The 144,179-nt window shown below is 39.4% G+C and overlaps 1 protein-coding gene across 1 annotated transcript; it reads right to left on the reverse strand.

Annotated features, from left to right (window-relative positions):
* Positions 1-130,266: 130,266 nt before the first annotated feature.
* On the reverse strand, positions 130,267-131,010 carry LOC110933268. The gene has a single exon (XM_022176498.1). The coding sequence runs from the start codon at positions 131,008-131,010 to the stop codon at positions 130,267-130,269; it is 744 nt and encodes a 247-aa protein (XP_022032190.1).
* Positions 131,011-144,179: the final 13,169 nt, after the last annotated feature.

Genomic DNA, 144,179 nt, shown 5'->3' on the forward strand with positions numbered 1-144,179 from the left:
AGAGTGTGGCTGCCCGACACCCGTTAGATCTAACCTTTTGTTCTGCGGTCTAAGTATGTTGTTGATTAATGGTGCTTATATACCCTATTCGTGACACGATTTCTCGTATCAACTCTCATAACGCATCATACTTGGTTCTCGTTCTCACCAAGTGCGCTTCTTGTATTATTATATCACATCACGCTTGTTACTCGTTTCTCACCAAGTGTGCTTCTTGTTATCACATCATTTGTAAACATTGTAACATTTGTATCTTGTATTTTTCCGTAGTTTAAAAAACTAGAACTCGTGTGTATGCATACTTCGAAAAATACGCTTGTTTGAAAAACCGGTATAAAACATAAGCTTTTTCGTAAACCATTTCTGTCAGTTAAAACTTGCTTGTAAAATGGTTTATAAATATGTAATTCTTGTATGCTTTGCAAAAAGTGTATGTCTTTCCACCCCGAAAACATTTACAAAAATGTAAAACCATAAAAGGTGGGGTTATGACTCACCTGAATATTCCTGTGCAAAGCTAGCTAAATACGACTTCAAAATGTCGCTTCCAAGACGAGACTCGCTAGCGTGCATTCTACAATATTCCTAACAGGGAATATCTAAATAAGTTTTCGAATTAATGCGGTAACTGAACTACGTGTCACCTAGCTCTACCGAATCGTTAATTGAACGATTCGACGGTAAGTTGTTAGCTTAATGAAAATGACTAAATTATATGCACTAAGTCTCGTTTGATACTATATTTGAAATAAATATAAGATCTATATTTATTTTTCATAAAACGAATTCGAGTCGCTTGAAGTTTAAAATAAATATAACACTATATTTATTTGTATAAAAGTATTCGTACTGTTTAATACTCGAAATAAATATACAACTATATTTATTTTTGTAAAAACGAATTCATGTCGTTTGACGTTTGAAATATATGTATAAACCATATTCATTTTATAAATCGAGTCTGTGTTGTTTGGTATTTGAAATAGATATTTAAGCGATATTCCTTTTATAAAACGAAATTGGTTTGTTTGATGTTAGAATAATATATGAAACGTCGTTTTTGTGTCTTGTAACAGTGTTGTCGAAAGTAATGAAAGAATTGAAAATACTGTATCACGTTTTATTTACAAAAGCATTGTCGAAAATAATGTCCAATTGTCGCTTTTGTAAGTGGTAAAGTGTTATCGAAGATATTAAATACTTGTATTCAATTCTATAAAAGTAGCTCCTAGTCGATCGGTTAGGTTTTATAAAAAATTACTAGAATAGGCTAGTTCGTTTTATAATAAGACACGTTTCATTTTTACGAATTTTCTCGGATAGGCTAGTTTCACTGTAATCACTAAAATTTAATTTCGAAGCTGAAATTTATCGTAAAAATTTAATATTTGTCGGCGTTGTCAGTATTCTATACGGTTTCAATCCGTTGCCGTTTAACGTTTCACAGGCTTCTCTGTAAACCACCGTTCGCGCACTGTAAAGTCGGATAAACGTTCCTGGGCACTCCAAAGGCCTAATTAAGTTAATTTGCTTTGTAAACACTAATTATCATTGCGTTAATCATCTGTTAATCACATAATTAGGAGCCGTAAATCACCGGTTGTCACAATAAAAACGTTTTTCCCCTTTTTAAAACCAAGTTCACTATAACCAATGGCTCTGATACCAATCTGTCACACCCCCAAAATACCACCTAGGGAATGTCCCTGTTAGGCGTGTAACGTACCAGGATCCAAGCCACCAATCATGTTGAACTCATAATAATTATTCCAAATAAAACTTTTGTTTATTATTGATAGAAGTGTTACAAAACATTACTTAACGTTCAGCGGAAGCATAATACATTAATTAAGAAATTCATAAACCAAGTGCGGAAGCATAACGTTCAGCCATGTGAACCACTAGACCGTTACCATATCGACCACTGGCTGAAGTAAGTTGGTGCCCTAACATCAACGTCTATCATCATTGACTAGTGCCCAGATCCATTAGTTCATGCCCGTCCTCTGCAGCACAATGTGAGGCTTGTCAAACCTAAATAGCGCTATCTAACTAATGACCCGCTCGCCATTGGCCCAACGATTAAGTCGATAAAAAAAATGAGGGACTTCATGATAGAGAGTTTTGGTCTAGTATCCGTGTTGTCACCCAGTAAGGAGGGTGTGTATGTAATCTCCAAACCAGGAGATTACGCAGGTCCCGATAAAATACTTATCTCATGTTGTCACCCTTCAATACAGAGGGTGTGTACGTGTTCCAAACCAGGATAACACGCAGTTTCAGTTTAAATCCTTTACCCATTCCCAACCCTTGGGAATCCCATGCCTTGTGAAAAGTGTGAACTCACCTTAGGTTGCTCTTTAGGTTACGTTACTTGTTTTACAGTCGATTTACAATTGATCAATACGTCCTATCATGGTTTACCAGTAACAATTAGTTAAGAAATCAAGTCCATTTATATCATACGTTCTTTTCACACGCTACACAAACAGTGCACTAGTATTAAACAAGTCATGCAAGTTGTATCAATCAACCAATAATGTCCACATCTCACAACAGTATTTATCAAATCATGCCATTTAAACCATTACATGCATTAATTCACTAGCATTATTCAACATAGTGTAAATACTTGCATCCTGTTCACATACAATTTCATAATCTAGTTCACCCTACACACCACACCCATCAGTTAGTTAAGGAGAGCTTAAAAGACCTTTTGATCCAAGCTTTGCGACCCAGCCCATAACCCAAAATATGTTTTAAATAGAGTAGCCCAATATAACCTACTGACTTATGAAATCCGATTAGTACATGAGACCCCATTGTGTTTAAATATATCGACAACCTACTCATTAGCCCAAACCAATATATGTTATTAACCCACTGTTTACCAAGTACACGTGTAACAACCACCCGACCCAAAACTGATTATAAGTTAATTAAAGATTTCAGCCCAATGATTTGTAATTAATCAACATTAGGTGGCCCCCTTTTGCTGCTGTTGTGCGACCCCAAAACCAACGGCCCACTGACCTGATGTGCGGCCCACTCAGACCTGACCCAATTCTAGTACCTATTCAGCCCATCAGTTCTTGTTTACGATGTTACCAGATCAATGTAGTTATTCACAAATCCACATTAAATCTAATTATCATCTATATCATATCAATCAAAAGCATGTGTAACCGTTTTCCATATTAATACATCTGATTAATATAGATGCTATCATAACATGTTCGGTCAGTTTATGTTGTAACAATATCCCTATAATTCCTTATCACATAAACATGTATATTAACACAACTGTGCTTCAGTTTCACAACAATGTAATATCCATCAAGAACCATACTATATAATATAATCTACAAACTTAATACATCATGCCTGAGCAGCCTATATCTTTAACATTCTGATCGGTTATATCAAACTAAACATATACTCGGATCGCATTGGTAAACAACGTTAAAACAGATTTCGATCATATATTTTACTGGTGAGTATTACGATTATATCCGCACTAGAACTATAATAATAACTATAACACCAATCAAAGTCATCAAAAACAATCAACTTAAACAAGGATTCTAGTGTACTAACCAAGAGGACTCGACTAAAGAAGCTGATGTCTTCGAACTACAGGATCACTTCGATGGGGGGGTGGTCTGCTGCTGAAGTCGACGATCAGGGGAGAGGATGTAGGTTTTTTTTTGCTTGTGTTTCATGCCTAGATTAATCAAGAATGATTCACGTATTCATATATTATGATAATAACTTGGGCGGTTATCATAAATAGCCGAAATGGGCTCAGCCTATCTATTTGGGCCGAAAATTCAAACAAAAGGTAATTGAATTCATCCTATTAGCACTTAAGTAATTGTAATTGGATAACAATTGGGCTTATTAACTTACTGGGTTTATTAACTTGTAATGGACATAGGAATTGGGCTTAACATACAACCGGGTTAGTCTAATGGATAACATTAGAGTTCTTATCCTATTGCAGCCCACAACCACTAACGTGTTTGTTTAATGAAGTTATCATACTTGGTTAACAGAATCGTACGAGTACGAACATGTAACATTAAGAAACAACGAGGAGTTGAGATCACAAGATTTAAACGTCACTAACCTTGAAAGTTTGGGTTGTCACATTGTTAATATATAGTTCGTAATATCTTGCAAACTTACAAATCCGAACGTGTGATGCTATCAATTTCATACGTAAACTTGGGAAGATGCTTTTGGTCGAAGGTTTTTGGGAAACGCTTGCGACGGCTGACCCTTGGATTTTTATTAAGGAAATAAATTAACTTTCATAAATTATATGGATGTTTTGATAATAAAGACATAATTAGAAAGTTTTCCTTGGATCAAATTGTTTATAATTTGGATATGTGAACACACCCTCCTTTGTGTTGACACTTGATTTTAGCGAGTTCGGCTTGGGGAATTATGGCGTATCTTGTGGTTGTTGATACATGTTTTGTTTAATAATGTTTTGGACAACTTTTAGAATGAATTTGGGACCTATGTAATAAGATCCATAAGGATCAAGACAACTTAACTACGTTATGGTTGTAATGTAATTTTTAAACTTTAAGTTTTAAACATATGTCTTAGTTAAGTTGAATGTCCAACATTTACAATGCATCGTTCAGCAAGATATTTATTGGCACCAACTACCGTCACCACTACGTTTTATATTTCCGCTGCAACATTTTTGGGGTGTGACTGATGCGTGTCGGTGTGTATATAATTTAGATATATATTTTAGCCCCTTTTTACACTTTTAACCAAGTTTTAAATTTATAAAACACGATATTTACTAACACTAAACACACATATGGGCAAGTGCACCCATCGTGGACGTAGTATAGTGTTGGTAAGATACCGAGGTCGTCCAAGGACACAAGAGCTTTTAATACCGGTTTATCCTCAACGTCTAACCAAATCAAAAAGTGAGAAAAATGTTTTAAACTAAGAAAAATAAAAACTAACTAAATGCTGAAAAATAAAATAAAAACAGATAGACAAGATGAATCACTTGGATCCGACACGTGTATTAGTATAACCTTTGATTATTTTCGAACTTTTGCACTTGTTTAAGAGATTATCTTAGTTATTGTAGTAGGCCCCTCTTTTGAATGCGACGTTACCCTCAACCCAGTAGTTTGAGTCAGCAAGGATACAATCCTAAAGGGTCGGATTATTGAAAGATAATGAATTAAGTTATTAATGCAAATTGTGGTAGGCCCCGCTTTTGGCGGTGACGTTACCCTCGGCTAAGTAGTCTGAGTCAGCAGGGATACAGTCCTAAATAGCCGGGTTATAGTATTAATAGTAGTTAACTTATGAGGGGGTCAAAGAGTTTGGATCCCCGCCATCCAATACCTATGGGCATTGAAGGAGATCCTACTAAATTTGACCCAGGTCCCAAGCAGGACCTCTAAACGTTGAACAAGGGCAAGACCCTTACCAAACCGTTCCCTTAACCCCCGACCAAGTAGCCAACATACCTCCATATAGAATGTGGAGATATGAATGGTGAAAATCTTTTATTTTATATAGACAGTAAAATAATGCCAAGACACCACGGACAAACGATAAGGAAAGATCACCTTCAACATAAGTAACTAGTTATTAAAGTCATTAATACAAAACCAAATAAAAAGTGCAAAAGATTAAAAATAAAAAGTATTATACTAAACACTTGTCTTCACCAAGTGATGTAAGAGACTTAGGCAAACATGGCCTTGATTGTCAAGAACTCTTACGATCAATCTTGGATCCCGAGACGACTCACACACTCTACGATGGACAATGGATGATGGTGGTGGATGATGGTGTTATGGTGGTGGTGGGTGGTGGATGAAGTGTGAGAGAGGTGGTGTGCCAAGGGATGAGAGAAAATGAAGCCAAGCTCCTCTATTTATAGGCTGAACAGAAGGCTGGACACGGCCCCGTGTCCGCTGGACACGGCCCCGTGCCCGTCTGACATTCTCTCTCTTCATTAATTGTAATTGCGAATTACAATTAATGCGCCTGCTGTACTTTCACCACGCCCCCGTGCCCGCTGGACACGGCCCCGTGGTGGGCAATGGAAGCTTCTACTGGTTTATCTTTTCTGCTGCTTCCTGGGCACGCCCCCGTGTTCGCTGGACACGGGGCGTGTTCAGACTCTGTTTCTTCCCCTTTGCCTTGGGAGGTGCCGTTGAGGGTCCGGGCAGTCTACTTTTGTTCCTTTTCTTGTATTTATGCTAGAATTAGTTGTCTTTTTGCTTCTTTTGTGATTTTGAGCTCATTTAATCCTGAAAATGCAAAAGGAAGACAAAAACACTATTTTTCCAACATTAGTACTTAAAAAGGGTTAGTTTTATGCCTTAATTGATGTGATTTATATGTTGCATTTTACACACATCAAATACCCCCACACTTGAACTTTTGCTTGTCCTCAAGCAAAACTCTTTAAATGTGGCTTACACTCCCAAATGGAATAGGTAGAAGAGAAGTTTTTATCTTGTCCTAGAGTGTCGGGAATCCAAGGTCTTTATAAGTTTTATTTTTATTTATTTACAATCCTATTCGTTATGATTTATTTCGAACGTCTCATAAGATAAATTACTTATTTGGGCATAGCATGCCTTATTAAAATTCCATTTATATACAAGTTCACATACCTCACGGGGGATCACTCAACACTCGGCCGAAGGTGTATATTTTTAGTGAATCACTCGAGAGCGGCATGGAACTTACGCCTTCCATAGGCTTGCCAAGCAATCAATCCTCCTCCTTTTTAACTTTTTACCTTTGTAAATATCAAGAGGACTTTTGGGGTGAAGGGTTAGGCTTGGGTTAAAGGTGGGTGGTTGGGTTAGTGGTTAGTAAAAAGGGCGAAAATCGTAACAAGCGTCGGTTTTCGTGAAATACCCTATTTTTAGTGACTTTGAAGTATTTCTCCAAACAAGCTTTTATATAGCTTTTGTTTGTTTTTGACTTCATCACTGTTTTTTTTTTCGATCGTCACATAAAAAGGTGAGTTTACGAAAAAGCGAGCTTGTTACTAAAATAAAGGGTGAAAAATAAAAAGGTTTTTGGTGGGTAAAAAGGGTTTTGGGGTAATGAAATGAAAGGTTTAGGCTCAAAGGGGCTATCTAGGGGGATTTTGTGTAGGTGAAAAAAAAAATGAAAAATAATGGTTTTGAAAAAAAAATGGTTAGTTCTAATGCCTCCATCATTTACTTACCTGGGTTTAAGTTGGTAAGGACCGGGAATGTATCGTCGTGGCAAGTTCTAGATTTGTAAGAACCAAGCGGCTATTCACACAAGAAACGAAAAATGAGCATTTAATCTAAATATGTATATTTTTATGCTCAATAAAGGCTCAAAACTCACTTTTGTGGGAATGGGTTTTTAATGTGATCAAGTATATATAATCGAATTTTTAACTAGACTTGTTATGCCCTTTCATAATTTTCTTATGTTGGTTCTTTTTATCACGACGCTATCGGTTGTAAACTTGTAAAAATATAACCTTTTTAGAACTTGTTATTCCCAACTTAAAGTAAGACAAGTAAAAAAAATGAAGAAGTTTTTTTGAAAAAAAATTTGGGGTGTTTAGCGGTTCCAATAGAGTTTTGTGTAAGGCTTGTGTTTAGGATTTGCAAAATTCAAGGTTTTAGCATCCCCCCCACACTTAAATTACACATTGTCCTCAATGTGTCCAAAAATAATGTTTTTGGTTGATTAGAATGTGTAAAAGTGGGTTAAAAAGCAAAGATTTATGTTACTGGCATTCTGGACACGGCCCCGTGTTTACCGGGCACGGCCCCATGGTCAAGTGCCAGTAACAAAAATTAGAGAATTGAAACAGAAGCCTGGACACGGGGGCGTGTCCGCTGAACACGGCCCGTGTCCAGTTACCTGAACTGGGTGATTTTCTGCAGGGGGCTCAGCACGGGGCCGTGTTGGTTGGGCACGACCCGTGTTGAGCCTTCTGTGATGGAGATTTTTGTCGGGTTGCTCTGTTCTTCGTGCATGGTTCCATTTTTCTCGTTCCCTTTTTCATCCATTACCACCATGAGTGTGTTTTATTTTCAAAACAACCATCAATCTTAAAAACCATCATAACATTGCTAATCATAGAGAGACATTACATTAAGTTAGCTAAATAACTAGGGGATACATGAGGTTATCATAAGGGTTCTACTTATTTAGGAAAATTTCGGGAATAGCTTCCCGATGTAGTAACATTCTCTAGCCGATGGCTCCTCGGTTGTCATTCAAAGCCATTCTTCTATCTCCCTTGGGAGGTAGAAGGTAGCTTCATTCTCTTCGGTGTCTCGAGGAGGAACGCTCACCGGGACTCCTTGCACCACCCTTGGTTGAGGTACTTGGTGCATGGTGTGCCATTCGGCTGGAATGATGACCTCGGGTACTACATTCCACGCCCTTTGGGTTATCACCGGAACCAAAGGCGGGGAAGCGAGAAGGTTTAACCTTTGGTGCAGGAGGTTTACTTCTCGCAGGCAGGCCTCCAAACCTACCGTCAGATGATTAATATGGTCCACCAATGCTTCTTCTACCCCCGTCATTTCGTCTATGGCTTCCCTCAAAGCGTAAACGTAGTTTACTAGGGAATCCTCCGCCGTGGACGATCTCCTTCCATTTCGGTTATTTCTTGAAGATGTTCCGCTGTTTCTGCTGGCCATTTTCTGCGAAATAAGCCGAAGATAACTAAACTTTTGCAAAACAGTACCTCGAACACGGCCCCGTGCTCAGTGAGCACGGCCCCGTGTTCAGCTGTCTGCAGGATTTTTGTCTAACGATTCCAGGTTTTTAAATTATTTTAATACACTTTTATTGTGTTTTAAGCTCAGATAATTTAAAACAAAGTTATAGAACTAACTTTAGACAAGAATCCGTAGCAAAAACTCCTACAAACCTTTCATAGAAGGTTGGAATCATGGGTTTCCAAGCTTCCATGGAGGTAATGTTTGAAAAATTTTTGGAAGAAGGAGAAATGAACAAAAGTGGAAAAGACAAGATGGTCCTTAGGAACCTTCTTTTAGCACTTACCTAGGATGGTATATGTGAAGATCCCAGGAATCTCTGCTTGGTGAAGTGGTCAAAAATGAGCAGGATTCAGGCTGCATTTAAAGAAAACGACAGCACACTGGATACGGCCCCGTGTCCGCTGGACACGGCCCCGTGTGCAGAGAAAATCCTGACACATTTTGTCCGTATTCTGACAGAATCAGCAGAGAATCTTCTGAGTGAACACGGGGGCGTGTTGACCGGGCACGGCCCCGTGTCGGCAGGCTGTTTTATGGAGTTTTGTCTCTTACTAAGGAGTTAATTTATATCGGGTGGCTCTTGACTTGTTGGAACAACCCCAAAGTGCCTAAGATACCTTAATTGTCCTATACTAAGGCGAGAACGCAAGAGGTTATCGGTGAGGGTGATTCCTATTTTCATTCTAGGTGGACAAGTCCAACCCTTTTCCGGGCTCTCGTTAAAGAAGGTGTATGCCGAATCGCTCAGGTCTATGTATGCACTGAACGAAGTCGATGAGGAGTCCTTCACGGCACAATCGGCACAGGGACGACTATCGTCCACGTCTTTTCTAGGTATGAAGGTATTTTCGGGAGCAACGAGGTTGTCGGAATGCGGTTCCAACATTTCCTCATGGTCATCATCTTGGGATGGATCTATAAAATCCTTCCTAAGTTCTTTTGACCAATTGAGAAGTAGTTCTTCTAGTTGAAATAACTCGTCAAGGAGCATTTCTCCTAGAATATCTGGCTGGGCGCATTCGAGGGAGAAATAGTGCTTATTTTTACTTTCGCCCCTCTTAAGGTTACAAGGAATCGGTGGGTCTATATAGTGGGGCCTATAGTTGAGAAAATAACATTTTAATTCCTCATGTTCGCCTCCACATAATCGACACCACAAACCATAAGAGTGCCGAAAGTAAAAAGAATTACTATCACTCATGTTTGTGTCAGAAATTACCAACCGCCGGGATCTAACGGTTCTGTTTTCAGCAACTGAATCTTGGGCACGGGGGCGTGTTGAGTGGACACGGCCCCGTGTTCAGCCTATTGTCTGACTTAAAACAGGATTGCCAGTTCCAATGATTGAGCACGGGGCGTGTTCAGCGGGCACGGCCCCGTGTTGAGCTCTGCAGAAGCTGAAAATCTAAGAAAAAATCCTAAAAAATAAAAATATGATTAGGCCGTTGATTCCTAACTTTCTTAAAATCCTTGTGTCCCCGGCAGTGGCGCCAAAAACTTGATGCGTGTCGGTGTGTATATAATTTAGATATATATTTTAGCCCCTTTTTACACTTTTAACCAAGTTTTAAATTTATAAAACACGATATTTACTAACACTAAACACACATATGGGCAAGTGCACCCATCGTGGACGTAGTATAGTGTTGGTAAGATACCGAGGTCGTCCAAGGACACAAGAGCTTTTAATACCGGTTTATCCTCAACGTCTAACCAAATCAAAAAGTGAGAAAAATGTTTTAAACTAAGAAAAATAAAAACTAACTAAAGGCTGAAAAATAAAATAAAATAAAAACAGATAGACAAGATGAATCACTTGGATCCGACACGTGTATTAAAATAACCTTTGATTATTTTCGCACTTTTGCACTTGTTTAAGAGATTATCTTAGTTATTGTAGTAGGCCCCTCTTTTGAAGGCGACGTTACCCTCAACCCAGTAGTTTGAGTCAGCAAGGATACAATCCTAAAGGGTCGGATTATTGAAAGATAATGAATTAAGTTATTAATGCAAATTGTGGTAGGCCCCGCTTTTGGCGGTGACGTTACCCTCGGCTAAGTAGTCTGAGTCAGCAGGGATACAGTCCTAAATAGCCGGGTTATAGTATTAATAGTAGTTAACTTATGAGGGGGTCAAAGAGTTTGGATCCCCGCCATCCAATACCTATGGGCATTGAAGGAGATCCTACTAAATTTGACCCAGGTCCCAAGCAGGACCTCTAAACGCTGAACAAGGGCAAGACCCTTACCAAACCGTTCCCTTAACCCCCGACCAGGTAGCCAACATACCTCCATATAGACCGTGGAGATATGAATGGTGAAAATCTTTTATTTTATATAGACAGTAAAATAATGCCAAGACACCACGGACAAACGATAAGGAAAGATCACCTTCAACATAAGTAACTAGTTATTAAAGTCATTAATACAAAACCAAATAAAAAGTGCAAAAGATTAAAAATAAAAAGTATTATACTAAACACTTGTCTTCACCAAGTGATGTAAGAGACTTAGGCAAACATGGCCTTGATTGTCAAGAACTCTTACGATCAATCTTGGATCCCGAGACGACTCACACACTCTATGATGGACAATGGATGATGGTGGTGGATGATGGTGTTATGGTGGTGGTGGGTGGTGGATGAAGTGTGAGAGAGGTGGTGTGCCAAGGGATGAGAGAAAATGAAGCCAAGCTCCTCTATTTATAGGCTGAACAGAAGGCTGGACACGGCCCCGTGTCCGCTGGACACGGCCCCGTGCCCGTCTGACATTCTCTCTCTTCATTAATTGTAATTGCGAATTACAATTAATGCGCCTGCTGTACTTTCACCACGCCCCCGTGCCCGCTGGACACGGCCCCGTGGTGGGCAATGGAAGCTTCTACTGGTTTGTCTTTTCTGCTGCTTCCTGGGCACGCCCCCGTGTTCGCTGGACACGGGGCGTGTTCAGACTCTGTTTCTTCCCCTTTGCCTTGGGAGGTGCCGTTGAGGGTCCGGGCAGTCTACTTTTGTTCCTTTTCTTGTATTTATGCTAGAATTAGTTGTCTTTCTGCTTCTTTTGTGATTTTGAGCTCATTTAATCCTGAAAATGCAAAAGGAAGACAAAAACACTATTTTTCCAACATTAGTACTTAAAAAGGGTTAGTTTTATGCCTTAATTGATGTGATTTATATGTTGCATTTTACACACATCAGTGACAGAAGTTGGTATCAGAGCCAATGGTTGTTAGTGTCACGGCCCCCGTCCCGGTTTTATCCGGTCCAGGAGCCGCGGGGCAGAAAAACCCGTGGTATTTATTATTTGATTTGACAGCGGAAGTTTTAACAGGATCTTTTAAACTTGAAACTGCCCGATTATTTTATTTCATCCTAGGGACGAACCCCGTAATTTACAATAGAGGAATTTCCCGAGGAAATTCCCTGATTTACAAAACATGTTTATTTATTTAACTGAGCCACTACTTCAAGCTTGATTAGTGCTCCGTAGCACTTTTCTCTTGATTCACAATAGGTCACATGAAACATGTTTTAAAAATGTTTTGTCAGCGGGGAAATACTGGTGGGTCATTCAAATTTGATAAAATGACACATAGCTATTAATTACAGCATAAGAGCGATTACAATGGCCTTTATCTTATTTTTATCTGGCGCCGTGTCACAGCCTTGTGACGATAGTCATACCATTATTGGGTCCTTTCACCCAAGTAGTGATGATTATCACTGTTAGGATTTATTAGCCTAACCGTGAAAAATTAGTAATGTGCACAATACCCCACTAGCCAGTTATTCAAGATAACCATGACTTAATCCCTGTAATTATAACTTTGAAAATAATTTGAGGTATTGGAAAATACTTTTGATAAAAGAGAATGACTCACATTGCAAGTTTAAACGGGCAGAGTTTAGCCTACTGATTAGCCTTGTAACCTAATTCAAATAACAATGCACACGAAAACTAGGTTAGTAACTTTATTCCAACTTTTTACGACAACTCACAAGATCAAAACCTTCACCACGAATGACAAAGTGCGATACTTAAACATCCATCGCATTTACGACGAATGACAAAGTATAAACCCAAGTTTGAGCAGCACTTAAACATTCCTTGGATTGGTTTTTATCGATCGGACATTAAATCGTAGCAGTGATAGAGCTATTACCCAGTTATCGCGTCAGCGTTTCGTGTTTGTGTGTGTTTTTATAGTAAACAGCGTATAACTCAGGGTACAATTCGAATTTTGACGTCGAAACAGGCAAACAGATCAAGTCCCAAGCCCCTGAATCTATAGCCCGATTTGGACCCTCCCGCGAGTCGCGAAGGGATCCTCCTCCCCTGTCGCGAGTCGCGGGGCATACCCCCTAGCCTAGGGTTGCTTTGTCACTTGTTTAGGCCTGTTGAGTTGAAGAATTTCGAAATTACGTGTTTTAGAATCGTTTTGAGCAGATAAACATAAATTAGGGGATACCCCCTTGAGTTTTAGGGGCCCTGATCCTGAGTTTAATTGTTCTGAAAATTTTGGGGGTCAGGCAATACTACTTGGGGGTCTCAATTAGGGTTTCCTATTGGACTGAATAAAATAATAATTAATAGTTTTGGTGAGAGTTGTTACATCCTCCCCACCTTAATAAAAATCTCGTCCTCGAGATTTACTGGAATAAATGAGGATATTTCCGCTTCATTTCTGATTCTAACTCCCAAGTGTATTCTGGTCCTCTCTTCGAATCCCATTTGACTTTAACCAGCACTAGCCTTTTGTGTTTGAGAAACTTGACCTTTCTGTCTTCTATCTGCAGTGGTTTCTTAACAAATTTTAACTTTTCATTTACCTCTACATCTTGAAGAGGTACTACCAGGGATTCGTCGGACAGACATTTATTGAGGTTGGATACATGAAACACATCATGTACTCCAGTTAGCTCTTCTGGTAGTTGCAAACGATAGGCGACGGGTCCTATTCGTTGGATTATTGGGAATGGTCCTACGTACCTTGGACTTAACTTTCCTTTCTTACCGAACCGAACTACTCCTTTCCAAGGAGAAACTTTCAAGAGTACCTTGTCTCCGACTTGAAACTCTAGCGGCTTACGTCGGTTGTCTGCATAACTTTTCTGGCGATCTCGATGTCACACCCCCATTTCCACGTGTCACCGGTGGGCCCGGTGTGGGGTACAGTGACGTAGTTGGCATCGTCATAGACAATCAACACAATATAATAATGCACAGCGGAAGCAGAATAGAAACATTTCAACTTTTAAATAAAGTGTAATAATAAATATCACAGTAGTTGAAATGGATCCACAGGCGGATCAAATAAAAATAGAAATAAATAGTTCAACAGATAAATGTCGTCCGAGTTTGCGAGACTATTGTGGACGCTCTCTAGGAAACAGCCAGCCTATTTCCGTATAGTACCTGCACTTAATCTTTTGGGAAAAATACGTCAGTTTACACTGGTAAATACAAATCGACTGACTCATTTTGAAAATGATTGAAAATTGATTTAAATGCACTAGGCATAAATATTTTTATTAACTTGGGATAATTATATAATATAAACTTGTGAACGAATTACATGCACTTATATCTCTGGTGGCCCGGGATCTACTGTCCGGGCTAGAGATTTAATTGACACACCACATTAAAGAGTTATACACGACGGGTGTACGCCTACACCCCGTGCTCTGGTCGTGGCCATCTCGTAAGATAATGCCAAGGATATCCGGGACACGGTCAATAACCCCCCAAAGCCTTTAAGTAAGACAAGACTGTTTAAACGAAATCACACAAGCTATTCAAGACTGTACACCCATAGGGCGCAGGACTTGTGCGCCCGATCAAGCGGTATTTTAAATACCGTACCCCAAGCCCGTATAGGGAAAATAAGTCAAAATGTATTTACCTGAGCAAGTATAAGTCACAAACGATAAGTGTTGATAGCTTTTACCGGGCTTCCTAATCTGGAACAAGGTTTATAATTAACCTATTAGATTCCTAACGGCCTTTTATTTAAGCCTAAGCTTTGACCGGTTAGTTTTAGGAATGATACGGTTTACGCACGATTAAGCGAAAGACCGGATAGAATGTGATTTAGACCCGACAAGTTTGAATACTTGTATAATATGGGTATACTAAATACATTCTGGATTTTGAAATAAAAATGATATCGTTTGACCCGGTTCGGTCAATTTACGCAAACTAGTTACGTAAACCGAACCGAACGCAATAAGGGCGATACGGGTAGCCAAATGATTCAAATGCAAGTTCCCTGAAGTAATATGCTTAGAATATGATATTATATCAGTAAGTTATATTCTATATTGCCCGGAATAGTTTTAAACCCAATTTATGCCTTAGAAGGGCATTTTGGTCATTTAAAAGATAATAAAAGGATAAAATTAGAAATCTGAGTTTCGGGTCTGGTTCATACAGTAAATATACTTAATATAATATATTATATCAGTAGGGTATGACCCATATACCAAATATATCATTTAAAACCAAACTATGCACCGTAGGGGTATTTTAGTAATTTCACAAGGGCTAAAAACGCTAAAACTGGAAGTCTGAGTTCATATACTTATACTTACTGTTTTTATATGAAAATATGCTAAACACAACAGTAGGTATAGGTCTTATATGTTTAAAACAAGTATAATGCTTTACTATGCGTTAAAACGCTAAAAATACGATTTAAGGGCGTTTTCGGGTTTTCACAATAAATCTGAGATTTTTATATTTCCAGAAGTCTTATAATAATTTATTCATCATATAAAATCAGTAGAAAAAGGTTTCGGGTCAAAAGGATGTGTAAAACTCATTTTATGGCTAAAACGGTCAAAATCAACATAAGCCGAAATGACTAGGAGAACTAGGATCCGTTCAGCCAAAAATTAATTAAAAATCATCAAAATTCCCAGAATATTATATTACTTCTGTTGGTAAAAAGTTTTGTACCAAAACGTGGCCAGAAACGGGTTCTATGCGAAAAGGACCGTTTATGTAAATTTATAATATAGTTTTACGCTAATGGCCATAACTCACAATCTGGACCACCAACTGATCCGAAACTTTCGGTGCAAGTTTATATAATAAAAATAAAGATTTCTATCCTTTCACTTTTCCAAAAATCCCGTTTTAAATCAAAAAGGGCAAAATAGTCAACTTTATGCATAAACCGGAAACATACATTCGAATAGGCTAAACATAGACTCAATCAAAGAAAATTCCAGAAAGTTTAACTAAAATAAAAATAGTCAAAAATACTTTCCAATACAGATCTCGAACATGCATGTATGAATCCGAATCGATAGTCTACGAAATAATCGTTTTACAAGACTTTCGGTTCCGATTCGTGGCTATACTATAGATTGTCGAGTTGATGATGATTAAAACACATTTATATATATATTACAAGTTATTTTCAATGATCAATCAGGTTGCATGTCATCTATATCATTAATCATGTCATTTTTCACAAAAATCACTTCTGTTGACTTTTTAGAAATAGGTTTGACTCGACATCAAGCATGCATGTAGTGGGAATCAGTTAGTAACCTTTAGAGGGTTTGTTTCCCACATAAATACCAATCTATAACAAGTTTCAATTCGAGAAATTACTGAAAGAAATCCGTTTAATCAGAAAGTCAAAGGTTATGAACACCCAGTTTGACTTTTACTAATAATCAAAGCAAAAACGGATTAAAGAACGAATTGAAGGCTTACAAGAGTCCTAAAGATGTTTAGTGGACACTAGAAGTCGGCCTTGATGCTCAGATTTCCTCCAGAAAGCTTGCTTGAAGTTCTTGAATATTGAGAGCACTTGGTTACAATGAAAAATGATCAAGAAATGATCAATAATCTGATTTAAAGCCAAGATTTCGAGGTTCCTGTAGTAGTAGGCATGCATGGCATGCTATTGGTGCAAGAGGAGGCGAAAATGAGCTGTATAACACTTGAATTCGGACCCAAATAACCCAAAAATCGAATTTCTGTCGCTGACAGTCCCACGCGGCCCGCCTGGGCATGTCCAGGCGGGTCGCCTGACCCTCCTGATCAGCCAACAAGTTTCAATCTTTGGCAGAAATGGTCCCTGAGCTTGTACGTGATGTTTCGGCTATTTTTCTCGACCCGTAAACCCCCAAACTTGGTTTTTAAGAACCTTAGGACTTTTACCAACATGGTAATGCTCTCGGATAACTTTGCGCTCAACCGAAAAGCCCTGAAATTCGACGTTGACGCTTTTAGTCCCTTAAGTACGGTTTTGGCCATAACTTTCTCATACGTTGACGAAACTTCATGAAATTTCTACCACATATTCTAGTGAGTATATTTTAGCTATACAAAGCTTCGGGTCTGCCAAAAGTTCACTCAGAGGTATAAATTAAACATGTTGACACTTTTGGCCCCTATAGTTTACAATACTTCACTTTTGTGCAATTTCCGCGTCGTATGATCCATGAACCATCCGTTTAAGGTTATAAACATTATGTAGGGTTATCATAGAGCCTATTTATCCATTGTTGACACTTTGGACCCTTACGTTCCATAGTTTTCACTGTTTGTCACTTTTAGTCCCTCTAAAGTATGTTTTCACATAACGGAACCTTATGACACGTGTCAAGACATTATTGGACGAAATTTTTCGAGGTGTTACATCCTCACCCCCTTAAAAGAAATCTCGACCCCGAGATTTATTCAAACAAATGGGGATATTTTTCTTTCATCGTGGATTCCACTTCCCACGTGTATTCGGGACCTCTACGGGCATCCCATTTGACCTTTACAATAGGCACGTGCTTCCTTCGAAGCTTCTTTACCTGTCGATCCTCAATCGACAAAGGTTTTTCCACAAATTTTAGACTTTCGTCTATGTGTATATCTGTATGCGGTATAACCAGTGAATCGTCAGCGAAACACTTCTTCAAATTACAGATATGGAACACATTATGAATAGCACTAAGCTCTTCAGGCAAGTTTAACTTGTAAGCGACTGACCCGACACGTTCGATAATCTCGAAAGGTCCTATGTATCTCGGGCTTAGCTTGCCTTTCTTTCCAAATCGCATTACACCTTTCCAAGGTGATACCTTAAGCAACACTTTTTCACCCACATCGAAGTGAAAATCCTTGCGCTTAGGATCCGCATAACTTTTCTGCCTATCCCTGGCAGCTTTCAAACGATCACGGATCTGAACTATCTTGTCTGTCGTCTCAAAGACGATATCTGGTCCAGACAATTGGACATCTCCAACTTCTGCCCAACAAATGGGCGATCTACACTTTCTACCGTATAGGGCCTCAAAAGGCGCAGCCTTTATGCTGGAATGGTAGCTATTGTTGTAGGAGAATTCAATCAGTGGTAGGTGCTTATCCCAACTACCACCCAAGTCGATCGCACATGCACGAAGCATGTCTTCCAAAGTTTGAATAGTACGCTCACTCTGACCATCAGTCTGAGGATGGTAAGCCGTACTAAAATTCAAACGAGTGCCCAACGACTGTTGGAAACTTTTCCAAAAATGTGACGTATATCTAGTATCTCTATCAAAGATAATAGATATAGGTATACCATGTAGCGCTACTATCTTATCGACGTATAATTGAGCTAACATATCTGAGCTATACGTCTCTTTGATGGGTAGGAAATGAGCTGACTTAGTCAGTCTGTCAACTATGACCCATATGGTATCATTTCCCTTTTTCGTCTTTGGCAACTTGGTGATAAAATCCATTGTCACCATTTCCCATTTCCATTTGGGAATTTCAGGTTGTTGAAGCAAACCTGACGGCTTCTGATGCTCAGCCTTGACTTGCGCACAAGTCAAACATTTGGCCACATACTCGGCCACGGACTTTTTCAAACCAATCCACCAGTAGTTTGATTTCAAATCCTGGTACATCTTATCAGCCCCAGGATGGACGGAATATTTAGAGCTGTGGGCTTCCTGGAGGATAACATCCCGAAGTCCTCCATAAACTGGAACCCATATTCGTCCGTTTAGTCGTAGCATTCCATCTTTGTCGTGGGATAACTGCTCCTCAGTTACTCCCAACTTTTCTGCAGGATAGTTAGCTTCCAGCACAGCTTCCTTCTGTGCAGCTAACACCCTTTCATTCAAACTATTCCTTATTTCAATACGCTTGGCATTGATTCTGATCGGTTTAACCCTTTCCTTTCTACTTAAGGCGTCGGCAACCACATTTGCCTTACCTGGATGGTATCTTATCTCACAGTCATAATCATTGAGGGTTTCCATCCATCGCCTTTGACGCATGTTCAATTCCTTCTGATTGAACAGATGCTGAAGACTCTTGTGATCCGAATAAATGATACACTTGGTTCCATACAAGTAATGTCTCCATAGCTTCAATGCAAATACAACCGCACCCAATTCCAAATCGTGGGTGGTGTAGTTCTTCTCGTGCACCTTTAGCTGGCGAGAAGCATAGGCAATGACTTTGCCTTTCTGCATGAGTACGCAGCCCATGCCAGTATGTGATGCATCACAATACACCACAAATTCATCTATACCATCGGGCAATGTCAACACTGGCGCATTGCTCAGCTTCTGCTTCAGAATGTCAAAGGATTCCTGCTGCTTAGGGCCCCAATCAAACTTAATCTTCTTACGGGTCAATGAGGTTAGGGGCGCAGCAATCCTTGAAAAGTTCTCAATAAAGCGCCTATAATATCCTGCCAATCCGAGGAAACTGCGAATCTCGGTAGGAGTCTTCGGCTCCTGCCAATTCATGACTGCTTCTACTTTAGCGGGATCTACTTGGATACCGCGCTCGCTTACAACATGTCCAAGGAATTGGACTTCTCGAAGCCAAAATTCACACTTCGAGAATTTGGCATAAAGCTTCTCTTGATTCAGAAGTTTGAGAATACAACGAAGGTGTTTCTCATGGTCAGCTTGGCTCTTCGAGTAGATAAGAATGTCATCAATAAAGACGATAACGAACTTATCTAAATAAGGTTTGCAGACGCGATTCATGAGATCCATGAACGCGGCTGGTGCGTTAGTGAGCCCAAACGGCATCACTAGGAACTCGTAATGTCCATAACGAGTCCTAAACGCTGTTTTGTGTACGTCTTCCTCCTTGACCTTCAACTGATGATAACCTGACCTCAGGTCAATCTTGGAGAAATAGCTTGCTCCTTGCAACTGATCGAACAGATCGTCGATCCTGGGTAACGGATACCTATTCTTGATAGTGACCTTGTTAAGCTCACGGTAATCGATGCACAGACGCATCGAACCATCCTTCTTCTTAACGAACAAGATTGGCGCTCCCCAAGGAGACGAGCTAGGTCTAATAAAACCTTTGGCTAAAAGCTCATCCAACTGCGTCCTCAACTCCTTCATCTCCGTTGGTGCCAATCTGTATGGTGCTCTTGCTACAGGTGCTGCACCTGGTATGATATCTATCCGAAACTCTACTTGTCTATCCGGTGGCAAACCGGGTAGTTCTTCAGGGAAAACTTCAGGATATTCCGAAATAACAGGAATATCTTCAATCTTCGGCTTCGGCTCATCAATGGTAACTTGTGCCATATAAATGACACATCCTTTCTGCAGGCATCTGGATGCTTTGAGCATGGACACTTGCTCAGGCAATCCATGCTGGGTATCTCCTTGAATAGTAAGTGACTCACCAGACGGAGTCTTAACTATTACTTGCTTTCTATTGCACAGAATCTGGGCCTGGTTACTCGACAACCAATCCATGCCTATCACTATGTCGAATCCAGCTAACTTAAAGGGAAGCAAGGATAACGGGAAGGAATGATTCCTAATGGATATAACGCATCCATCTAGAACAGTCGAGGCGGTTTCTAAGGTTCCATCGGCTAATTCCACCTCATATATCACACTTAAGGTTTTAACAGGAAGGTTTAATAGTTTACAAAACTTATTATCTACAAACGACTTATCAGCTCCAGAATCAAACAAGACTCTAGCAAAAACATCATTTACAAGAAACGTACCGGTAATGACGTTATCTTCAAGGACTGCTTCCTTTGCGTCCATTTTGAAGACTCTCGCATTAGTCTTCTTCCCTTCCTCGGCCTTCTTCGCAAACTTTGGGCAGTTGGGCCGAATGTGACCTTTTTCGTTGCAACCAAAACAGGTTGCATCCTTCATTTTCTTGCAATCCACAGCTTTATGATCTGTGGACTTGCAGATTCCACATCGTTTCTTAGAAGACTGGGATTTTGTTTCAAACCGACACCTCCCAAAGTGGTGTCTCCTACAAATCTTGCATCTGGGTTTCTCACCCGACTGATGATCACTTTTCCTAGACCCCGACCCTTTCCTGTGGTCGTTGTTCCCTCTATGTCGCTTTTCAGATCTTCGTGAGGTGTCATCCTCACGTTTCCGTTTGTTCTCCTCAGAGCTCTTCATAGCTCTCAATCTAACCACGTCTTGAGTGAGGGAGAGGGATAGATCCGCTACTGATCTAAATGTAGTAGGTCTTGAAGCTTTGACGCTGGCTTTAATCTCCGGTGCCAGACCCCCAATGAATCGAGCAATCCTACGCGGCTCCGGGGTCACCAAGTAAGGCACTAAACGAGACAGCGTGTTGAACGTAGTAAGATACGCTTGGCAGTCGAGGTTCTTCATAACTAAGGATACAAAATCCGATTCAATTCGCTCGACCTCGTGCTGCGGACAGAAGTTCTCTTTGATCAGGGCCACAAACTGTTCCCATGACAAACCGTACAGTGTGGCCTTACCGGCAGCTTGTAGGAGTGATTTCCACCATGCTAACGCATCTCCTTTGAATGACTGGGACACGTACTTCACGATGTCCCTATCAGCACACCCGCTGATATCAACTACAGTGTCCATCTCGTCAATCCACGTCATGCAGTCGACGGCTCCTTTTTCCCCAGTGAAATCTCTGGGCTTGCAGGATACAAAATACTTGTACGTACAGGACCTGCTGTACGTGTCATGCTTCAGCTCAATCTCCTGCTTTGGGACGCTGCTGTGGTTGGAGGAATGATTATCATCCTCAACTTTCTTTGGCTCACTCTTTTTAGATGGAGGCTTACTATGAGCCCCAGAATGAGTCTTAGCCTTGGCATGCGTCACTGAGCGGGTTCTACTCTGAGTACCACTAGATTCTTTGAACTGCCTATCCATAGCCTTGGCGACAGCATTATCTATCAGTGCTTGCAATTCTGCACCGGTAACGTGAATCTTTGCATTATCTGAGCGTTCCCCAGAATGACTGTTGGTTTCTTCCGATTTGGCCATTGTAGCTTTAAGCTACAATAAAGGACAAGGTCTTATTTAGAACCTAACAGTATTATCGTTCTAGACGATTTATTAACCATGGTATCAAAAACCTTAGCAGTTAATTTAATAAATTTCATTCAGGCTCTTATTAGCAATCAAGGAATGAAAATATATATATTGGCACCATAGGCCTAGTCACAACGGACAATTACTAAATTATAAATTTAGATTTTTATAGGACTGTAAATTGTATAATTAAACAAATAATCATTTACTAGACAGAGAGTCGTAAACCACAACTGTCATTATATAACATAGTTATAACCCGTAGGTATCAAGCCATTAATAGACTTGTGTACAGATAAAATCTGTAAATAATCTTTTACTAGGCAGGGAGTCATAGACCACAACTGCCACTATGTGACATAGTCATAACCCGTAGGTATCAAGTCATTAATAGACTTGTATACAGATAAAATCTGTAGATATTTCTTTACTAGGCAGGGAGTTATAAACCACAACTGCCACTATATGACATAGTCATAACCCGTAGGTATCAAGTCATTAATAGACTTGTATACAGATATAATCTGTAGATAATTTATTAAAAAGGGTGGCTTGTGTGATTCTACCGATCACGCTTAGCCAGAATGTTAACATGTTCTCAGATGTTAACAGGGAGTTGAATCCTTTCAACCAGGTTTTACCATCAGGGCCAGGCCTATTAATAAGGCATTCAAGCTAGGTTATACCTCACTAAGATTCTTATAAAATGGCAAATCCAATAAAAATTGATATTTTCCATTATTTTATTATTATTCATGCATATAAATAAAATGATAAATTCAAACTAACCATTTCAAATCTTCAAATAAAATACCAGTACATAATTGCCCTAAACGGGACTTTGAAATAACATGGATAACATGAATAACAGGCCCGCACAGGGGCTAACAAGTAACAACAATAACAAAACAAAATAAAGCAAACCCACGCAGGGGTCAACAGAATAGCATACCCACGCAGGGGTAGAATAAGATAGATATACCCACGTAGGGGTAGAGTACTGGAATAAATGTCCACGCAGGGACATGAGTACATGAAATGATAATCGAAGGATTCAACGATCCTTCTTGCTCTTACCCTTGAGCAAATCGAATACCTTCTGGAACATGCCACGGTTGTGACGGCGATCATTTTGCATCTCCCGTCGCATGCTATCAATCCCATGCAGGATCTCCTGAACCTGCGGCGGCGACATCATAGGCGCCGGTGGTGGTGGCTGGTAGTGCTGCGGCTGCGGCGGCTGGTAAGGCTGCGGCTGCGGTGGCTGCTGGTAACCCGGAGGGTAACCAAAAGTAGACTGCCCAGCAGTCCAAGTGTCTCCCAATGGACCACTAGGAGGGAGTGAGCTGTAGTTCACAGCTTGCCAATAAGGGTCTCCCGTGTAATCATAGCCCTGAGGGAATACCTGCTCGAACGGGTTGAACTGAGCGGCACTAGCATAAGCCGGAATCGGCTCTCCAAAATTCTGCGGCGGCAGAGGCGGGATCGGAACAGAAGTAACCTCCGATACGGGGTGCTGAGACTCCCCTGTCTCGGACTCCCCGGGTAGAGACGTGTAGCGGCTGCTACTAACACGTGGAGGGGTGCCTATGCGAATCCCTCCGCGCGTAGACATGCGCGCATTCCTCCTCGGCCTCTGAGGTGGAGGAGGTAAAACTGGCGGCGGCGGTGGTGACGGAGTGATCACGTCACGCCACAGGGCCTCAGATAGGTCCTGCGGTAGAGGCGGCTGCTGCTGGAGCTGCTGCTGCTGCGAGTGGTGCTGCGAGTGCACCGGCGAACCATGGAGCGATTGGAGCATCGGAGTACCATGGAGTGATTGAAGCATCGGAGAGTTGTGGCTAGGGGTGAAGTACCAATCATGCTGCTTAAACCTCTCCTGGAAGCTGTCCCCACCATTATAGGGTGATCCCCTAAATGGCGACCCATCCGATATCTCAATCGGATGGTTAGGTGTACCTGATGGTGGTAGCGACGGGTCCGTATCCTCGTCTACGTCCATCTCGTGCTCTCCCTGAAAATGGTCCTCCGGCCCGAGTGGGTTGTGGCCCACTGGCTCCTCCACATAAGCATTAGGGTTATACAAACCCTGGTAGGCTGGCGCTGGATACTGGTGCGGTGACTGGTGCAAGGGTATGTACGATCCATGCGAACCATGGGGCCCGTTCTCCGAGTGGGGCCCAAACGAGTGGGGTAAAGACGGTGAAGTGCTGGCGGACACCGAGTGTCTAGCAGGCTCGGCGAAAGACCTCCAAAGGTCGTTGGCGGCTGTGTTGTGCGTGGCGGATGGTGCTCGCCTATGTGAGGGCCCTGCCTCATGGTCGTGGGTAGTAGCAAATCCTCCTCGACCTCTCATTCTTGGCGGCATAGTGATCCTGTCAAAAATCAAACAAGTTGCACAACAATATATATAAGACAATGCAATAATAAATAAAATGAAATTAAACGAAATGTTGAACATTTCCTAAGTTCTTTGTCTAGACTCGAAAATCGAGGAATGTGCAATTGTGTAACTGAGATTAAACACAAAAGACTAGTGTTAAATTCACTCAGCGTTGGCTCTGATACCAACCTGTCACACCCCCATTACCACGTGTCACCGGTGGGCCCGGTGTGGGGTACAGTGACGTAGTTGGCATCGTCATAGACAATCAACACAATATAATAATGCACAGCGGAAGCAGAATAGAAACATTTCAACTTTTAAATAAAGTGTAATAATAAATATCACAGTAGTTGAAATGGATCCACAGGCGGATCAAATAAAAATAGAAATAAATAGTTCAACAGATAAATGTCGTCCGAGTTTGCGAGACTATTGTGGACGCTCTCTAGGAAACAGCCAGCCTATTTCCGTATAGTACCTGCACTTAATCTTTTGGGAAAAATACGTCAGTTTACACTGGTAAATACAAATCGACTGACTCATTTTGAAAATGATTGAAAATTGATTTAAATGCACTAGGCATAAATATTTTTATTAACTTGGGATAATTATATAATATAAACTTGTGAACGAATTACATGCACTTATATCTCTGGTGGCCCGGGATCTACTGTCCGGGCTAGAGATTTAATTGACACACCACATTAAAGAGTTATACACGACGGGTGTACGCCTACACCCCGTGCTCTGGTCGTGGCCATCTCGTAAGATAATGCCAAGGATATCCGGGACACGGTCAATAACCCCCCAAAGCCTTTAAGTAAGACAAGACTGTTTAAACGAAATCACACAAGCTATTCAAGACTGTACACCCATAGGGCGCAGGACTTGTGCGCCCGATCAAGCGGTATTTTAAATACCGTACCCCAAGCCCGTATAGGGAAAATAAGTCAAAATGTATTTACCTGAGCAAGTATAAGTCACAAACGATAAGTGTTGATAGCTTTTACCGGGCTTCCTAATCTGGAACAAGGTTTATAATTAACCTATTAGATTCCTAACGGCCTTTTATTTAAGCCTAAGCTTTGACCGGTTAGTTTTAGGAATGATACGGTTTACGCACGATTAAGCGAAAGACCGGATAGAATGTGATTTAGACCCGACAAGTTTGAATACTTGTATAATATGGGTATACTAAATACATTCTGGATTTTGAAATAAAAATGATATCGTTTGACCCGGTTCGGTCAATTTACGCAAACTAGTTACGTAAACCGAACCGAACGCAATAAGGGCGATACGGGTAGCCAAATGATTCAAATGCAAGTTCCCTGAAGTAATATGCTTAGAATATGATATTATATCAGTAAGTTATATTCTATATTGCCCGGAATAGTTTTAAACCCAATTTATGCCTTAGAAGGGCATTTTGGTCATTTAAAAGATAATAAAAGGATAAAATTAGAAATCTGAGTTTCGGGTCTGGTTCATACAGTAAATATACTTAATATAATATATTATATCAGTAGGGTATGACCCATATACCAAATATATCATTTAAAACCAAACTATGCACCGTAGGGGTATTTTAGTAATTTCACAAGGGCTAAAAACGCTAAAACTGGAAGTCTGAGTTCATATACTTATACTTACTGTTTTTATATGAAAATATGCTAAACACAACAGTAGGTATAGGTCTTATATGTTTAAAACAAGTATAATGCTTTACTATGCGTTAAAACGCTAAAAATACGATTTAAGGGCGTTTTCGGGTTTTCACAATAAATCTGAGATTTTTATATTTCCAGAAGTCTTATAATAATTTATTCATCATATAAAATCAGTAGAAAAAGGTTTCGGGTCAAAAGGATGTGTAAAACTCATTTTATGGCTAAAACGGTCAAAATCGACATAAGCCGAAATGACTAGGAGAACTAGGATCCGTTCAGCCAAAAATTAATTAAAAATCATCAAAATTCCCAGAATATTATATTACTTCTGTTGGTAAAAAGTTTTGTACCAAAACGTGGCCAGAAACGGGTTCTATGCGAAAAGGACCGTTTATGTAAATTTATAATATAGTTTTACGCTAATGGCCATAACTCACAATCTGGACCACCAACTGATCCGAAACTTTCGGTGCAAGTTTATATAATAAAAATAAAGATTTCTATCCTTTCACTTTTCCAAAAATCCCGTTTTAAATCAAAAAGGGCAAAATAGTCAACTTTATGCATAAACCGGAAACATACATTCGAATAGGCTAAACATAGACTCAATCAAAGAAAATTCCAGAAAGTTTAACTAAAATAAAAATAGTCAAAAATACTTTCCAATACAGATCTCGAACATGCATGTATGAATCCGAATCGATAGTCTACGAAATAAGCGTTTTACAAGACTTTCGGTTCCGATTCGTGGCTATACTATAGATTGTCGAGTTGATGATGATTAAAACACATTTATATATATATTACAAGTTATTTTCAATGATCAATCAGGTTGCATGTCATCTATATCATTAATCATGTCATTTTTCACAAAAATCACTTCTGTTGACTTTTTAGAAATAGGTTTGACTCGACATCAAGCATGCATGTAGTGGGAATCAGTTAGTAACCTTTAGAGGGTTTGTTTCCCACATAAATACCAATCTATAACAAGTTTCAATTCGAGAAATTACTGAAAGAAATCCGTTTAATCAGAAAGTCAAAGGTTATGAACACCCAGTTTGACTTTTACTAATAATCAAAGCAAAAACGGATTAAAGAACGAATTGAAGGCTTACAAGAGTCCTAAAGATGTTTAGTGGACACTAGAAGTCGGCCTTGATGCTCAGATTTCCTCCAGAAAGCTTGCTTGAAGTTCTTGAATATTGAGAGCACTTGGTTACAATGAAAAATGATCAAGAAATGATCAATAATCTGATTTAAAGCCAAGATTTCGAGGTTCCTGTAGTAGTAGGCATGCATGGCATGCTATTGGTGCAAGAGGAGGCGAAAATGAGCTGTATAACACTTGAATTCGGACCCAAATAACCCAAAAATCGAATTTCTGTCGCTGGCAGTCCCACGCGGCCCGCCTGGGCATGTCCATGCGGGTCGCCTGACCCTCCTGATCAGCCAACAAGTTTCAATCTTTGGCAGAAATGGTCCCTGAGCTTGTACGTGATGTTTCGGCTATTTTTCTCGACCCGTAAACCCCCAAACTTGGTTTTTAAGAACCTTAGGACTTTTACCAACATGGTAATGCTCTCGGATAACTTTGCGCTCAACCGAAAAGCCCTGAAATTCGACGTTGACGCTTTTAGTCCCTTAAGTACGGTTTTGGCCATAACTTTCTCATACGTTGACGAAACTTCATGAAATTTCTACCACATATTCTAGTGAGTATATTTTAGCTATACAAAGCTTCGGGTCTGCCAAAAGTTCACTCAGAGGTATAAATTAAACATGTTGACACTTTTGGCCCCTATAGTTTACAATACTTCACTTTTGTGCAATTTCCGCGTCGTATGATCCATGAACCATCCGTTTAAGGTTATAAACATTATGTAGGGTTATCATAGAGCCTATTTATCCATTGTTGACACTTTGGACACTTACGTTCCATAGTTTTCACTGTTTGTCACTTTTAGTCCCTCTAAAGTATGTTTTCACATAACGGAACCTTATGACACGTGTCAAGACATTATTGGACGAAATTTTTCGAGGTGTTACACTCGAGCCGTCTTTAGTCTTTCTTTGATTTGAGTTATCTTGTTAGTGGTTTCTTGCACAATCTCAGGACCTGATAATTGACTTTCTCCTATTTCTGCCCAGCAAACTGGAGTTCTACACTTGCGTCCACACAGTGCTTCGAACGGGGCAGCTTCGATACTTGAATGATAACTATTGTTATAGGATAATTCAATTAATGGTAAGTGGTTATCCCAGTTTCCACCAAAATCGATCACACATGCCCTAAGCATGTCTTCCAGGGTTTGGATCGTCCTTTCACTTTGTCCGTCAGTTTAGGGATGGTAGGGAGTACTTAAATTTAATCGGGTTCCCATTGCTTCTTGAAAACTCGTCCAGAAATGTGAAGTGAAACGACTATCCCTATCCGATACAATGGAGAGTGGAACTCCATGTAAGGAAACTACTTCGTCTACGTACAACTTGGCTAACCTTTCCATGCTAAAGGTTTCCTTGATGGATAGAAAATGAGCTGATTTGGTTAATCGATCCACGATTACCCAAATCGCGTCACTACCCTTTCGGGTTTTGGGCAATTTAGTAACAAAATCCATGGTTATTAGTTCCCATTTCCAAACAGGCATTTCTAATTGTTGGAGTAACCCTGAAGGTTTCTGGTGTTCTGCCTTAACTTGTGAACAAGTTAGACACTTAGATACATATTTAGCTATGTCCTTTTTCATTCCTATCCACCAGAAATTATTTCTTAGATCTTGGTACATCTTATTATTTCCAGGGTGCATGGTATACCTAGATTTATGGGCTTCCTCTAAAATTTTATTTCTTAATTCTCCTTGCTTAGGTACCCAAATCCTTTTCTTATGAAATCTCCAAATTCCATCAGCTCCTTGCTCTAATTCCTTTATTCGTCCTTTTATTTCTTCAGCATTGTCCTTGATTGTTGTTTCTTGAACATTCTTCAATTGTTCCATTAAATCTACTTGAAGATTTAATCTAAGAGCACGAACTCGCTTTTGCTTTTCATGATACTTACGACTTAGAGCATCGGCGACTACATTTGCTTTTCCTTCGTAATATTGAATATCACAGTCGTAGTCACTCAGAATTTCCATCCATCTTCTTTGCCTCATGTTCAATTCTTTTTGCCCAAATATGTACCTTAAACTTTTGTGATCCGTATAGATAGTAAACTTACTTCCATACAGATAATGCCTGCAAATCTTAAGGACAAAAATTATTGATCCTAATTCTAAGTCTTGAGTCGTATAGTTTTCCTCGTGCTTCTTCAATTGCCTTGAGGCATACGCAATTACCTTCTTGCGTTGCATTAGCACACATCCAAATCCTAACTTAGAAGCATCACAGTAAACTTCAAAATCTTTTGTTCCTTCTGGTAAAGCATGAATTGGGGCATTTGTTAACTTTTGCTTTATAATTTTAAAAGCCTCTTCTTGCCTAGGTCCCCATTCAAACTTTACTGCTTTACAGGTTAGCTTAGTTAATGGCACGGCTATCTTAGAAAAATCCTTAATGAATCGCCTATAGTATCCAGCTAACCCTAGAAAACTTCTAACTTCCACAGTTGATTGCGGGACCTTCCATTTGGTGATTGCTTTTATTTTGGAGGGATCTACGTGAATACCTTCGTGATTCACCATGTGCCCTAAAAATTGCACCTCCTGGAGCCAAAATTCACACTTGGAGAATTTGGCGTAAAGCTTCTCCTTTCTTAACAAAGTTAAGAGTACATGCAGGTGTTGACAATATTCTTCCTGATTCTTGGAATAAATAAGTATATCGTCGATGAAGACAATTACAAATTTATCCAGATACGGTTTACAGATCCTATTCATAATATCCATAAATGTTACCGGAGCATTTGTAAGTCCAAAAGGTATAACTGTAAACTCGTAGTGACCATACCTAGTTCTGAAAGCAGTTTTAGGTATGTCTTCCTCTTGTACCTTTAACTGGTGATATCCGGAGCGTAGATCTATCTTAGAGAAATATCTAGCTCCCTGAAGTTGATCAAAAAGATCATCAATCCTAGGTAATGGGTATCGATTCTTAATTGTAACTTTGTTCAATTCCCTATAATCGATACACATTCGCATCGAACCATCTTTCTTCTTTACAAACAACACTGGTGCTCCCCAAGGGGATGAACTAGGTTGTATAAATCCTTTGCTTAGTAGTTCATCTAACAACTTTTTCAATTCTAGCATTTCGGTGGGTGCTAACCGATAAGGTGCCTTGGCTATCGGTGTAGTTCCAGGAATTAGATGAATTCTAAATTCTACTTCCCTATCGGGTGGTAATCCAGGTAGTTCTTCTGGGAATACATCCGGGTATTCTGATACTACTGGAATGTCCTTAAGTTCTTTACTTTTGGTATTAACTACTACCGAGGCCATATATGATATTCCCTGTTTTCTTGAATAACCAGCCACTTTCATGATTGAAATGAATTTCATTGGTTTTCATGGCCTGTCCCCCGCAACCACGATTATTTCTCCTGTGGGTGTATGAATTTCTATGGAATTCTTATCACAAAGGATTCGAGCATGGTTGGCTATTAACCAATCCATTCCTAACACAACATCGAATCTAGCTAATTTTATGGGTAACAGGTTTGCAGAAAATTTATGACTTGAAAGTTCTATTTTACCTTTCTACAAAACTCGATCTATGCTAACAGAGTTACCGTTGGCTGTTTCTACTGTATAAATCTGCTTAAGTTTGGTTAAAAGTAACTTAAGAGCTTGCCAGAACGAAGATTTATAAAACTTTGGTTTGCACCAGAGTCAAATAATACTTTCGCATAAACGTTGTGAACTAGAAACGTACCCGCTATCACATTCGGATTCAGATCCACTTCTTGTGTAGTCAACTGGAAGGCTCTTGCATTCTTCTTGGTTGTTTCTTCTGCATTTTTAGCCTTATTGTCAGCTGGTTTGACCAGTTTAGGGCAGTCTTGTCTAAAATGTCCAGCTTCTCCACAATTAAAGCAGATCGTCGATTTCTTCCTCCTGCAATCTTCTTCTTGATGCCCTGGAATTTTGCAGAAATTACAATACCCTCTGCATTTTCCAGAATGCTTTCTTTTGCAAATCCTGCAAAATGGGATAGTGGAGGATTGCCCAGTTCCTCTTTTCCTGAAGTTGTTACTAGCGTTACCCCTCGGAATCCTTGGGAAATTTTCTGAGCCAGATCCTTCTTTCTGTTTTCTTCTCGCGTGCGTACCAGTTCATCTGTCAAGGTATTGGCTAATTCCACCGCATTATCAATTGTGCGAGGTCTGGCAGCTTCGACGATATTACGGATCTCGCTAATCAAACCCCAAATGTAGCGAGAAATAAGTACTGGCTCTAGCAAAGCCAGAGTTGCCACAATCCTGGCATACTCTGTCACACCCCCAAAATCCACCCGCGGAGTTTCACCGCTTGGGAGCGTGACTGACCCGGATCAAGCCACCAATCATATAGAACAATGTATATAGTCAAAGTAATTGTAATTAAACCAAACCAATCCATACGAAAGGTGTTCCAAAACAAAAGAATCATATCAAAGTTTAGCGGAAGCAAATGTATAAAAGCCCAATCATAAATAAAGCGTGCAATGTCATAATGTTAAATCAAAGTAATCACGATCTTTGTCCACAACGACCGCGCCTCCCTGTGCAAGCTCCAAGTATCTAACGACCTGCAAGGCATGTAACAGAGGATCAACAACTAGTTGAGCGAGTTCACAGAAAGTAAATGCGTAATAGTAAGTTCGTTTGTAACGTATGGCTCTACTGGGCCGATAGTATGTTCTATTGGTGGAGGCTTCCCATGTTGTATATCCACTAGACTATTTGTAACCATAAGTGTTCTTCACAACCGAGAACAGTAGTACGTACAAGCTTTACGTAGGTTTTACGTAAGAGTCCTTCTGTACCCGAGGACAGTGGTACGCGTGGGGATTACGTAGGTTTTACGTAAGTGTCCTTCCTGACTCCGGAAGACAGTAGCATGTTATTGTTTACGTAGGTTTTACGTAAGTGTCCTTCCTGACTCCGGAAGACAGTAGCATATTCCTTGTTACGTAGGTTTTACATAAGTGTCCTGCTTAATCCGAGGACCATGGTAGATAGTCTAGTAACCATGTATGTACACGTAATTGTTCAATTCCATCATTCAACCCATTCCCTATTCCCCGGGAATCCCATGCCTTAGTAAGAGTGTGAACTCACCTTGATTTGCTCGGTATGTTATTGCTTCTAGGGTTAATTAGTATCTAAGTCCGTTACACACGACCTTGAATTGATTCTAGATGGATTGAAAGACCAAGATTGATGCAAAAGACTTGTGCCAAAGATGAAGCAAATGATTGTAGGAGATGATCAGAGAATGTGAAAGTACGTGCTTAGTTTTTTGGGTGGTGATTAGTGAAAGGGATTAGGGTTAAGAATGATTAGGATTTCACTAATTACTCTATACATGCCTAAGTATCATTTTTTACATAAGTACACCATCTCAAAATAGTTCACAGTTTCACCACCAAGTTCATACATTTGATAAATCTTTCATAAGTAACACATAACCATGCTCAAATACAATATACTTAACTGAATCAAAACGTTACAGTTTCACAGCAAACTAATTGTGCAAGTAAACAACTAAACAAACAATGAACGTGCAATAAATGCGAAAAATGGAATCTTGGCAACTCGAGTTGTCACATTATCCCCAACTTGAAAGAAATTTCGTCCCGAAATTTAGCATGCGGTTACTGAGGAAGCTAGGTAAGTTGTATCGTCTACTGGTTTTCCTGGGGTGTCACATCATCCCCTCGTTGATTTGGAATTTCGTCCCGAAATTCTGTAGTAGTAGCTTCAGCCTCAGTAGTGGTTGTACGGTTTTCGAATAACTCGGGATACTTGAGTTCCATTTGATCTTCTCATTCCCAGGTGTACTCTGGGCCACGACGGGAGTTCCAACGAACCCGAACAAGAGGTATTCTAGTGTTCTTGAGGACCTTAACATCCCGGTCCGTGATTTCAGCTGGTTCCTCGACGAACTGCAACCGCTCGTCGATAGTGAGTTCCTTAAAAGGAACTATGGGGGTCTCATCTGACAGACATTTCTTCAGATTCGACATGTGGAATACGTTGTGAACTGCACCGAGTTCAGCTGGTAGGTTTAGTCTGTAGGCTACTTTGCCTATTCTTTCAGTGATTTCGAATGGTCCAACATACCGTGGATTAAGCTTGCCTCGTTTACCAAAACGAACCACACCCTTCCAGGGTGAGACTTTGAGTAGCACTCGATCCCCAACTTGGAACTCGAGCGGTTTTCTACGTTTATCAGCGTAGCTTTTCTGGCGATCACGAGCTGCCGCCATGCGTTGTCGTATTTGTGCTATTCGTTCAGTAGCATCAACTACCATTTCTGGTCCTGTGATTTGACTATCCCCCACCTCTGCCCAACAGAGAGGTGACCGGCATTTACGTCCGTACAATGCCTCGAATGGAGCGGCTTGTATGCTGGTGTGGTAACTGTTGTTGTATGAAAATTCCACCAAAGGAAGATGTTTCTCCCAGCTGTTGCCGAAATCGATAACACACGCCCGAAGCATGTCTTCTAGGGTTTGAATCGTGCGCTCAGACTGCCCATCCGTCTGAGGGTGATAAGCTGTGCTCATGTCTAATCGAGAGCCAAAAGCTTTGTGCATTGCTTGCCATAGTTCTGAAGTGAATCGTGCATCCCGATCCGAAATAATGGAGGTTGGCACTCCGTGCCTTGAAACAACTTCTTTCAAGTAGATGTCTGCTAAGGTAGAGAACTTATCCGTTTCTTTGATAGCCAAGAAATGAGCAGACTTTGTGAGTCGATCTACGATCACCCAAATAGTATCATTCCCACGCTGGGATCTAGGCAGACCAGTAACAAAATCCATGGAAATTTCTTCCCATTTCCACTGTGGTATCTTGGGTTGTTGCAGTAGGCCTGAGGGTTTCTGGTACTCCGTCTTGACTCTCGCACAAGTCAAACACTTGCCGACGTAAGTTGCTATGTGGGCCTTCATGCTAGGCCACCAGTATGTAGTTCTGATATCGTGGTACATTTTATCCGAACCTGGATGTACCGAGTAGCGAGACTTATGAGCTTCATCCATTACCAGCTCGCGTAGGTTTCCAAAAAGTGGGACCCAAATACGCCCCGTTACACAGTAGGCGCCGTCTTCCTTCTGTTCTAATCGTTGTCTCGAGCCACGCAAGGTTTCAGCCCTGACATTTTCTGGTTTCAATGCTTCCACCTGAGCATCTCGTATTTGTGCAGGAAGATCAAACTGAATAGTGAGCTGCAAAGCTCGTACACGCCTAGGTAGAGTGTCTTTTCGACTGAGAGCGTCTGCCACAACATTGGCTTTGCCTGGATGGTACTTGATGGCGCATTCGTAATCATTAAGTAACTCGACCCATCGTCGTTGGCGCATGTTCAATTCCTTCTGCTTGATATGCTCGAGACTCCTGTGATCGGTGTAAATAGTGCACTTGGTACCGTACAGGTAGTGTCGCCATATCTTGAGCGCGAAAACAACAGCTCCCAGCTCTAAATCGTGCGTCGTGTAGTTCCGTTCATGAACTTTAAGTTGCCGCGAAGCGTAGGCAATGACTTTATCTCTTTGCATCAATACACAACCAAGACCCTGAATCGACGCGTTACAATAAACCACAAAGTCGTCCGTGCCCTCTGGCAATGAGAGAATAGGTGTGCTGCATAGTCTATCCTTCAGGTACTGAAAAGCCGTTTCTTGTGTATTACCCCAATGATAGGTAACACCTTTCTGCGTCAGCATTGTAAGCGGCTGTGCGATCTTGGAGAAGTCTTTGATGAATCGTCTGTAGTACCCCGCCAAACCCAAGAATTGACGTATTTCCGTTGGCGTACGCGGTGCAGGCCAGTTCCTGATCGAATCTACCTTAGATGGATCAACATGAATCCCATCCTTGTTCACCACATGGCCTAAGAAATGGACTTCACGATGCCAGAAGTCGCATTTTGAAAACTTAGCGTACAGTTGTTCTTTTCGAAGAAGTTCCAAGATAAGACGTAAGTGCTGCTCGTGTTCCTCCTGACTTTTGGAGTAGATCAGGATGTCGTCGATGAAAACGATGACGAACTTGTCTAGATAGAGTTTGCACACCCTGTTCATAAGGTCCATAAAGACTGCAGGCGCGTTCGTTAGCCCGAACGACATGACTAGAAACTCGTAATGGCCGTAGCGTGTTCTGAATGCTGTCTTAGAGTCGTCCTCATCCCTGACTCTCAGCTGATGGTTACCTGACCTTAGATCAATCTTGGAGTAGTAGCTCGACCCTTGCAACTGGTCGAATAAGTTGTCAATACGTGGAAGAGGATGGCGGTTCTTCACTGTGACCTTGTTCAGTTCGCGGTAATCTATGTACATCATGAAGATACCGTCCTTCTTTTTCATGAATAACACCGGAGCTCCCCAAGGCGATAAGATAGGACGAATAAAGCCCTTATCCAAGAGCTCTTGTAGTTGCTTCGATAGTCCTTCTAATTCTGATGGAGCTAAGCGATACGGTGCGCGAGGTGTAGGTGCTGTCCCGAACTATAGGAATGAAGTCGATAGGGAACGTCTGCCCAGCGAGGATAAGATTACAACCCTGAACTATGTGTGGCCACTAGACTTGTACCATAAGCTAACACTACGACAGGTTTGGTGTTCAAGGGAGTTGGTGTACGTTGTAACATTTGACTATCTTTCAAGAACATATAACCGGTATCCACACCCAAATCAAACAAGACAGTAACATAAAAGTCGTCGAGAAGAAACTTACCCATTATTACGTGTGGATCGTTCCTTGCGTCACCCTGACCAATCACGTACATGCGGTCCAAGCGTCATTGTTTCCATTGTCGTCCCTGTTTCCATGGTCGTGGTTCTGACTCTGGTCCTGGTTTATTTGCGGACAATGTCTCTTGTAGTGATCTTTAGCATCACACTGAAAACATCCTTTAAAACTTTGTTGTTGCTGCTGATTCTGTGAAGATTGAGGCGGCCGTAGCTGTTCTTGAGTTACAGGACGTGAGCTTCGACAATCCTTAGCTTCATGACCTATCTTGAGACACCTCTGACAACGACCCTTGTTGCACTGACCGCTGTGGTGCCTATTGCATCTGTTACACTTTGGATGATTTCCTCGATATCCACTCTGCCCACGACTACCAGAAAACTGCTGACTGGGACTCTGATAGTCATCTATCTTTTGTTGTTGCGCCAGAGGCTGAACCGGAATTAATCCCTTGCTCAGGCTTCCATCCCACTTGCGTTTGTTATCACTAGAAGCACATGTAGTATCAGCTTTAACACGTTTTGGTAGTTTTTTTTGTTCTACTGCCTGGTTTGTGAGACGATGAGCAAGCCGAGTGACTTGCTGGATAGTGCCAAGATTAGCTGCGGCCTCATGACTCTGAATTTCGGGCACCAGACCCTTGAGATACAGCTCGATGCGTTTGGTGGGAGGGTCTACCATAGTGGGACAAAATGTGGCTAATTCATTCGATCTCTTCGTATAAGCTTCAATTTCAGACCCCACCATCTGTAAGTTGAGGAACTCTACCTCTAGTTTGTGGATATCTTCTCGACTGCAAAACTCTTCCTTAATTAGGTCCTTGAACTCGTTCCAGGGGGTGGCATTAGCAGCTGCCAGCCCTAACATCTGAACCTGTGCTTCCCACCAGGTTAATGCAACACCTTCGAGTGTTCCAGTAGCAAACTTTACTCTACGAGACTCAGGGCAATCATGCACCTCAAAGTCAGTTTCGAGCCTCTCGAACCAATGGAGGAGACCTACAACTCCCTCAGTTCCACTAAAGGTACTAGGTTGGCAATCCTTGAGATTTTTGAAGGTGCAAACAGGTGACTGAGCGTGTTGAGCTATTGTGTATAAGAATAGAACAAGGTTTAACACGAGAGTTGGTTTAGGAGTGTAGGATCTAAAGATCCTAGTTACGACTGCAGGGTATACCTCCTGCTTGTATGGCTGCAACTGCCGCAGCAATTCGTTCATTAATGAGAGCCGTCAACTGGGCTTGTGTCATGTTGATACGTCCGGCCATGATCTTCATAGCAAATGTAACGTAAGTGAGAGAGGTTCGCGAATAGTGCAATGACAGAAGAGTGTAAGCACACAAGTGTTCTCAAGCAATAACAGGTAGTGAGCAATGTAATCTTAGCATACCACGAGCAAAGTTCTATGTAATTCTAGCATGTAGGCAATAAACATAAACCTTATTACCTAGGATGTCAAGTCTTGCACGTGGAGCGAGGCGTCGTTGTGGATCGTTGAGAGCACTGTTCTGGTTATAGTCTGGTTTTAATAAAAACGTTTTTCCCTTATTAAAACCAAGTTCTCTATAACCAATGGCTCTGATACCAATCTGTCACACCCCCAAAATCCACCTGCGGAGTTTCACCGCTTGGGAGCGTGACTGACCCGGATCAAGCCACCAATCATATAGAACAATGTATATAGTCAAAGTAATTGTAATTAAACCAAACCAATCCATATGAAAGGTGTTCCAAAACATAAGAATCATATCAAAGTTTAGCAGAAGCAAATGTATAAAAGCCCAATCATAAATAAAGCGTGCAATGTCATAATGTTAAATCAAAGTAATCACGATCCTTGTCCACAACGACCGCGCCTCCCTGTGCAAGCTCCAAGTATCTAACGACCTGCAAGGCATGTAACAGAGGATCAACAACTAGTTGAGCGAGTTCACAGAAAGTAAATGCGAAATAGTAAGTTCATTTGTAACGTATGGCTCTACTGGGCCGATAGTATGTTCTATTGGTGGGGGCTTCCCATGTTGTATATCCACTAGACTATTTGTAACCATAAGTGTTCTTCACAACCGAGAACAGTAGTACGTACAAGCTGTACGTAGGTTTTACGTAAGAGTCCTTCTGTACCCGAGGACAGTGGTACGCGTGGGGATTACGTAGGTTTTACGTAAGTGTCTTTCCTGACTCCGGAAGACAGTAGCATGTTATTGTTTACGTAGGTTTTACGTAAGTGTCCTTCCTGACTCCGGAAGACAGTAGCATATTCCTGTTTACGTAGGTTTTACGTAAGTGTCCTGCTTAATCCGAGGACCATGGTAGATAGTCTAGTAACCGTGTATGTACGCGTAATTGTTCAATTCCATCATTCAACCCATTCCCTATTCCCCGGGAATCCCATGCCTTAGTAAGAGTGTGAACTCACCTTGATTTGCTCGGTATGTTATTGCTTCTAGGGTTAATTAGTGTCTAAGTCTGTTACACACGACCTTGAATTGATTCTAGATGGATTGAAAGACCAAGATTGATGCAAAAGACTTGTGCCAAAGATGAAGCAAATGATTGTAGGAGATGATCAGAGAATGTGAAAGTACGTACTTAGTTTCTTGGGTGGTGATTAGTGAAAGGGATTAGGGTTAAGAATGATTAGGATTTCACTAATTACTCTATACATCCCTAAGTATCATATTTTACATAAGTACACCATCTCAAAATAGTTCACAGTTTCACCACCAAGTTCATACATTTGACAAATCTTTCATAAGTAACATATAACCATGCTCAAATACAATAAACTTAATTGAATCAAAACGTTACAGTTTCACAGCAAACTAATTGTGCAAGTAAACAACTAAACAAACAATGAACGTGCAATAAATGCGAAAAATGGAATCTTGGAAACTCGAGTTGTCACATTATCCCCAACTTGAAAGAAATTTCGTCCCAAAATTTAGCATGTGGTTACTGAGGAAGCTAGGTAAGTTGTATCGTTTACTGGTTTTCCTGGGGTGTCACATACTCGAAAAATTTCGAAGTATAACCTCGACAGTTAACATCCACCATTCGGTGACTCAGGAACTTGTTTGCCATTTGTTCCTTCTCATATTCAGGACAAAATTTTCTTTCCACCATTTGTCTGAATTCTTCCCAACTCATAGCATAGGCCAAGTCACTTCCGCTGGCTTGCAGTACCGTATTCCACCATTCTAATGCTTCTTCCTTAAAAAAGGTGAGAAGCGTACATGACTTTATCTTCCTCCACGCATTTACTTATTTTAATTACCGATTCAGTTTTCTCTAACCAATGCAATACAGCGGTCGCCCCTTCATTGCCTTCAAATTCAGCTAGTTTACAGGCAAGAAATTCCTTGTAAGTGCAACCAGGTGTTGCAGCTTTCATTCTTTTGAGTATTAGGGCCTGAAATAAGTTGTCATCATTGCCTCCTCCGTTAACACTATTACTGAAATTATCGTCGTGCGTGCGTTTACTGGAGTGAGCTTGTGAAGGCTCAACAGGACTTTTAACTGCAGCGACGATTGCTGGAATAGCGTTAGCTATTCCCTGAGCAACAATGTTTTCTATATCTTGTCGATTTAAGAAGTGATCCTCCTTATTGTTTTCCGATTGGTTAACTTCATTAACTGGTTCATTCACAGCGTGTTACATCTTATAACTAACAATATATGTATATAAGTTATTGGTATGAATAAATACAACCAAATGCAAATAAAGTAATCGCATGAAATCACACCAGACAGGTATAGCTAAAGTTACTGACTTTTATTTATATGTATGTCTATTACATTGTACAACTGAACTTTAAAATATACTAGGGTTGTGCATTCATTATTTTAGTCTAGCTAGGGATATTATATTTAGCATGCTTATATATAAAGTTTATTCTATTTTTTTCTTACTAAAGTTTCTGGCTTATAGATGATAGGAGTGCTAGTACTGGGTTTGAGATCTGATTTTAGTGGTTGGTCCGGGATTGGCAGTTTTAACTTAATTAAAAGTTGACATTTACTGTTGTAGTGGCTAACATATAGAGATCTGCCCACTTTTCATCCAATTCATCTTCCCATGGTGGGTTATCGCCTATTTCCTGAGTTTCCTTATTGATTATCATTTATTTTTCTTGACTTTTTCTAATAATCCGACGTCTTTTCTTAGCGGTAAGTGGTTCCTCAAACTGTGCCTTACGAACAAATATTCCTTCCTCAGTATTTGCTGAGTATCGGAGGAATTTGATTGGGATGAGGTTCCCTTATCTTTTAGTGAACTATCTAGTTGACGATAGATGTCCGAAATTCTTTGCTTACCCATACTATAAATTAACAAATAGTCAATATCACAAAAAACACATAATCACACTAACACGTATAGTCAAAATTGTCGACCTTGCGACTACCCGATTTTGTATATTTTAGTAGTATGCATCCGTACACACTGATTATCTTACAGAAGTTTTATTTTTTTGGTTATTTTACAAGATTATATTATTTATTATTTTATTATTATTAAACAAACACCACACCATCACATACTATCCCCGTCAGCTGGTATTTCAGAAACGACGTTCCCTCTCGTCGTACTTCCAGGAGATCTGTTCTCCCACTCTCCGGATTCTATTCCCTGCATCTATCAGCTCCTCGCCATAGTGGCGGAGTTCAGCCAAGTTTTCATTGCTCATTGGTGGGTTTGGGGCAGGCTCCGGGTCGAACTGAGGGAAAAAGGTGTTAGGGTTATTCAAAAGGTTCTGAAATTCCCAGTCAGTGGTCCACCATTCTTCCAGTTCTGCTGGTAGAGGTTGGGGGTTAACAATGGGATCTGGGATAGCAGGCTCCAAATTTACTGGGAGTTGGGATTCAACCGGGTAATAGAAAAAGTCTTCATCGGCAGGTCCGATGAGGTCACTAAGTGCCAGTTTCTGATCTAACTCCTCCCAGGGTGGCATTTCCTGGGCTTGCCTGGAACTCTCCCCAGTCTCTATTTCTTTTCCCTTGTCCTTGGGATCCTCAACCTTTTTAACTTTCGTCTTCGGTATCGTTGGTCTCTTCCTATGCACATGCCTCCAGCCAACAAACCTTCTTCTCTTTTTCACCTTTGGTTTATCCTCGGGTTGAGCCCGGAATACCATTGGTTCCTCAACATCAGCCTGATAGCCTGTGGTAGTATCCATATCTGTAGTATGGATAGTAAAGTTTTGAGGGGCTTCTGATAGTTCATTCATGCTGTTAGCACACACGAAGACGCACACAACCTTAGGTTAAGATTTTTGTAAATTAAAAATTCCACAAAATCACAGAATGACAATCAGAAAAATTAAGTATTTCTAAATACTTAATTGGCTTAAATCAGTGGCTCTGATACCACCTTTTTTTGTCACGGCCCCCGTCCCAGTTTTACCCGGTCCAGGAGCCGCGGGGCAGAAAAACCCGTGGTATTTATTATTTGATTTGACAGCGGAAGTTTTAACAGGATCTTTTAAACTTGAAACTGCCTGATTATTTTATTTCATCACTAGGGACGAACCCCGTAATTTACAATAGAGGAATTTCCCAAAGAAATTCCCTGATTTACAAAACATGTTTATTTATTTAACTGAGCCACTACTTCAAGCTTGATTAGTGCTCCGTAGCACTTTTCTCTTGATTCACAATAGGTCACCTGAAACATGTTTTAAAAATGTTTTGTCAGCGGGGAAATACTGGTGGGTCATTCAAATTTGATAAAATGACACAAGCTATTAATTATAGCATAAGAGCGATTACAATGGCCTTTATCTTATTTTTATCTGGCGCCGTGTCACAACCTTGTGACTATTGGGTCCTTTCACCCAAGTAGTGATGATTATCCCTGTTAGGATTTATTAGCCTAACCATGAAAAATTAGTAATGTGCACAATACCCCACTAGCCAGTGATTCAAGATAACCATGACTTAATCCCTGTAATTATAACTTTGAAAATAATTTGAGGTATTGGAAAATACTTTTGATAAAAGAGATTGACTCACATTTCAAGTTTAAACGGGCAGAGTTTAGCCTGCTGATTAGCCTTGTAACCTAATTCAAATAACAATGCACACGAAAACTAGATTAGTAACTTTAATCCAACTTTTTACGACAACTCACGAGATCAAAACCTTCACCATGAATGACAAAGTGCGATACTTCAACATCCATCTCATTTACGACGAATGAAAAAGTATAAACCCAAGTTTGAGCAGCACTTAAACATTCCTTGGATTGGTTTTTATCGATCGGACATTAAATCGTAGCAGTGATCGAGCTATTACCCAGTTATCGCGGCAGCGTTTCGTGTTCGTGTGTGTTTTTATAGTAAATAGCGTATAACTCAGCGTACAATTCGAATTTTGAGGTTGAAACAGGTAAACAGATCAAGTCCCAAGCCCCTGAATTTATAGCCCGATTTGGACCCTCCCGCGAGTCGCGAAGGGATCCTCCTCCCCTGTCGCGAGTCACGGGGCATACCCCCTTAGCCTAGGGTTGCTTTGCCACTTGTTTAGGCCTGCTGAGTCGACGAATTTCAAAATTATGTGTTTTCAAATCGTTTTGAGCAGATAAACATAATTAGGGGATACCCCCCTTGAGTTTTAGGGGCCCTGATCCTGATTTCAATTGTTCTGAAAATTTTGGGGGCCATGCAATACTACTTGGGGTTCTCAATTAGGGTTTCCTATTGGACAGAATAAAATATTAATTAATAGTTTTGGTGAGAGTTGTTATAGTTAGCAAACTAGAAGTTTTCTGGGAAAAACTCTAGACTTCATCCAAAGAATTTTGTGATTAAAGTCCAAAATTCACGAAGCCAATATGTAAGTCTCAAAACTACTCAATCGGATATCAAACACAAAATAAGTATCGGAAATATAAGCAAGATGTCGAAGATTGAAAGGCAATTGTATTGATTCAAAGCAAACTAGAACACACGATTGCAAGAGAATTGTCTGGTATCCTAGTCTCACAAACACAATGTTCACCAAAGAATCAACAACCAAAACTAGATTAGGAACCTCCTATTTACACTTGCATAGGAAGCCCTATTACATTGGGCCAAGCCCATACCCCATTAACTACAAAACCACTTACTAAGCCTATACAATGTATCGAACCCAACCCATATTACATAACCCAATACAGAGGCAAACCTATACTAGATTATGCCCTTACAATATTCCCCTAGGTTTGTGTCGTATTGGCGTCTTCAGCTTTACTTGCGCTTCTTGGATGGCTTCTTCTGTTTCCTAATAATTTCAGGCAGAATTGGCAACTTCCTTCCAACATAGGGACCAAATAACTGAGTCTCAACTCTCGAACGTTGCCTCGACCACAATTTAAACGCCATAATCTGAGCTACAACACTCGTCCAAGTCTTTGCTATGACTTCGTACTGAGGATCATGTAACATCTGTCTCATTAATTTAAGGTTTTAAACTAAAACACGCATTTTTAAAACCAAAATGCATAATTTCAAAGCTTAGTTATAAAAACTAAGATTTACATGGTATTGATATTCTAATTTAGTCAACCAACTAGTTTAAAAACATTCAACGTTAAGTTAGTGTTTACAAAGTAAATATAGTCTAAAACAAGATTTAATTAGCGCGGAAGCTTCAAAACTTTGTGTTCGGTTCTTGAATTCTTGCTTGATCAGCATCCGGAATGAGATGAACATCACCTAAGGTCAAAACCACATCAATTGTTAGTTTTGACAACATTAAAACGTATGTAAACAAGTTCCAATATCAAACAACGGAAACAAAATAAAAATTTTAGCATTTTGGGTCTGTCGCGCCCCGCGACAGATCCTGTATCAGCTTCGCAACCAGCGACAGATGTTGGTGCACTACATCTGTCGACTTCGTCTTGGATCGAGTCATATATTGTATTGTAAAGATTAGGGCGCGTTATACTAGAAAACTGGAGAGTATATGTGTTTAGAGAGTTAGTTTCGCTCATATGGTCATAGAGTGAAGGTTTCGCTTATTCGTACACATGTAGTTTCGCTTATATGGACATGTCCATATAAGCGAAACCACTAGGTCTATATATAGCAGTCCATTCGAGCGAAACTATATCGATTCTCTTGTATTCCATACCGAAGTGCTGCCGGTGTGAAGATCAAGCTGTAAACATTGTTAGATCAATAAAATCAGCATATTTAGTGAAGATTCAGTTGTTTCTACCTTCGTTTCTTGTTATTCCGCACCTGAAACGCAGTTGAACACCTCTGAACGACTCGTTCGGGTCGGTACACGATCCTACAAGTGGTATCAGAGCTCAGGAGGAGGAGTTCTGCAGAGAATAGTTGGAATTTGTCAAGATTTCTTACTTCTACACCTTCTTTCATTAATTCAGAAAGTTTTAACAGTTAAAGTTTGATCAAAATTTCATAGACTGTGCGTTACTGGACATTAACAAACCCTGGAAAGTTTCGGACCAAAATTTGGACTAAAAATGGATGAAATTACCTTCGGACTTGGTTCCGCTTATTCAGACATCTGATAGTTTCGCTTATTTGATCATCCAGTTTCGCTCGTGTGTCATATTATTGAGAGGTTCCACTCCAAATTACGTGGTAGTTTCGCTTCTGTGTCACAAAAGATCAGGTAGTTTCGCTCCAAAGGTCACATAGTAGTTTCGCTCTTTTGAACTTGATAGTTTCGCTCCAAGTGCACATCAGGGTTTCGCTTATAGTGCAACATAAGGTTCCGCTCATAAGGACATCCGGGATTTCGTTCATTGTGCACAACATCTAGTTTCGCTTATTTGTCACAGTTTTTTTTTTGAAATACGTGTTGACAAGTCATGGATACTGAATTCTACAACGCATTTGCGACACCGTCTGGTCCAGCTGCTATTGCCCAAGCTATGAACTTAGAAAATGAAAAGGGAACCACCCAATAGCCCCCTAAACTGATGAGTATAGAAGAATATTACAGGTGGAAAGATAGGTTTGAGAACTGGGTTCCGGCTAACCATCTTAGATCATGGGAATGTATTCTGAAGAAATACGTGTTGCCTCGAACAGATTTGAAGGTTTTAAAGGAGTTATCTGAGTTCACGGATCAGGAACGAGTTATGTACAAAGCGGAGAAAATGATGATCAGTTTGTTGCAACAAGCTATCAAGGAAGATATCTTTATTCTGCTACAGCACGACAAAAATGCAAAGTCGATCTAGGATGCGCTTAAAGTCAAATTTGAGGGTAGTGAGAATACGATTAAAAGCAAAAAGGCGCTGCTAAAGAAAGAGTTTGATCTGTTCAGCAGTTTACCGGGTGAAGACACAAAGAAGCTGATTGAGAGATACTGTCACTTAGTGCGATCGATGTCAATGTTGAGTATTACAAAAGATCATGAAGAGTGGGTAGACAAACTTGCTGATGCGTTACCACAGAAAGAGTGGGGAACATATTTGATGATTCTGAAAAACACGGGTGTTTATGATGGGTTGACTATATCTCAGTTTATCGAAAAGATCGAAAGTCAGGATCTGGAACAGCAGAAAATCGCCAGGATGAACAGTCCGAGTGGTCAACAGGATGTTAAAATGTACTACAAAGGTAGCATTCCAGTTACAGAATCTGAGAGAAGTCCGAAAATCCAAACTGCTTTCAGTGCTGGTGATTCAACAGAAAAAGTTGATCAGAGTTCAACCAAAAGTAGCAGCGGATTCTCATCATTTCCAAGTGTCAATCCTAAAGAGTCAAATACGAGTTTTCAGTCTCAAGGCACAAAGACAGGAAATGGTTACATGATTCAGTGCAACATCGCTCTAAATCTTCCAGAAGGCCAAAGTTTTTCTGAGGAAACTGCGAAAGACTACATGGCTTTACTCGGTTCTGTATTGTTATCATGTGAGGGTCTTGTTGCTGGTCGGATCGGAAATCGTATGCTCACCAAAGAGGATTACGATCAAATAGACGTAGAAGAGATGGAATTAATGGATATCAAATGGTGTCTTGCTAGTGTTCTTAGACGTGCTGAAAAGTTTAAGACAATTACCGGGAGAAATGACTTTCTCGATGCCCATGTATCTACTTTCGGTTTTGATAAATCTAAAGTTATTTGTTTTCGATGCAGGGAGAAAGGCCATTTCAAACGAGAGTGCAAGAACAGGGAAGCTAATGGCGCTCAGAATCCGTTCGGAAAAGATGACTACTACCGGAAAGCCATTTATCAGCAAGTTGGTCAATAACAAGACTCACAGACGGCTCATGGTAGGAAGATTGAGGATTTGAAAAGAGCATGTTTAGTGGATTTCAATTGGAGCAACTACATATCTCCTGATAGCAAAGCCTGTTTAGTTGATCAAGATGATGAAAGACTACCTGAAGGCTTGAGCTGGGATATGTTTGTTGATGAGAAGGGTGATTTCAAAGCTTTCATTGCCAAGATTGTCAGAGAACCAGACAAGTTTACTACATGGATGAAATCTATTGGTGTGATTATAGAAAGTGTGGAGGAACAGTCTGTTACATCTGACGAAAGATCAGAAAGTGCTGATGAAAGTTTACAAAGTTCAGATGAGAGTGTTCAGAATGATGTTACTTCAGAAAAAGAAGTTGTATTTGATCAAACACCGTCTGATTCTGGTGTATCAGATGCTGATTCTGAAAAATCTGTACATTTTGATCAATCACCAGTTGTTAGCAGTAGTGATGATGAGGAAGAGAAACATATCAATATTGCTAAATCTCATCTATCTCCTGAAAGTTTTCATTTCTATTTTGTAGATCGCATGAAGAAACTGAAGGGGAAACGAGTTGCTAAAGAACAATAACAAATGAAATCTGAAGATGTTGTTCAGAACGAGAGTGTTGAAACTGTTGCTGAGAAGAATGTTTAGAGTGGGCTCACTCCAGCGGCCGGGAGGTCCGTGCAATAACCCCCCCCCCCAAGAATGTTGAGAGTGAGCAAGTGAAAGAAGAAGAAAAGGTGATTGAGACAGAAAAAGTGATAGAAGTGGTGAAGACAATCGAGGTTGAGAAGATTGTTGAAGTTGTCAAGCCTTGCATGAAGTGTTTGGAAGCATGCAAAGGATGTGCAGCAAAAGACGAAATAGTTGCTGAGTATGAGAAGAAAAAGAAGGAGCAGTTATTGTTCAACCTCAACTATGTAAAAGAATCTTATGATGTCTTAAAAAAAACAGTAACTGGTCTACAAAAGACAAACTCAGAAAGAGAACAAGCACTAACGATGATGAATGCTGTCATGATGACAAAGCAGAAAGCTATCAACTTTTACATCGAAGAAAGTGCTAAGTGGAAACAAGAGTTGGAGACAGAAAAAATCGAGAATGAGAGAATTAGACGTTTGTTACAAAGTTATTCTAGTTCTGATTATCTCATTGATCGTATTTACCCAACTGTTGCAGGTATGGAAGCTTTTCAAGACGAGAAGCAAAAGAAAAAGAAAGATAGTGGTAAGAAACCGACTGTTAGCTATAAAAAGTGTCCGCCTCCGATTTGGGAAGGATATTCACCTAGAAAACCAAACGAGGAGCAACTTGAAAAAGCAGTCAATATAAAGCTAAAAACCGACACAACTGATGAATTACCAGAAAACATTGATGTCACGTTTACCTCGTCTGACACTGATCATGAGTCTGAGTTAATCAAAAAGGTGGTCGATCAGGTGTTGGATACTGATGAGGATGAGCCAAAGTCTGAGTCTGGAGGGTCAAATTCGTCAGTCAACAGTTCAAAGTCGTCGGTCAAACGGTCTTACAGTAAAGAATTTTTGTTATCAAAGGCAAATTTGAATGATGAAACATTTGAAGTTGCATACACTTTAAATGATTCGGACAAATTATACTATGACAAAGAATTTCCAATAAGAAGTGTTTGTTTTGACAAGATCAAAAAGGTTTTCAAAATGACAGAAATTAATATTTCTAAAATAAAAGATTTAAATCTTACCGAAAAACCTAAAAAGTACACTTCAAGAGTTCAACAACGTCTAAACAAGAAAAAGGGTTACAATTCTGGTTCTGGTTTTCAAAAGAAACCTAACCAAAAAGAAAGGTTTAGGATTTATTCCATCAGAAAATCATAAAAATGAGAAAAATTCTAAAATAAAAATAGAATTTGTGTCAGGTGGAAGCTCAGAAGAGGAACAGAAGAAACCTTTCTGGAGATAGTCAAATCAAGAGTTTCTTGCTGAAAAGAAGAAGAATGGGACTGAAGTGTGTCATTCAAAGGAAACTCGTACCTGTTACAGATGCAATAAAGCTGGTCACATTGCATGGAACTGTTCAAAAAATGCTAAATCAAAACAGGGAGTTTCTAGAAAATTGAAAGAAAAGGTTGTTGATGTTGAACCACCAACCGAAAAACTTAAAGTTTTTGAAAACTCAACTTATGAGGTTGGTGAGTGTTCGAAAAAGAATTTTTATAAAAAGAAAGAGAAAGACAACCAAGTGTGGGTTGTTAAAAAGGCTAGTGAGAATGTCGGCGATGAATCTGGTTCCACAAAGCTAGAGGAGCCACAAGGTGAGGTGAAAATTTCAGTTAATGATGTTGATTTTCCATCATTGAAATTTGAGGAGATTAAAAAGAAGGTAAAATTGAAATCTTGAATCGGTTTTACAAGGAGAAAAATGAATTTGATGTCGAGAAAACATTTAATGGAAGTGTAAAGAAAATATTTGGGAAAATGTTGAATGGGAAAGCAAAGGGGGTTAAAGATTTTTATGCAACTAAAAAGGCAACATACAACCATACTGCGCAAGAATTGAAAGCCATCAAGTATGAGAAGACTTGGATGGAAGTTTGTTTTCCTTGAAGTCTTAGGACTATGCCGGAGATCCCAAGTCTTATATCGTGGATCAGGAATCGGCATCATTCATGTTTTATGAGTTTGTATGAAAGTTGTTAAGATTGTTTGAATGATTACAGGTGAAAGAACTACGCCAGAGCTTCCAGATTGGTAATTGAGAAGCAGGAATCGGCATCTTTGTGACTAATCTTACAAGTGGTAAAGAGGTTAATGTAGATGACTCAATACTACAAGTGGTATTGGTTAGTCATACCTACAAGTGGTATTGATTGTGATCTTACAAGTGGTTATTTTTACAAGTGGTAAGGAGGTTGATTAACTGCAAATGGTAAATCAGGGACATTAAGTTGTACTTGATTTACTAACATACAAGTGATTGCTGAACAAAATGATGAACCATATCCCCGTATTTTACAAAGTGGTAAACTTTCAAGTGGTTAATGCAAATTCATTTTCCGGAAAAATCATTTTGATTAAAACCAACTTAAGTGTTTTGAAATCTAAATGAGAAAATGGTTTGTGAAAGGGGGAGTTCAGATTGTTTATGCCTAGTGAATGGCGAATTGAGGCGATTTGATATCGGTTGTCATGTTTCTGTACAGTTTGTGTTGAATTTTCTTCAAGTGGGTCAAGAGCTTAGATAGTTTTCAAATTTCTTTAATGTGTTTGCATTTTAGGGGGAGTAGTAAATTTTCAGAAAATCCAAAAACATTAGAAAATTTGAAAAAGCACAAAAACATGATATAAAATCAAAAATGAGTTTTGCTGTAAAAAGAGGAAATGATAGTACATCAGTAGGCTGTCACAACATGCTAAAGAATTGGAAAGATTAAAATGTGATAAACAATCTCATTGCGGATGTGTCAGTAGGTTTTTACACATTTAGTAAATTGTGACGAGATATAAACATAAAAAATTTCAAACTTGCTTGTTCTGTGGGTTAACAACTTCTTAGATATATAGGTAACCCCTGAAATCTTGTTTGAAAGGTCCCTTATTCTGAGATACTAGGTCTTTATGCTCAATGATATCTGGGGTATTATCCCGAGACTTCTGCTGTATGGAAGTACTGACCTAGTCCTCGGATAATGCTTTCTGCAAATGCTTGAAAAATAGCATCGCCCTCAGCAAGCTGATGAAACAATAAAATTGATAAGTCGCTGCTGTTGTAATCAAAAGATCCTCTAAAGGGGACATACCTAAAAGTTGAAGCCGTCATCTCTTTGCGTATACGGAAGTATCGACCTGAGCTCTCACGGCCCTCGCATCTAACCCCTGACAGATATCATCTGTGGTATACTCAACTGTAAGACTGAATATTGGGATCTGGATACGGGAGTATATTCAAGAAGTGGGACACACGGATAAGTTCAAATCATTAAAACATTAATATCGTATCTCAGATCAATTGAACTTTGTGTGAAAATTTAAGTGGATAAATATACTGACAATCTAGGTAAATTGTTTAGCACTTAAAATGCAATGTAGCTTAACGGTGTTAGTGACATGTCTCATAAACTGATATGATCCTCTTGCGCAAACTCACAAAAAGAGTGTTTGTAAATATTTCATTTCTGCATCTTGTTGTTTCTGCAATTGGTGTCAGTCTTAGTTTTTACAAGTGGTGTCTGTTATTTTTTTCAGAAAAATCCAAAAAGATTTTGTGTGTGTTTTAGTATAAACTTTTGAAAAAGTCAAAAAGATTTTCGATAACTGATGTTGGAAAGCTGATTTTCAAAATTCCGAGTGTTAAACATGATGACATTGTTGTGAGGGGGAGTGTATCTTAATGGTCAAAATATGTTTTTAAATCAACAAGTGGTTCATCATGTGTGCGTGATCTGAGAGACAGTAGTTATTGGTGCAGATAGTTAGTTTTGAGGGGAGTCAGTGTTGGTGCCTTCAAATTGTTAAATTTAGGAAATTTATTTCTGGGTTTAGAATGCGCAGGTTTAGCCAAGTTTCAATCCTGGAAATTGAAGTCTCTGTAGTTTGAGCCAGGTTTCGATCTTGGAACATGAAGAGCCAGACAATGATCCTGAAGCAGAGGTTGCTGAAGAACAAAGGAATGCCAGCAAATCGAGAAGGGGAGTCTGAAGATAGAGAGAGAAAAGCCCAGAGACTGATCAAGACTGAAGATGTGAAAATACAGCATTGTCGTGACTCGATGGACGACTCCGTCAACATCTGAGGGGGGGTCTGTTGGTGCACTACATCTGTCGACTTCGTCTTGGATCGAGTCATATATTGTATTGTAAAGATTAGGGCGCGCTATACTAGAAAACTGGAGAGTATATATGTTTAGAGAGTTAGTTTCGCTCATATGGTCATAGAGTGAAGGTTTCGCTTATTCGTACACATGTAGTTTCGCTTATATGGACATGTCCATATAAGCGAAACCACTAGGTCTATATATAGCAGTCCATTCGAGCGAAACTATATCGATTCTCTTGTATTCCATACCGAAGTGCTGCCGGTGTGAAGATCAAGCTGTAAACATTGTTAGATCAATAAAATCAGCATATTTAGTGAAGATTCAGCTGTTTCTACCTCCGTTTCTTGTTATTCCGCACCTGAAACATAGTTGAACACCTCTGAACGACTCGTTCGGGTCGGTACACGATCCTACGTCGCGTTACGTGACGATATCCCTAGTTTGGTGTTGCGCGACGCGACACCCTGTTTTCGACAGACTGTTGCTTGGTTTTGTGCTGCAGATTCCCAGCTCTTAAGTTTAGCAAAATCCCAACTTTAAACATTCATAACTTTCATTTTACATGTCCGTTTTAGTCGATTCTTTTTCCTACGCCATCGTAATAAAAATACGGATCTAACCATTTAAACTTCATGCAACGAAACCTGATTTATAAATGAACAGTTCACAAATCCTTGTTTCGATTATTCGACTCGTTTGTTTTGTGACATATTTTTCGTCATTCAATTTCATTTATTTCTAAGCTTTGTTACCCATTCCCCGGGCTTGTCAACTATGGCGTATCATCACCATTACATGGTTTTGCGCACGCACTAGAATTTCATGCTCGTTTTCCCATAATTTAAGCAAACCGCTTTATACAATCTTGCAAGCGATTTCTAGTCATTTAACCCAATATCAAGGGTTCATAATAATCAATTTGGTGCATCCCATCTCTTGGCATATCACCTTCTATTGTTAACATATGATGTGACTTTCAAGTCTCTACATAAATTGTCGTTTTAAAAGCATAATTTTGACCCGTTTCGTTATCAAGTGAAAACCTTCACCTTGATGACTACCAATATTTATTCAATTTGACCCGTTTGATCTATCGAGTGAACTTCGTCACTTCAATGAGATATCAAACATCCTTATCTCACTACAACATCATTTACAAACATACTAGACTGATAGAAACTAGAAAATTTGATTAATAAAAATAGGGAAAACAAGGGATAGTTAGCCTGATTCGAGATAGGCAAATCTCCAAACACAAGACACGATAATGAATAAAAACTGGACAAAGAAAATAGATGACTAAAGGCCTATTTATTCTTGAGGATTGCTGGAAGTTTCCCTTTATTTTAGCCTTTGAAATAACTGCTGAAATCATGGGATAATATCTTAAATGATGCAGGGAGATAATTGTGCATTTGATTGAGAGGATCAGTTTGGATCCATCCAATTTGGTTCTTATCATTACTTCCCGCCTGGTAAAACGACTTGTCCTCAAGTCGATTAAACAAATTTGTCCCGATCATTGGTTGTTCCTCAAACGGTTCAATAGTGAGGTGGTGGCAAGTAGCGGAGTTGTGCGTTTCCGGTTGCAGTCCTTGCAGCTTATGTTCTTGACCATTGACAGTGAAAATCATAAAATTTTTAGCCGAATTTGCTTGAACCGTATTTAGGGTAGCCAACCATTGAATGCCTAGTACTATATCAGCACCTCCTAGGGCAAATGGATAGAAGTCTTGTGTGATGAGGAGGTCTGCCAATTTCAACGGGACATCCTTGCACATCTGGTTGCATTGGATGACATTTCCATCTCCTATTTGGACACCGAAGGGTGTGATAAGCTAGGAGCTGATTTGTGGGCTCTTTACCAGCTTATCCAAAATAAATTTATGGGTCGAACAACTGTCAATCAACACTAGCACCTCAGTTGTACCTATAACTCCTTGTAGCTTCATTGTAGTTGGTGTAGATCGACCAAAGAGAGCGTGAAGTCTGATCTCAGCCATTTCATCTGAGCTATTTTGCTCGTTTATTGCTTCTGTTTCATCTCCTATATCAGCGATCTCTAAAACTTTGAAAGATCCCGATTTACAACGATGTCCTGGACCAAATTTCTCTCCACATCAAAAGCACAACCCTTTTGCGAATCGGGACTGTTTCTCCTCGTCAAAAATGCAAAGAGGGATATTGGTGGTTGAAGAAGTCACGGCTGCTGAAGAGGTTTCGGTGGTGACAGTGGGTTTTGAATTCTACCCGAATCGGTTGTAATCTGCCTTTGATTCGAATTCTAATGCTAAACTCATATCACTATAAACTATACGGGGTTTGTGGATTCGAACATCGGTTTTCAACTCGTCTTTAAGACCGTTCCAAAATACCCCTAAGAGACAATGATCAGGCCAATTTGAGACCCGAGAGGATCTCTTAGCGAATTCCTGCCGGTATTCTTGAACTGAACCGGTTTGTTTGATGTTACACAAAAATTCATCCGGGTTTTGGAACTCGGCTGGCCCAAAATTTTTGGTAAACGCATGGGTCAATTCTTCCCAAAAAGTGATGGGTTGGTCGTTAGAGAGCCAAGAGTAAAGATCCAAGGCATCACCCTCTAGGTGCATTGAGGCCACTTCAACCTTCTCCTCATCAGGTATATAATAATACCTGAAGTATTTTTCGGCTTTCAGCAACCATCCACGAGGATCTCCTCCGCTAAAAGTAGGGAATTCGAGTTTGTTATAGGGCCTATATGGTTGTCGAATCCTCCAGGAACTTTCCCCTCCATCACTCTTGCTTCCTCGGGAACGGTCTCTTGCCTTTAGAGCTGCAATCTCCTGCCTCTGTGCTGCTATATCCTCTTTCAGCGTGTCAATTGACCCCAATTTTGCGGCTATGGCAGCCAACTGAACAACAATTGGGTCGGATGGGTTACTGTTGTCGTTCGAGTTATTCTGGGTTTGCACCATTTCGATTCCCGGCAATGGAACCAACTGATATAAACTGGAAAATTTGATTAATAAAAATAGGGAAAACAAGGGATAGTTAGCCTGATTCGAGATAGGCAAATCTCCAAACACAAGACACGATAATGAATAAAAACTGGACAAAGAAAATAGATGACTAAAGGCCTATTTATTCTTGAGGATCGCTAGAAGTTTCCCCTTATTTTAGCCTTTGAAATAGCTGCAGAAATCATGGGATAATATCTTAAATTATGCAGGGAGATAATTGTGCATTTGATTGAGGGGATCAGTTTGGATCCATCCAATTTGGTTCTTATCATAGACATTCTTGTAACTACGTAATGGAACTAATAGTTACGTACCTTTAAAGCACTCCTTTCGAACGTGTGTCTCCACCGGCTTGTCCACTTGACGATCCGGATTCCTTGCCTATAGAGTTCAACAAAATATTGTTTAGAACTCTTTTCACAACATATCACGCAAAATTTGCCATATCGTTCAAACATGCGTTTTTATCTCAAATTCACTATGTTATCTTTCTCTTAAGCATTTTATCAAACACTTTAAGGGCGTGGTTTTTAAATAACCATTATCAAGTTCATGTCTCAACTAATTAGACGAACTTTCATACTTTTTGCAAGTTCTTTACTTCTAGCATGTATATTAATATCAGATTCGCTTCATGCAAACCGTTAATATCAGTTTTCTGATTACATTATTAGGATTCCTTATTATTCACAAAAACCCATTTAACATCTGGATGGGTAAACATGAATATTCATAATTTGAGCATCAAATTCACAAATTATTAGCTAGGGTTTACATCTAAACATATTTCCAACACTAATTTCATCTAAACATCAACATATCAAGTTTAGATTTTGATCACAATTCATCAAGAATCTGAGATGGAACTAAATGATGGAATTTAGCACACCTTATAATCACTTCGCCGAGATGATCACTAATCTATGCTTGAAAATCGATTTGGAAAAGATTAAGGCTCTCAATTTGATCAATTTGTTGAAACTAGGTTTGATGGTAGTTTGGTCGCCCTCCCCTGCGTTCTGTTCGATCCACACACACAAATGTGTGTTTGATTTTTAATTTTTTTGTTTTTATTAAAACTAGTTTGATTTTTAATATCTTTGGCCCCTCAACTATTAGTTCTTTCTTTATTTAGTTGTTTTTAACCAAGTTTCTTTGTTACAACTAGACTTATGACTAACTAGGTTATTTATTCCTAGTTAGTTTATTTTTGTTTATTTTATACTTTATAATTTCAATATAAAGTTTTATATTTTCGGGGTGTTACAGATCACTCTAAATCTGAGTCATCGCCAAAAGATTCATGTCGTTTTCACCAAAACACATCAAATCTTTGGTATCCATAATCCTGTATTCAGCATTCTCACAAACAATCATAGCTTGACATGTCAATGGATCATAAATCCAAAACTTCAAATCCTTCAAGCTATTATCAGGAAGTTCTTTGAGCAGAGGAACAATGTTGGTTTGTTTTGTAGCAGGCCACCTCACAGTCTTATATGGCTTGCCCGTAGCAGGATCCAAAACCTTTTCATCTTCCTCAATTGTAGACTGAGCTAATTTCATATCTTTAAAATTAACTCAAGCTTGTTGCTGCAGTCTATTAAAGAAGTTAAATCCAATCTTGCATTTTGGATTTTTGCATTGATCATGATATCCCGCATTACTCAATTACCTCAAACCTACCGCAGTCCAAGACTCAAATGCATCAGAATTGTCATAATACTCCATATCATCATTCTTTCTCCTCACAATAAACATTCCCTTTTCATCATTGTAAGCCCATCTAAGAATACCAGATCTGTTTCCATGCTTAACCTTCTCAGTAGTGATAACATACCTATCAGGTCTATCACCAAACTATAGGTCCCTTTCAGCACCCACATTTCTCATAACCACCATCTTTTTCCTTGGTTTCTGATTTAGAGTACGAGGAGGACTTGCAATATAACGATCAATGGCATCCTCGTGCTCTTTCCATTCTTTCTCTCTCTCTCTCTCTCTCTCTCTCTCTCTCTCTCTCTCTTCTGCAGTAGTTTCCTTAGAAGGATCAGCAAACTCCTTTGGAAATTCTCCTTCAAGCTTTTGCTTCATTTCCATCACAACTACACTAAGAGCTCCCAGATTTGTTTCAAGTTCATGAATTTTCTGATTCTTTACTACCAGCTCTTCCATTAGATTTGCAATCTGTGCATCTTTAAATATCTTATCTTCTTCAAGAACGGTGATTCTGCGTATCAGAATGCTGGTTTCATTCTCCTCAAACAAGTCATCACTATCTGAACTATCAGCTGCTTCATGAGTTTCATCTTGTGTTGTCTTAGTTGCTGCCTCAACTTCCATAGCAGCAGCTTGTAGTAACTCTGCAGCTCTAAGAATTTCAGCAGCCAAAGGACCACTGCTTGAACCTTCACCAGGCTTTAGACCAGGAATATACATTGCAGCTCGTTCATTTGCCATGAATTCAATGATTTTAGGGTTGAGCTCTGACGGCGTATATTGAATTGGTGGTCGTGTAGTAGAAACGGGTATGGTTGTGTCTGTTGTAGTTCTTACTTCAATACTATCCTAACCACTGATCCTAGGATCTCATTTACTTCTTTTCATAGGAGGAAGATCAGCAGTAGGATCTTCTTAAACATCTTCATCACTAGCAGTAGCAGTAGTAGTAACCGGTTCAACATGAGGAGGGCTCACATTAACTGGTTCTTCAACGTTTCCAGTCTCTACTGTGAGGCTTTCAACATTAATCTCTGTTTCTGTTTCATTTTCATCTATGTTCTCATTCACTTCATCATCATCTGCTACATCTTCTTCACTTTTAATCCCAGTTAGATCCACATTCTCAACTGATTCATTCGTTCCAGCAGGAGCTTCTATTATCTCAACATCATGCTCATCAGCTACTGTAGCATTAATCTGAGCAGGTACTTCGTCTTGAATTTCAGCAAACGCCCCAAACTTCTCTATCCTTCTTATTCTGATACTTCAACTCAACATTATCCCTTGACTTCTGATTTAGCATAGAAAACACCATATGATTCATCACCTTGACATCATAGGTCTTCACAGTAACTGGCAGCTTTGGATACTTTGTTTCTAGAATCATATGCAGAAATCTAGGAAACTTGTACCAATATTTATCATTTATAGTCTTCACATTCGCCAGCATGTCATCAAAAACACTCTTTGAATAGTTATACTTCCACCCCTCGACCAAAGATACCACCCCTGACATTTGTCTCAAAGTTAACTTGTCCAAATCGCTCTTGTTTCCACTTATGCATACCAAGTATATATGAGCGAGAAACCTCCAATACGGGTGCAACAATTTCTTAAACGTGGGAGGAGGACAAGTTCCCTCATAGCTCATTTTGACCAAAACCTCCATAACCTTCTCTTTTGTGTACTCTACCGGATCACTAGCATCATCTCCAAATAACAACACTTCACGGATATCCTGTTCGGTAACTGAGACTTCTTTATTTTGAACTTTAGACTTGATAATCACGTCTCCTTTCTTGGTCGAAGCGTTATCCCAGAAGTCTTTTATCCAGTCTTAACGTATGACTGGATTCTCCCTAAGCGAATGAGCCAATCTGCATGTGTTTAGACCAATGATCATTATCATACCCCCAAAATACCACATGCGGAAAACCCCGCTAGGCGTGTGACAAACCAGGATCCAACCACCAATCACATTGAACTAATATCAAGATATTAAATAAAGTTCCATTCATTAAGATAAACGTTCATAAACATAACACAAGTTTAACATGTTCAACGGAAGAATAAGATAAGTTATCATTCAGTGTTGCAAAACCAAATGTATGAAAACCAATAGTATTGTCATGTGTTCTCAGGAGGCTCGATCCACGACTACTCCAGCAATCCCAGACAGCAAGTTCCTTGTCTATAGAATCTAACGACCTGCGAGCATGCAACAAGTGTATCAGACAACGTTGGTGAGTTCATAGTTTTATGAAAACGTTAATTGCCATGTGTTTAGTTCAGTTTAATAGTAATATTGATAATAACTCGATTACCGCAAGATGGCATCAGATTGTTTGCCCTTCCCCAATGCCCCTATCAAAACATTGGTCGTGATTTAAGGTCATTAGTTCACGCCCGTCCTCTCAGGTACGGTGTGTGGTTGCCAAGCCTAATAGCGCTATCAACTAATACCCCGTTACCTCTCAAGTAACTAATTCGGTATAAGATGGGACTTAAAGTGATAGGAATGAGTGTATTATCTAGCATCCCTGTTTAACCCAAAAAGATGTATTCCTCTCAGGAATACCCATTGAATGTCCCACCCACCGGGACGCATGCTCAAGAGAAATGAACTCACCTTAGTTTTGCTCGGTATGTTAAGTTACTCGTTCCAAGTTGGTCAACCAAACCCTACCGTGGTTATCAATAGAATCAGTTTCATAATCAATTAAATCACGTATTTTCACAGATTGCATTCACCGCAAAGATCATCATATAACACATAGCAAGTACTCAATTCTCATACAAGTCAACATCCTACGTCATGTCACATAACAACACTTAACAGGTGAGTTTGTCACTCACACGAGCCAAATCAGGTTCCTCATTCCGAATTAATATTATTAACATGCAACAAATAGAATTTTATAAACATAGACATTCATCATCATACATATCCTAAACTGTTCGAAACCTTATGTTATATGGACACATTTGTTGTTTGAACTGTTCTGTTTGTTTGCTTCCTTGCAGCATCTTCACGAAGAACCAGTTCTTCGTGGGATGCTCTCATGGCGAAGAACCCTAATGGCGAAGAACCATTCTTCGTCGAGAATGAGTGTGACGAAGAACCTTAGTGGTTCGTCAAAATCCAGTCAACGAAGAACCAGGTTCTTCGTCGAGTTATGTTCTTCGTGGGAAGTCTTTCGTCGGTGCCCTCAACAGAAGGTTATGATTACCTTAATTTCAGTCATAACATTGCTAACAAATTTGACAGTTTTCCAATCAGATCAAACGACACCTTTAATCAAGATCATGCACCCTAATTATGAACAGTCATCAACCATTCAACAATTCATTCGGAACATAACAGTTACACCACTCATTGTCATACATATCATAGTTAGCCACTCATCATGTGATCATCATGCTAATCAAATGAATCATCAGTTTGTTAATCCTAAGTTTTCCTAAGTTTCTAATCACTAATTCCAACATAATTTAATACCATGTTCAGTCACACGTTCTAGATTTACAATCTTATAATGAAACCCTAGTTTTCACATAATGTCACAACATCAAGATTTTAGCAACTAACAATTATAGACACTAACCGTGATACCGAAGTGATTAGTTTGTTCGAGATGAAGGGCTTCGAGACCCAAAACTGTCGTTGCACAGGGAGGAGAGGAAGAGAGAACTTTAGGGTTTAATGATTATTCTAAGTTTTGAGGGTTATGAAAGTTGCCCCCCCAACCCCTTGAGGTTATGCGAACACAATAGCAATCGGGCCCATTTTGGGCTACGAATGGACTTGGGCCGAGAGCCCTCTTGTCGAAAAACCTTCTTGTCAAAGAACATAACTCTAATCGGCACCAGGGTCGAATAAAACAGAAGCAAAAAGATAGTTCACGGAAAACGTACCAGTCACAACGTTGCCATCATTCCTAGCTTCCCCAGCACCAATGGTAAACAATCTCCCACGCGCACCATTCCCACCATTGTTTCCGTTGTTGTTGTTCCCGGTGTTGTTGTCATTACCAGTATTCTGATTCAGTTTAGGGCAATCCGGCCTAAAATGTCCCTCGTCCCCACACTCGAAACATCCTTACGATTACCTTGGTTCTGTTGAGGCTGCTGCCTTTCCTGTTGTTGTGGCTGCTGTGGCTGCGAAGGTTGCTGCTGCTGCTGTATGGGAAAGGAGCCCTACAATCTCTAGCCATATGGCCCACCTTGTTGCACCTGTGACAGATCTGGGTGCACGACCCACGATGGTGGTAGTTGCACTTGTTACACTTTGGTTGTTTCCCTGTGTAAGAACCTTGATTCGAGTTGTTGCACTGATTCTGATTTACAAAAGATGACTGGCTAAAACTGTGGTTGCTACTGTTGTCTGGCTTCTTCTGTGACTGATTCGAGTTAGAAACCTTGTCCGTGTCGTTCCACTTTCGTTTGTTATCCGTAGCAGGAGTAGTAGCTGTAGTAGTAGCAGCGGTAGCAGAAATACGTGGTGGTAGCGAGCCACGCTCCACCTCCTGATCAGTGATCTTGTGAGCTAGACGAATGATTCGAGGCAAGTTGTCAAGATTCGCCGCAGTGACCAAACCCTTGACCTGTGGTGCTAAACCATTGATGTACAACTTAATCCTGCAGTGGGGTGGTCGTGATAAGTTAGGACACATATTCGCGAGCTCATGAGACCGTTTTGTGGACGCTTCGATCTCAGACCCTACCATCTTCAAATTGTAGTACTCATTTTCCAGCTTCTGGATCTCATCACGAGGACAGTACTCTTCTCTCATTAGTTCTTTAAAATCCTCCCAAGTAGTTACATTTGCCATTTCAATACCCAACATTTGAACTTGGGAATTCCACCAGGTCAAGGCACCATCTTCTAGTGTGCCCGAAGCAAACTTCACTTTGTCCCTAGCAGGACAGTTACACATAGCAAAGACCGACTCTGCTTTCTCAAACCAACGAAGTAATCCTACAGCTTCTTCAGTCCCACTGAATGTCCGTGGCTTATAATCCATGAATGTCTTGAACGTGCAAATAGGCGGGTTGTTCTGATTCTGATTCACGTGTTGACCTAAAGACGAAAGAAATTACAACACACGGGTAAGATTCGAATACGCGACACAAGGATAGTGAGTATTTGGCACATATCGTACCAGCTTGCTGAGCCACTAGGGCGTCAGCCACGCGAGTATTGATCAAGTCGGTTAATTCAGCCTGGGACATAACAATGTTACCACGTCCACCACCGCGGCCTCCACCACGTCCACTGTTTCGTTCGCTCGTGATTCTATATAAGAAGAGTGGAAAAGGTGAAGGGTCGAAATTGATTAGAAGTCAAGCATCGTTTTGAATTCTACAGATTACAGAGTTCTATCATTACATCAAACAACGAAACAGAACCCCCTTCACACTCGTTAAGCCTCACTGGGACTCACATGCACCCCACATTGTCATTATGTGTGCACCCATAATAATAATGTGATTTGCATGCTTATCTCAGCTCCTCTTAACTTGCGTTAAAAGGTTCCTCAATTCTCGAATCACAAGACAAAAGACATCACAAACATGGGTCGCGAAAATCTACAGGAAAGCTCACTGTTAGGACCGGTTTGATTCCGAAACGATTGCGTATGACACGTTCGACGTGCGGAAACCGTGAACGTGAATAACCGAAACACACGAGACGTACTATTAACGTGATTCTTTGATAGATCTGAAAAGATACAAGAACCGTGAATCACCTTTTGCCTTTCTCTCTCTACTTTCTCTCTCTAGCTTCTCTCTCTAACCTCTAAGCTCCAAAGATCAAAATGGCAAAAGTTTCTAACTAAAAGCCTAAGGCTTCTATTTATAGGCCTAAGGTGATAAGGAATCTTTCCTTATTTACAATAATGCCACCTTGCCTTTAGTAACAAGATATTACATTGTAAACACTATAGTTCTTCTGTTTCAGCTACGAACTGAGATGACGGAGGCGATAGACATTAATGTACCAACAGACTCCCCCTTGGATATTGCCGTAGTCAATCTCAAATCTTCAGACTTGTAGCTTCTTTTCTTTTCTTTCTCTCACTTTAGCCTGAATATAATCCCAGTGGATCTGTCTTCAGCTTCAGCTCCCCCTTTCGGTAAACTCTTCAGGCTCCCCCTTTCGTCAAGCTTCCGTGCTTTGGGATCGACACCTGGCTTTCCAGATACAAGCTCTTTCAGGAACGATACCTGGCTCCTTACACGCTTCCGTTGGAATTTGAGCTCGTCTTCAGACTCCCCCTCAGACTCGGCTGTCGGAATTGTAGTCTGGAATAACATCTGCAACACTCATACGTTTATAAGTGACAGTGTTTTGAGATTATCCAGAAATCGTAATCTGGCTCTTTAAACTTTCTAAATCAAGATCCTGATTTTAAGATATAATAATATGAATATATCCAGGATTATCTTGACTTTCTCCCCCTATCAAAATGCTTTATAGATTTGACAGCGTTAAAGAATCCAAATCGAAAAACTGACTCTTTTAAGATTTTAACAATATGAGCATCCAAATCCTTCACTGTTGATCATCCAAGTCCAAATTAATGACCTTGGAGATATCACAAACTATTTTTTTTTTTTTAAATTTTGATTTTAAATTTTAAAAACTTCAAGTTTCAAATTAATGAACTTGATTTATTTCCAGAAACATGATTAGCATACTTAGATCTTGAAACTTAGCATTCAGACATCGGTTGTCGAAAATAAAGCAGAAATCAAAATCTTTTTGTATTTTTCTGAAAGTATAAAGCAATAAAGACATATGTACAAACATATTTACAGACAATATTTTTGTTTGAGTTTGTGTAAGAGGATCATATCAGTTTTTGAAACAAATCACTAGCACCGTTAAGCTTTAATCATTTTAAGTTCTAAACGATTCACCTCGATTAACGATATAGTTGTCCTCTTAAATTTTCACACAATTTTCAATCTATTCAGGATACATTTTAGATGTTTTAGGAACTTAGCACAATTTATGTGTCCCACCTCTTGAATATACTCCCGTATCCAGAATCTCAATATTCAGTCTTACAGGCAAGAGTACTACAATGATGTCTGTACATAAATTAGGAGTTAAATGCGAGAATTGAGGGATCTCAGGTCAGAACTTCCGTTCAGCAGAGAGATATCAATTTCGACTTTGCGGTGTGTCCCCTTTAGAGAATCTTTTAGCTACAACAGATGATTATCAATTTTATTGTCTAATCACTGAGGGCTAGAATGCTATGTTTCAAGCATTTACTGCAAAGCATTATCCAAGGACTAGGTCAGAACTACCGTTCAGCAGAAGTCCCGGAATAATACCCCAGACATCATAGAGTATTAATACCTAGTATATCAGAATACGAGACCTTTCAAACGAGATTTCAGGGGTTACCTATATATCCAAGTAGTGTTCCCCACAAATTTCGCAAGTTTGAAATTTTAGGTTTATATCCCAAATAAATCTACTAAATGTACGAAAACCTATCGTCACATCATCAGTGAGACCATTTATCACATTTGACATTACATTTCATTAGCGTGCTGTGATAGTCCACTGATGTACTATCATTTCCTCTTTTATCAACAAAAACTCAAATTTTTTGAATTTTATCATGTTTTTGGCTTTTTCAAATTTTCTAATGTTTTTGGATTTTCTGACAAAAATATCTCTTACTCCCCCTAAAATTCAAAACCATTTAAAGAAAATTTGACAACCTGATACTGATAGCTTTGTCTCGCCATCCATTTTCTGCTTCTCATACACTGATTTACAGAAAACATATTGTACCCCCATGATTTACAACACATTGATCTTTTACAGTTTGAAAACCGTTTTTCAATCTTGTGAAATTAATCATGTTTGTTCAGCCGTGAGGGTTTCGGCGTATTCAATCAGAACTTCCCCTGATAACAAACTATTTTCCCATTATGATTTCAAAACACTTAAAAATGGTTTTTCCGGAAAATAAGTTTTGTTTAATTCAGACACGGGGTTTATTCATCACCTTGTTCTTTCATCAACTAATTCGAAAGTTAAATCAAGTACAATTTAATGTCCTTGATAAAACATTTCTCAAGAAAGATGCCGATTCCTACTCCCCAATTACCAACTTGGGAGTTCCGGCAAATTCAAATAACATATTTTTGAATTTTTTTTTTTTTTTTTTTTTTAAAAATTTAGAGACAAACATATTTTTGATTTTCAAATTTTTGACAAAATGAAAACATATTTTTGGTTTTTAAATTTGTTTCAATTTTTAGAGTTTTTGAAAATATTGTTTATTTATGTACAGAAATCAAACAAACTCCCTGTTTAACCGTTGCAGGGATCAGCAGCCTCCGGTGCCAGGCTGCTTCGTTTCTCCTTTGGTTGACATTCAGTTTTCTTCAGAAACACCTGCACATTCAAATTTTATCAAATACGACCCAATAATTTTCTTTTCATTAAAGATGGATGCCGATTCATGCTTCGCGATAAAGGAAGCTCCGGCAAATCAAATTGTTTAATCAAACATTGTATCCACCCAAGCCTCATCAGCCTTGGGTGTAACCTTGACTCTAGCAATCTGAATTTTAAAGTTTTCAGCCTTAAGTGGTGGAAAATTTGCATCATAATCAATCGAAATTGACTCCTCAGCCTTTTTCACCTCATAAGTTGAACTTTCTGTTTCTGTTTTCGATTTCCAGATTTGTTTTTGTTTCTCATTTTTAACCAAATCAACATGTTTCTTAACACTCCATGTTTGACCTTTTGGAGTCCCACGTTTGTAAAAATGTGACTCTTTTTGAACATTTGGACTCTGAACAACATCTTTTGGTTTCCAAAATTGGTTTGGTTTTGTTGCATCAACAGTTGTTTTCCATCTTTGTGTTGTTCTAAGTTCGAGTGTCACTGGTTTCCATGTTTGTTGTGAGTCAGCCTTTGACAATTTTGGCTTCCAAGTTTGCTTTGATTCAAACTTGGTCGACTTTTGATTCACAACATCAGATTTCTGTTTTTGAACATAAACAGACTTCTTTTCCATCTCAACACCAACAGGTTTCAGATTTGGACATTTGCGAGCAAGATGTCCTGTTTGATCACATTTAAAGCATGTTCTCTTTGAAACATCTTTGACCTGTTGTTGTTGCTTTTTCTGGGCCTGAAACTCTTCATTTGACTGTTGTCTAAATTTGAGTTCTTTCTCTTCTTCTGAACTTGTTCCGTGAACAAAGTTCATTTTTGCCTGAAAATTTGGAGTTTTATTTTTATTCCAATTTTGTTTCTTCTTATAACCCAACCCAGCCTTCATGTTTTTCTTCTTGTAACTAGGTTTGTTATAAAAAGTTTTGTGACCTTTACCAGCAAATTTTGGAATTTCAGATTTTTCAATCTCAACCATCTTGAAAACTTTGTCAATCTTTTCTGAAATCACATTCTGAATCGGGAATACAATATCGAAGAATAATTTGTCCGATCCAATCATGGTATAAACCAATCCTTTTGAATCATCATTCAAATTGTTCTCGGATTTTGTGTTCTTCAGATATCCATCATGAAGATTTCCTTCATCTTCATCCTGTGATTCAGTTTTACCTGTATGAACCGACTCTTCGTTCAAGACGCTTTCAACGACTTTACCTACCACCTCTGAATCATGAGAATCATCAGATTTGGAATAGGTTATATCAATGTTGTCTGGCAATTGATCTACCATGTTGAAAGCTTGTTCGACCTTTTCTTTATCATAAAATGCAAACTTTTCAGGTGGTGGAACTTGATGAAACTCTGAGCCAATGCCTTTCTTGTTCTGCTCAGACTCACCATCACCCGGTTTTATATTGAAAATTCGTTCAAGCACATATGACGACACATGGTAACTTTTTAACTTGTTGTTTTCCTGTTCTAAATCAACAATCTGTTGCTTTAGCTTAGCAACATCCTCAATATAGGAATTAACAACATCTTGTTTTATAGCATACATTCTTTTTAGCTCTTTTGTTGTTTCTGACATATAATTCATTCTAGATTGAGCATATTTCATTTCGTCTTTCACCTTTTCATATGATTCTTTTATAATCTCATAAGATAATTTCATTGAATCATATTCCTTTTTCATTTCTTGACAAGCAATTTCTTTTTGTTCACATTCATTTGTTATTTTCAAAACGTTTTCTTTCAAAACTTTATTTTCTTTTTCCAATTTGTTACATCTTTCAGAAAGTTTTTCATCATTTTCTTTAAAAACCTTTTCTTTTTCTAACATTTCTTTGCATTTATTTTTGAAAATGTTTTCGATTTTTGTGAATTCAAGTTCTTTTGTTCTGAATTGCTCATCTTTTTCAGTACAAGCTCTGCACTGTTCCATGCATTTCTTGCACTGTTCAAATGGTTTTAAGACTTCAGAATCAGAATTTACCTTAGTGATAGGCACCTCGGTGTTTTCAGCTGCCTCTGGCTGCTTTATCTCAGCATCATTTAGCTTTTGTTCAACACTGACTTCCTCGCCAACATCACCAGCATCTGACTTGACATCCTTCATTTCTTCTTCTTCAATTTGCTGTTCTTCAACTTCTTTCACAGCTTCAACTTTTACAGCTTCTGTTTCAACTTCTTCAGCAACCTTCTTCAGATTAACTACCATCTCTTCAACACTCTTCTTCATTTTCTCTTCATCCCTTTTTCTCAAGCATGACAGCATAGCATATCGGATATCTTTCTCGTATTGTTTAACATATGCATCATCTTTCATCACTCTTCTGTAATATTCAGCTCTCAACGGGACAGCAAGAAGAACATCATCAAAGATTATATCTTTCTTTGGAACAACTGGTTCTCCTTCTCTGTTGTAATAACACTCTCTCTTCTTGTCCCATCGTTTGTTGCTGACAGCATTCTCATATTCTTCCTGCATCTCATCCATTCTTCTGTAAACCACATCTCTTTCTTTATGTGTTTTCTCACTCAAGATCTCTTCTCGAGTTTTCTCTTTGTTCTCAATCTGTTCTTCATGGTTTTTAGCAGGTTCTTTTTCTTCTTTAATTTCAGCAACATTCGCAAACTTTCTTGGTGCTGTCGTAGCTTTCCCATGAGCTGTTTTGCGAACAATATCATTTCGATCTTCTTCTGGGCAAATTTGAGACCAATCATATCCTTCATCAGGATATATGACAGGACAAGCTCTTGAAGTTGTTTTTGGTCTATCTTCAATCAACTTTGGCTCTTCTCTGCTTCGATGGTAGATCGCCTTTTGATAATAATCATCATTGAAAGGACGTTCATTTCTTTCAGCAACTTCTGCATTCTTACACTCTCTTTTGAAATGACCCTTTTGCTTGCATTTGAAACAGGTCACTTTTGACTTGTCAAAACCGAGCTTTGTTGATGGACCACCAAGAGATTGTTTCCCAGTAATTTCCATGTATCTTTGAGCTCTCCTAATGCAGCTTGCTAAACACCAACGAATATCAATAAGCTCCATCTCCTCTGGATCAATCTGGTCGTAGTCTTCTTTCGTCAGTTCAGAATTACCGATTTTTCCAGCTACCAGACCTTCATATGATTCCAGGACAGATGCAAGAAAGCTCATTTGCTGCTTCGCTGCATTGATACTCATTGCTGGAGAATTCTTCAGTTTAAGAGCAATGTTGCACAAAATTTCATCTGTGTCTTCAGAATTTGTTTTTGAAGATGAATGATATCCAGACTGATGACTTGTTGACGTTGTTTGAGATTCATTCATCTTTTCACCAATGAATGCTGTCTTTGGTGAACCAACGCCCTTCTCTGAAAGTACACTACTTTTGTAATACAAGCCGACATTCTGTTGACGTGAAGACTCTGTCATCTTGCTTTGTTTCTGCAGCTCTAGATCATGACTCTCAATCTTTTCAAATAATGTATCAAGAGAAATTGTATCATATGAATCATCATTTTTCAAAATAAACACAAACGTTTGCCACTGATCAACTCGTGGTAACGCTTCAATCACTTTATCGATGATTTCTTCTCTTGTTTTAGCAATTTCAAATCTTTCGAGTTCGATTTTTAGGTGACAGAATCTTTCTATCATTTGTCTCACCGATTCTCCTTTTAAACTATCAAAAAGATCAAATTCTTTTTTAATTAGCGCGATTTTGTTCTTTTTAATTTGTTTGCCACCCTCAGCTTTAATACGTAGAGCTTCCCAAACCGATTTGGATGTCCCGCTATGATTTAATAATGCAAATATATCGTTTCTAATTGCTGACTGTATCAATGCGATCATCCTTTGTTCAGCGGCAAATTCTGCTCTGTCGTCTCTGGAGAATTTTTTGAACTGTAGATCTTCACCTTTATCATCTTTTGGCTTTTCGTATCCGTATTCTAGACAAAACCAACTTTCATGTGCATACGCTTTTGCCCAATTAATAAATCTTTCTTTCCACCAAGTGTAATCTTCAATGCTTTCAAGCGTTGGTGGTTTAGAATGCGTTCCGTAGAAATTATCATGCTTGATGTTCTCATTGATTGCCTTCGTGATGGTTTTTGGTGTAACAGTTGTAACTTCGGACGATTCGGATGTGAATGCGTTGAAAAACGTGTTATAAAATTCCTCAGCCATAGTTTTGAACTTTGAGTAAACACCTGAATGAATTATGTAAACAACCGATTAGTTCAAGGAATTTTAACAAACTTGATTTTGGAAATTAATCGATTTGATATGATTTTACAGATAATATGCTCCAAATCAAAGACAAACAATTTTTCAATTTGATTTTCGTCAACCGATTGGATGGGGATGGTTACTAGCCGATCGAGTAGTAATGGATGCTAGCCGATCGAGTAGGGAGGGATGCTAGCCGATCGAGTAGGAGTACTATGCTAACCGATCGAGTAGAGGGGTTATCCTAGTCGTTCGGCTAGGAATGTTGTGCTGTTCGATCGAACAGAGTCAAAAAGTCAATGGCTTTTAATGAATGCTGCTGTTCGAACGACTTGGAGGTGCTAGCCGTTCGGCTAGAAATGCTACACCTGCTGCTGTTCGATCGAACAGGAGATGCTAGCCGTTCGATTAGGCCAATCGATCGAACAGCTGTTCGATTCAAAGGTATGCTTATTCTGTTCGTTCGGCTGAGTGTAGTTGCTGTTCGAGTGATAATTTCCTGTTCGAACCAATTTTAACCAGCTGTTCGATTGAATGACTTTCTAGCCGATCGAACAGCTGTTCGATTGAAGTGCACTAATATGCTGTTCGATCAAGAGTTTCTAGCCGATCGAACAGCTGTTCGATTGAAGTGCACTAATATGCTGTTCGATCAAGAGTTTCTAGCCGATCGAACAGCTGTTCGATTGAAGTGCACTAATAAGCTGTTCGATCCAAAACAAGAGAGCTGTCCGATCGAATAGAAAAATATGCTGTTCGAGTGAGATTTTTCTGTTCGAACGGTTAGCACTTTGCTAGCCGTTCGAGTAGCCTAACCGAACGGTTGGCCTACTCGATCGAGTAGGAAGGTATTGCTGTTCGAGTGGGACATTGCTAGCCGATCGGTTAGGAAATTCTGCTGTTCGATCGAACAGAGTTTGACATCAACATGACGAACAGTTTCAGCTCAAACGAACACAAAATCACTGATTTCTCTCAAACGACTTGGAAGTTTGACCTGAAAATTTGTAGGATCATAGATCAGATATAGGCGCACAACATATCAAAATTTCATCCAATTTTAACCGTAAAAACACTGTTAATTTTGCGATTTTCAGATAAAAACGTGAAGAACAAGAAAGTATGAAGAAATTTGACAAATCTGAGTAAATTCGACTCTGAATCTGAAGGATTTCTGTGCGTATTCGTGCGTTTGATCTGTGCAATCGAGCTCCTGCTCTGATACCACTTGTTAGGACCGGTTTGATTCCGAAACGATTGCGTATGACACGTTCGACGTGCGGAAACCGTGAACGTGAATAACCGAAACACACGAGACGTACTATTAACGTGATTCTTTGATAGATCTGAAAAGATACAAGAACCGTGAATCACCTTTTGCCTTTCTCTCTCTACTTTCTCTCTCTAGCTTCTCTCTCTAACCTCTAAGCTCCAAAGATCAAAATGGCAAAAGTTTCTAACTAAAAGCCTAAGGCTTCTATTTATAGGCCTAAGGTGATAAGGAATCTTTCCTTATTTACAATAATGCCACCTTGCCTTTAGTAACAAGATATTACATTGTAAACACTATAGTTCTTCTGTTTCAGCTACGAACTGAGATGACGGAGGCGATAGACATTAATGTACCAACACTCACACTATTATTCACATAACATAAGCAAATAACTCAGGAATTCATACTGTAATGCTAAGTGTGCAATCATATGCAATGTCATACGTGGGTGTACACTAGTTATGCTATGCAATAAGTAAACGAGAGATGAACCTTGCAATCTGGAGCAGAGTGTCATGGTCGATTTCAGAACTGTTCGGTTATAGTCTGGTTTTATGAAAAGAAACGTTTTAAAACCAAGTTCACTATGACCAGTGGCTCTAATACCAAACTGTCACACCCCCAAAATACCACATGCGGAAAACCCCGCTAGGCGTGTGACAAACTAGGATCCAACCACCAATCACATTGAACTAATATCAAGATATTAAATAAAGTTCCATTTATTAAGATAAAACGTTCATAAACATAACTCAAGTTTAACATGTTCAGCGGAAGCATAAGGTAAGTCATCATTCAGTGTTGCAAAACCAAATGTATGAAAACCAAATGTATTGTCATGTGTTCTCAGGAGGCTCGACCCATGACTACTCCAACAATCCCAGATAGCAAGTTCCTTGTCCATAGAATCTAACGACCTGCGGGCATGCAACAAGTGTATCAGACAACGCTGGTGAGTTCATAGTTTTATGAAAACGTTAATTGACAAGTGTTTAGTTCAGTTTAATAGTAATGTTGATAATAACTCGAGTACCGCAAGATGGCATCAGATTGTTTGCCCTTCCCCAATGCCCCTATCAAAACATTGGTCATGATTTAAGGTCATTAGTTTATGCGCGTCCTCTCAAGTACGGTGTGAGGTTACCAAGCCAAATAGCGCTATCAACTAATACCCCGTTACCTCTCAGGTAACTAATTCGGTATAAGATGGGACTTAAAGTGATAGGAATGAGTGTATTATCTAACATCCCAGTTTAACCCAAAAAGATGTATTCCTCTCAGGAATACCCATTGAATGTCCCACCCACCGGGACGCATGCTCAAGAAAAATGAACTCACCTTAGTTTTGCTCGGTATGTTAAGTTACCCGTTCCAAGTTGGTCAACCAAACCCTACCGTGGTTACCAATAGAATCAGTTTCATAATCAATTAAATCACGTATTTTCACATATTGCATTCACCGCAAAGATCATCGTATAACACAAAACAAGTACTCGATTCTCATACAAGTCCACATCCTACATGCATGTCACATAACAACACTTAACAGGTGAGTTTGTCACTCACATGAGCCAAATCAGGTTCCTCATTCCTAATTAATATTATTAACATGCAACAAATAGAAATTTTGTAAACATAAACATTCATCATCATACATATCATAAACTGTTCGAAACCTTATGTTATATGGACACATTTGCTGTTTGAACCGTTCTGTTTGTTTGCTTCCTTGCAGCATCTTCACGAAGAACCAGTTCTTTTTGGGATGCTCTCATGGCGAAGAACCCTAATGACGAAGAACCATTCTTCGTCGAGAATGAGTGTGACGAAGAACCCTAGTGGTTCGTCAAAATCCAGTCAACGAAGAACCAGGTTCTTCGTCGAGTTATGTTCTTCGTGGGGAGTCTTTCGTCGCTGCCCTCAACAGACAGTTATGATTCCCTTAATTTCAGCCGTAACAGTTGCTAACAAATTTCACAGTTTTCCAATCAGATCAAACGACACCTTTAATCAAGATCATGCACCCTAATTATGAACAATCATCAACCATTCAACAATTCATTCGGAACAGAACAGTTACCACTCATTGTCATACATATCACAGTTAGCCACTCATCATGTGATCATCATGCTAATCAAATGAATCGTTAGTTTGTTAATCCCAAGTTTCTAATCACTTATTCCAACATAATTTAATACCATGTTCAGTCACACGTTCTAGATTTACAATCTTATAATGAAACCCTAGTTTTCACATAAAGTCACAACATCAAGATTTTAGCAACTAACATTGATAGAAACTAACCGTGATACCGAAGTGATTAGTTTGTTCGAGATGAAGGGCTTCGAGACCCAAAACTGCCGTCGCACAGGGAGGAGAGGAAGAGAGAACTTTAGGGTTTGATGATTATTCTAAGTTTTGAGGGTTATGAAAGTTGCACCCCAACCCCTTGAGGTTATGCGAACACAATAGCAACCGGGCCCATTTTTGGCTACGAATGGACTTGGGCCGAGAGCCCTCTTGGCAAAAAACCTTCTTGGCAAAGAACCTTCTTCGTCAAGGAGTGTTTGTGACGAAGAACCCTGGTTGTTCGTCAAAAGACAGTCAACGAAGAATCAGGTTCTTCATCGACTTGGGTTCTTCATGACTCTGTGCAACCCAAAGTTATGAAGCATGAACAATATGTTATGTCTATACATTAAACAACTCCTATGTTTTCATGTAACAACCAAACATAACAATACTTTAATCATTCATATATAATGCACATGATTCAATGTAAAACGAATTGTGAAACAAAGGATGCGTAGAGGAAAGACCTTGAGATCTCGGGTTGTCACAATCATGGACTTGTACGTCTCGAACCCCTTTGGAGACTCCGACAATTAGCACGCTACATTCATTGCTTTTTCCCAAGTCGGAACATGTGGAACTGATGCTTTCTTTCCAGTTTCTGCACCAAACAAATCAAGTTAGAGGGAACAAACATAAAACGAAACCCGAGATTCCCGAGTTTGATCGTAAACTTGGCCAAACTAAGTCAAGTATTTGAAAATAATTTCAAAATTTTAAAAACATTCTTTGTCAAATACCATTCTGTTTAAAAAATGTTGAAATTATAATAAAACAACTTCATAATCCAAAAGGTATCAAACTGTCCTAACCAAACTGAATCAGTCCCAAAACTTTAAGGGGTGTGCGATCAAAAATAGAATGTGAGATTGCCTTCAAAGTGTGCGAGGGGCAAACTTGTAATTTCTAATGAAGCTTTTGAGGGCAAATGTGTAAAACAGATGGTCGCACAAACACTGCGGTCAACACAGGTCAACCGCACATTGACCTGGTCAGAATAAGTCAACATTATTTGATCGCACACTTCCTGGTGGTCAAAGGTCATCCTTGACTCGCACACTGGTAATATCCTAGTGTGCAAGGGCCAATATGGTCACTTCACTCAGTGTACAAAGGGCAGAATCGTCCATCTGCAAAAATTATAACATCTCGCACACTCTTCATGGGCATTTTAGTAATTCAACCTGAGTGTGCGAGGACATAATCGTCCAAACCAGTTATGCGATCCCATCAGACAGAGCGTGCAATCCACTCGCCGTCTTCGTTCATCTTCTTCGTTGAAAACCTGTAACTTGCAACGATAATCTAGGGTTTCGAATAGGTTTTTCTGGCCAAAATTACACGAAATCCTACAACCTGAGACACCATATTCTCCTAGAATCCTTCAATTTCGTCAATTTAAGCATCATGACTGCATCAAATGGCATATTCTAAATAACCCATGATCAACATTTCATCTAAAAATCATTGTAAGCAAGCTCAATGGACAAACCAAACCCCTGTTTACATATTCAAAATCAATCAAAGCAGTTATAACACACTAACCTTTTGACTTTCCTTTAGGGTTCGACATATCAACAGAGAAAACTTTCAATTTCTGAACTTGTATTATGTGTTGAAGAAGAAGACAATGAAGATGAATGATAAGAAAAAGAGGTGCGACTGAACGGTTTTGTGAATTTTGAGAGAAAACACTTTTGAATGATGAGGTTCTGAAAAGTGATTTAGCCGTCGCACACTTCTCCATATACCCTAGTCACACATTTTTCAAACTAAGGGGCCCACCAAGTGTGCGGTGGGCCCAAGCAGCTCTTTTACAAACAGTTTAGTTTATGTAGGGCCCTCCAAGTTTACGGTGGGCCCAGCTCAAATCCCGAAATCAAATCCTTCATAAAATTTTGTGCAAAGGCATTTTATAAAATATGGTCTTTCTTAATTTCTAAACAAGGTCACGTGTTTTTTTAATAAATGAATATATTAACAAAAACATATATACACTAAAATATATATAACACCTAATATTTACAAAAGCTCATTAAACCAATATATACAACTTTTGCATGCACTTTTCTTATGGGATCAAATCACAGAGTTTCGGGCCAGACTACACTTATCAACACTAATTTACTTTGGAATATCCGAGCGATTGCCAGTATATTTGTCCACATAAACTTATCTCCCTGGACCTTTTTTCAAATGACGGTCTGCAACTGATATATATCATGTTTTCATTTTAATTTTTATGAGCACTCAATTCAATCACAATCAAATCCCGGAATTTAAATTCGCACATGCTATCATACATGTAGTTTCCCTGCCACATATTTCACAAGCCCGTTCTAGGATTGTCACACCCCCAAAATACCACCTAGGGAATGTCCCTGTTAGGCGTGTGACGTACCAACAACGAGACACTAATTACATTGAACCCACACAAGTTTATAAATAAAATCCTCAATTATTAATGAAAAATACCATTAACAAGTTTATAAATGGAAACCAACATGTTCATCGGAAGCAATTAGTAAACCAAAGTTAAATTGTTTCAAAACCAATGTATATAATCAATAAGTCAATCACATGAATCCCTCCAGTTGACCCATGACCACTCCAGCTACTCCAAACAACAAGTTCCCAATCATAGATATCTAACGACCTGCGAGCATGTAACAAGTGTGTCAGACAAGGCTGGTGAGTTCACAGTTTTACGAAAACATTAGTTACCAAGTGTTTAGTTAATCCATTGAATTTAATTCCGAAAATAATGTTGATAATACCCCGAATACAAGACGGCTTCTGATTATTTTGCCCTTTCTCCAATGCTCCTATCAAAGTATTGGTCATGACTAGGTCATTAGTTCAACACCCGTCCTCCCAGGTAGGGGTGAGGTTGCCAAACCTAAGTAGCGCTACTAACTAATACCATGTTACCTCCCCGGTAACCAAACAACACGGAGGGACTTTAAAGGTGATAGGATGAGTATATTATCCAACATTCCCGTTTTTACCCAAAAGACTTATCATACCCACTGACTGTCCCATCCACCAGGACGCATGCACAAGAGATGAACTCACCTGTGGTTTGCTCGGTAAGACTAGTTACTTGGTCACGCTTAGTCAATCAAAGCCTAGGATGTTCACATATACAACAATCAGTTTGCATCCACGTTGATCACGTTGCCACACAAGAAAATTACCATAAAACATATAAAATTAATACACGTATTCATAATGTGCTTGACTCCGTACTACAGCCCAAGACTTAATACTCGAGGGGTGAGGCCCAAAGAAGTATCCGGCCCGAACCCGAGCGTGCAGCCCCAAAACAGCATGTCATTTACACATGCATGTGTGTGTAGATAGTCTATCGAAACCCAGCATCACTTTATTAACATAACTTAATGTTGATACTAGTTTGACTCTTTGAGTTGTAACAGCCCGTTAAACTTCGGCCCAACCCAACTACCCCCACGTTCATACATGAATTAAACACACATATATTGCTGTTATTTTAAAACAACTTGAGTCATGAACCTTACAAGCTTTTTAAGTGTATGAATAACAATTCCCTAACACCTAATTCTTGTTTTAATCCAATGTGCTCAAACTGTTTTGCCAATCACTCTTGCAGCCCATTTAGGTACCGGCCCAAAAAAAAGTCTAGCCCATCAGAACCGGACGGCTACCCCCATCACACTATTGTGTGGCCCAGATGCCGTTGGGGTGGGCCTGCTGTTGTTGTTTGGTCCGGGTGATGGTATAAAGCCCAAAGATGCTAACATGCTACAATTCCATTCCAATTTAAGCCAAGTTAGATTTGCAAACACCGTTTCTGTTATTTAATTCATCTCTATCAACAACTCTAACTATTATTCTATGACTCTTCCATGACTAATGTCTCACATTAACATCACCGAATCACTGTTATAATTCATAAACCAAACCCTAGTTTTCAAGCACATGCTCATGACTCTAAGAATTTCATATGCTCACAACCCTAGGTTATCAAGATAATGCCATAGAGTGTAATTTATTGATTCATCATTTAATCACTATAACTGCTTTATCATATTAATTGGCCCAACTCATGAAATTTGTATCATCAGGCGGGCATCATCGCAGCCCCTAAAACCACCTATAATCTTGCATGTTGCTAATATTTATCACCATTACATTCACATAAACAACACATAACATCACGTATCAATCACATAATATATATATCAAAGGAATTCGATCCAAGTAAGGGCAATATTAAACTAACCGAGAGTTCGATCGAAGAAAGTGAGGCCTCGATGAGGGGATCTTCTGTCGTCGACTTCAATGAACGAGAGAGAGGGTGTTTAGGGTTCGTGATGATATGAATGTTAACTAATGAGAACCACATACAATTTCTTCTGTGTGCGTGCTTATATCATCTCAAGAGTGGCCGGCCCAAATTCCATGTTATTTTTTTGGGCTTTGTTTAACCATACATGGTGTGGGCTCGGGTTGTGTGGGCTGAGAAACGTGAGAGAGATGTGGCCTCCGGCCCAAGTAGGTGCGTGTTAAGCGAACGAGTGTGCTGCCCAAATGTATCCAGTAACTCGCAGCCCAATAGGTGAGTTCTCTAAATTAGCTAGACGACACACAAAAGTGTTTAAGGGTTTCTTATAAGCATACACACATAAACATTTAATTATGCACAAGATAGGTAAATAAATACAGAGACACATGCTAAAGGTTTGTGGAATTTCAAGTAGTGCTAACCTTAGTTATTTGGGTTGTCACATCATCCCCAACTTGAAAGAAATTTCGTCCTGAAATTTGATAAGCAAGCCAAAACAGCACGGTGTTAGATCAGGATGACTGTGGATTTTCCCAGGTGCCACATCATCCCCAACTTGAAAGGGAATTTCGTCCCAAAATTCATCAATGATATTAGAAGTTGATACAACTGTTGAACAACTGAGGATACTAGAGCTTACTCCGATCATCGCGTTCCTACGTGAAGTCCGGTCCACGTCTTGAGTTCCAACGAACTCTCACGATTTGAAATTCGACTACGCTAACGAATCTTGATGTCCTAGTCCATGATTTCAGTAGATTCCTCAACAACTGCAACTTGTCATTAACCTCAGACTCTAATAAGGGTATCACAAGCGTTTCATTGGACAAGCACTGCCTTAGATGCGAGACATAAATGATATCATGCACGTTACCCAATTCGTCGGGTAACTCGAGTTTGTAGGCGGCGTGACCAATTCTTTCCAGAATTCTGAATAACTCAGCGTAACGTAAATTAAGCTTGCCACGCTTCCCAAGCGTGCCCACCCTCCTAGTGTGAGACTTTTAACATGACACGATCGCCTACAGCGAACTCCCAATGTTTCCTACTCTTATCAACTTTTCTGACGATCATGCGTTGCCGCCAAACGATTTCCGATCTAAACAATCTTCCTAAGAGGTTCGAGTACAAATCCTGGATCTGTGATTAGGCTGTCACCCACCTTAATTCTACAAGGAGATAACGTTACTGACCATGCAAGGCCTCTAACAGAGTTGTCTGAGTACTAGATTGGTAACTGTTGCAGTAAGCTCAACCAAGGTAAGTGTCCTTCCAATATTCACTAAAGCCAGTCACACACATACTCGCAGCATGTCTTCGAGTGTCAGGATGGTTCATTTACTCAGATCGTTTGTCCTACGGTGATAAGCAATGCTCATGTCTAGACGTGAGCCAACGGTGTTGTGTATTGCCTATCATAATTTAGGTATAGTCCAAAATCAGGGGTAACAGGAGTTGGCACCTCGTGCCTAAAAGCTGCCTCTCTCAGAGGAATGTCCACAAACTGTGAAGACTCATCAGTTTCCTTGATTGCAAGAGGGTGTACTGGTTATGTGAGATAATCAATGATCACCCATGTGATATTGTTTCCGTTTAGAGTTGTTAGTAAATAGGCCATTTCGCACGAAATGGAGGTTTAACCATTTCGTACGACATGAAGGCTAACCCATTTCGCACGAAATGGAATTACCCATTTCGTACGAAATGACCATTTCGCTTGAACCTTTTCGTGCAGAATGGAAGGCCTATAAATACCTGAGCTTGGTTTCTCATTTGTAACGATCCGGATTTTAGAGCCGAGGTGCTGCCAAACTATCAACTGATCTGTAAAGCTTTGAAATCAATAAACAAGTGATTATAAACGTGAATCAAGTTGTAATCAAGTTCGTATCATCGAATTCCACCTTTGATATGGATTAGACTCTTCTGATCGACTCGTATAGGTCGTACAACGATCCAACAAGTGGTATCAGAGCTTAGGAGGAAGAGTTCATACCGATTCAGCTTGTTTTCATTGAAATTTCTGACTTCTACTCATTCTTTTTCAAAATTAACTAGATTTCACGGTTAAAATGGCTTGAATTTCACATACTATATGCGAAATACATTTTTAACAAACCCTTAAAAGAATCAGACCTAAAATCGGACTAAAACCTGATCAAATTTGACAAAAACATATCGATTGTGTGACATCAGCACTGTATCGCATAAAATGGATCTTCATTTCGTTTGAAATTATTATCCATTTCGCACGAATTGGCTTTGAAGCTGTTCATTTCGCACCAGATTATCCATTTCGCACCAAAATTCATTCATTTCGCACGAAACAGGCCCATTTCGCTTGAAGGTGTCCATTTCACTTGAAATATTCATCCATTTCGTACAAATTGGACCTTGTCTGGATCATTTCGCTTGAAAGCTACCATTTCGCACAGATTGAGTTTGTACCAAATCATTTCGCACGAATTGAACATCCAGGTCATTTCATTTGAGTTATTTCGCTTCAAGACAGGTTGTTTGAGGATCAATAAATTCACAGGAGTTGATTTGTTTCAGTTCACACGAAGTGAACTATTACCAGTGTGAAGTTTTTTTTTCTTTAAAAATCACAAAATTTTTCTAAGTGTTTGTTAATTGTTTCAGGTACTTAAAGATGGGAGATGATTTTATGAATCCGTTTAGTGATGTTTTTGCTTACACTAGCAGCACAGGAGAGAACACATCAGACAACACGAACACTTCAGCACCAAACCCAAACCATAGGAAAACCATTGCTGATTCCTTGAGTGTTGTTAATTCCTATGGCACCTACAACAAACCGCCCAAGCTTATGGCTATCGAGGAGTATAATAGATGGGCACCTAGCTTTGAAGATTGGCTAAAAGCGTTTGCCTACCCGAGTTGGACATGCTTGAAGAGCGGGTTTAACATTGGAAGAAGTGATTATGAGAACTTAGTCGAAACTGACCAAGAAAGTTTCATCGCTGAGAAAAAATGTATCACATTACTTCACCAATCAGTAAGGGATGATATCATATCTCTAATCGATTACAAAGATGCTAGAGATTTATGGGTGAAGTTAGAGAAAAAGTGCGTGGGTGGTGCAGAAATTGTAAAAAAACAGGAAAAAATTGTTGAAGAAAGAATTTGATCTATTTGGGTGTATGAAAAATGAGTCTGTGTCTAAGATGATAGAAAGATTCGGTCATTTGAAGATGGAACTTGCAAGACATGGAATTGTGTTCACACAAGAAGAGTTGGTTGATAAGTTGTTTGACTCACTGCCTGATGAGAAAGATTGGCATTATTTTGCGTTAATGTTGAAGAACACAGTGAGTTCGACTGATTTGACAGTTGATTTGCTAATTGAAAGATTAGAGAGTCATGAATTGGAGATCAGGAAAACGAACAAAGTCAACAATTCCCCGTATCAACAAAATGTTGACTTATATTATCGAGGAAGTATGATCCCAAAAACTGTGTCACCAAAGACTGCATTCTCAGCTGAAAACTCTAACATGCCAAATCAAGAAAGTCCAAGCAGTGGTTATTATGGAGGATCATCTTCAACCTCTTCAAGTCAACAGCAAAGATTAGTTCCGAAAAACATGTTCCAGTGCAACATTGCTGTAGACCTCAATAACGCACAAAACTTCAGCGAGGAAGCAGCCAAGCAGCAAATGGTGTTTTTAGCATCCGTCTTGGAATCATATGAGAGTCTTGTTGATGGAAAGATCGGAAACACAAACCTCACCAAGGAAGACTATGATCAGATTGACCCAGAAGAGATGGAGTTAATTGATATTAGATGGTGCATGGCTAGTGCGGTCAGAAGGGCTCAAAGGTTCATGGAGATAACAGGCAGACATTCCATTGGTGGACCTTCAACTAAACTGGGGTTTGATAAATCAAAGGTCACATGTTTCAAGTGCAAGCAAAAGGGGCACTTTAAACGAGAATGTCGAAATGCAGCTGCTGATGAGACGGCCAATCCATTCCGTGAGGATTATAACAAAAGAGCCATCTATCATCAAAACAAAGCAGAATCTCCCAGAATGAAGCAGTTAGAAGATGCTCCCAAAGAAAAGTCGAGAGCACTAGTTGTTATCCATGATGATGAGGGATTTGATTGGAGCGATCTGTTACCAGAAGAAGATGCAGTGGTTATGCCTTCATGGCAAAATTGTTCCTTTCAAAGATACTCGAATAGAAGAAGAAAAATATTCCTACAGGAAGATGATAGCCCAAAACATGAAAGATAAAATCTATCGAACGTGGAAAGAGGCAAAAAGCGCAAAAAGATGGGATGCTAATCGAGAATGTTTTTTGGATCCTAAAGGAAACATCGTTGTTGAACCTTCATCAGTCACTGTTGAAACTCTCATTGAGCAATTAGCTGAAGAGGAAGAAGAAAGACAGAGACTGTGGTGGGGAAAAGAAGGTGAAGAAGAAAAGAAAGAAAAGGAGCTACAATCGAAAAAGGTCGATGATGGGATAATCGACACAACCAAATAATTGACAGCAGATAACTTAAAGAAAATGGCTGATAAAGTTCTTGTAGCGAAAGAGTTAGAGGTAGACTCTAAGTCCAATTCTGAGTCAAAAAGCAAGGTCAGTTCAAATGATTCAATAAATGGATCAATGTTGGTGCACTGAATGTCTGTTTACTGCGTCTTAATCGAGTCTTAGGTCTAGATAGGTGTTTGGAGTCGGAAAACATGAAAAGTGGATTTTAGAATGTAATTCCGCTTGAAATGACTGGTGTGTCATTTCAAGCGAATTCAGGAAATCATGTAATTCCGCTCGAGATCGAACTTAGGTGATTCCGCTCGAAACATAAGTAGTGATTCTGCTTGAATCACTTGGAGCGAAATCAGAAGGTTCCGCTTGAACCATTTCGAGTGGAATCAGCACGACTATAAATAGGCGATAGGTTCAAATTCATTTGTAACTTTGGAGCGAAATCAGAGCCGAGGTGCTGTCAAAATTTTGTCAGAAAACGTTGTAAAAAGCTTTGATTTCAGTAATAGAAAGGAGATTAAGAGGAAACAAGTTGTATTGATGTTGTTTACTTTGATTCCACCTCTGTAAACAATGATGAACTACCTTTACTGACTATTTAGGGTCACGACATGGTCCAACAAGTGGTATCAGAGCTCAGGACGAGGAGTTCATACCATAGCAGCTTGATTCTACCAGATTTTTTCATTTCTACTCACTTCTTCTCATAATTTTCTGATTTGAACTAGTTCCAACGGTTGAAATGGCCTGATTTTCGAATATATTGTGTAAAACATAGTATTAACAAACCCTAGAAAGAATCAGGTTAAAATTCGGATTAAAAATGGTAAAAATGGCCTAAAAACTTGATTCCGCTCGAAAAGTTTGTTCGGTGATTTCGCTTGTAAAAACCTAAAATTCAGATTCCGCCTGAAAGTTATCATTTGATTCCGCTTGAAATCAGACTAAATCTTATTCCGCTTGAAAAGTAAAATTTGATTTCGCTCGAATCAGATTTCGCTTGAAATTTACTGTTAGATTTCGCTTGAACAGTTTCTGTTGATTTCGCTCGAAAGCTGATTCCGCTTGAATTAGTTGTTTTTCAAAATTTCGAAAAATTTTCTAAGTGTTTGTTGATTTTTCAGGTACGTGCAAGATGGATGATATATTCATGAACCCGTTTAGCGATTTGTATGCCTTTGCTGGAAATTCTGGAGACGATACTTCTTCTAGCAACACCAATGAGAACACGCCGAATACAAAGAAATTATCGGATGCCTTGGGAATAGAAAGCACTTTCGAAACTTATAACAAACCCCCGAAGCTGATGGCTATCGAAGAGTACAATCGGTGGGCAAAGAAATTTGAAGAATGGTTGAAGGCCTTTGCTTACCCCAGCTGGAAGAGTCTAAAGAATGGATATGATGGTGGAGGCAAAACTGGTGAAAGCTTGACATCATATGATGAAATAGAATTGTTTGTTGCTGAGCAAAAGTGCATCGCAGTGCTGTTTTAATCTGTTCGAGAAGATATAATATCCTTGATCGAGTACGAAAGTTCTAAAGATCTCTGGAAAAAGCTGAAAAACAAATGTTTGGGAAGTGTAGAAATATTGAAAAACAAAAAGAAACTGCTAAGAAAAGAATTTGATTTATTTGGTTGTTTAAAGAATGAATCAGTTTCTAAAATGATTGAAAGGTTTGGGCACCTGAAGCTCGAGTTAGCGAGACATGATATTTTCTATTCTGAAGATGAGATAATAGACAAATTGTTTGATTCATTGCCAGATGAGATGGATTGGCAATATTATGCATTGATGTTGAAAAATACTATCAAGCCGCCAGAAAAGTTGACTGTATATTTGCTGATTGAGAGACTAGAGAGTCACGAGCTGGAGTTAAGGAAGAAACACAAAGTCAATCACTCATCATACCAGCAGAACTTGGATTTGTATTATCCAAAAAGCATGATGCAAAAGAATACGTCTCCCAAAACTGCATTTTCTACTGAGAATTCAAATCCATCAAGCAAAGAGACTCAAAGCAGTGGTTTTCACAGTGGATCTTCGTCATCTACTAACTAATCTGATGCAAAGAACCTATTTCAATGCAACATTGATGTAGACTTAAAGAACGCTCAAAACTTCAGCGAGGAGTCGGCAAAGCAACATATGGTTTTCTTAGCATCTGTGCTAGAATCTTATGAAAGTCTTGTAGCAGGGAAGATAGGCAACACCAACCTGACGAAGGAAGATTATGATCAGATTGATCCTAAGGAGATGGAACTGATCGACATAAGGTGGTGTATGGCCAGTGCAGTTCGACGGGCACAACGTTTCATGGAGATAACCGGAAGGAAGTCAATTGGTGGACCTTCTACCAAGTTGGGCTTTGATAAGTCTAAGGTGACATGCTTCAATTGCAAGCAGAAAGGTCACTTTAAGCGTGAATGCTGAAATGCTTATGCTGATGAGTTTGAGAACCCGTTCAGAGAAGACTACTACAAGAAAGCGATTTATCATCAGAATAAATCGGAGCCGCCGAGAATGAAGCAACTTGAAGATAACAAAGAGAAATCTAGAGCTCTTGCGGTAATTCATGACGATGAAGGTTTCGACTGGAGCGAGTTGTTACCTGAGAAGGATGCGGTTGGATATGCTTTTATGGCTAAATCTGTTGAACCTGTTCCGTTCAAAGAAACCAAAAATGAAGAACAGAAGTATACCTACATAAAGATGTTAGCTCAACAGAAAATGATCAGAATATCTGGTATCTTTTCTGAGGCAAAAAGAGCAAGGAGATGGGATCCAGACAGGGAATGTTATCTTGACCCCGAGGGAAACATTGCTATTGATCATAACACTCTTGATATGGAAACCATAATTAAAGAAATGAAAGAAGAAGATGACTATTGGCAAAGGAAATGGTGGGGAAGCGGAGAAGAAGAGAAGGAGAAGGAGAAAGAAGAGAAAGAGAAGCCAAAGAAGATTGATGATGGAATCATTGACATGGCGCAGGAGTTGAATGCTGAAAACATGGGAAAAATGGCTGACAAGCTACTGGCTGCTAAGGCACTTGAGGTAGACTCTAAATCTGTCTCTGAGTCTAAAAGCCAGGTCAGTTCAATCGCGTCAACGACTGAGTCAGGTAAGAAAGTCGGTGGTGATGTTGACTGCAAAAATTGCATCAAAGAATGCAAAGTTTGTAGTACAATCACCTATCTTAACGGTAAGAAAGTTGATGATCTGACTGCAAGAGTCAGAAGTGTTGAGGATCAAATTCTTGATCGTGATAAAATGGTGAAAGCTTCAACTGAACGATTAAAAGAATTAGCTAACAAAATTGAAAAAGATAAAATTGACCAAGAAAAGGTTAGGAATGAAAATGAAAAGTTAGTTCTTGAAAATCGTCAGATCATTGAAAAATTTGAGAAGCTTAAAAGCACGATTAAAGATAATGATGAAAGAAATGGTAAAACATATAAAGAAAATGTTCATCTGACAACAGTGATTCGGTTAAAAGAAGAATTAATCAACCAACAACTGGACGAAATCGCAAAATTGAAACTTAAAGTTCGAGAAGCTGAAATTGAAAATGAGCGAATCCAGTTGAAGCTAAAAAGTTACAACTCCGCAAGCTTTGTTTTGCAACACATTGTTCCAAAACCCATAGGCAAAACAAAGCTGGAGAAGATGTCTTTTTGGATGGAACCGGGGTGGGTTTTCATCAAGTTCCACCACCAATTCTAGAAAATTATTCGAAAAAGCAATCTGGGTTGGTAGTTCTTGAAGAAGAAAATGAAGTGAAACTTCCGGATACCATTGATGTTACCTTTACATCTTCCGATGATGATAGTGTCCAAACTGATGTTGTAAAAAGTGTTGTTGAAAGCGTTCTAAAAACAGACAGTGACATTACTGAGGGAGATGGATGTTTCTTGGACAAATACATTCCGAAACAAAAGTCCAAGAACAACTTAAACGAAGGAGCAAATCTTGTCATATACAAGATGTTGGGTTCGGATAAGTTGTTTTCGGATTCTGAGTTTCCAATTGAGAATGTTAATGTGAACAAATTGACAAATGTTTTCAAATTGGTTGAAGTTGAGTTGTCAGAAGTGAACAGTTTGAATCAAACAAAAAGGCAAATGAATTTTGAGAAAGATAAAGCTTACTACAAGAAACCTGTTGTTCCACTGCGTTTTTATAACAACAATAGAAACAATCGAAACAATTGGTCGGGTGGTTATCCGGGTAGTAAGAGTTATCAAAAGAGAAATGTTCAAAACAAGAAGTTTGATGAAAAGAAAGTGTTTGTGAACAGTTCAAGTTCACTTTCTGATGAAGAGAAAAAGATTTTTTCAAAATCAAATGAAGAATTCTTTGAGAAGAAAGTCTCACAACCTCAGTCTGAAGGAACAAGTCAAGTAGTTGACACTCGAACATGCTTTACATGTAATCAAGTTGGACATATTGCACGAAAGTGTACCAACTTGAAGCCTAAGACTGGAGTTGTGAAGATTCAAAAAGAGAAAGCTGTTGAAGTTCAAAAGAAGAAAGTTGATCCGAAAGGAAAAACTCCATTGTTTGTTGAGAAAAAAAGTTTTGAAAAACAATAACATCAAAGTTAAAACTGAACCTATTAAGAAGTTGGTAACTAAAAATGACAAATTTTACAAATGGATTGCGTCGTCTCAACAAATTTGGAAGCCCAAAGCAGAGAAACAAACTTCAACTTCACAAGTGAAAAAGGTGGTGAATTCAGTTCCAATTGTGGATGATACCAATTTTCTATCACTTCAAGCTAAAAATTTTAAGAAACAAAATGGGAAAATTGAAGGCAACAAGGTAACACCCAAGGCTGGTCAGGCTTGGGTGGATATATTCTTCGTTGAATGAAAACCTGACTTGCCGGAGCTTCCTTGATCGCGAAGCATGAATTGGCATCTTTATTGAAATGTGTTTTAAGTCAATTTGTGATATGTGCAGGAACTTCCGAGATTAGTTTCACGATGGATTATAGATAGTGGAGCTTCTCGACATATGACAGGAAAGACTGCATTGTTGTATGATGTTAGAAATTTCAATGGAGGTTACGTAGGATTCACGGGTAACCAAGGTGGTAGGATTATTGGTGAAGGAACGTTGTCCAATGGGATTGTGACGTTTGAAAGAGTTAACTACATTGCTGAGCTGGAGAACAATCTGCTGAGTATCTCGCAGATCTGTGACAGGATGTATACCACTCACTTCACTGACAAAGAATGTTTGATCTTGAAGCCAGGATTTGTTGTCCCTGAGGAATGGATTATCATGAGGGCACCAAGAGTTAATGATCTGTACGTGTTGGACATGAGCGTAGCCACTACAACCACGGGTCAGGCTCATTGTTTTGTGTCCAGAGCAACGGAGAAAGAATCGAGATTGTGGCACCGAAAAATGGGTCACATTCACCTACGAAAGATGAATCACTTGGTGCACAATGATTTGGTTACCGGTGTTCATGTAAAAGGTTTTCATCTGGAAGGGGAGTGCATTAGCTGTATCAAAGGCAAGCAGAAGAAAAAGTCACACCCTAAAAAGCAAGTCAATTCAGTCTCAAGACCTCTGGAGAGACTTCACATGGATTTGTTTGGTCCTGTGAATGTCAAAAGTATTACAAGAGATGTTTACTGTATTGTGGTTACTGATGATTATTCCAGATTTTCGTGGGTTTCATTCTTGAAGTCGAAAGATGAAACGTTTGACAGTTTGATGGCGTTGTTCAAGAAGATTGAGAATCTGTACCAAAGGCGTATCAAAAGAATCAGAAGTGATAATGGTACAGAATTCAAGAACATCAAGATGGAAGAATTTTGTGATGAAAGAGGTATATTGCATGAGTTTAGTGCTCCGTACACTCCGCAGCAAAATGGAGTCGCAGAACGCAAAAACCGGACACTAATCGAGACGGCTAGAACAATGCTCACAGATTCAAAGCTACCAATAAATTTTTGGGCAGAAGCAGTTTCCGCCGCATGCTATATGCTCAACAGAGTTCTCACTGTCAAGAAACTCAACAAAACATGCTTTGAGTTGATTAATAACCGCAAACCGAATCTAAAGTATCTTGAACTGTTCGGGTCACCCTGTACAGTTCTAGAGCCTTTTGGAAAGTTTGGTCCGAAGAGTGTTGAGGGAATATTCATTGGTTATGCAAGTCCATTATGACGTGTCTTCGTTCCAAGCTTGAAGTGGATTATTGAAGCTCCAAATGTTGAATGTCAAGGTTATACAATGTCGCCGCAGAATCCTGGAGATTCATGGCGTTATCATTATGACAAGTTGTGGGATTCGTTTGACATGATGGAAGAACAAGAGGAAGAAGAGGATTTTTTTGATGAGTTGGATATTCTACGTGAGTATGAGTCTTCGCAGGAAAGGTTCCCATCCGAGTATTCAATGAGATCACGACAAACTTCGAACGACGATGAAGCAGGTCCAAGCAATGCTGGTGAACATGATGTCTAACAAGATGAAGTTGCTCAAGATAATCAGACGGCACAGAATGATAATCAAGAATCTGAGAACATGCTAATATTTGATCATGGTGATTCAGATTCTGAGGGGGAGCAAATTCAGCTTTCGAGTCAAACAAACGCAGTCGGTGAACATGGTGCAAATCAGAATGTTACTAATCTAGAAGGCGATGTAGATGTTCCAAGCGAAGTAATGCCACGAACTCTTTCATACCATCCAGAGGAGCTGATCATAGGAGAACTACAATCAGGCGTTCGCACGAGACGTCAAATTGACCAAGGGCTTACATGTTTTTATTCTACAGTAGCACCTTTGCAAACTGAATTTTCATTGAGTTGTTTTATTTCGCAGATCGAACCGCGAACTTACAAAGAGGCGCTTACTGAAGATTCTTGGGTCAATGCAATGCAAGAAGAATTGAGTCAGTTTGAAAAGTTAGGAGTGTGGAAGTTAGTAGATTTTCCGGATGGTCACAGGAAGATCAACACAAAATGGGTATTTAAGTGTAAGAGAGATGATCGAGGAGTAGTTGTGCGAAACAAGGCTCGACTCGTTGTCCAGGGCTTTAGTCAGCAGGAGGGGATAGACTTTACTGAAGTGTATGCTCCTGTAGCTCGTCTAGAAGCAATCAGAATCTTCCTGGCATTTGCATCATGGAAAAACTTCAAAGTATATCAGCTAGATGTAAAATCGGCGTTTCTTTATGGGAAGGTTAAAGAGGAGGTTTATGTCGGACAGCCGCCGGGCTTCACTGACCCAATCCACAAAAAAAGGTTTATCTGATGGACAAAGCGCTGTATGGTTTACACCAGGCCCCGAGAGCTTGGTACGAGACTCTGTCTCAACACCTACTAGCCAACAGCTTTATCCGAGGGAAAGTGGATGCCACTCTCTTCACCAAAGAGGTCGAAGGAAATTTTCTGATAGTGCAGATATACGTGGATGACATAATATTTGGGTCAACGAATGAGAAATTGTGCAAAGATTTTGAATCACTGATGAAGCAAAAATTCGAAATGTCATCAATGGGGGAGATGAAATTCTTTTTGGGACTTCAAGTTGAACAACAACCTGAGGGAATTTTCATTCACCAGACGAAGTACGTGCATGATATTCTAGAGAAATTTGGAATGTCAAGTTCTACTCCAGCTGCTACCCCTTTAGCAACAAATCATGGGATTTACCCAGATCTCACCGGAGATAGAGCTGATGAGACGTTTTATCATTCCATGATCGGTTCATTGATGTACTTAACTGCTTCACGACCTGATATCATGTACCCAACGTGCCTTGTAGCAAGATTTCAATCTAACCCGAGAGCTTCGCACATGATTATTGTGAAGAGGATATTACGCTACTTGAAAGGAACTCCAACATTGGGGTTGTGGTATCCTAGAAAAGGCGACTTTACGCTCGAAGGGTACTCCGACTCGGATTTCGGATGCTGCAAAGTCAATGCAAAATCAACAACTGCAGGATGCCAATTCTTTGGACCTCGCTTGGTCACTTGGCTGTGTAAGAAACAAAGGTCTGTGGCGCTATCTACATGTGAAGCAGAGTATGTTTCTGCTAGCAGTTGCTGCTCTCAGATCCTGTGGATACAGCAACAGATGCGCGACTACGGTTTGCAGTTTCTTAACACACCTCTATTTGTTGATAATGAGGCCGCAATAAATACAACAAAAAATCCAGTACATCACGCTAAAACTAAACATATAGAAATTCGACATCACTTCATTCGAGATTGCTTCGAGAAGAAGTTGATTCGAATTGAGAAAATCCACACTAACAATCAGAAAGTTGATTTACATACCAAAGCTTTTGACAAAACACGTTTTAAATTTCTTTTAAAACTAAATGGTATGAAGCTTCTTTCGGTGTCGGATGGCATTATTGGCGTTGATGAAGGTACTGTTGTGGATGAAGATGAGAAACAATCTGCAATGGTTTGTCGACTTTTTACTTGTTTTGGTATTTAGGGGGAGTAAATATTTTCAGAAAATACAAAAGCAGTAAAAAATTCAAAAATACAAAAACATGAGATAATTTCAATACAAAAACATGAGATAATTTCAAAAATCCAAAAACAATAGAAAAACTGAAAAAGAGATTGTGTGAAAAGGGGAAAATGATAGTACATCAGTTTGACAATTATGGTACGCTAAAGATTTGTAAAGTTTAAAGCGTTAAACAGTCTCGCTGATGATGTGTCGATAGGTTTTTACACATTTAGTAGATTTGTTCGGGATATAAACCTAAAATTTCAAACTTGCGTAATTTGTGGGGAACACTACTTGGATATATAGGTAACCCCTGAAATCTCGTTTAAAAGGTCCCTCTTTCTGAAATATTAGGTCTTTATACTCAGTGATATCTGGGGTATTATTCCGGGACTTCTGCTGAATGGAAGTTCTGACCTAGTCCCCGAATAATACTTTCCGCATTGCTACCCTCAGAAAATTGATTAAACAATAAAATTGATAATCATTGTTGTTGAAACAAAAGATCCTCTAAAGGGGACACACCGAAAAGACGAAGCCGTCATCTCTTTGCGTATACGGAAGTATCGACCTGAGCTCTCACGGCCCTCGCATCTAACCCCTTACAGATATCATCTGTGGTATACTCACCTGTAAGACTGAATATTGGGATTCTGGATACGGGAGTATATTCAAGAGGTGGGACACATGAATAAATTTAAGTTCTTAATTCACCTAAATCGTATCCTGATCAGATTGAAAATTGTGTGAGAATTTAAGAGGACCAGCATATCGACAATCTACGTGAATTGTTTAATTCTGAGTATGAAATTAAAGCTTAACAATACTAGTGACTTGTCTGATAACTGATATGATTCCCTAACTAGCTCACTAAAAATATGTTTGTAAATAGTCTATTTTTTTACATTCTGCATTTAAGTTTCAGTATTTCATTTCCTAGTTTAGAAACATTATTAAAATCCAAAAAGATTTTATTTCTGCTTTATTTTCCGACAAACCAGAGTAGAAAGTTGATTGTCTGAATCTCGAAGTTGAAAGCAGATGCAGGAAGTTTCTGGACTAGAGGATGAGGAGAGCTTATCTTGTTAGAATCTGATTGTTGAAAAGTTAAAAACAAGTTCATTAACTTGAAACTTGTTATTTTCATAATATGTTTGAAAATTTTTGAACTAAAATCAGTTTGATTTGTCAAAGATCAACCAAGGTCATTAAGTTGGACTTGGTAGATTAATTGAGTAATCAGGGTCATTAACTTGGACCTGAATACTTAAGTGGATTTCTAAAACTGATAGATCTTGTGATTTATTGATAAAAATCAATAGATTGTAATGTTATATGGTTGAGTAACAGGTTGTGGATTTCATCATCCCCATGGCTCAAAAGTCGAAGTTTGAACTAGATCAAGATCCTAAGTCCCAGCATTCCGAGAGGAGGAGTCAGTGAAAGGGGGAGTCTAGATTCTGGATCAACAATCAAAGGGGAGATTGTAGATAGAGCTAGGTCAAGATTCTGAACCTGTGAAGAGAGAGCTTTTACAATGTGAAGACAAAGTTTGGAAGAGATAAAGACTGTAGACTTGACACCAAAGACTTCGTCAACATCCAAGGGGGAGTCTGTTGGTGCACTGAATGTCTGTTTACTGCGTCTTAATCGAGTCTTAGGTCTAGATAGGTGTTTGGAGTCGGAAAACATGAAAAGTGGATTTTAGAATGTAATTCCGCTTGAAATGACTGGTGTGTCATTTCAAGGGAATTCAGGAAATCATGTAATTCTGCTCAAGATCGAACTTAGGTGATTCCGCTCGAAACATAAGTAGTGATTCCGCTTGAATCACTGGGAGCGAAATCAGAAGGTTCCGCTTGAACCATTTCGAGTGGAATCAGCACGACTATAAATAGGTGATAGGTTCAAATTCATTTGTAACTTTGGAGCGAAATCAGAAGGTTCCGCTTGAACCATTTCGAGTGGAATCAGCACGACTATAAATAGGTGATCGGTTCAAATTCATTTGTAAATTTGGAGCGAAATCAGAGCCGAGGTGCTGTCAAAATTTTGTCAGAAAACGTTGTAAAAAGCTTTGATTTCAGTAATAGAAAGGAGATTAAGAGGAAACAAGTTGTATTGACGTTGTTTACTTTGATTCCACCTCTGTAAACAATGATGAACTACCTTTACTGACTATTTAGGGTCATGACATGGTCCAACAATCAGGTAAGACTGAAAAGGCTAAAAGTGACAGTGACTGCAAAAATTGCATGAAAAACTGCAAGGTTTGTAGTACACATGCTTATCTCAGTGGTAAGAGGACTGAAGAACTGACTGATAGAGTCAGAGAAGTTGAAAATCAAATCTTGAGTCGTGACAAATTGATGAAAGCTTCAAATGAACGAATTAAAGAATTAACTGAGAAACTTGATAAAGATAAAATTGAAGTTGAAAAACTTAGGAAAGAGAATAAAAAGTTAATTCATGAAAACCGTCAACTTTTTGAAAATCATGAGAAGCTAAAAAGAACGATAAAAGATTCTGATGAGAGAAACAGTAAAACAAGCAAAGAAAATCAACAACTGTCAGGAGTACTTCAGTCAAAAGAAAAACAAATCAATCAACAGTTGGATGAGATTGCTAATCTGAAGCTTCAATTTCAGGAAGCTAAGATTGAAAATGAACGCATTAATCTGAAACTCAACAGTTACAACTTCGCAAGTTTTGTTTTCCAACATATTGTTCCAAAACCCATCGGGAAGAACAAAGCTGGCGAAGATGTATACTCGGATGGAACTGGGGTAGGGTATCATCAGGTTCCACCGCCAGTATTAAATAATTTTTCAAAGAAAAAATCCGGGTTGGTTAACGATGATGAAACACATGAGGTAAAACTTCCAGAAACAATCGACATCACATTCACTTCATCATCCGATGAACATAGCGGTCAGTCTGAAGTGGTTAAAAATGTTGTTAAAAATGTTTTGAAATCTAACAGTGACACAACAGAGGATGAAGAATGTTTTTTGGACAAATATATTCCGAAATCAAAATCCACAAACAACTTAAGTGAAGAACCTACTCTTGTGATGTACAAGATGTCGGGATTAGATAAGTTGTATTCGGATATTGAATTTCCTTTGGAAAATGTGAGTGTTGACAAATTGGTAAATGTATTCAAGTTGGTTGAAATTGATGTATCTGAAATCGAAGGTTTGAAACGTTCCGAGAGGCAATTAAACTTTGAAAAAGATAAAGCTTACTATAAAAACTTGCTGTTCAACCACGATTTTCTAACAACAGTCAAAACAGATGGTCGGGCGGATATCAGGGTGGTAAGAATTATCAAAGAAGGAATTTTCAAAACAAAAAGTTTGTGGAGAAAAGAGTGTTTGTAAAAAGTTCAAGTTCAAGCTCACTTTCCGAGCAAGAATCTGAAATATTTTCAAAATCAAATGAAGAGTTTTTTTAAAGAGAAGGTTTCACAGCCTCGGACCGAAGGCAAAAGTAGAGTAGTTGATACTCGTTCATGCTTCAAGTGCAACAAAGTTGGACACATTGCACGAAAGTGCACCAACTTGAAGCCTAAGTCTGAAGTTGTTGAGAACCAGAATAAGAAAGTTGATACAAAAGGCAAAGCTCCAATGGTTGTTGAGAATAAAGTTTTGAAAAACGAAAACACCAAATTCAAAACTGAACCTGTAAAGAATGTGGTAACTAAAAATGATAAGTTTTACAAGCGGGTTGCATCATCTCAACAAGCATGGAAGCCAAAATCTGTTGAAAAGAAAGCAAGTTCTCCAAAACCAAAGGTCTCAGAGTCTTGAAAAACAAATGTCCACTTCTGAGAAGAAGTATGTACCAAAGAAAGACCAATCATCTAGTCAACCTCAAAAAGACGAATTTTTCTTATACAAAGAGGTTGAGATTGGATCTGAAGAGAGCTTAAAGATGAATGACAAAAATTTTCCGCCACTTTACACTACAAAAACTTACCTCAATGTCAAGCTACCTGAGTCGAAAGAGGCTTGGGAAGCTTCAAAATCTCACTAAAATGTTTGTGATTTGTGCAGGAGCTTCCGAGATCCATCTCTTGTTGGATTATGGATAGTGGAGCTTCTAGGCACATGACGGGGAAGAAAAGCCTACTGTACGATGTTAGAGGGTTTAATGGAGGTTATGTGGGATTTGCAGGTAATCAAGGTGGTCGAATAATTGGTGAAGGAACTCTATCTAATGGTATTGTCACGTTTGAAAGAGTAAACTACATCGCCAAGCTTGAAAACAATCTTCTGAGTATATCTCAGATCTGTGATCACATGTATACAACGCACTTCACAGACAAAGAAAGTTTGATATTGAATCCAGGATTTATTGTCCCCGAAGAGTGGGTTATCATGAGAGCACCAAGAGTCAATGATCTGTACGTGTTGGATATGAGCGTAGCCACTACTACCACGGGTCAGGCTCACTGCTTCATGTCACGAGCCACTGAAAAGGAGTCACAATTATGGCATCGAAAGATGGGTCATATTCACCTGCGAAAAATGAACTACTTGGTACACAATGACTTAGTAAATGGCGTTCATGTGAAAGGTTTCCATCTGGAAGGGGAGTGCAATAGTTGCATCAAAGGCAAGCAAAAGAAGAAGTCACATCCTCAAAAGAAAGTTAACTCAGTCTCAAGACCGTTAGAGAGACTTCATATGGATTTGTTTGGTCCAGTAAATGTCAAAAGCATAACTGGTGATTTCTATTATCTAGTAGTAACTGACGATTACTCGAGATTTTCATGGGTATCATTTCTGAAGACAAAAGATGAGACATTCTACAGTTTGATGGCGTTGTTCAGGAAAATTGAAAACTTGTACCAAACTCGAATTAGAAGAATCAGGAGTGACAACGGTACAGAGTTTAAGAACAACAAAATGGAAGAGTATTGTGATGAGAGAGGTATATTTCAAGAATTTAGTGCTCCTTACACTCCGCAACAAAATGGAGTAGCAGAAAGAAAGAATAGGACCCTAATTGAAACGGCCAGGACGATGCTTACTGATTCGAAATTACCAGTCAACTTTTGGGCAGAAGCAGTGTCAGCCGCTTGCTATACACTCAACCGGGTTCTCACAGTGAAGAAATTCAACAAGACATGTTTCGAGCTGATAAACAACCGCAAAACAAACCTGAAGTATCTGGAACCGTTTGGGTCTCCCTTCACTGTTCTAGAGCCTTTTGGAAAATTTGGTCCAAAGAGCATCGAAGGAATATTCGTGGGTTACTCAAGTCCACTAAAACGCATCTTCGTTCCAAGCCTAAAGCGGATCATTGAAGCACATAATGTTGAATGCCATGCCACCTCAGAATCCCGGCGACTCATGGCGTTTCAACTACGATACTCTGTGGGACTCTTTCGACATGGAGAAAGAACCAGAGTTCTTTGACGAGTTGGATATTCTAAGAGAATATGAATCATCATAGGAAAGATTTCCAGCAGAATCCTTTAGGCGTCAATGGCAAACTTCAAATGACAATGAAGCTGGTCCAAGTAATGCTGGAGAACATGATGATATTCAGCAAACTACATCATCTTCAGAACGTGAAAATGCTCCTGGCAATCAGACGGCGGTCAATGATAATCTAGAATCTGATAATAGGCCGATATTCGATCCTGGTGATTCAGATTCTGAGGGGGGAGCAAATCCAGATTTCAAGTCAAACAATTCCAGTCAGTGAACAAGGTGCAAATCAGAATGTCACAAATTTGGAAAGCGAGGTAGATGTTTCAGGCGAGGTGATGCCGAGAACCCTTTCGTACCATCCAGAGGAGCTGACTATTGGAGAGTTGCAATCAGGCGTCCGCACAAGACGTCAAATTAACCAAGGCCTTACTTGTTTTTATTCTACAGTTGCTCCTTTACAAACAAAGTTTTCACTTAGTTGTTTCATTTCGCAGATTGAGTCGCGAACGTACAAGGAAGCACTAACTGAAGATTCCTGGGTCAACGCTATGCAAGAGGAGCTAAGCCAGTTTGAAAAATTGGGTGTCTGGAAACTGGTGGATTTGCCTGATGGTCATAGGAAGATCAACACCAAGTGGGTGTTTAAGTGCAAGAGGGATGACCGAGGGGTGATTATTCGCAACAAAGCTCGACTTGTAGTCCAGGATTTCAGTCAGTAGGATGGTATAGATTTCACCGAAGTATATGCTCCAGTTGCTAGACTTGAAGCGATTAGAATCTTCCTAGCATTTGCATCGTGGAAAGAATTTAAAGTCTTTCAGCTAGATGTTAAATCGGCTTTTCTCTACGGGAAGGTAAAAGAGGAGGTATATGTCGGACAGCCACCGGGCTTCACCGACCCAATCCACAAAGACAAGGTCTATTTACTGGATAAAGCGCTGTATGGTTTACACCAGGCCCCGAGAGCCTGGTATGAGACATTGTCTCAACATCTGCTTGCCAACAGCTTCATCCGAGGAAAAGTGGATGCCACTCTCTTCACCAAAGAAGTCGACGGACATCTTCTGATAGTTCAGATATACGTGGATGATATCATATTTGGGTCAACAAATGAAGATCTGTGCAAAGATTTTGAAAAAGTTATGAAGCAAAAATTTGAAATGTCATCAGTGGGTGAGATGAAATTCTTCTTGGGACTTCAAGTTGATCAACTGCCCGAGGGAATTTTCATACATCAGACGAAGTATGTTCATGATATCTTAGAGAAATTTGGGATGTCCGGGACTACTCCAGCTTCCACCCTGTTAGCGACGAACCATGGGATAAACTCTGATCTCACCGGAGAGAAGGTAGATGAAACGATGTATCATTCCATGATCGGATCGCTGATGTATTTGACAGCTTCAAGACCCGATATCATGTATCCTACCTGCCTCGCAGCACAGTTTAAGTCAAACCCGAGAGCTTCGCATATGGTGATTGTGAAACGGATATTACGCTACCTGAAAGGAACTCCATCACTGGGGTTGTGGTATCCAAAGGAAGGCGATTTCACGCTTGAAAGTTATTCGGATTCCGACTTCGGATGCTGCAAAGTTAACGCTAAGTCAACAACTTCGGGATGTCAGTTTTTCGGACCACGATTGGTCACCTGGCAATATAAGAAGCAGACCTCTGTAGCTTTATCCACATGTGAAGCTGAATATGTATCTGCTAGCAACTGCTGTTCTCAGATCTTGTGGATCCAGCAACAGATGCGCGACTACGGTTTGCAATTTCTTACTACCCCTATCTTTGTTGATAATGAGGCAGCTATAAACATAACAAAAATTCTTGTTCATCATGCTAAAACGAAACACATTGAAATTCGTCATCACTTCATCCGAGATTATTTGGAGAAGAAGTTGATACGAATTAAAAAAATCCACACTGACGAACAAAAAGCTGATTTACATACCAAAGCGTTTGATAAAACTCGTTTTAAATATCTTTTAAAACTGAACGGTATGAAGCTTTTATCGGTGTCGGGGGGGGGGATTCTTGGCGTAGATGAAGGTACCACTGTAGATGATGTTGAAAAGCAATCTGCAATGGTTTGTCGATTTTTTTTACTTGTTTTGGTATTTAGGGGGAGTTAGGTTATATTTTCAGAAAATACAAAAACAGTAAAAAAAATTCAAAAATCCAAAAGCATGAGATATTTCAAAATACAAAAACAATAGAAAACTGAAAAAGAGCTTGTGTAAAAAGGGAAAATGATAGTACATCAGCTAGACAGTTACGGTATGCTAAAGAAATGTAAAGTTTAAAAGCTTTAAGCAGTCTCGCTGATGATATGCCGGTAGGTTTTTACACACTTAGTAAGTTTGTTCGGGATATAAACCTAAAATCATAACTTGCTTATTACGTGGGGAACATCTCTCGGATATATAGGTAACCCCTGAAATCCTGTTTGAAAGACTCTATTTCTGACATACTAGGTCTTTGTACGTGATGATATCTGGGGTATTATACCAGGACTTCTAATTTTGCGGAAGCAATAGCCTAGTCCTTGTATAATGCTCTACACTGCTTTATTCTTAAAGCTCACCCTCAGCATAAAAAATGATGAGGCATTGAAAAATGCTAATCATGTGCTGTTGTAAAGAAGATCCCCAAAGGGGACCCACCTAAAGTCGAGCCATCATCTCTCTGTACGAACGGAAGTTCTAGCCTGAGCTCTCATGGTTTCGCATTTACCCCTTACAGATATCATTAGTGTGCACTCACCTGTAAGACTGAATATAGTAGTCTAGATACGGGTGTATATTCTGAGGTGGTATACGCGTACAAGTTAAGATCATAAAACATTAAATATGTATCCTGAACAGATTGAACTTTGTGTGAAAATTTAAGTGGATCAGTATATCGGCAATCTAAGCGAATTGTTTAATTCTGAATATGAAATCAAAGCTTAACGGTTCTAGTAGCTTGTCTATAGCTGATATGATTCCCTAACACGCTCACCAAAAATATGTTTGTAAATAGTTTACATTTACAGTATTTCATTTCTGCATTTCATTTCTGTTTAGTATTCAAAACCCAAAAAGATTTTATAAATTTCTAGTTTAGAAACTTTCTTATAATCTAAAAAGATTTTACATTTCTGCTTTATTTTTGTCGACAATCCAAAGTGGAAAGTTGATCTTCAGATTCACAGTTCGTGACAAATGCAAGAAGTTTCTAAGCTGGAAGATGAGTTGGAAGCTTATTATGATAAGATCTGAATATGAAAAGTCAAAACAAGTTCATTAAGTTGAAACTTGTAATTTTCAGAATAATGTTTTGAAAGTGTTGAACAAAAGTCAGTTTTTGCTTTGTCTCAGGTCAACCAAGGTCATTAAACTGGATTTGGTATACAAAATTAAGTACCCAGGGTCATTAATTTGGATCTGGATACTTAAGTGGATTATTAAAAACTGATAAAACAACAGAGAAAGTTAAAAGTAAATAGATTATATTGTCTGATTTCTGAGAAGCAGGAAACAGTTTTGAACATGTGAAAGCAGCAAAGCTTGATCCCAATGGCTAAGTCTGAACAAAGTTTGAGCTAGAATACGATTCAAGATCAGCAGTTAATCAAGACTGCGATCCCAGCCTGTTGAGAGGGGGAGTCTAAAGATGTAATCTGGATCAACATATAAGGGGGAGTTTGAAGTCTGTGAAAGCCAGGTCCGAGTGCTAGCTGCTGATGCTGTTAAAATTTAAGATATCAAGAGATCTGATCAAGAGGATTAGAAGAAAGATAGAGATTAAGGATGCTTACAGTGTCAGATAGTTTGGAAAGAGTGAGAAGATACATCAAGACTGAAGACTCGATGTCGAAGACTTCGTATCATCCAAGGGGGAGTCTGTTGGTGCATTAATGTCTGTTAACTTTGTCTTTTATCGAGTCTTGTATCTAGATAGGATAAACCAGTGCTCAGATGTCGGAGAATTAGGGTTTTTATGTAAATAGGCCATTTCGCACGAAATGGAGGTTTAACCATTTCGTACGAAATGACCATTTCGCTTGAACCTTTTCGTGCGGAATGGAAGGCCTATAAATACCTGAGCTTGGTTTCTCATTTGTAACGATCCGGATTTTAGAGCCGAGGTGCTGCCAAACTGTCAACTGATCTGTAAAGCTTTGAAATCAATAAACAAGTGATTATAAACATGAATCAAGTTGTAATCAAGTTCGTATCATCGAATTCCGCCTTTGATATGGATTAGACTCTTCTGATCGACTCGTATAGGTCGTACAACGATCCAACATTGCTGATACTCCACCTTGACTTTCCCACAAGTTAATCATCATTCACATACATTGCCCGGCGGCCTTCACGCCCGATCACCATTACGAGATTTATAGATCCTAATATCTCTCATCAAATCCAGACGGCTAGAATATCGAAGCCGATGTGCTTTGCTCAACACAAGTTTCCCTATAGTTGTTGAATAATGAGATCCACACTCGTTCCTGGAGGTAGCGAATATCATCCGACCTGCCAAAGGTTGCTTCTCCATGCTCCGCATAGGTTCAACTTGAAAGTCCTCTTCCTTCAGTTCTCCAGTTTGTACAGAGCGAGTCTTATCAGGTAGGTTAGAGTCGATAGTGAGCTGCAAAGCTCGTGCACATTCAAGTTTCACAGTCGTAATCATTCAAAAGTTCCATCTAGTGATGTCATCGCATGCTTTAGCTCTTTTCAAAACAACGATACACGGGAGGCCCTTATGATTGGTCTAAGTGATGCATTTAGTATCGTCCAAGTAATGCCTCCAATTTACATTCATAGACCATGGTTTCCACCGCAGGTTGGGTTTCATGAATTCTCTTTCGTAAATCCACTACGTGCGTCATTGTCTTTTCGTGTTGCATCGGCGTGTAACTGGAATTCTGATTCGAACCATCATGGTATACCACTAGATCACACGTACCCTCGGGTAAAGACGTTGCTCAGTGCATTGTAGAATCAGATTTCAAAAGTTGAAAAGATGTTCTTCTGTTATGTCTCCCGCGAATACACAGCACCCTGCTGTGTTAAAGAGATTTAAGCCGCGCAATCCTCGAAAATCCCATGATGAATCTGCGATAGTCTCTAGCGAAGCCAATAAACACGGTCGCGTGCAGTAACTCTAAGATAAGGTACAAATGCCGCCTAGGGTGTTCCTTCCTCTTGGAAATGATTCAAAACGTCTACAATAAACACAATCGATTCCTGTGATCCATAAAGCTGCCAGTGTTGATTTGACAACTCCCGCAACCCTCCTGGTGCAAGACGGTAAGAAGTATGAAGAATCAGGTCTGCTTTTAGCGTGAGATCAAACTGAGAGTCTGTCTAATAGTTGTGGAAGTAAACTTGAAAGTTCCTCAAGTAGCATGTTGAGTGAAATCACGAACAATTGGTGGATCCTCGATCCTCTTTCCTTAGCCCAAACATTAGTAACGGTTGCCAACATAGAGGGGTAGTCCCCCTGTAGACACTTCTGGGTCTTCATGGCTAAAATGGCGCTAACCTTTGCTCCACTCCGATGCTTTAGAATAAATAACGATTTTCCACACAAAATTTTCTCATCTCCGGGTATGTCTGCGCGATTTCTGGATAACTAATCCACACTAACTACTGCATTATAACTATCAGGGATAGTAGAAGGAAGGTCGATGTCGAACACTTGTCCCACAAGGTCGAGTTTGCATCCCAGCGAACATATTAGATTTCATTTGACTTGTCATCAGTCGGTTCCACAACAGGTTTGGTTTCCATAAGTATCAGGGTTGAACAGAACAGAGACGAAGCGATTAGTTACTCAAAACATACAAGCCACCACGTTGCTGTTACACCTCCCATGCCAATCCTAGATACCCTTCCATGAGTATCATTTCCAGTATTGTTGTTTTCGTTACGAGAATTCTCAATACTGCCGTCGTTCCCTTAGTCGTTGTCGTCTTGGTTTAACAACGGCCCATCCATGTCGTAGGCACCTTCATTTCCATACTGAAGGCTACGATTACGAGTACCTTGATGTTGCCATGACTGTTGCCTCTAATGTTGTTGCTTGAAACGGGGTCCTACGATCTTTCACCAATCAAGTCCATCTTTTCACATTCTGTGCCACGTCCTAATGTGCTGCTCACTGTGCTGATAGTCAACATTCCACGCTATAATCTGCTGTCATCGCTTGATTGATTTGTAAGAGTTGACTCTCATAAGTCGCTGACTAGGGTTAAAGATTCGGTTGAAGTCAATCTGCTGGAGTTCATTGCCGGTAATCAGGGTTCTAATACTTAAGTCGGTGAGATACTACGATTATCCTCTTGCCCCTCGATCTTACAAGTTGGTCGAGTAATACATAGTACGTTGCTAGGGTGTTGCAGAAACGATCGCACTTACAGAATCTAAGGCGTCAATACGTTGAGTTCCAGTAAACGAAGGTAAGTGAGAAAGGTATATACAAATCATTCAATGCTGCAGCATCCAACTCAGGGACGTTCATACAGGCACCTAACGTTCTACGCAGTTCGCTAGGCGTTCAGATGGGTGTTCAGGTAATACTCGATAGCATCGAGATTCGAAGGAGTTAGAGAGGAGTGAAAAATCACGCTCAAGTAAGAGTCAACCACTGCCATGACTCTCATAGACTGTTGTGTTTCACATCGATCAAATAACGAAACAGAACCCCTTTTTCACTCGTTAAGTCTAACTGGGACTCACATGCACCCCACATTATTATTATGTGTGCACCCACAATAATATTGTGATTTGCATGCTCATCTCAGCTCCTCCTAACTCATGTCAAATGGTTCCTCAAACTCAAGTAGCAAGCAAAGAACATCATAAAACGCGAGGCATGAATGTCTAAGGAAGCACCACACTACCACTCACATAACATATGCAAGTAATGAATTCATACTGTTGTGCTAAACGTGCAATCACATGCAATATCATACATAAGTGTTCACTAGTTATGCAGTACAATGAGTAAGCGAGAGACGAACCTTGCAGTCTTGAGCTGAGTGTCATGGTCGATTTCGGATCTGTTCGGTTATAGTCTCGTTTTATGAAAACATTTTAAAACCAAGTTCACTATAACCAGTGGCTCTGATACCAAACTGTCACACCCCCAAAATACCACCTAGGGAATGTCCCTGTTAGGCATGTGACGTACCAACAACGAGCCACTATTTACATTGAACCCGCACAAGTTTATAAATAAGTCAACATTATTTGATCGCACACTTCCTGGTGGTCAAAGGTCATCCTTGACTCGCACACTAGTAATATCCCAGTGTGCAAGGGCCAATATGGTCACTTCACTCAGTGTACGAAGGGCAGAATCGTCCATCTGCAAAAATTATAACATCTCGCACACTCTTCAAGGGCATTTTAGTAATTCAACCTGAGCGTGCGAGGACATAATCGTCTAAACCAATTATGCGATTCCATCAGACGGCGCGTGCAATCCACTCGCCGTCTTCGTTCATCTTCTTCATTGAAAACCTGTAACTTCCAACGATAATCTAGGGTTTCGAATAGGTTTTTCCGACAAAAATTACACAAAATCCTACAACCTGAGACACCCTATTCTCCTAAAACCCTTCAATTTCGTCAATTTAAGCATCATGACCGCATCAAATGGCATATTCTAAATAACCCATGATCATCAGTTCAACTAAAAATCATTGTAAGCAAGCTCAATGGACAAACCAAACCCCTGTTTACATATTTAAAATCAATCAAAACAGTTATAACACACTAACCTTTTGACTTTCCTTTAGGGTTCGACATATCAACAGAGAAAACTTTCAATTTCTGAACTTGTATTATGTGTTGAAGAAGAAGACAATGAAGATGAATGATAAGAGAAGGAGGTGTGCGACTGAACGGTTTTGTGAATTTTGAGAGAAAACACTTTTGAATGATGAGGTTCTGAAAAGTGATTTAGCCGTTGCACACTTCTCCATATACCCTAGTCACACATTTTTCAAACTAAGGGGCCCACCAAGTGTGCGGTGGGCCCAAGCAGCTCTTTTACAAACAGTTTAGATTATGTAGGGCCCTCCAAGTTTACAGTGGGCCCGGCTTGAATCCCGAAATCAAATCCTTCATAAAATTTTGTGCAAAGGCATTTTATAAAATATGGTCTTTCTTAATTTCTAAAGAAGGTCACGTGTTTTTTTTAATAAATGAATATATTAACAAAAACATATCTACACTAAAATATATATAACACATAATATTTACAAAAGTTCATTAAACCAATATATACAACTTTTGCATGCACTTTTCTTATGGGATCAAATCACAGAGTTTCGGGCCAGACTACGCTTATCAACACTAATTTACTTTGGAAGATCCGAGCGATTGCCAGTATATTTGTCCACATCAACTTATCTCCCTAGACCTTTTTTTAAATGACGGTCTGCAACTGATATATATCATGTTTTCATTTTAATTTATATGAGCACTCAATTCAATCACAATCAAATCCCGGAATTTAAATTCGCACATGCTATCATACGTGTAGTTTCCCTACCACATATTTTACAAGCCCGTTCTAGGATTGTCACACCCCCAAAATACCACCTAGGGAATGTCCCTGTTAGGTGTGCGACGTACCAACAACGAGCCACTAATTAAATTGAACCCACACAAGTTTATAAATAAAATCCTCAATTATTAATGAAAAATACCATTAACAAGTTTATAAATGGAAACCAACATGTTCAGCGGAAGCAATTAGTAAACCAAAGTTAAACTGTTTCAAAACTAATGTATAAAATCAATAAGTCAATCACATGAATCCCTCCAGTCGACCCATGACCACTCCAGCTACTCCAAACAGCAAGTTCCCAATCATAGATATCTAACGACCTGCGAGCATGTAACAAGTGTGTCAGACAAGGCTGGTGAGTTCACTGTTTTACGAAAATGTTAGTTACCAAGTGTTTAGTTAATCCATTGAATTTAATTCCGAAAGTAATGTTGATAATACCCCGAATACAAGACGACTTCTGATTATTTTGCCCTTTCTCCAATGCTCCTGTCAAAGCATTGGTCATGACTAGGTCACTAGTTCAACACCCGTCCTCCCAGGTATGGGGTGAGGTTGCCAAACCTAGGTAGCGCTACTAACTAATACCATGTTACCTCCCTGGTAACCAAACAACACGGAGGGACTTTAAAGGTGATAGGATGAGTATATAATCCAACATTCCCGTTTTTACCCAAAAGACTTATCCCTCCCCGGGATACCCACTGACTGTCCCAACCACCGAGATGCATGCTCAAGAGATGAACTCACCTTTGGTTTGCTCGGTAAGACTAGTTACTTGGTCACACTTAGTCAATCAAAGCCTAGGATGTTCATATATACAACAATCAGTTTGCATCCACGTTGATCACGTTGCCACACAAGAAAATTACCATAAAACATATAAAACTAATACATGTATTCAGAATGTGCTTGACTCCGTACTACAGCCCAAGACTTAATACTCGAGGGGTGAGGCCCAAAGAAGTATCCGGCCCGAACCCGAGCGTGCAGCCCCAAAACAGCATGTCATTTACACGTGCATGTGAGTGTAGATAGTCTATCGAAACCCAGCTTCACTTTATTAACATAACTTAATGTTGATACTAGTTTGACTCTTTGAGTTGTAACAGCCCGTTAAACTTCGGCCCAACCCAACTACCCCCACGTTCATACACGAATTAAACACACATATATTGCTGTTATTTTAAAACAATTTGAGTCATGAACCTTACAAGCTTTTTAAGTGTATGAATAACAATTCCCTAACACCTAATTCTTGTTTTAATCCAATGTGCTCAAACTGTTTTGCCAATCACTCTTGCAGCCCATTTAGGTACCGGCCCAAAACAAGTCTAGCCCATCAGAACCGGACGGCTACCCCCATCACACTATTGTGCGGCCCAGATGTTGTTGGGGTGGGCCTGCTGTTGTTTGTTTGGTCCGGGTGATGGTATGAAGCCCAAAGATGCTAACATACTACAATTCTATTCCAATTTAACAAGTTAGATTTGCAAACACCGTTCCTGTTATAAATTCATCTCTATCAACAACTCCTAACAATTATTCTATGACACTTCCATGACTAATGTCTCACATTAACATCACCAAATCACTGTTATAATTCATAAACCAAACCCTAGTTTTCAAGCACATGCTCATGACTCTAAGAATTTCATATGCTCACAACCCTAGGTTATCAAGATAATGCCATAGAGTGTAATTTATTGGTTCATCATTTAATACTATAACCGCTTTATCATATTAATTGGCCCAACTCATTAAATTTGTATCATCAGGTGGGCATCATCGCAGCCCCTAAAACCACCTATAATCTTGCATGTTGCTAATATTTATCACCATTACATTCACATAAACAACACATAACATCACATATCAATCACATAATATATATATCAAAGGAATTCGATCCAAGCAAGGGCAATATTAAACTAACCGAGAGTTCGATCGAAGAAAGTGAGGCCTCGATGAGGGGATCTTCTGTCGTCGACTTCAATGAACGAGAGAGAGGGTGTTTAGGGTTCGTGATGATGTGAATGTTAACTAATGAGAACCACGTACAATTTCTTCTGTGTGCGTGCATATATCATCTCAAGAGTGGCCGGCCCAAATTCCATGTTATTTTTTGGGCTTTGTTTAACCATACATGGTGTGGGCTCGGGTTGTGTGGGCCGAGAAACATGAGAGAGATGTGGCCTCTGGCCCAAGTTGGTGCGTGTTAAGCGAGCGAGTGTGCGGCCCAAATGTATCCAGTAACCCGCGGCCCAATAGGTTAGTTCTCTAAATTAGTTAGACGACACACAAAAGTGTTTAACGGTTTCTTATAAGCATACACACATAAACATTTAATTATGCACGAGATAGGTAAATAAGCACAAAGACACACGCTAAAGGTTTTTGGAATTTCAAGTAGTGCTAACCTTAGTTATTTGGGTTGTCACAAGGATTCTGAAACCTTGACTGGGACTGGATTGAGAAAAGAACAAAATAAATCAGCAGTAGAGATGGATATAATATACAGATCAAATGAGGTTTTCTCAGTTTGATATAGGTTTTTAGGGTTTCTTTTGGGCACTAGAGGGCCTCTTTAGGGTGTATCTGATCTATAGAGCGACAACGTACAGCTAGGTCTTTGCTCACGCAAAACAGAAACCGACGTTGCTGTGACAGTTGTACCTTTACAACCATCATACAAATACGAATCCAATGAAGTCTTGTGTTTGAGTCTCGGGATTTGTACAATTGCATATGACATTTACACATATCAATCCTTGTACGATTTTTCCGAACTCTCGAGAAGCTTTTCTGGAAGTTTTACGTAAACTATTACGCAAACGTAATCAATTTAATGCAACGTACACTTTGAAATAGTGACATAAGCTAAACATACCCTAAATATCCTTTTACATAACTTAGAAATAAGTTTTGAAGGGTTCAGTATGGCAAAAACAAGTTTATTCGATCATAGGGACTATTTGCGACAAACTGCAAAAGTCTACCCATTCGCGTAGCAACGTACACTCTGGAACAAGGTCATAATATAAAGATACCTTAAATACCCATTACATAGCTTAGAAATATGTTTTGAGGGATTTGGTATGTGAAAATACGCTTATTTGATCACAGGGACTAAAAGCGTCAAAACTGCGAAAGTATGCAAATGCATGCATATCTTACGTTCTGACCATATCCGGACATCCAAAATTTTTGTAATCACTAAAATATAGTATTTTAGTTATGGGAATGCAAAAATACCATTTGTCGCGTAATTTGGATCGTTTTCGCGTCCGTTCGAGTTTCGTCGTAATTTACCGAAAAACGCGATCGTACGCCTAAATGAACCGACATCCATGATATTCCAAGCATATTTCAAATCCCCTATGCTTTAACATCCTTATAAAGCCTTGAAATTGGGTTAACGGGGGTTAAACGCGTCGAAAAACAAGTTTAGAGGCTGTAGGGACTGAAACTGCTAAAAATCATAAAGTTCTGCTCAGAGTGGCTCGCCCCTGATGTGTGTCGAGTGTGAAAGGTTTTTAGTTATATTTTAAGCCATTTTTAACACTTTAGTTAAGTTTTAAATTTATAAAACACGATATTTTACTAACACTAAATACACATATGGGCAAGTGCACCTATCGTGAGCGTAGTATAGTGTTGGTAAGATACCGAGGTCGTCCAAGGACACAAAAGCTTTTAATACCGGTTTATCCTCAACGTCTAATCAAAGTAAAAGTTTGATAAAAAGTTTTAAACATGAAAATTAAAAACTAAAAATGCTGAAAATAAAATAAAAACAGATAGACAAGATAAATCACTTGGATCCGACTCGCCTTTAGTGTAACCTTTGATGATTTCCGCACTTTTGCACTTTTTAAGAGATTATCTTAGTTACAGTAGTAGGCCCCTTTTTTGAAGGTGGCGTTACCCTCAACCCAGTAGTTTGAGTAAGCAAGGATACAATCCTAAAGGGTCGGAAAATTGAAAGATAATTAATTAAGTTATTAATGCGTAATGTGGTAGGCCCCTCTTTTTAAGGTGACGTTACCCTTGGCTAAGTGGTTTGAGTCAACAGGGATACAATCCCAAGTAGCCGGCTTAATGTATTAATAGTAGTTTACATATGAGGGGATCAAGCCATTCGCACCCCTGTCATCCAATACCAGTGGGTATTGAAGGAGGTCCCAGTAAGCTTGATCCAGGTCCTTGTAGGATCTATACACTGAACAAGGCAAGAACCTTACCAAACCATTCCCTTAACCCCCGACCAGGTAGCCAACTTATCTCTATATAAACCGTAGAGAAATGAATGATGTAAATCTTTTATTTTATATAGACAGTAAAATAACGCCAAGACACCACGGACAAATGATAAGGAAGTTTCACCTTCAACATAAGAAACTAGTTATTAAAGTCATTAATACAAAACCAAATAAAAAGTGCGAAAAAAATAAAAATCAAAAGTATTACACTAAATGCTTGTCTTCACCAAGTGATGTAAGAGACTTAGGAAAACATGACCTTTGATTGTCAAGAACTCTTACTATCAATCTTGGATCCCGAGACTACTACACACATTCTATGATGGATGATGGTGGTGGATGTGGGTTGTAGTGGTGGTGGAGTGTGGGTGAAGTAGGAGAGAGGTGGTTTGACAAGGGATGCCTTTGAAATGAACCAAACACCTCTATTTATAGCCTGCATAGAAGCCCGGACACGGCCCCGTGTCCATTGGGCACGGCCCCGTGTCCATCCTTATTCTCTTTCTTCATTAATTGCAATTTGTCCGCATTAGCTCCACACGCCCCCGTGTCCGCTGGGCACGACCCCGTGTGCAAAAACGTATTTGTACTATCAATATTTTCTTGGATTATGCGAATCTTAGCGTTGACCATGGCCCGTGTTGAGCTGGGCACACCCTCGTGTCGGGAATAGAAGCTTCTATAGCTTTGTCCTTTCTGCAGACACCTGGCCACGCCCCCGTGTCCGCTGGGCACGGGGCCGTGCTCAGCCTTCTGTTTTCTTGTTTTTGCTTGGGAAGATGCTGTCGAGGGGTCGGACATGCCACGTTTATTTCTTTTCTTGCAATTATGTTAGATTTTGCTGCATATTTGCTTCTTTTGTTCATTTACGCTCATTTAATCCTGAAAATACAAAAGGGAGACAAAAGCACACTTTTTCCAACATTATTACTAAAAAAGGGTTAATTTTATGCCTCAATTGATGTAATTTATATGTTGCATTTTACACACGTCAAATACCCCCACACTTGAATCTTTGCTTGTCCTCAAGCAAAACTCTTTATAATGTGGCTTACACTCCCAAATGGAATGGGTAGAAGAGAAGTTTTTGGGCTTGTCTTGAGTGTCAGGAATCCAAGATCTTTATTAGGCTTTATTTTTATGTTATTTACATTCTATTCGTTATGATTTATTTAGAATGTTTCATAAGAGAAATTACTTATTTGGGCATAACATGCCTCTTTAAAATTCCATTTATATACAAGTTCACATACCTCACGTGAGATCAATCAACACTCGGCCGAAGATGTATTTTTGTGAAACACTTGAGACCGGTGAAGGGTTAGGCTTGGGTTAAAGGTAGGTGCTTTTGGGTTAGTGGTTAGTAAAAATGGCGAAAAGCGTAAAAAGCGTCGGTCGTCGTAAAACGTTTTGTTTTTGTGACTTTTATTCAAACAAAGCATTTTCAAACAAAGTTTCTTTGAGGAACTTGTTTGTTTATTGCTATTCTTCATTTTTTTTTTTTTGCTATGGAATGTCACATGAAGACCGAGCTTTTTACTAAAATAAAGGGTTTAAAAATAAAAAGGGTTTTGGTGGGTAAAGGGTGTTTGTTTTGTGGGTTTAGAAATGAAAATGTTTAGGCTCAAAAGGGGTTAACTAGGGGGATTTTGGGTAGGGGATAAAAAAATTGAAAAATAATGGTGTAGAAAAGAAAAAAGGTTAGTCCTAATGCCTCCATCATTTACTTACTTGGGTTTAAGTTGGTAAGGACTCGGAATGTATCGTCATGGCAAGTTCTAGAGTTGTAAGAAACCAAGCGGCTATTCACACAAGAAACGAAAGATGAGCATTTAATTTAAAGGTGTATGCTTTTATGCTCAATAAAGGCTCAAAACTCACTTTTTGTGGGAATGGGTTTTTAATGTGATCAAGTATATATAATCAAATTTTAACTAGATTTGTCATGTCGTTTCATAATTTTCTTATGTTGGTTCTTTTCATCACGACGCTATCGGTTGTAAATTTGTAAAAATATAACCTTTTTAGAACTTGGTATTCCCAAATTAAACCAAGACAAGTAAAAAAAATGAAAAGTTTTTGAAAAAATTTGGGGTGATTAGCGGTTCTAATAGAGTTTTGTGTAAGGCTTTATATAAGGACTTGCAAAATTCAAGGTTTTAGCATCCCCCCCCACACTTAAATTACACATTGTCCTCAATTTGTCCCAAAAATAAGTTTTTAGGTTGATTGAATGTGTAAAAAGGTGTTAAAAGCAAAATTTTATGTTGCTAGGCGCCTGGACATGGGCCCGTGTTGATCCGGGCACGGCCCCGTGTTCAGATCGCCAGTATAATAATTTACAGAAGGATGGGCACGGGGGCGTGTTCAGTGAACACGACCCCGTGTCCAGTTACCTAAACTGGGCATTTTCTGCAGAACCTTGGGCACGGGGCGTGTTGGGCTGAGCACAGCCCCGTGCTGAACTTGCTGTAATGAAGAAAAATAGTCGGGTGGCTCTGTTTTTGTGCATGGGGTGTGGGTTCAAGTTTCCCTTAGTAACCTCCATCATTCCGAGTGTGTTTAATCCCATTACAACATCATCCAAACACCATTTAATACTTTAAAAACCATCATTCATTAAAGAGTGAATTACATAAGATCCTAGAAACTTAAAAAATAAAGCTAGAAATGAAAAACTAAAAGTTCCTAAGATAGATAGGTCAAGTAATGCAGAAAATCATTCCAAGGAGTTCTACCCTTATTGTAGGAATATCAAAAACCCGGAAATAGCTTCCCGGTATTTAAAGGCGTTGTAGAACTTGTAACCGATGGATGTCACTTAGATGTCGTTGAGCCATTCCTCTATCTCCCTCGGGAGGAAGAGGGCGGGCTCGTTTTCCACAATGTCTTGTAGAGGAGGTGCGACGATAACCGGGACCCCATGTAATATGTCTTGAGGGGGTTCCGGGTGCATGACATACCATTCGGCCGGAATGATGACTTCTGCCTCTACATTCCACTCTCTTCGTGTAATGATTGGCACCAAAGGAGGAGAAGCGAGAATATTCAACCTTTGGTGCAAAAGGTTGACTTCTCGAAGACATCCTTCTAGTCCCACCGTCAAATGATTTATACGGTCGACCAAGGCTTCCTCCACTCCCGTCATTTAATCGATGGCCTCTCTTAAGGCATACACGTAGTTGACGAGAGAATCTTCTACAGTTGACCTTCTTCCTCGTCGGTCGTTCCTTGAGTGCGATGAAGATGTTCCGCTATTTCTGCTTGACATTCTAAGAAAACAAACCGAAAGAAATTTCAAATTAATGAAACAGTACCCCAGCCACGGTCCCGTGCTCGTCGTGCACGGCCCCGTGACCACCTCTCTGCAGGTTTTTGAAACAAGGAATCTAGGAGCTTTAAATTATTTTTCTGACTTTTGAAGCATTTTTAAGTAGAAATAACTTAAAACAGTGTTGTAAAACTTATATTTGGACAAGATTCCCTGAATAAAAACCTAGCAAATATTACAATAAAGCTTGAAAACATGGAGATTTCAAACTTTAATGGAGGTTTTGAGGAGAAAAGGAAGAAGAAGGCAATGAACAAAAGTAGAAAGGACAAGATGGTTGTTGAGAACCTTCTTTAAAATATACCTTGTATGGTATATGTGAAGATCCCACCAGATCTTTGTCTTTGGAATGGGTCCAAGAGTGAAGGAATCTTGCTGCATTTATAGAAAACGACAGCATGCTGGACACGGTCCCGTGTCGGCTGGACACGGCCCTGTGTGCAGACAGAATTCTGACACTTTTTGTCCATATTCTGACCATAAGTCAGACGAGAATCTTTGGTTGGACACGAGGGCGTGCTGACCTGGACACGGCCCCGTGGCTAGAAGTTTTTATGAAGTTTTGTCTATTTTAAGGAGTTTATCCGGATCGGGTGGTTCCTTACTAGACGGAACAACACCGAAGTGCCTGAGATACCTAAGTTGCCCTATTTTAGATAAGAACGCAAGAGGTTATCGGAAGGGTGATTCCTAAGATAAATACCGGTGGGCAAGATCAACCTTTATTTCTGTTGGTGCATCCGTCTGTCGTCTACGTCTAGTATTGAGTCTTGAGTAGAATAGGCTAGAACAGGGCACGGAATTCAAGATATTGTTTTTAGGAAGTGATTCCGCTCCAAATGACATCTTCATGACATCTTGTCATTTGGAGCAAAACCCCTTATATTCTGATTCCGCCCGAAGTGTTTCATGTCCGGAAATGTATTAAGTCTGATTCCGCTCCAACTTGTAATGCTGATTCCGCTCGGAATCAGGCCAACTATAAATAGGTTGTAGTTAGGAGCGAAATCATATAGTTGTTAGGGTGATTGTCTTCCGGTGAGCCACGAAGTGCTGCCGAAGTGTTGAGTCGATTGTAAACGTCATCCAGATCAATAGAATCAAGAGTTGAAAGTGAATACTCGGTGAATTAAACCTGATTTGTCTGTTTCGCTGTTCAAATCAGGAATAGTTCTTCTGATAGACTCAATTGGGTCTGAATTCGAACCTACATGTGGTATCAGAGCTAAGGAGGAAGAGTTCTTGCCAATTCAGCCGAAAATTCTGGTTTTCTACACCTTCTACACTGTCCTTTGCAAATTGACCAGGAAAAAGTTATCGAATTGATCTGATTTTTGTACAGTGTGCTCGGAATAGTAATCTAACAAAGCCTTAAAAGTATCAGTAGTTAATTCGAACTAAAACTGAACAATTTGATAATTCCGCTTGAAACAAGTTCGAGAAATGATGACGTCACATGTGATTCAGCTCCAGGATAGTTCTTGATTCCGCTCCTGATCACATGTGATTCCGCTCCAGGATAGTTCTTGATTCCGCTCCTGATTACATCGTTAATTCCAATCCAGAATACATCGTGATTCCGCTCCATAATACATCATGATTCCGCTCCAGAATTCATTGTGATTCCGCTCCAGGATACATTGTGATTCCGCTCCAGGATACATAGTGATTCTGCTCCTGGTTACTTATTGATTCCGCTCCAAACAGTGATCTCACTTAACTTGTTGATTTTGCTTGAACCTAGGCTGTTTTTGTGAAATTTTAAATCTGAAAAATGGACGAAGAATTCTACAACGCATTCGCTACTCCGGTTACCCCGATTAGTTTGGTATAGAACACGATGCTAGAAAACGAAATGGGAACAATCCAAAATCACCCAAGCTCATGAACATTGAAGAATATAAGGGTTGGGAAGGTCGTTTCGAAAACTAGGTACAAGCAAATTACCTAGACGCTTGGGAGTGTGTTGAGACGAAGTATGTGAGACCGTTAAATGACGATGAAGAGGAAGTTACGATCAAGGATAAGAGTGCAGATGACAAAAAGAAATACAAAAATGAGAAAATGATGTTAAGTCTGCTACAACAAGCTGTGAAAGAGGATATTATGGTCTTATTGCAACATAACGGAAGTTCTTATTCTATCTGGAAAGCTCTTAGATCAAAGTTTGTTGGTAGTCAGGAAATGATCAAAAACAAGAAATCACTCTTGAAGAAGGAATTTGATTTGTTTCGTGGATTGAAGAATGAGAGTACAAAGCAGATTATAGAGAGATACTATAATTTGTTAGTAAACATGAGGAGAGTCAGTATCAACAAAGACAATGAAGAACTAATAGAGAAGCTTGCAGATGCATTACCTCATGAGACTTGGGGCACATATTTGATGATGCTCAGGAACAAGAAAGGATTTAGCACGTTAACCTTGAGCAAATTCATTGAAAAGTTGGAAGCTCAAGAGATGGAGCAAAGAAAGATTGTTCGAATGAAAGATTTTGACGGTGAACAGGATATCAGGTTGTACTATAAAGCAGAGGTGAATGAGAAATCTACAAATTTATCTCCAAAAGTGGAAACTGCTTACAACGCCAAGAATTCAACCGGAAGTTCATCAAAAGGATCAAGCAGCAACACAAGTTTCTCATCATTTCCATCATTTGATCCGAACATTTCAGCAACAAAGAATTGAAGAAAACTTCAATGCAATATTGTATTAAATCTTGAGAATGATCAAGATTATTCAGATGAAGTTGCTAAAAATCAAATGTCTTTATTGGGAATGGTTTTAGAATCTTACAATAGTTTTGTTGCAGGTCGTATCGGGAATCCTATGCTTACAAAGGAGGATTACGACTAGATAGATGCTGAAGAGATGGAGCTGATGGACATAAAATGGTGTTTGGCTAGCGTGTTAAGGAGAGCTGAGAAATTCAAGCAGATCACGGGGAGAGATGATCTTCGTGAGGCTAATGTTTCTACTTTAGGTTTTGACAAATCTAAAGTCACTTGTTTTCGTTGCAGAGAGAAAGGTCACTTCAAGAGGGAGTGCACCAACCGTGAAGCAAGTGGAGCTCAGAATCCTTTCAACAACAACAATGATTACTATCGAAAAGCCATCTACCATCAAGTTGCTCAACAACCTTCTCAACAACATCAACATCAAGCTCAAACTACACATGGAAGAAATGTGATTGAAGATTCTGGAAAGAGAGCTTGTGTGGTTAATCAAAATGAAAAGAAACCATTCAACTGGGATAAATATATATCAGCTGATGGAAAAGCTTGTATGATAGATCAAGATGATGAAAAGCTACCCGAGGGGTTTAGCTGGGAGAATTTTACTTGGGATGATTATTCTTGACAATGCTACAGTTCACAAAGCGTTTGTTGCCAGAATAGAAGAAGAAAGTGATGATGATAGTACTGAGTACTATGCTAAACAAATGAGAGATCATTTGAAGATGTTGGCTGAAAGTGACAGTGAGGATGAAAAAGTTAAGCAGAAAAAGAAAAAGGTAAAGACACCGGTTAGCAGTGATGATGAAGATGTACCGGTAGTGAGAAGAAAAGTAAAAGAATTTCCGAAGTTCATAGTTGATGAAAAAGTTGATGCTAGTGAAATGAAAGTGAACTGTGAAACTTGTGCAATTCTAAAAAAGAAAAACAGTGAAATGCTTAACAACATGAGCAGATTGAAAGAGTCGTATGACGTGTTGAACAAAGCAATGAACATGTATAATGACACAAGTGAAGAGCAGGCAAGGGCAATGAAGACACTTCAAGGAACGTTTATGGTCAAGCAAAAAGTTGTGAACAATTATATTGAGAAGTGTGCTGCTCTTGAACAAAAACTGGAACTTCAGAGGATTGAAACTGAAAGAGTTAATCGTTTTTTGAAAAGTTACTCATGTTCGTCTTATGTCATTGACAGGATTTATCCGACGGCTGAAAGCTTGAAGGCATTTGAGGACAATGATGTAACTAAAGAAAAAGATGCTGGAAAAAATGCTGATGAAAAGACTTCTAAAAAGAAAAAGACTGACAAGAAGAATTCTGGTAAGAAACAAGGTGTCAGTTACAACAAGTGTCCACCTCCGCTGGAAAATGGATATTTGGCTAGAAAACCAAATGATGAAAGAGTCAAAAAGGCAACAAATTTGCAGTGGGAGTCGGAGTCGTCAGTCAATTTGCCAGAAAACATTGATGTCGTTTTTACATCGTCTGACACTGATCAACAGTCTCAATTGATGAAGAAAGTTGTGGATCATGTGTTAGATAACGATGAGACAGAGGACTCAAAGTCAGAGTCAAGTTCAGAGTCAAAATCTGCGTCAAACATTCTGAGTCAAACAGAAAAACAAGGCAAAATAGTTTATAACAAAGAATTCCTGTTATCAAAATCTAATTTGGATGATGAACTGTTTAAAGTTGCTTATACTTTGAATGATTCGGACAAATTATATTCTGATGAGGAATTTCCAATAAGAGGTGTCAAAACTGAACTGATAAACAAGGTTTTCAAACTCACAGAAATTAATATTTCTGAAATAAAAGACTTATGTCTTAATGAAAAACCTAAAAAATACACCTCAAGAGTTCAACAGAGATTAAACAAGAAAAAAGGTTACAGTTCTGATTCAGGTTTTCAAAAGAAATCTAACCATAACGGTAATTTCAAAAAGAAAGGTTTAGTTTTACTCCAACTGAAAAACAGAAAAATGAAAAATATGTTCGTGATTTTAAATCCAAAATGACATTTGTTTCAGGAACATCATCTGAAGAAGAAGAAAAGAAAGGTTTCTGGAAGCAAGATGAAATGAAGAAGATGGCTGAGCAGAAGAAAGATACGAGAACCTGTTTCCAATGCAACACTGTTGGACATATTGCCGGAGATTGTTCTAAGGCAATAGCACCAAAACAGGGAGTATCTCATAAACTGAAGAACAAAGTTATTGAGTTTGAACCACCACTTGATAGAACCAAACTGTTCAAAAATTCAATTTTTGAAACTGGTGAATGTTCAAACAAATTTTACAAGAAAAGAGCTAAATTTGATAATCAGAAACGGGTTGTTAAGAAGTCTAGTGGAAGTTCTAGCGATGATTCTGATAGGTCAAAATCAGAGGAGCTATCTTCTGGCGATGAAACTTATTCCACAAAGTCAGATGAGCCACAGGTTGTTTCAAAATGTGAGGCTATTTTAAAAGATGATAAATCAGTTCCGACTGTGGATGATGAGAATTTTCCATCACTTCGGGCTGAAAATTATAAGAAGAAAATTGGTAAAGTTGAAATTTCTAACCAATTTTATAATGATAAGCAGGATTTTGATGCTGAAAAGGTCTTTAACCCCAAGGTAAAACATATCTTTGGTAAGATGATTGACCGAAAAGTCAAAGGGGTTAAAGAGTTCTATGAGAAGAAGAGAGGAGGTAAGAAACCGAGTGTTGATGACTCGGTGACACCCAAGGCTGGTTAGGCTTGGGTGGATATTTTCTTTGAATAGAAAAACCTGACTTGCCGGAGATCCCAAGTTTGTAATCGTGGATCATGAATCGGCATCTTTCTTGAGGAATTGTCTACGATAATGTCATAATACAAACGGTTAAAGGTTTGTTTGTGTTTTACTTACAAGTGGTTAATCAAGGTCATTAAGTTGAACTTGATTTAACTATCATTCAATAGATTGGTAAACAATGTGATGAAATGACCCCAAACCTACAAGTGGTTGATAAAGAACTTATTTTCCAGAAAAACCATTCTGATTAAAACAAACTTAAATGTTTTGAAATCTTAATGGGAAAATAGTTTGTTGTGAGGGGGACTTCTGATTGATTATACCAAGTGGATGGAAAATTGAGGCGATTCATATCAGTTGTCATGTTCTGTATAGTTTGTTTTCAATTTTTTTAAATGTTTTTGAATTTTAGGGGAAGTAAGAATTTTCAGAAAATCCAAAAACATTAAAAAATTCGAAAAAGCCAAAAACATGATAAAATGCAAAATGAGTTTTTGTTGCATAAAAGAGGAAATGATAGTACATCAGTGGACTATCACAACACGCTAAAGAAATGTAAAGTTAAAATGTGATAAACAATCTCACTGTGGATGTGTCAGTAGGTTTTTACACATTTAGTAGACTATGACGAGATATAAACCTAAAAAATTCAAACTTGCTTATTCTGTGGGTAACAACTTCTTGGATATATAGGTAATCCCTGAAATCTTGTTTGAAAGGTCCCTTATTCTGAGATACTAGGTCTTTATGCTCAATGATATCTGGGGTATTATACCGGGACTTCTGCTGAATGGAAATTCTGACCTAGTCCCCGTATAATACTTTCTGCAAAATGCTTGAAATACAGCAAAAGCCTCAGCAAAAATGATTAAACAATAAAATTGATAATCATTGCTGTTGAAGAAAAGATCCTCTAAAAGGGACACACCGAAAGTCGAAGCCGTCATCTCTCTGCGTATACGGAAGTATCGACCTGAGCTCTCACGGCCCTCGCAATTTAACCCCTTTACAGATATCATCTGTGGTATACTCACCTGTAAGACTGAATATTGGGATCTGGATACGGGAGTATATTCAAGTGGTGGGACACACGAATAAGCTTAAGTAATTAAGACACTAATTGCGTATCTCGAATCAGTTGAAGTTTGTGTGAAAATTTAAGAGGACAAACATACTGGCAATCTAGGTGAATTGTTTAGAGCTTAAAATGAAATCAAGCTTAACGGTGTTGGTGATGTGTCTCAAAAACTAATATGATCCTCTTGCACAAACTCACTAAAATATTGTCTGTAAATATTTTATTTCTGCATCTTGTTCTTTCAGAAAAACAAAGATTTTAGTGTATTTTAGCATAAATTTTGAAAAATCCAAAAAGATTTTCGACAAACTGGTATTGAAAAGCTGATCTTCGAGATTCCAAGTGCTAAACATGAATCGCAGGTTTGGGAGAAAATGTATGAAGATGTTATGTTTTCAAGTGATTTTCAGAGAACAAATCATTTTGAATATAATTTGCAATAGTTTCTAAATTTTAAAAGATTTAATCTTTGAGAAACTTATGTGTTGGGTAGAGAATGTGCAGATAACCTGAGCTGGAGGAGAGTCAGGTCATGATCTTGGAACGGATGCTGAACCTGTGAAAGCCAGATTGTGATCCCAGCTGATTGAGAGGGGGAGTCTGAGTTGCAAAGAGTCAGGTTCTGATCCTGAGATTGATTCTACTGATACAGATTGAAGAGATCAACATCTGAGAGGAGAAGTTTGTTGGTGATGAAAGAAGAAGAGAAGATAGAGATTGAGGATGCTTACAGCGTCAAATATTTCAAAGAGAAGTCCAGAAGACTGATAAAGACTGAAGATGCGAAGACTCGACACTGAAGACTCCGTCAACATCCGAGGGGGAGTTTGTTGGTGCATCCGTCTGTCGTCTACGTCTTCTATCGAGTCTAGAGTAGAATAGGCTAGAACAGGGCACGGAATTCAAGATGTTGTTTTTAGGAAGTGATTCCGCTCCAAATGACATCTTGTCATTTGGAGCGAAACCCCTTATATTCTGATTCCGCTTGAAGTGTTTTATGTCCTGATTTCGCCCGAAATGTATTAAGTCTGATTCCGCTCCAACTTGTAATGCTGATTCCGCTCGGAATCAGGCCAACTATAAATAGGTTGTAGTTAGGAGCGAAATCATATAGTTGTTAGGGTGATTGTCTTCCGGTAAGCCACGAAGTGCTGCCGAAGTGTTGAGTCAATTGTAAACGTCATCCAGATCAATAGAATCAACAGTTGAAAGTGAATACTCGGTGAATTGAACCTGATTTGTCTGCTTCTGCCATTCAAATCAGGAATAGTTCTTCTGATAGACTCAATTGGGTCCGAATTCGATCCTACAATTTCCCTTATCTGGGCACTCGTTAAAGAAGGTATATGTCGAATCGCTCAGGTCTATGTATGCATCGACGGAAACCGATGGGGAGTCCTTCACGGCACAATCGACACAAGGACGACTATCGCTCAAGTCCTCGCAAGAGTTAGAGGTGATTTCGAGAGCAACGGTGTTTTTATAATCCGAATGCGATCTCAATAATTCTCCTTGATGGTCGTCTTGAGATGAATTAGTTATATTCATCTCAAGTTCTTTTATCCATCGGAGAATTAGTTCTTCCATTTGAAATAATTCTTCAAGAATCATTTCATCTAGAAGGGATGATTTAGAGCATTCGAGGGAGAGATAGGGATTGTTTTTACTTTCGCCCATCTTAAGGCTACATGAAAACAATGGGTCTATATAGTGCGGATTGTAATTTAAAAAATAACATTCTAAATCTTTATGAGTTCCGCCACATATTTGACACCACGAACCATAAGAGGAGCGAAAGTAAGAATGATCAGTATCACTCATGTTGGCGTCAGAAATTACCAACCGTCAGGATCTTACGGTTCTGTTTTCAGTATCTGAAACTTGGGCATGGGGGCGTGTTTAGTGGGCACGGCCCCGTGTTAAGCTACTGTCTAACTTAAAACGGGATTGCCAGTACCAAAGATTGGGCACGGTGGCGTGTTCAGCGGGCACGGCCCCGTGCTGAGCTTTGTAGAAACTGAAAAATTTAAGAAAAATCCTAAAAAAACAAAAAAAATAAGAAAAACGATTAGGCCGTTGATTCCTAACTTTCTTAAAATCCTTGTGTACCCGGAAACGGCGCCAAAAACTTGATGTGTGTCGAGTGTGATAGGTTTTTAGTTATATTTTAAGCCCTTTTTAACACTTTAGTCAAGTTTTAAATTTATAAAACACGATATTTGACTAACACTAAACACACATATGGGAAAGTGCACCCATCGTGAGCGTAGTATAACGTTGGTAAGATAACGAGGTCGTCTAAGGACACAAGATCTTTTAATATCGGTTTATCCTCAACGTCTAATCAAATCAAAAGTTTGAGAAAAAGTTTTAAACATGAAAATAAAAAACTAAAAATGCTAAAAATAAAATAAAAACAGATAGACAAGATGAATCACTTGGATCTGACTCGCCTTTAGTGTAACCTTTGATGATTTCCGCACTTTTGCACTTTTTAAGAGATTATCTTAGTTATAGTAGTAGGCCCCCTCTTTTGAAGGTGACGATACCCTCAACCCAGTAGTTTGAGTCAGCAAGGATACAATCCTAAAGGGTCGGAATATTGAAAGATAATTAATTAAGTTATTAATGCGTAATGTGGTAGGCCCCTCTTTTGAAGGTGACGTTACCCACGGCTAAGTGGTTTGAGTCAACATGGATACAATCCCAAGTAGCCGGGTTAATGTATTAATAGTAGTTTACATATGAAGGGATCAAACCATTCGCACCCCCGCCATCCAATACCAGTGGGTATTGAAGGAGGTCCTAGTAAGCTTGACCCAGGTCCTTGTAGGATCTATGCACTGAACAAGGCAAGAACCTTACCAAACAATTCCCTTAACCCCCGACCAGGTAGCCAACATATCTCTATATAGACTGTAGAGATATGAATGGTGTAAATCTTTTATTTTATATTGATAGTAAAATAACGCCATGACACCACGGACAAATGATAAGGAAGTTTCACCTTCAACATAAGAAACTAGTATTAAAGTCATTAATACAAAACCAAATAAAAAGTGCGAAAAAATTAAAAATCAAAAGTATTACACTAAATGCTTGTCTTCACCAAGTGATGTAAGAGACATAGGCAAACATGGCCTTTGATTGTCAAGAACTCTTACTATCAATCTTGGATCCCGAGACTACTATACATACTCTATGATGGATGATGGATGATGGTGGTGGAGTGTGGGTGAAGTGGGAGAGAGGTGGTTTGCCAAAGGATGCCTTTGAAATGAACCAAGCACCTCTATTTATAGCCTGCATAGAAGCCCGAACACAGCCCCGTGTCCATTGGGCACGGCCCTGTGTCCATCCTTATTCTCTTTCTTCATTAATTGCAATTTGTCTGCATTAGCTCCACACGCCCCCATGTCCGCTGGGCACGACCCCATGTGTAGAAGCGTATCTGTACAATCAGGATTTGCTTGGATTCTGCGAATCTTAGTGTTGACCACGGCCCGTGTTGTGCTGGGCACGCCCCCGTGTCGGGAATAGAAGCTTCTATAGCTATGTCCTTTCTACAGACACCTGGCCACACCCTCGTGTCCGCTGGGCACGGGGCCGTGGTCAACCTTTTGTTTTCTTGTTTTTGCTTGGGATGTAACACCCCGTGTTTCGAAAGTCAAAGTCAACATCTAGATTGAAGTCAAAGGAAGAAAAGATTGCTAATTGCAACCTGTCACTCCTTGCTCTAATCTTGTTTTGACTTCTTTGACTCGTAGTTAGCCTAATTAATTGTTTACGTTAGTTTTATTATGTGGAGTATCTATTAATAATCGAGGTTTATTCGCTAATTCTCAATGTTTATCGCATGTTTTATCGCTTTATCGCATATCGCAATCGCGCTCGCAACTCGAATTGTGTATTATGGTTATTGTTTTACGTGTGTGTGCCTCTTATGTGTTACTTGTGCATGTTTATTTATGTTATGTCGTGGTGAATAATCGAAACGCAATCGAAACGCTATCCCAATCGAATCGCAAAAGCTAATGCAAGTGAATTAAGATGATTGTATGTTGGATATAGTAGTTGGGATTAAAAGTAATTCGAATAGGAAACTTTATCGCATCGTAACGCTTGCAATCGCAATCAAAACCGCAAAACTCGCCGCACTGTGCTCTCCAATTGAGTGGCCAGTCGGCCGAGCTGCCACCCGATCGAGGTACCGCTCGATCGAGCAGCCACCCGGCTAGGCTGCCACTCGATCGGCCAGCCTCTCCTCCCCCTTTCCTTTTTGGGAAACCCTATAAATACCCCTGTCAACATCACAACTTACTACTTTTGCACTCTCCTGTCCGACCAATGCTCCAACCTCACCTTTTCTCCGATTTCTCGCTATTCCGGTAAGATCTCGTCCTAAATCTTGTACTTCCTTAATCTACGCGCACTCCTACACCTTTCTATCTTTTGAATCTTAACTTTTAACCGTGAAATCACTAGATTTGAGGTGTTTTAGGATGATGTCATCATGGTGTTCTTATGAACTTCATGTTTTGGCCTCAATCCACCAAGAACAACTTAGGTCTAACTGGTTTCCACACAAATAAAAAAAGATCTTGCATAGATCTAAACATATTCGTAAAACCGATTTTCGCACTCGATACGGTCACTATGAGTTCGTTGTTATGCCTTTTGGTTTTACCAACGCACCCGCAGTTTTCATGGATCTGATGAATCGCGTGTGTAAACCATTTCTCGACCGCTTCGTCATTGTGTTTATCGATGATATCCTGATCTATTCAAAGTCGGAATCCGAACACGCGCAACATCTACGTTTGGTTCTCGAACTACTCCAAGGGAATCGACTCTACGCCAAGTTCTCCAAGTGTGAATTTTGGCTGGAGGAGGTTCAATTCCTTGGTCACATTGTCAATAGTCAAGGTATTCACGTCGATTCCGCGAAGATTGAAGCAGTTAAGAGTTAGGTTACGCCTAAGAACCAGTCTGAAGTCCGTTCTTTCCTCGGACTAGCGGGCTATTATCGTCGATTTATCGAAGGATTCTCTAAAATCGTTGTGCTGCTTACTTCTCTCACGCATAAAGACAGATCCTTTGTTTGGGGAACTGAGCAAGAGACTGCCTTCCGAACCCTCAAGCACATGCTTTGCAATGCTCCCGTTCTCGCTTTACCCGACGGAAACGATGACTTCATTGTCTATTGCGATGCCTCGAACCTTGGTCTTGGTTGTGTTCTCATGCAATGAGACAAGGTTATTGCTTACGCGTCTCGTCGGCTCAAGATCCACGAGAAGAACTATATAACCCATGATCTCAAGCTAGGCGCTATTGTTTTTGCGTTGAAAATTTGGCGACACTACCTATACGGTACAAAGTGTACGGTCTTCACCGACCATAGGAGCCTACAACACATATTCAACCAGAAGGAACTTAATATGCGTCGACGCCGATGGGTAGAACTTCTTAACGATTACGACTGTGAGATTCGTTACCACCCTGGCAAAGCAAATGTCGTTCCTGATGCACTCAGCAGACGAAGCTATCTGCATAGCACCCACAATGTTCCAGCCCAGCATCATCTCGAGTCTCTCATCCGCGAAGCCCAGCATGCATGTTTTACCGAGCGTACTTTGAAAAGGAAAGAATTCATCACGATGGAGCTCAGCTAGTGACTAAATCGAATGGGATATTCCATTATCTGGACCGAATTTGGATCCCTAAGCGGAACGATTTGCGACAGATTTTGATGGACGAAGCCCACAAATCTTGGTATTCTATTCATCCTGGTGCCAATAAAATGTATGTGGACCTTCGCTACAAGTACTGGTGGCCGGGCATGAAGAGAGATATCGCCCTCTACGTTGGAAAGTGCTTAACTTGCTCGAAAGTTAAAGCCGAGCATCAAAGACCCTCTGGCTTGCTTGAACAACCTGTGATCCCGATGTGGAAGTGGGAAAGCATAGCCATGGACTTCATAACCAAACTCCCACATACAACCGCAGGTCACGATAGCATCTGGGTTATCGTCGATCGTTTGACCAAATCAGCTCACTTCCTGCCTATATGAGAAGACTACAAGGTAGAAAGATTAGCCCGAATCTACACAAACGAAGTTATCTGTCGACGCGGTACGCCTCGCGACATCATTTCTGATTGTGATGGTCGGTTTACCTCGCGTCTGTGGGAAACGTTTCAAGCTGCACTTGGTACTAAGCTTAATCTAAGTACCGCATTCCATCCACAAACCGATGGTCAGACTGAAAGAACGATCCGTACTTTGGAAGATATGCTTCGCTCATGTGTCATAGACTTCGGTGGTAATTGGGATACTTACCTACCTCTCGTTGAATTCTCGTATAATAACAGCTATCATTCCAGCATTCAGATGGCACCATTTGAGGCCTTATACGGAAGAAGATGTCAGTCGCCTATTGTGTGGCACGAGATCGGTCACTCGCAATTAACCGGTCCTGAGCTACTGCAAGAAACAACTGAAAAAATCCTCCAAATAAGAGACAACTTGTTGAAAGCTCGGAATCGTCAGAAAAGTTACGCCGATAGACGACGCAAGCCCCTTGAATTTGACGTTAGCGACAATGTACTCCTAAAGGTATCATCTTGGAAGGGTGTGGTCAGATTCGCCAAGAAAGGGAAACTCGCGCCTCGATACGTTGGACCCTTTAAGATTCTGGAAAGAATAGGAAAAGTGGCCTACAGACTCGAACTACCGGAGGAACTCAACAACGTTCACCCGACTTTCCATGTGTCTAACCTCAGAAAATGCCTGGCTGAGCATGATCTGTTTGTGCCTCTGGAAGATCTCCAAGTAAATGAAACACTACACTTCTTGGAGAAGACTGTCGAAATCATGGATCGCCAAACCAAGTAGCTCAGACGCTCACGCATTCCCATTGTGAAGGTTCGATGGGAAGGCAAAAGAGGCGCAGAGTTCACTTGGGAACTTGAAAGCGACATGAAGGCGAAGTACCCACAGTTGTTTGTTACGGCTGAACCCTAATTTCAGGACGAAATTCCCTAAACAAGGGGAGGCTGTAACACCCCGTGTTTCGAAAGTCAAAGTCAAAGTCAAGATTGAAGTCAAAGGAAGAAAAAATTGCTAATTACGATCTGTCACTCCTTGCTCTAATCTTGTTTTGACTTCTTTGACTCGTAGTTAGCCTAATTAATTTTTTACGTTAGTTGTATTATGTGGAGTATCTATTAATAATCAAGGTTTATTCGCTAATTATCAATGTTTATCGCATGTTTTATCGCTTTATCGCATATCGCAATCGTGCTCGCAACTCGAAATATGTGTTCTGGTTATTGTTTTACATGTGTGTGCCTCTTATGTGTTACTTGTGCATGTGCATTTATGTTATGTTGTGGTGAATAATCGAAACGCTATCGCAATCGAATCGCAAACGCTAACGCAAGTGAATTAAGATGACTGTATGTTGGATATAGTAGTTGGGATTAAAAGTAATTTGAATAGGAAACTTTATCGCATCGCAACGCTCGCAATCGCAATCGAAATCATAAAACTCGTCGCACTGTGCTCTGCAATCGAGTGGCCAGCCGGCCGAGCTGCCACCCGACCGAGGCGCCGCTCGATCAAGCAGCCACCCGGCTATGCTGCCACTCGATCGACCAGCCTCTCCTCCCCCTTTCCTTTTTGGGAAACCCTATAAATACTCCTGTCAACATCACAACTTACTACTTTTGCACTCTCCTGTCCGACCAGCGCTCCAACCTCACCTTTTCTCCGATTTCTCACTATTCCGGTAAGATCTTGTCCTATACCTTGTACTTACTTAATCTACACGCACTCCTACACCTTTCTATCTTTTGAATCTTAACTTTTAACCGTGAAATCACTAGATTTGAGGTGTTCTAGGATGATGTCATCATGGTGTTCTTATGAACTTCATGTTTTGGCCTCAATCCACCAAGAACAACTTAGGTCTAACCGGTTTCCACACAAATAAACAAAGATCTTGCATATATCTAAACATATTCGTGGTGAAAAAGGATTGAAAGATGGTTTCTAACTTTCTTTCAACTCTTTTACACTCAATGCACTCAAAACCGATAGATTCGGACCTTGTTCTAACCTTCTACTCTATCTTAGTGACGTGTTAGCTCAAGATCCGGATTCTATCCACGAGACCACCGATTTCGGGTTAACAAAGAATAACTGTCTCGAACCGGTTAACTGGTCAAACTTGGGTGATTCCTGTTTGATCGGATCACTTGGGTCAAGATGGGGTTCTGTTGACTAACACGTTGTCACACCGTCTCGATAAAACTACAAAACTATCAAGACAACCAAGGAAGAAGACGATCAGGCCGACCAGGTTGGAGTGATGACGATCGGACTACTGTCCGAACGGAGTGCCACCCGATCGGCTTGCACCTTGGGGTCCCACACTTAACTTTATTTCAAACTTTTAAGGTTTGGGCATCGAACGAGGTGCTGTCCGATCGATCTACCATCCGATCGGATTGCCACTTTGACCATGAGATGTTTTGACACTTAAACAAATATTCAACATGTTCAATACGAACGGATTGCCACCCGATCGGACTATAATCCGATCGAGTGACAAACTGCTGAGAACTTGTTCTCACTAAGTGTCCAACCTACCGGATTGTCATCGATTGAACGGTCGTTCGATCGATCGACCTGAAGGATAAAGACACTTCTATGTTTTCAAAATGTTACAACAAAAACTTCAAAAGTCAAGCCATCATACACAAACACATCCTTCCCAAAGGAGGAAACAACCCACTCGAAAGGTCACCCGATCGGATGACCATCCGAGCGGATTGTCACCCGATCGATCAGGCTACCCAATCAGATAGCCATCCGATCGGAGTACTGTCCAATCCACTGATACTTCTCACCCATTTATGTGTCGCTTATCGTTATGCTATCGTTCTGATCAGGCTAATCTCATTCTAAGCGCTCCCTTCAATCCATCATCGCTGTGAGTATACTCGAACCCTTTTTGCTTTCGCACTTTTAGGTGTTACATACGTTATCTATATTCAAATCACATCAATCACACAACGCAGCACTATTTAAACGCTAACCGTTACCACATGTTATACGTGACTTAATGAATGCTTGTTTGTTATGTTTACACATGGAATGTTATCTACCTGCCTTAGCAACGATAGTACTATAGTTTGGACTCAGCACCTGTTCACTCAGGGGTTGCTAAGGACAATTAAATACATGCGTCACAGTGGTGATCATGCATTACGAACTGCCTCGGGCAGTCAACCCGCAGTCATTGGTACTGATAGGTTCATGTCGATAACTAACATGCCTCATTTTACACTGTGTACTTTCTGGTTATGCGTAAACGATTTCAAACTCTACTATATCTATTAAACTTGTATGCTCACCTTTACATTATGTGTATTGACTTTTTACTTTAACGTATGTAGCTGGTGCTTAAGATGTTTGAATGCTTTGCTTGCTGTGAAATCGAGGCTAGGAAAGGTCTAGAAACCAATAAACAATTGTCTGTATTTAAAAATCTGAGTTGTCGGAACAGAACAATTTGACTGGATTTTGTCTGTAATAATTATGTTATCTTTTATGACATGGTATGGGACGTGTTACTTAAATAATTGGTAATTATAGTTGTTATGGAAACTTCTGGACAATCTGTTTCGTTCAGTGCCGCGCCCCGATGATTCCGCCATCGGTTGGGGTGTGACATGGGAAGATGTTGTCGAGGGGTCGGGCATGCCACATTTATTCCTTTTCTTGTAATTATGTTAGATTTTGCTGCATATTTGCTTCTTTTATTCATTTACGCTCATTTAATCCTGAAAATACAAAAGGAAGACAAAAGCACACTTTTTCCAACATTAGTACTAAAAAAAGGGTTAGTTTTATGCCTCAATTGATGTAATTTATATGTTGCATTTTACACACATCACCCCCAGCGACCCATTTGCCTATCCGGGTTGCGGCCAGCGAGAGATATCAGACCAGAAGCTGTTCTTCTTTGAAAAACAGCTGGCTTGATGGTTTGGGCTGGCTGTTTTCATATTTGGGGACCAAGTGAAGTGTCCTACAAGCTCACTAATTAGTCCTAACACTTGTATGGTGTGGATCATGCCTTGGACAACACATTATCACATGTAATGATCCTAGTGATTCATGAAACACTATAAATACCTCCTTCATTTGCTTCATTCATTGCTCATTTCACGTCTTCTCTATAAACTCTAAGTAGAGGCTACCACATTGTTGGAGACTTCTTACCTAAGTTTTCTTAGTCATCTTTTCATCCTATAACACTTGTAATTGTTCTTCCTAGTCTTGTTTATTTATTTCAAGCTAAAAGTCAAATAGTGTTTGACTTTCGGCTTTGACCATGAATTGGTCAAGACAAGGTTCAATTGAACTTTGCAACGTGATCGTAATCACGATGGTTATAGTCCCTTGCGACTATACCTACTGATTACCACGTTGACTAGTCGAAGTGACGAGTCAAAGTTTAGGTCAAAATGCACGATTATGTGCATTTTGCGACGGAACTATTTTCGGGTATCAAAACACTTTGTTTTGATACGTTTTGATACCAAATCAGTTTTCTAACTTAGTTAAACATGTTTTAACATGTTTAACTTGTCACTTCTAGTTTAGTGCTTGTTTAGGGTCGTAAGTCAAGCGGTCTCGACAACCGCTTTGACTTTCGAACCCGGCCCATTTGGTCGATCATTAGTTTCCGACCAAACATATTTTGTGACCATAGTTGTATAGGGAATAACCTTCCGAGGTTATACCTTATGGTCACTTCGTTTGGTTAGTTGTATGATAAGTAGTTTATATGCCTTAGGAAAATGACCAAAATGCCCTTTATGCGCATAAATTCAATTTAAGCATATGTAACCTAAATTTTGACACTTTAACTGATTGTGCAACATTAATAAACATGTTTAGGCATATAAGACTTATCATAGGACTAGTTAGACCATCTGAACGCGCATTTGCGCAAATGACACGTTAAAGTAGAGTAAACTACCTTAACGGGTCATAACGGGTCAAAAGCACTTAGGATAAAATAATCCCCTCCGTAACCATGAAATGACACTTTTCCCAATTAAGCATCAACTTCGTCTCAACACACCTCTTCATCATTCTCACTAGATTACCTAAACATTGATCAAACGAATCGCCATATACCGAGAAATCATCCATAAAAACCTCCATAGAGCTTTCAACCATGTCTTGAAAGATGGCGATCATACATCGTTGGAATGTAGCCGGAGCGTTACATAGTCCAAAAGGAATGCGTCGGTACGCGTATGTGCCATATGGACATGTAAAAGTCGTCTTCTCTTGGTCTTCCGGCGCGATAGGGATTTGGAAATAGGCGGAAAAACCATCAAGGAAACAATAAAATTGTTGCCCCATGAGACGCTCTAGCATTTGGTCGATAAATGGGAGTGGGAAGTGGTCTTTCTGGGTGGCGTCATTGAGCTTGCGGTAGTCAATACACACACGCCAACCGGTGACCGTACGAGAAGGGATGAGCTCGTTTTTCCCGTTCATGACAACAGTCACCCCCCCCCCCCCTTAGGGACGACTTGAGTAGGACTCACCCAAGAAGAATAGGATATGGGGTAAATCAAGTCGCCTTCCATTAACTTCAACACCTCTTTTCTAACCACCTCTTTTATGTTGGGATTTAGGCACCTTTGAGGTTGCACCACCGGTTTAAACTCATCCTCCATAAGAATACGGTGGGTGCAAAAGGTGGGGCTAATCCCCTTAATGTCGGACAACTTCCAAGCAATAGCCTCCTTGTGCTCCTTTAGCACCTCAACTAACTTCCTCTTCTCCTCCTTCGTCAATTTAGAAGAAATAATGATGGGCATACTCGAATTCTCTCCTAAGAAAACATACTCTAGGTGTCACGGAAGGACCTTAAGCTCTAGGGGTGGAGTATCTACGGGTTTACTCTTACTCCCTTCCTTAATCTCACAAAGCTCTAAGGTTTCGGGGACCCAAGTCGAATCTACCTCCTCACCCTCATCAACAAACTCCTCTTCAACTACTCCCTCACTAACTAGATCGGCTCCACTAATGAAATCTATGCACCTATCAACGCATGAGATGAACGAATCTTGGAAGTAAACGGAGTGACACAGACAACTAGAATCATCACTACCACTAGGGTGTTGCATGGCTCTATCTATCTCAAAGGTAACTATCTCATCGCCCGCACGAAGTGAAATCTTACCGGCAAAGACATCATGACTGCCTTTGCGGTACAAAGGAATGGACGGCCAAGAATGATCGGAACTCTCTCATCGGCCTCCATATCTAGATCCACGAAGTCTACGGGAAACACGAACTTATCTACCTCAAGCAAATTCTCTATGACTCCACGAGTTTCGGGGACCCAAGTCGAATCTACCTCCTCACCCTCATTAACAAACTCCTCTTCAACTACTCCCTCACTAACTAGATCGGCTCCACTAATGAAATCTATGCACCTATCAACGCATGAGATGAACGAATCTTGGAAGTAAACGGAGTGACACAGACAACTAGAATCATCACTACCACTAGGGTGTTGCATGGCTCTATCTATCTCAAAGGTAACTATCTCATCGCCCGCACGAAGTGAAATCTTACCGGCAAAGACATCATGACTGCCTTTGCGGTACAAAGGAATGGACGGCCAAGAATGATCGGAACTCTCTCATCGGCCTCCATATCTAGATCCACGAAGTCTACGGGAAACACGAACTTATCTACCTCAAGCAAATTCTCTATGACTCCACGAGGATATTTAACCGAGCGGTCGGCTAAGGACAATGACATACGCGTGGGTGTAAGCTCTCCTAACCGTAGCTTCTCATAAAGAGAGAACGGCATCAAGTTGATGCTAGCACCTAAGTCGGCTAAGGCATGGGCGGGGTTAACGGCACGCCCGAAGAAGCATGGAATGGTGAATGTACCCGGGTCAGTTAGTTTCTCCGGTAGCTTATTCAAGACCACCGCAGAACAACCTCCGGTCAATAGAATATTTGAAAGCTCACCTATCCTATCCTTACGTTTGAGAAGGTCCTTAAGGAATTTGACGTATTTAGGCATGGACTGTAAGGCTTCGATGAAAGGAAGGTTGATCTTTAATTGCTTAAACATTTCGAGAAATTGCCTATATTCCTTAGCATATTTTTGATGCTTAAGGCGGGCGGGGTATGGGACGTGTGAATGATCAACTAAAGGTGACGACCTAACCCCTACTGGACGTTTTTCAACACTCTTTTCTACTTGAGGCTCCTTGGTGTGTGCGGTACTTGCTGGGTCTAGCCAAATGTGCACCTTACCGAGAGTCTCCATCTATATCTCCTCATCTACCTCTTCTTCTTCTTCCTCTACCTCAACACTCTCTTTAGCTACCTCTCCTAAACTCTTTCCATTACGGGTGGTGATTGCTTTTGCTGAATGGTTAGCCTGGTTACTGTGAGTGTTACCCGAAAACTGACCAGGAGGGTATTCTTGTAATTGCTTAGCTATACCACCTACTGTCCTCTGAAGATCTAAGAGCGCGGATTGTTGATTTTAATATGAAGCTCTTGATTTTTATTTATCTGCTCTTGATTCTTAGCAAAATTACCTAATTTAACTAGGGTTTTCTGGGTAACCTGATCCTTAACTACTAACTGAGCAAGAAGCTCCTCAATCCTCCCCTACCACTAAACTAACCCCCTAAACCTGAACTACCAAACTGACCTCCCTGACTTGACCCTCCACTAACGTATAGACCTGGCCCCCTATTCTGATACTGACTCGATGGAAAACCAGGAGGATTACCGGAAGAGTGGAAATTACCATTATTACTAAGCCAGTTGGAGATATAATTAGGGTTATTATTATTGAAACCTCTAGACTGGCCTGCAATATACTCTACCTGCTCGAGTGTAAGTGTGGGACAATCTATCGTAACGTGGCCTCTCCTACACACTTCACATCTATCTACCTTTTTCTTAATCTCATTAAGCTCCTGTTTGAAAGTTTTCTCCATCCTATCTAAAGCAGCAGCTACCGATGAGTCCAAGCCAACTTGGTGCACCCCTCGAATGGCCGAGGAGGTACTAGTCATAAGTATGGAAGTCTTGTTGGTAGCGCTATAGTCCATGTCGGAATAGGCAAAACTCTCAAATAAATCATTGCACTCAACTACTGTCTTTTTACCCATGAGTTGCCCTCCAGCAGAAGTATTAAACCGGGCTTTGATCTCGGGGGTGAGACCATTATAGTACTTTTCTACGAGTGCCCAATCCGACAAACTATGCTGAGAACAACGAGAAATCAAGGTTTGGAATCTCTCCCAGGCCAGGTGGTAAGGCTCATCAGGCTCCATCCGGAACGAATGGATCTGATCACGTAGATGAGATGCTTTGGCAGGTGGGAAATATTTAGCTAAGAAAGCATCTCATAAACTTGCCCAGGTGGTGAAAGTTCCCGCTGGCTGCGAATCAAACCAGACGGCTACGCGGCCAGTGAGAGAAAATGGGAAAACCTGAAGGTATCGGGCATCAAGATTAACACCTTCGATAGAAAAGGTGCTACACAGGCGGGTAATGCAATTAATATGGGCGGGGGCATCCTCATCATCATGGCCGTGGAATTGGCACGAATTAGTGATGGCCGTCATGATGTAGGATGGGATTTGCCAGGGCCTACCATTGTTTATGTTCGGAAGGGTGATGGGTGAAGTAGCACCGATGAAACTGGTGGTGGCTTGTTCGTAAACGATTCGGTTATTAGCCATTTGGGTAATAGGTGTAGGACTAGGTGTACGGGAACAGGAAGGTAGTGGGGAATTGTGGGGTGACGACTTCGGGGTGAAGTCAAAGGCTGGTGGTTTAGATTGGAGTGTAGAGTCAGAAGTGGCTGAAGATGAAGTAGAAGATTTACTAACCTTTAAACTAGAAGACGAGATGGCAAACTTGTCGATCGGCAGCTTCGGTGGTCCTTGAGAACGTGTATGGGGCATTCACTGCAGAACCGAAAATAAACAAGTAAGACGACTCTAACAAAAGACTCTAAAATAAAATTAAAAAGACACTAGAACTATTTAGACTCCTACGACTCGAAAACACACAAATAGCACGTAATGATATCAGATGAAGTCCAAACAAAGTAATCAACGCAATTGCCAAGACTCCCCGGCAGCGGCGCCAAAAACTTGATGTGCTAAAAAGTAGTTTAATAAAAGTAACTAAATTAACCTAATTCTAGACGCTAACTAATACTCTAAACTCACTAAGAAACACTAAACTACTAACCGGCAAGTGCACTGATCTACTCTAGTATAGCTAATGTAAGTCCGGATATCGAACCCACGAGACTCAACTGAATTACGCTAATGACTTTATCTAGACTGACTCTGACACGACACTTAACTATTTTTATGTTTTAAAGGGGGGGGGGTTCTAAAAATCCTAGGAATGCAATTAAAACTAAATTAATTAACTAAGCTAACTAAACGAATCGCTGTGGACTTTACTCAGATGGTGGAAACACTACCTAGACTGGAATCCTGATTGCTTTTAGTTAAGATTATATTTGGAAGTTGTCTACTATGGAACCGGGATCATGAAATTCTCACCTCTCGGGAAATCTAAAGGACCCCTAACCCTTCTCAAGAGCACGCTATGATACCCTAAAGGTTGTTTAGATTACCTGTTATTAGACTCTTTTTCAAGACACCTAATTGATTTATAAAAGTATCCTACGAGGCTCACTCTCTGTCGAGATCTAAACCAAGGATAGACTTGTTTTCTCAGTTAGACTTGCCAGACATTAGCCAACATGTTTACTCCTAATGAAGCTCCTACTTTTCAGTTTAATGACTTAGACCTAGCAATAACCTCGCACCTTGCAGCTATTGATGATTAGTAGAACACTTGATTTTATGAGATCACCGAATATTACTTCTAAGGTTTGATGGCCACTTAACCTTAAAGATTAAAGATTTATTATGTGATATAGACACTCACCAAAATCTAAAACCTAGCACCACTCTATTATGTGATAAAGATCGTCACCAAAATTCATGCGAAGCAATAATCAATATTCAAACAACATCAAGCATGCAAACACATCTAACCGATAGAACAAGTTGTTTACAATTCATAAATAATCCATAGTTTTCATAAATCCATTATAATAATCAAAAATCATTCATCCAAGTCTAGGTAGTAACACAAGTTTAGCCAATCAAAGTCATGAAAAACATCAAAGACGAAGTATAATCAAGAACACAAAACATGACGGTGAAAGAAAGACGAAAGTAAAGACACCCGAATGGCAAATATGCAACCGAAATGATTCCCGCACTTCGTATCTTCAACCGGTAGCTTCTAGAACTCGAAAACGCCCCAAAAGATCTCTGAATTTCGTCCAAAAGCTTCTTGGTTCGTAACATGTAGGGTTTTGAAAGTTATGATGACTTTATATACGATCCAGGCCCCAGAAACAAGAATTGCCGCACATATACCCTGTCGCGTCGCGTGACGGGTAAAGGTCCCTGTGGTCGCGCAGTGTGACAGCTCCAACTTCATATATATATTATTTTAATCCTCACGGGACGTGACAGCTAAGGCACATAGGCGTGGCGCGACGCGACAGGCCAATTTTCACAGACTCATTCGTCTTTGAAGTAGTTTCAGCATCCCAATGATCCAGAATTCATTCTAACTTGTTTCCCAGCCTTTACCTCTTCGTTTTTCGACATTTTTAGCACTAGAAACCTTGAAATACAAGAATTGATCAAAGTAACGAAATTCTAACTAAATTTAAAACAAACGAATACGAATATGTACAAACTTAACACGATAAATGGATGTATTTTGCAATACATCAGTCTTGTTAATATTACTCCTACTAAAAAGGTAGAAAAGACACCATATGAGATGTCGCATGATAAACCACCTAAAGTCTCTTACCTTCGCATATGGGGATGTAACGCTTATGTTACCAGTGAGTCTTCGGACAAACTTAATCCTCGCAGTGAAAAAGTTGTTTTCATTAGATATGCATATCCGGTTGTTTATTATTTTTATAATCCTGCTGAAAATAGAGTTTTCACTGAGAGTCGAGGAACATTCCTAGAGGATGAGCTTATGGCGCAAGGAATTGGAGATAATCTTGTGGATCTTGAGGAAATTCGAGAACCACAAATTGATCAACCAATATTTGAATCTGCCTCTTAACAAAATATTGTTGAACCTGAACCTGAGAGGATTCAAGAATCTGATGTAACACTAGGCTTCCGTAGAAGTACGAGGGATCGTCATGGTCCTCATAGGTATTTGTGAATGCAGGAATGTCTATCGCCTCCGTCAATCCAGTTCGTAGCAGAATATAGAAGAAAACATGATTTTATTATGTAATATGTAGGGAAAAAGGCAAGGTGGCATTATTGTAAATAAGGAAAACTTCCTTATTGCCTTGGCCTATAAATAGAAACCATAGGGTTATGTTTTAGAACTTTTGCACATTTGGACTTGGGAGAGCTTGGAGCCTAGAGAGAGAAAGTAGAGAGAGAAAGTGCAAAAGGTGATTCAAGGTCCTTGTACGTTTTCATATTATTCAATCGAATCACAGATTATATACGTTCTTGTGTTCGGTCCATACACGTGTATGGATTCCGCACGTCGCACGTGTCTTACGCAATCGTTCGGGAGTCAAAACCGATCCTACAGTATTCACCTAATAGGTATGTCTTGATGATTGATCAAGAAGAGCCCTCAACCTATAAAGCTGCGATTTTAGGTAACGAATCTAAAAAATGGCTTGAAGCCATGGGAGTCGAGATGCAATCCATGTATGACAACCAAGTCTGGGATTTGGTTGAACTTCTGTAACACCCCGAAAACGGGTTTGGTAATTAAATCCCGTTAATACTAAAGACGGGGAAAGTACCGTTAGTGGTAAAAGTAAACTGGCAAGTATTAGGAATTTATTTAAATAATCCTAATATTTATTTAAAGTAAATAAGAGCTTTCAAGAAAATAGGAAGATAAAAGGCCCGATTTAACGGGACTTAAAGTAAAACGGGTTACGACTTCCCGAACGTACTAAGCTAACTAGGAATCCTTCTAACCTAGTTAGGTAGTGACTGATGAGTGGGTTCAAACACTTAAATTATGAACTAAGGAAAATGGAGGGGCCAAAGATGTTAAAATTGAAACTAATGTTGCTAATTCTAATTAAAACAAAAACCAAACACCCCATTTGGGATGTCTGGTCGTACAAGAACAAGCAGGGGCGATCCCCCACTCTCCAAAACCCTCAACATCACTAAACTTTCAAATTGAAGGCTCAATCCAAGCTGAAATCGAAATTGAAGCATAGATTATTGATCCTCATCACAAGAGGATTACAAGGTATGTAAAATTTGATGAAAACTCTCAACTCGAAATTCTCATGAAATTGGGAATTTCTGAAATTTATGGTTGCATGTTAGTTTTATGATGAAATAAGAACAATACAGTGTATAGGGACAAACCCAAGACCAATACAAGTTGAATTCATGTGAAAATCTAGTAAAAATCCATAAACACCATTGTAGGTGATTAGTGAGTTATGTAGATTTTAATAAACACTAGGAAATTGGGTGATATTCTAATGTAATTTGACAATTGTGAAGTGACTTCAGAATTATAGAAGTTAACAACCTTGTAAGATGGTTGATTTATGTGAAATTAGGGCTAACAGATAAGCTAGAGACTTGATAAATAAACATGTAAAATTCTGCCCTTAAAGTGTTTGTAGAAATGCCTCAAAGAAGGCTCGAAACTAGAATTTTTGTAGTTAAAACACCTAATTGTGATGTTTTGGCTATTATGCAAAATGTGATTAAAAAGAGTTCTAAATGTGATAAATGTGGTTAGCACTTTGGTTAAAACGGTGGTCTAAAGATAACGCCTACCGGGTAATTAAATGACGCTAAAACTAATTGATGAACTCGATTATGCAATTAGAATACTAACGGGCATTTGACTTTTAGAAAAAGTCAAACTGACCTACGATGTGATGAATGATAATTAGACATAGAATATAAGTGAGGTGGAATAGTCGTGATTGTTATTGACTAATTTAACCGCCTTGTAAATGATGAATAATAGTTGGCGCTTAAACAAGCCAGGTGAAGCTTGGAGTGAAAGCGGGTCAAACGAGTCAAGCATAGAAGAGCTCGGATGCAAGGTAAGTGAAACTTACACACTTATGTAGAATACTTTTTTACCTTACTAGTAATAAATGCGATAACGATAATAACGAAAATATGGTTTCCGACGCGGTTGGTACGAGTCGGAACATATAAGGATGATAAAAACCATGGTTTATGGTAAAGAGGGTGAATCGGTAAATTGGTCATGTAATGACTAAGAGATTATGAGTTTTGATAAGATTACCTTGTAGTGTAATCTAATATTGAGACAATGGGTAAAAATGGAAATTTAATCTAGTGTTGATTAATGTAAATTGACAATAAAAGGATACCCATGGCGTAAGCCGAAATAGGGTCAAAATTGTAAGAAATGAGTTAAAAAGAAAAGAAGGGGTCAAGAGGCAACATCCGAAATGGGTCGGATGTGTAAATTGGAAATTGAAAACCCCGTTTTACTACATATGTAAATGTTCGGTCATATGAGCCAAACAGGTCAAATGGTGGTGATAACACCATTTGACAATAATGACTAATGTTGGTTGTCAAGTCCTATGTAAACAGGAATGAGTAGCAATTTTGGGATAATTGCGACGCTATAGAATATTGGTTAATAAAAGCGAGGTGTAAACGGGTCTATACGTTGATCCGAGCCAGGTACGCATAAATAAGTTGTAGTAAGATGTGCAATTTGGTCAAATATTAGTAGAAGTCCTTCATCGTAAAAATGAAGGATTAAATGTGACCAAAAAGCCCTTGATGGGTAAACCGGGTAAACAACCCTTAGAGGTTGTTTAGAAACTCATATTATGATTATTGTAACCTTTAGATGCGTATAAAAGTTGTAGGCGTGACTTTCAAAGGTTAAATGCCTTAAAATGCTTCTTGCCATAAAATCTCTTATCCGAGGGGTAAAACTCGGAATATATAGATATCCACATTAGATCCAACACACTTATAGTTGTAGTGGAAGATTATAGGATAAGAAATGTGGTGATGAAATGTTAGAAGCAATCAGAAGCGATTTTAGGCTCGAAAGTGCTTAAATACCCTTAACGGGTCAAAATAAGCATACGAGCGAAAACGGGTTTAAATTGTGTAACAAACCTATGAATAGAACCTAATATGGTAGGTAACATTAATTTGAAGAAGTGTATGTGATATAGGAATCAAACAAATACGTTTGTTTGATAAAATGCATAAACGGGTTAAAATTCGGTAAAAAGGTGATGAGTCGAAGGCTTAAAAGTCTAAAAATTTATTTTTTTGGATGTTGGGTTTCAACTCCATAAGATGGAGGATTAAATTACGAACGCGTAGGAAAAAGAATCGGGTAAAACGGATCAATAACGAAGAAGTTATGGCCGTTTCCGTAAAAACTAGCATAGCTGAACTGAGCTGCAGATCTGCTGGAAAACAGTCTCCCTCGCGTGGCGCGACGGAGCAACTGGGTTCCTTCGCGTGGCGCGAAAAACCCTGTTTTGGCGAAAATTTTTTATTTTAATCAGTTTCGCTTCCCAGACTCGTTTAAATACGTTTTAAGTTACGTATGACTAATCCAACTCATGTTTTATGAGTTTCAGGTATAATTTTAGCACCGGAGGACGATCAAGCACAACGAAGAACCGAACACGATCAAGATATAAGCTTCCGCACTTTGTATCGTTGTTATGTAAAATGACGAACTCACCCATAATATGTTGTATAGTTTTTAATTCTGTAAATAAATTTTAATGAACTCGTATTTTCAATGTATTTGAAATCATAATTACTCGTTTGTTTTCGTAAATTATACGAAAACCTTTAAATAATAATAAGGGTGTTACAACTTCCTCCCGAATGTCGGACTGTAGGAAGTGAATAGGTTTTTAAGTTGAAAACAGACATGGATGGAAATGCACAAACCTATAAGGCTTGGTTGGTTGCTAAACGTTTTATTCATACTCAAGGAGTTGATTATGAGGAAACCATCTCGCCAGTAGCCATGCTTAAGTCTATTAGAATTCTACTTGCCATAGCTGCGTATTATGACTACGAGATATGGCAAATGGATGTCAAAACCGCATTCCTAAATGGACACCTTACAGAAGATGTCTATACGGAGCAGCCTGAAGGTTTTGTAGATCCTAAGAATCCTGAGAAAGTTTGCAAGTTAAATAAATCCATTTATGGATTGAAACAAGCATCTCGAAGCTGGAGTCTTCGTTTTGATCATAAAATCAAAAAGTTTGGTTTCATTAAAAACGAAGATGAGCCGTGTGTTTACAAGAAGGCAGGTGGGAATTCTATTACTTTTCTAATCTTGTATGTAGATCACATACTTCTCATTGGAAACAATATCCCCATGCTGCAGGACGTTAAATCCTGGCTTGGTAAATGTTTCTCAATGAAGGATCTTGGAGAAGATGCTTATATTCTAGGAATAAAGATTTATAGAGATAGATCTAAGCGGCTACTTGGACTTAGTCAAAGTACATATATTGATAAGGTCATTCGGCGTTTTTCGATGTAAGATTCCAAGAAGGGTCTCTTGCCAATGGCAAGTGGAACCGTATTGAATAGTCATCTGTGTCCCAAATTGGACAAAGATAAAGAGGATATGAAAAAGGTTCCATATGCCTCTGCTATCGGTTCCATCATGTATGCCATGTTATGTACTAGACCGGACGTATCGTATGCTCTGAGCTTGACTAGCAGATATCAACAGAATCCTGGTAAAAGTCACTAGATTGCTGTGAAAAAATATCCTAAAGTACTTAAAAAGAACTAAGGATATGGTTCTGATATTTGGCGGTTTGGAAGAAGAGATGAAAGTAAAGTGTTACACTGACACAAGGTTCCAAACGGATCGTGACGATTCACGATCTCAAACAGGCTATGTTTTTACTTTAAATGGTGGTGCTATAACTTGGAAGAGTTCTAAGCAAAGCGTGGTGGCCCAATCGTCCACTGAATCAGAATATATAGCGGCTTCAGAAGCTGCTAAGGAGGTTGTTTGGATGAAAAAGTTCATTGCTGATCTCGGAGTTATACCAAGCATACAGAAGCCTATCGAGATATTTTGCGACAATACAGGTGCAATTGCTCAGGCAAAGGAACCAAGGTCGCATCACAGCACAAAGCATATTCTCAGAAAATTCCACGACATACGGGAAGTTTTGGAAAGAGGAGACATCGTAGTAGAGAAAATTCATACTGATCAGAATCTAGCGGACCCGTTTACTAAGCATGTGCCTCAAGTGAGACACGAGAAGCATGCTGATTGTATAGGTCTTAGATATGCTAGACAGTGGGTCTGATTTTGTAATCTAGTAATTTGGTGCATTTTGAACTGTAAACAGTATTTTATGTTTATTTGAATTTAATGGTTGAATGTCTTTTGAACTACTCTATCTGTGTTCAAATATTAGTACGTAAACATCTATGAATATTGTATTCTAAAATTTCTGTAGTCTATCAGATTCGTGAGAACCAATCTGGTAAAAGACTATTGTGAATTAGATGGTTGATCCGTATAATGGATACTCAAAGTGTTGAGAACCATATTCACTAATATGATTAGTTGAATCATATTGGGTGTAACTCATTTCAAAATGATCTTCATGGATCTTAGTCATAAGACGTTTTGAATAGGTACGATCATTGTATCCTTAGACCTGCGGTACATACTAGAACTAACTTAAATGAATGGTTGCTCTTTGATTCTATCTAACGTTGTATGTAACTGGCAGTAATAAAGATAGTTTTGGGAATGATCTGAAGTTTAGTGGGAGTTGTTTGTGGAGTTGTGATTATAGATAAGTCTAATTTAACGGTGTTTTAATTGTTAATCACCAGATCATGAAATAATAAGCATAATAAAAGAAATGAGTAATTATTTAGAATAATTACGAAGAGCCGTATTAATATTATAATTAATTTGTTAATTATAATTAATATTAAATAATTAAAATGAATGAGACAATTGTTAAATTATAAGATAATTATGTGGAGTTGTGATTATATATAAGTCTAATTTACAACAATTCTATGCAATGAAAGTTGAACTTTTTGCTTCTTATATTGTAAGGTAGTTTAGAATAAACCATGTGCTCCATTGACTTTTTACAGGCATCTATCCCAAAACCCTCACCAACCTCCTACTTCACAGGAGGTTTCTATCTTCCCTAAATCGCAGGCGGCACCGAATTCGTTCTCCACATCGCCAAACCACCGTCGTCACCATAATCACCATCACTTGCTGCACCACGGATGTCATCATGATGCTGCACCACCACCCTTGAACCCCATCTATTTCAATCTAAGCCCTAATCGAACATTGGAGTTTCGGAATCGCCTTCAATCGAAGACCTGTCGGCATCTTCCACAAACACAGGCGACCTACACCAACACTGTGAACCTCCACCTCCATACTCACCTCCTCTAACAAAGATGTTGTTCATGATTGATAAGTTGCTCATGATACAAGTTGCATACAAGCTATCTCAGTTTAGATTTATGTCATAATTTGTTCAATGTAGTTCAATTTTCAATGTTTTGGGTAAAGTTTTGCAGTTAACTTGATTAATTGTAGAAAACCTAAAACTACGGATTTATGAATGTGTTCTTCCCTTCCCCAAAAAAAAAATTATATATTGTATTTTTATGTTGTTAGCAATTAATCTTAAAAGGGATGATCGTTTGTCTGTTAAGGTGTTGTTTATCATGTTCAAGTAACCAGATTCCTCACATTGGTCCAATGCATATCAAATTAAAGAATTCGGACTGTCTTGATCTTGCTGATGTTCCTTCTGGTGGTGGTGTTTGGGGTTTATTGAGCATACGCTTACGAAATTTGATACGGTGGTGTCTCATGTTATATAATGTAGTAAGGGTGGGGGGTATGGTTAATCACTTTAGGGTGATTGAGTGATTCTCTACCCAATAATATTATGCCATGTCAACTCCCATTCCACTCCCCATTTTGCACTCAATCACTAGGTATGGTTAATCACTCTAGGGTGTTTGAGTTATATATTTTTTGATTGGTTCTTCTCTCCTCTCTCTCTCCTCCATCACTCTTCTCCTCCTTCGTTGACTATTCACCAATTTCTCACCCTCTCTCCTACTCAAACACCCTAACTCAACCATGGGGGTATGGTCACTGATTGGTGACACCCACTCAATTACCCACTCCCCGCACATCATACCCCCACCCTAATACAAATTGACGCGAACCCGCGCGTTGCGGCAGGATGTTGATTTTTTAGCACTGGGTAAAAGCAATGGATCATCTGTACAGCTCGACTCTGTTCTGATTCTGACCAAAAGCTACTCCTAAACGTTTCTTTATTTTCATGTAGTGGACATATATTGGTTTGTAACTAAAGTAGAGGTTACAACAATTTTTATCAGGTAACGTTTTACTCTTACATATGAAGTTGGAGTATTTAGAACTTTTAGTTAGCATTATTAACTAAATTTTTTGCATGCTACCTTAAGAAGTGTATTTTAGTTACAGTTTTAGCATTATTAACTAATTTTTTATAGGTTGTCATCATCATAAACACGGCGCGTCGGCTGACGAAAGTGATGATTAGGGCTTCGACAATAACTTTTCCGATCAGATTCCAGTTGCTCTGACCACCAGTCCTCACCCTGCATGTGATGTCTTCATATATATTGGCAACAATACGGTACGTATTGATTATTCCCCATCATATCCGATAATGGATTCCTAGAGGTCCTGGTTGAGTGGTTAATCGGTTAAGTGGTTAATTAGTGCTTAAAATGAAGTGATAATGAATTTGAACTTTATAGGTCCTGTGGTTGGAGAAATAACATTTGTGAAGCACCGTCTGTTTGAACCAAGTGGTAGGTTTTGGTGGAGAATGATTATAGCTGGAACAAAGGTATACAAAATGACAGAATGCCTAGATCTTTTTGTTTTTTATTGAGGATTTTTTTAAAGTTAAGGTTGCTTTTGTGTTGACTGGTGCATTTATTTACAGTGTGATCATGTTTGTTGTTTAATTCATCAACAATTCCTTGGTAAGCTTGGTTATTCTCCATTTCATCATCATTAGGTTAACAAGCCTTGCTTTAAGTTTATGATATCTTTCTGGAATTAAGATGTATTACGATTTGGTATCACATGAAAAATCTTTTACCACTAAATCGAAATTTAGGTTTTAGTGTTCTTGGGTAAACTTGGGGATTTTGAAATTTGATATTATATCATTAGTTATATATATTGTTGGAATGATCACATGAAACATGATTAAATCAATGGAATTAAGTTTTATAATAAAATAAGCAATTATATAATTGTAAGAATGATCATTTTAAACATGTCAAGGGGTCGGAACAATGTTTGTAAGGTACTAAACTAGACATTTGGGTGAACGTAATATTAAAAACACATTGACTTTTGTAGAACTTCAACCAAAGGAAGGAAAAGAACATCATATAGTAGCACTAAAGGATCAAGGTAAGTACAAACCCTTGGTTTTATGAAGCATGCATCTTAAATTATTTGGATTATGGTTATTGAAGAATGATTATGATGTTCTAGAAAGATTCTAATCTGTTAGTTATTAAAAAGTGAACTTTGTAACTGGAACTTCGTGCATTTATAGTAACATTTTTTAATATTAAATTTGCTGAATTAAAGTTTGTATTTAAGGCTGTTCAGGGCATGTTATACAATCATATATAGCTGAGAAATACAGTTGTAAATGGCTGTGAAAAATGGTTGTAGATGGCTGGTAATGATATATTTATTGACCTTTCATTATTTGATTTTAGTAAGGACATAGTAACTTATTCCTAGCAAATTTGTCACTTGATATTGAATATATAAAATTCTATAAATCTTAGGAGTTTGCCATTTTGAGCATGCTACTAAAAAAGATGTTGTTTGATCAAATATATGTAATCATACAGGTATTAGTTGATGGGCTAGGCACAGAGCCAGAAGTACTATTTTGTTTTCCACATGCTTGACCTTATTTTAGTTCAATAGTAAGAACACCACATGTGCTTGAATTTTAGTTTAAACAATTGTTATAGCGCAATTTTGACTGAATTCCTACCGGTTTTGGGGACTTTAGTTGCTTGTTAAAGAAACAATTATTGGATTAATTTGTTATCAACATGTGTTTATTAGTGTACACAATTATTAATATACATATAACATTGTAATTGTAGTTACTGCTTACTACGAAGTTATGATCCGGAGAATATTTTTAACCGTAGTTTGCTGATTGACTACACGTTAACGTGTAGTCAATTTCGTTGCCCGTGGCACAACGCGCGCGTGGCACTTTTCTAGTTAGATTACAATTCTTAT

The sequence above is a fragment of the Helianthus annuus genome, chromosome 4, assembly GCF_002127325.2.
Source record: "Helianthus annuus cultivar XRQ/B chromosome 4, HanXRQr2.0-SUNRISE, whole genome shotgun sequence".
NCBI lineage: Eukaryota > Viridiplantae > Streptophyta > Magnoliopsida > Asterales > Asteraceae > Helianthus > Helianthus annuus.

What these genes read in the sequence shown, in the direction of transcription:
- LOC110933268 (XM_022176498.1), bottom strand. Translation starts at nt 131,010, where the DNA reads ATGGAGACTCTCGGTAAGGTGCACATTTGGCTAGACCCAGCAAGTACC.